The sequence below is a fragment of the Hypomesus transpacificus genome, unplaced genomic scaffold (assembly GCF_021917145.1).
Source record: "Hypomesus transpacificus isolate Combined female unplaced genomic scaffold, fHypTra1 scaffold_30, whole genome shotgun sequence".
NCBI classification, from domain to species: domain Eukaryota; kingdom Metazoa; phylum Chordata; class Actinopteri; order Osmeriformes; family Osmeridae; genus Hypomesus; species Hypomesus transpacificus.
This window is the reverse complement of record NW_025813826.1, coordinates 2,259,292-2,400,105: the sequence shown is the minus strand read 5'-3', so window position 1 is coordinate 2,400,105 and position 140,814 is coordinate 2,259,292. Positions and strand designations below refer to the sequence as shown.

Sequence of the window (140,814 nt, the reverse complement as noted above, 5' to 3'; positions counted from 1 at the left end):
CTTGCTTTCACAATGTTTAAACATGTTACTTGTTTTATTCCTAATTTAATGATAGGCCTATGTTCTTGATTGCACACACAAACAAATATACAGAGAGATATCTATTGACTTACTGACTAACCCTTCCCTTAGTTTAGTCTTACTCATATGGCATTACTGTCTGTTCCTTTGTTTCTTTTTTGTTTATTATTATTTACATTTATGCATTTAGCAGACGCTTTTATCCAAAGCCACTTCCAAGCGATGTTAGTTTCCTCCAGGATCACAATGACTCTTATTGAGAGACTTATTGCTCTTGTAGGTTAGTTATAACGAAATTAACTCTTGTACTCGCTGTGAAATATTTTACTATTGATAGTTCTTCTACAGGTACAGTCTTGCACTTTTTGGGGTTCATGTTGTTTTAATTTGTAACTTGTTTAACTGCATGCTCTTATGGGTCTTCCTTTGGCACTTGTTTATTTTTTCACAATGTATGCTGCATGATTTGTATCATGCATGATATGGCTGCTTGCAATGTTTGGGACTACCTCATTGTTATGATCAGTGACCTATGCTCTTTTGTAAAACCTGGGGGGAGTGGGGGACAGACTTAATAGCACGTCTTGGGGGGGGGGGGGGGGGGGGGGGGATTCATCACTAATCCAGCTGATTGCGTCTATTTTTATCCCTTCAGGCTTTTGTAGGCTTTCAAAAACTATACAGAGTAGGGCGAAAGAAAGTTGATTAGTTATCTGGATACCGAAGGTCAGGGAAGCTTCCCGTTTCACTTGTAATCAGGGGTGTAGCCACGGGTAGGCAGGCCTACCCAAAAAACGAAAATATCGAAAGAAAATTATGCACCGGTTGCACATCGCAAAGAAAATAAGAAAACAAAGTGAAAAGATGCCTATCCATATTTTTCTAGGCCTACCCAAATATATTATTCTGGCTACGCCCCTGCTCGTAAAGGTCGCAAAAGTAACTCTGGAAGCATTATATGGATCACTGATGTTTAATCAATCAAGTTTTGCTTTATAACTGCCTATGTCTTTTAATTAAAGTGCGCAGTAAACTCTAACAGGTTAAAATCCGTGCTAGAGCCGTTCATCTTAGCCACTACTATCCTGCCAAAATGGCGACGTAAACAGTAAAGTCACGTGACAACCGGAGCTCTATAAGGTGAAAATAAAGACCACATTAGCTTAATATGAACATACAATGACATGCACAGCATGTAAATAACGTTCACCAAAGTAAAATACAGACACAAAACAACATAACTCGTTGGCTTCATGCTGTACACAAGAATAGAGGTTTCACTAGGCTTTGTGTTCTACCCCCTTGTCTATTCTTTGTTTGTCTATGGCCGCACTGCAGCTACACACTAAATCTCTCTTACTAATTAAACGCTGCCATCAAATAAATGCCGCCATTGAATAAACGCCGCCCTCGAATAAATGCTGCACCAAAAATCATCATTGTATAATAAACGCTGCAGCGTTTAATCGAAGAAATACGGTACATAAATGCAATGCATCCTCCGACCAGCGGTGGCGGTAATACCTTGGCTACACCTTAAAAGAGCAGCCTGATGAGAGAGGGGCCTGAGGAGAGAGTTCCGGTTTAGAGGGGCCTGAGGCAGAGCCATAGCCATTTTTCCATGGCTCTGGCCTGAGGAGGTAGCCTGGTCCTAACCAGACTCTCGTACATTACATTTAGTCATTTAGCAGATGCTCTTATCCAGAGTGACTTTCAGTAAGTACAGGGACATTCCCCCCGAGGCAAGTAGGGTGAAGTGCCTTGCCCAAGGACACAACGTCATTTGGCACGGCCGGGAATTGATCCAGCAACCTTCTGATTACTAGCCCAACTCCCTCACCGCTCAGCCATCTGACTCCCTCGTACATTTCATTTGTACAGAGTCTGGCCTCGCTCCATTGACAAGCGGCGACTTCCTTGTAGGCGGGTACTTTGTTGAAGTTTAAACGATTGGATCTGCCTAGAGCCACTCTGATCTGCCATAACCAATCGCTAGCGTTCGCCTTAGCCAATTCCTTCACCACTACTGTAACAGAGCTAGCTGCCGTAGCTGGAAAATCAAACTGTTCCCGAACCCTGTGTGGAGGAGGGCCACAACATCATGGCCACCAACAAAACTCAGCATAACTTGTTCTTGCTCCGGCTTTAGTTTATGGATATTCGGCAGTGTTGCAACAACGGACCGAATGACTTATGTAGTGGAAATGTTGGTCATATGCATAGATGTATGTGTATGAAATCTATAATCTTCTATGTTCATTGGTAAGAGACAGGAAGGGAAAATAATTAAGTTGAGTTCAAAGGAATGTGAGGCGCTGATGGCTCTGTGGGCAGCTTGCCCTGGGGGATGGGTGAAGCATTTTATATGGCCATCTGTCATCTGGTTACTGTAAGGGGTCAATGAGACAGTTGCTCTGAACTTTGGCTAGAAGGACTGTGTCCTGTTTCATTGTTTGTGTTAATTAAAAGTATTGTTCTTGTGACCTGGGGGAAGGTAGATAAATGGATCAAGCTGCTCTAACCCTTCCTGCTTCATAGGTGATGTTAATTAAATTCTTGTTTGAAGATGGTCACACAAAGGACAGTTGACCATTTGGCTGGTCAACTCCTGCTGCTTTATTATCTATTGGTTTGGGGAGATATGCCCCATCAAAGAACAGTGAAGCAATTGCTAGGGAGATGTATTGTTTCAAACTGTCACCAAGTTGAGTTGGCCAATCACAGAGTTTGTTTCATTGATTGATTGATCATATAGAATGCCATTTGATCTTAAGTTTATATAAGGCAGTGCATGTGTGCTGGCTGATCATCACTCTTGCGAACGATTTGTGGCTATCACACCCTTCGCCAAGACGGATCACAAAGTACTTTGTTTAAATCATATGTAATTGTATAGTCTAATAAATTGTATTAAAACCATATCCCTTGACTATTCAGATCGACACAGTGCCACTCGAATTCTTCCTTAACACTTGGTGCCGAAACCCGGGATCCTCGTCTGCTCAGCGTTTAACAGACTTCTCCCTCTGATGGCGATTTGATCAGTCCGGCTGGAACAGCTGCCTTAACCTCCAAAATTTTTCGGAGACAGCGGGGCCGATCCTAGGGGAGTTTTACTGGTTGCACTGTTGCTGACGCGGGGTCTTAAAGAAACAGGTGAGATATTCTTTTTGGTCACTGTGTGATATTGAATTGTCTAAATATGGTTATAGGCTATTGTCAATAATTCGGTTAAAAGTTAGTAATTGGGCAGTGGTCAGAGGAACAGTGTCCTGTACGTGTGAGTCGTACGAATTAATGAGGTAAGGTTGTTGAACCTATCTTTTACGTGAGAGTCGTAAAAAATAAATCTGCAGAGTGTGTCGACGGACATACATAGAGGTCGTGTGTTTGACGAAACAACACAGAGGGAGAAAAAATTCACATGTGATATCGTGTTATGTGTTTCTTGGAGACCCTAAGGATTAGAATATGTTGGATTGGTGATAGTTTGAGAAGTTGTATTGGCTTATGGTGGTCATAACAGTTCTTATTTATTACTAAGGCGCTACATGATTTCTAAGTCCAGAAGAGAAGTGGAAAAGTATACTTGTGAGAATTGGTAACCAGCTGAGTAAAAAAAAAAAAAAAAAAAAAAGATAAAGAAAAGAAGTTAGGAAGTATGGGCCTATGAAATTTCAAAGTGAGTTTGTAAACGCGCGTGTTCATTTTTGTTTTACTTGCAAGTTATGTTTTTTGAGGTTAAAAGAAGTATGGGTAGTAATTAATGGTGTTAACGTAAAAGCTATATCTACAAATTACAAAAATCTAAATTTTAAATAATTTTTTATTTTGGTTTGAACGTTTGTAATTTACGATTGTAGGCTATTCGGTAAGGGTATATGTTCATTGACAAGTTGTGAAATCGGAATTTGAGAGTAAAAAAAAAAAAAAGAAAGGAAGGAAGGGGGTAATTGTGTCTTTATGTTCCTTCGTTGGTTATTGTTGGTTCAATGTGTTCAAATACGGATTGTAATTCGAAAATGAATAGGGCTAAAGATGGTCTGGAGGCAGAACTAACCTGCCCAAACATTGATTACATGAAGCAAAAGTATGGTAACGATAGTTTATTGCAAATGCAAATATGGATTGATTTATGTGGATTTCGGAGTGTGGGTTCATTTTGTTGTGAAATTATGAAAAGCTTGTGCAGAGAGAAATTGTTACACGATTTGGAAAATAATAGATGTAAGCTTGGTTGGATGGCTTTTCAGAATTGGATGGAGGTAGGTAGAGTCAAAGAGAAATAGATATTAGAACAGATAGTGTGGGGAAATTTTCATCTATTTCCACACAGATTCACGATTCAAATTGTATGGCTGTTCCGCAGACAAACTTTGCGGTGGGTATTCATCTGTAGCCCGTAGTGGTTAGCGGGTGGATGCGCAGGCGCATGAAGTCTTGCTGGCTAAGCGAGAAGAAACTGAGGTCAGACGTTTGTCTTACGACTGAAGTGTTTTCTGACAGACGGATGTCTAAGATAAGTCAAGAAAGCAGGATCCTGGAATTTGTTTATAGATTTGCTTTGGATTCCCGCAAAGCTTGCGGCTTGTGCTTTGACTTGCACTATTGCACTAATGCCTATTATTCAAAAGAAGGAGAAGTTAAAGTCCCCTCCGGTACAAAAGGGTTTGAGTCCCTGAACGAGTTTAAGAATGTTATAGGCTTGGGTGGCATTGCTTCTGTCTCGAGGGACAGCACTGAGTTACGATTGATCAAAGTGAATGCAGAACATGTTTAAATGTGGTTGGAAAACATGTAGGAAAGTCGAAGACACAAAGTTAGGCCAACACGATTGGATAGGAATGGTCAATCTATGTTGAGCACAAAATGTGTGGTTTGATTGGGTGTATTGAGCATTATGGACGTGAATGTACGGAGATGTGTCATCACTGTTGAAAGTTTTCTGGAAATTGGGGGCAAACTCGCAAATTATTGACCGTAAATTGAAGTCCGAACTGGTGACGAAGGCTACTATGTTGACACACGTACACAGATGAAACACTTGGGAGAGACTTTGTTATATTCTCTTCAGATTCTTATGGATGTTTATCGGTTATGACATCGTTGGTAGAGGAGTGACGATTGACTTGTTATATTGTTTTACAACTGTGTGTTAACCGATATTTGATGTTAGATTTTACATCTGTCTGATTTGTTTTGAGGATGGAGACAGTCTGTTCTTGAAAATGCTAATGTTAATTCTTTGGCTGAATTCTCCATTTGAAAAGAGGCGCATGCGCTTGAGTCTAGCGGCTCATTCTGCGTGCAGTGGCCCACAGCATCATGAGTGATAAAAAAAGAGAGAAAAAGAGAGAGAAAAAAAAAATACACTCATCTGAAGGAGAATTTGACGTTGAAAATAGAAATGTATTGGTTTGAAACACATGTGTGTTTCTGTTTCTTTGTCAAAGTTAAGAAAATATTGTGAGGTGGCATACTTTTGATTTGGAAATCATGTACAGACCGAGTTTCTATCTTATGAGCTTGATTCGATATTGGATTAGTAGGCTATTGCGCTGCTAAATTTCGGTTCTTGGGTCAGATAATTGGTAAAGGCCAGTTTTGGCAACGAAAGCGATATTCATTCGAAGAATTACAATCCAAGGTTATTGAAACGTTTATAGAGTTTTTATGTGTTCAAACGGAAATTTCAGTTTATGTTGTTAAAGGAATATTTTTTTTGTTTTGTTTTGGCCTACGTATTGAATTTTTCTGGAAATGTTGCTTCCGTTTTGTGTTGTGTGAATGAGGTTACTGTAATATCTACATTTGATTATAACATGTGCGTACTAGATATCCATTGACATGGAAGCAATTGATGGTTTTTATTTTCATTTGTGTGGGAAGTTCACAGATGTGATGGTTGTTTAAAGAAATATGTAAAGGGTTATGAAGACGTGATTAGAAAGGTTGATATGATTTTAGTTCCGTTTTAGGCCAGCCTGTTGAACGAAGTCTGTTACAAATTGTTAGGATAGCTTTGGGATCTGTGAGGAAAAGATCAAAGCTGTGACTTCGTTAGCTAGCTAATGGCCAACAACGAAAACGTGGAGAAAGTGCATTTTGCTGTCCGGAGACCGAGGAGAGTCCAGGAAGTTGAATTTGCAACTGTGGTAGCGACATTTGTAGCTAACAAATTTACAGACAGATTCAACAGCGATGGCGGCGGGTACAGGCTAGTAAAGGAATTACAGCTTGACATTTGAGATCCAGTATGGGAAGCGTATGACGCATGCGCAGATTCGTAAATTTGAGAAATTGAGAAAAACGCAAATTTAGAGTAATAGATGATTTTGGAGCGAGTTTTACATAGACTACTAATTTGGTTGCTTTTGAAAATGTTACGTGATGAGTATTTTTGATACATTTGTTAACAAGGTTTTTGTATGTTTGAGTACATTTTGTGTTAGAAATTCCGAGGAGAAATGGAGAAAGGTGCATGGGGGCTAAAACAGAGTCCCGTTACGTTGAGATTTTACAGAGGTGATAAGTGAAAAGAAGGTAAGCGCCAACCATTTGGGTTGTCAAAAGAAAAAAAGGAAAAGTTTCAGAGTTTTGCTCTGTCCCAGAGCGCTTGTTTGATTCGAGTTTAAAATGCGTGCTGATAGATAAGCTATGTATTTTTGAGTTGATTCATTGAGTAAAACTAAGAGTAAAAGTGAGAAATGTTACACTAAACCATATACAAACTACAAAATAGTCAAGTTAAATGTTTTCATTTTGGGGTTTTTGGTCCGCCAATTTGAGATTTGAGATCCGTGCATTACGCATGCTAAGGGTGTTTTGGCTGGTACATATAAGAATATTCAAAGGAGTATTCTGTATTACATGCTTTGATAAGACATTTGAAAAGTTAAAGAACAAGGTTTTGTTTTATGGGGTTATGTTACTTTTGTTAAATTGTGAATTTAAAGGTTTAAAAAGAAAAAGGAACTATGCATATGCTTTGAAGAAGTATATGGGCAAACATTTTAAGTCAAAAAAAAAAAAAAGTAAAATCTAAGGTTTTTAAGAGTTTGATAGAGTATTGGATGTAATTTGGTTTTGAAATGAGAAAGAGAAGATTATTACAATGTACTTTTATTTGAGTTTGATTGTAATATGGTTTTAAGTTTTATTTGGGTGTTTTATCAGAGCCTGTCACAAGGTTTGGGATGAACAGTTAGGCTGTGATGAGGATGTTTTATTGTGGTATTGATGCATGAAGAGGGTTATTATAACTTTTGGGTTTGAAATGATTTGGGAAGACTCATTATGTCTGATAAATTGTGGTTTTGATGGTTTGTGCTAATTAGCCTGTTTTGGACTGCAGCCAAAGCAAGTTATGAAGCTCTACCTATCTAACCTATGTAGAAATATACAGGGGGTATAGGTTTGGCTAAGATTTATGTTTCATTTTGGAATCATGCAGATTAAATTCTGATTTGGGGTAGTGGATGGTTTTCCTAATGTCTTGGACAAAGAGAGATTTGATTTGGTGAATTTAAATACAGAAAAATAGAAGAGAATCTCCAATATAAAGGTAGTACTTTGAACGGTTCCTAAAGTGTTTTTAAGAAAAGATAATAAGAGAATAAAAGTTGAGGTTATTCTTAATTTGGTTGTTTTCTAAAATAGTTTGATTCTCTAAAGATTGGTTCAAAAGTTGGTTGCTTCAGTGTAAGCTTGTCAATTCATAAAAGGGAAAAGAGTTAAACACATTATCTGATAGTTAATACTTCATTGGTGTTACATATGAATTTGGGAAAGGTATCGTAACAGGGAGTTTCTTATTTTCACCTGTAGAACAACTTGCTGTATGCAAATGTGGGGTTCACTCTAACAATGATGATTATTTCACAGAGAAATGCTAGTGCTGAAACTAGCTGGAGAAGGTTTGTAGATTGCCTGCAAGCAATGATGAACTAACTAGAATATGTTTTTGATGTTGACATATGTTTACAGGAAGTGCTGAGATGGTGTTGCCATGTTCTGATAAGCTTAACTTAACAAATTTGGGTTTACAGGAGTCTTTCGAGAAATTGTTGTGTGACTTTGTTGCAATATTTGTCACAGATTCTTTAAGGGAAGCGTAGGCTTCTTAGAGAGGAAGAGATGACGTTTAGTAATTTATGACTGACTGATGACTGACTGATCCAAACAGAAAGTGACTATGGGGGTTTTATGGTTTTATGACTTTAGTGTCAGAAGTTTGGCTCTGTGGTAAGATTGTGGGGGTTTGATGAAATACTGCTAAGTTGAAAATGTTTGACTGTATTTAACCCAGAGTGAGAATTGTGTTTTGTTTGAGTATATTTGACAAGAATTACAGAATGCAGCAGACGGATGGAAAAAGGAATGGTGGAATGGAGATTTGGACTAATCCACAAGAAAATGAATTTTGGAAAAAGGAAGGATATGAGAATGAAATGGAGGTTGTATGGTCTGCATAACACATTTATCTTGAGATTTTGCTCAGTTAACACATGGAAAGATCATGCCTCTACAGTTTGTGTGATATATTAATTTTAACATACATGGGGATTTGTAATGATTGCATATTCATTTTGTTAGACTCATATGTGGAACAAGCACTGCAAAAAATGCCCCTCTAGAAATAAGCCTAATATTCCCAAATCTAGTCAAATTATCTTGTATTGAGCAAAAAAATCTGCCAATGGGGTAAGAAAAATTTGCTAGGTTAGAATTCTTAAAACTAGCAAAAAAGTCTAGCCACTGAAAAATCTGAATGTGCCTTAAAACTAGACAAAAAGGCTAGAATTCAAGCAAACTGATCTTAATTACAAGCTATAAAATCATATTTATTTGAGACAGAGTAACTTAAACTAAGCATTTTATTCTCTTAATTGAGCTCACAATTGGAATTTATATCTTGAAATAAGATTAATAACTAGCATAAATAATCTTAAAATAAGCATTTTATTCTCTTAATTGAGCTGACAATTAGAATTTATATCTTAAAATAAGATTAATAACTAGCATAAATAATCTTAAAATAAGCATTTTATTCTCTTAATTGAGCTGACAATTATAATTTATATCTTGAAATAAGATTAATAACTATCATACATAATCTTAGAATAAGCATTTAATTCTCTTAATTGAGCTGACTAAGAATTTATACATTGAATTAAGGTTAATAACTAGCCAAAAAAGTTTAAAACATGACACAATATCTTAAAACAGCACAATAAAAACAAGTTAATTAATCTCAAATTAAGGCACCAGAAGCATCTTGTCTTTAGCATTTCTTTCTTTATTAAGAGATGTTTTAATCAACGCTTCAACATAATTTGAAAGGTTTTTCTTTCTTAACATGCACTGCATCCATTAATCCACTCCCTGAGTCAATGAGTACAGGACCAAGATTTTCATAGTCACATAGACCAAATAAATGAAAAATATGCAGGTATTCAAGCAGCAGAACAGTTAAATAATTTCTTCTTAAAACAAAAAAACACTTCCATTCCAGCTGCTAGTTAGAATATTTGAAATGACAGCATTAACACGTATCTTTCTCAAAAAAAGAAAAAAACTAACATTTTCTCAGTGACGCACTTACCCAATGACATCAACAAACACATGGCTAATGGGTCTGCCTCTCAAACTTTTTTTTTTTTTTTTTTAGAGATATCAATTACTCAAGGAAGGACCTCCACTCGGCAATGGCTTTTTTGTAGGAAGCAGTTGAATCTTGTTCATGCAGGGAGTCCTGGAGAACCTCAGTTTGCAATACTGAGAGCATGGTGGAAATGAACTTTGGATAAGTGAGGTGCAGGCAATAGTAATACCCCAAGAGGTAGAGCAGGCCTTCATCCAACTTCTTCCTGTCAAAGGTGGTCACTGGTGTGTTTCCAATGGCGATCATGCAGTTCTCCTCACAGACGAGTATAACTGGACAAGACAGGGGTCGCTTGCTCAAGTATGCATCAGGGTCCTCTGAAGCCTAGATGACAAGAGTGGAAGTTTAGGAAATCACAAGTAACACAAACTTAGTGCTGGACTGGGATACTTCCCAAAAAATGCATACCGCTCAAAACCAACATGAAAACAAAGTTAGGTTCCCTCAGGTTTCCTCCCTTGTTTTGTTGTTAAACTGTATGTAAAATGAGCAGGGACTTTAAAGGAGAATTCCGGTCAATTTCAACGCGTCTCTGTTGAAGAAGTGCCTTGCCCAAAGACACAACGTCATTTGGCACGTGCGGGAATCGAACCAGCAACCTTCTGATTAATAGTTCGATTCCCTAACCGCTCAGCCATCTGACTCCCACTTCACATGGGTAGGCACTTGTAATGACATTTCGTAGATATTAAGAGGCTATAAGCACGTTTAAAACTTGCCCTGTTTCAGCGTCCTGGGTGCAAACTTTAGCAGGAGGATAACACGGTGTAGGCAACACCGATTATTTTAGTTTTTTCCCTACTAACAACACTCCAAATTTACAAACAACAGAGCTACGTGTTGAAATCAACAGGAATTCTCCTTTAAATCAGCTACTTCACGTAACATTATTCTAAGGTACCTTCTATGTGCTGGATTAGGTTGGATTAGGTTATCTAGCAAATAAATCCACTGACGGCGACATTATTGTTCATATTTTGGCACAAAGTTGAGTGGTGAGTTTAGTTCCAAAGACTCTTTCTGTGAGATAAAGGACACATTATACCCTGGACACTATCCATTATATCCAAAGGTTAATGAGTAATCGTGTTGAATAATCGTGATTTCAATATTGACCAAAATAATCATGACACATTTCTTTTTCCATAATTGAGCAGCCCTAACCTGATATGCATGAGTAACTGAAACAACTGAAAAATTAAATGCTTTGTCTCACCTTAAGGACATGGAAAACAGCCTCGCTGCTTGCACCTAGCTTCTTAGGTGGCAAAGTGCTGGATGGAAAGAGCAGTGGCAGGACTCTGAACACAGCAGTGGCATGTTCCACTATTTTGACAGAAAGCACAACACAAGGCAGTATGAGTAACTACTCATCAGATCTCAAAATATAAACTTGGACAAATCAAGGTATACAGTGATCTCACCTCCATCCAATGTTTTAGGGGGTTTCATCACTTTTTTCATCGCCCCATAAAATTGGACCTTTGAATAAAAGTCGTTCCATCTAGTCTTCATCTCTGAGACGTAGTGGGCATTGTTTGGCTGTATTATCCTTTGCAACTCATCCAAGACCTGAAAGACATTAAAAAACAGGTGTCAATAATTTCCATTGCTGGTCCAACATTTTTATGACTGATGTCTCTTCAAATAAGACCTAATGGTGATAATAGAATGCCTTTATTGTCACTATACAAATGTACATTGAGATTAAAAGCAACTCCTTTTCCAGTGCCAACATATACGTAGAGAAAATATAACAACATGGAATTAAATAGTGAAGTAAGTGGTGGTGGTAAGGTGCACAGTTGAGACACTATAAAATATAAGTATGGTTTTATATATAGTGTGATATGCAGTGTGGGTTATTGCACATTTGAATATTGCCCAATAGTGGTGAACATAAGTAGTAGATATGTTAAAGGACCCTAGTAGCCCCAAATATGTACTAAAAGCTACAAAAAGGTTTAGAGGGGATTCACTTACGTGATCCAAGTCTTTGAAACAAGAATATGCCTCCAGAATCTTGCTGGGTCGGTCTTGCTCCTTTAGAGTGTCAGAGGTTATAAACCGTCTTCTCGACTCAAACTCCAAGTTCAGCAAATGGGTTAGTGAAGCTTTGTTTGGCTTCTTGGACCGGCACATCTCTTGCAGTGTCTTGTAGTGCCTTGCCTGGGTTTTCTGGCTGTCCAAGATGTCACCGGAACCACCTGAAGGAATAAAAGGATGACGGTGGGGTTAGAGGTGTAAAACAACATTAGGTTTCCAAATAAAGTAGGAGGAACATAGCAGGCAACAGGACTCAGTCATTCTCTGTAACTTTTTGTTACAGTATTGCATTGTTAGAATACTAACATCCCTGGACTAATACTTTTGCCTATTTTTTTGTTGTTGTTGCACATTTAGCATATAAATCTCTCCCACACATGTCAGTAATCAAAAATGAATCGGGACAACTTGAGACTAGCTGTTACTTCTCACAAAAACTAATGTAAACAAAGTGTATTAAGTTTAATACATACATTCATCACTGCTATCCAGGTGTTGCACTGGGGTGCTGGCTCTGACTGGGGACCGTTGAAGAATGACCGTAGAAGCACTTGAATCCCCGTCGTAGTCACTAGTTGATATTTCGTCTAATTCCCGCCGTTGTTTCTTTGCAGGAGGAACGCCCTTCTTTGGGCTTTTTACATTCGATAGCCTCTTCATGAGCTTTTTGGCCACATGCTCCTGCCGGTTAAAAACAGTAAACATTTAAATATGACACATGACAATGTTTTCACAATAAAAATAAAACCACAATCAAAAGGGGAGGTAAAAAAAAATACTTACCCAGTCTTTTACCATTGGATAATACTCCACCAATCGCTTTGCCATGGCATTGACCTCTGGTTTGGTGGGGTATCTGGCATCTTCTGTGGCTCTTGCAATTGAGATCATATTACACATAGTGTTTCTTATGAGCCGGCAGAAGAGCTCCTTAGATAAATCCACAATGTTCTCAGTCCCCATCCGTTTCTGCTCGAAGTAGGAGCGTCGCACCTGTTCAAGTTCACTGTCTGTGTAAACTATGAATTCTGGGCTGGACATAACCACAAACTTAGAAGTGTTGGGCACTTCTTGTGAAAGACCACTGCCTCCAGTCGCTGATGGCTGTGGTTGTTCCGCAGCAGTCTCCACCTAAAATACATTCACAATTACATATTTCATAGGATAACTTTCTGTCATTATGTATTCCCAAACTATTTATATTTTGCTCTGTAATAATCATATGGCCCAGCCAAAATGTAAAACCCCTGTGCAATACCTGAACAAAAAGATCATGCTAAATTTAGGTTAAATATGGACTTACTATTGTTACACTGACTGGTCAAACCTTTTTTTTTTTTTTTTTTACCAAAGAATTAGCTAAAATAAATACATTTTAAAATGAAACGATTTGTAAATTGATGGTATCACATAGGCCTATGGATGCACTTCACCTCATCTTAACTTAATGTGCATAACTTTGAACTGACCATTTCATCTTTATTTACAACAAGCCATATAGCCCGCCGCCTGTGAAAGTTTTCAGGACCAGGAAACAGATCCTTGATTTCGTCCCGAGAAAGGGAAGGCAGCAAGTCTTCTCCAATCTTGCCAGCTATAGAAAAAAATACAGTTAGTGCCAAGACACTGAGCCAATCAAATATAGACAAGTGAGTTTTGTGAGTTTGAGACAATTAGAGACAGTTAGAGAACGTTAGACAAAGTTAGTTATATATATATATATATATATATATATATATATATATATATATATATGTGAATATGTAACAACTTTGCACTGAGTTTATCGTCTCAAACAGTTCGAAAATATTTGGACTTATGTGTATTGTTACATGAAAGCCATCACTCCTGTGTTCGATACCACGCTATCTGACTTGCAGGATGGCAATAATTCCGTTCAACTACGAGCATCCTTAAAATCACAATGTGGAATTAGCTGTAAGACTGTTGGTTATGCCATACTCGTAGCTGCCACTAGATGTCGCTATTGAGTAAAGGTTTCGAGCGTTTCAAAGACCCCGACTCCAATGTTTCAATTGTCTCGGTGTTTCGAAAAGCCTCGATTTGCCCATAACTAGTTAACAGTTAGAATTTGGTTAATTTTCTTAGTTAAACGTAATGCACTAAAATGGCATCAAAATAATGTTGAATGATAAAATGCACAATATTAACTGTAACGCTAGATCAGGGGTGTCAAACTCATTTCGCATCGTGGGCCACATACGGCCTAGGGAGATGTCAAGTGGGCCGGACCATTAAAATTATACCATACTCTGCTATAAATAACCAAAATATCATGTCTTTCTTCTGTGTTATCTAGTTTAATTGATATAAAGACCATATCGTATAAAGTCCGTCCAACCGCTTTAACAAGTAATGATCTCTTCGGTGGTGTAGTTGGTTAAAGCGTTGTACGATTACATATTGTTAATGCGAATCTGGGATCCCAAGTTCGCGCCCCAGTCCAGTGAATCTCGTACGATATTCTTTAACTTTTACTGTGAGAAAATGACATAATTCTAAAGGCCTACGGATGTATCACAACATTTTAATGTGTGAGCACTAATATCAGATCAAAATGAACACATGTAGCCTTAATTAAATATTGAATAACGTAGGGTAGTCTACCGTCGGAGACAACCACTACGCCTCATTCAGCCAGTTTAAACGGCTGCTAGATGACGCTGTTCATTTTCAAAGCGCCGATAGTTCGGCTCTTTGGGCCGGCACAATCCGGAAGAAACCATCAAAGCTTCACAAGGCATCGTTCGCCCATCCCTAGTAGAGACCAAGGTATTAATTGATACCGTCTGCTGTTTTCAGTCTGTCTCAGTGATGCGGCTTGTCTTCTACTCTGATGGAAAGAGTGCGCCCCTTAGCGGATAATCCATGAATTGCAGCGAATTAAAAATATTAATTCCATGTCTTTTATGCATTTTTTCCACTTTCAAATTATCCTGCGGGCCTGATCGAACCTCCTTGGGGGCCGGTTCCGGCCCGCGGGCCGTATGTTTGACACCCCTGCGCTAGATACTGTAGACTCACGGTGTTCCGTGCACAACTTTTACTCACGGTGTTCCGTACACGTCACCTAAAACACCCCAGCCAATAAAAAATACTCCCTGGCATAATGTGTAATCGATACTGTTGCAAAGCTAATTTTCTCCCGCTCCCAGCAAAGTCAAATTGACATCAGTTGGACTTCTGCTGGCAACCAGAACACAGTAAGTAGCGAAGCTCCCCCTACCGTTGAATAAAAATGGTGCCGGGAGAGGAATTTGCATAGCAATTAGCTAGGCGGAGCCATATCTCCGTAAGGGAAATTGCTCTCTAAGCCTTGTTTTATCAACTAACAAATGTTTAAATTAAACAAAAACATATTAAAGTATGTTTTGACGTATCATTTCATACAATTTGTTGTTTTAAAATGACTTGTTACAGTCTTGATTACGCTATGTTTTAATGCTAGAGTCACCGGAGGAAAATAAACTGTCATGACGCGTCTCTTTGAGTGAAACTAATATAAATGTCTTGTTATTTATTGAATTACGTCAAACTGATCGTATTTTATTTAACGCTAAAGTATTCCTTTACAATCGTTATTGAAACTACCCAATTAGACAATTTATTTTTAAAAAATTACCTCAGGAAACCTTAACTGTCATGTTGTGTCTTATGCAGCCGCAACCTAAAATAATAGGACTGAACAATATTGTTTAAACGTGATATTTCTCTTACTTCAAATACAATTACTGAACAGTTATTACTGATGCTATAGTCAACATTATTTAATATATTATGAAATAGAAAACAGGTGCAGTAGGGTCTACTACTGTGTGGCGCTCCCTTTGACTCCAGTGGTGGCACTCCTGCTTTGTCAGGACGGGGTTCAAATCCCTGTGGTGTCTTTTGCCTTTATTAGTAGACTTAGCATGATCAATATATGATCATCAATATACTGTATTGTAGCCTAACCGTGGCACACCAGCCAAAACAATATCTAGAAGAACTCGAGCTTCATCTATTATGCCACAAATGATAACGCAAATTATCTGCCTGTTTCTACAGTCATGACATCAAAACAGGCAAAGAGGAGGAGAACCTACACCCCTCAGGAGATGGAGGTAAGGGTGGCAAAGGTGAGTGGGGGGAGGAGTGTGAGGGAAGTGGCCAGGGAATCTGGCATGCCTGCCACAACCCTCCAGGATTGGGTGACTGGTAAGTACACCCATGGGCCCCACACCAACCTGGCCATCACTCCGGATGAGGAGGAGGAGCTCATCAGGTACTCCTTGTGGATGGCAGACCATGGGTGGCCATTGAGCCGGGCCACCATCAAGGTCTACGCGCTGGAGATGGTCAGAGCCTCAGGGAGGGCATCTCTGGTCAATCTGGAGCGGGGCCTGAGTGACAACTGGTGGTCACGGTTCCGGGCTCGCCATCCGGAGCTGTCTACCAGGATCCCCAGCCAAATAGACAGGGCCAGGGTGTTTGCGGCCACCGAGGAAGCCATCGATGGGTTTTTTGAGCTGTATGAGCCGATCTTCCACCAGCACGGCTTCCACACAACACCTCATCTGGTATTTAATGCCGATGAGACGGGGTTTGGGGACAAACCGAAGTCCAGGGAGTGGGTGCTGGCGCCTAAGGGCAAGAAGCACGTCTACCGGCAGCAGGTGACCACCCGGGAGCACATCACTGTGCACTACTGCATCAGTGCTGCAGGGGCAGACATCCCCCCATTCGTCATCTTCACTGGTTGCCTCCCGAGTGCTCCATATGCCCTGGAAGGTCCCCCTGGTGCCATCTATGGAAGGTCAGAGAAGGGGTACATGGACAGTGGCCTGTGGCTGAAGTGGCTAGGCCACTTCATCAAACATGCCCCGCCAGAGAGGCCTCTGCTCCTTGTGGTGGACCAGGCGGAGCCACATAAGAACAGGGAAGCCATCCGGTTCTGCAGAGAGAACATGGTGGTGGTTGTGTGCCTCCCTGCGCACACCACTCACATCATGCAGCCACTGGATGTGGGGGTGTTTGGTCCTCTCAAGAGGATCTTTGACAGGGATGCTGCCCGTCTTGGCCTGGTGAGGGGGGATGGCCTAAGGCTGCCAAGCCTGAAAACATCAGAGCAGCCTTCAGGAGGACAGGCCTCTTCCCCTGCAACAGGGGAGGTTACGACAAGACGCAGCTGACCAAAGTCAGACCTGCACCCACCACGGCGACCACCACCGGCCCAGCCCCCACCACGGCGACCACCACCAGCCCAGCCCCCACCACGGCGACCACCACCGGCCCAGCCCCCACCACGGCAACCACCACCGGCCCAGCCCCCACCAACGGCCCAACCCCTGGCCCAGCCCCCACCACGGCGACCACCACCGGCCCAGCCCCCACCAACGGCCCAACCCCTGGCCCAGCCCCCACCACGGCGACCACCACCGGCCCAGCCCCCACCACCGGCCCAGCCCCCACCAACGGCCCAACCCCTGGCCCAGCCCCCACCACGGCGACCACCACCGGCCCAGCCCCCACCACCGGCCCAGCCCCCACCAACGGCCCAACCCCTGGCCCAGCCCCCACCACGGCGACCACCACCGGCCCAGCCCCCACCACGGCGACCACCACCGGCCCAGCCCCCTCCACCGGCCCTGCCCCCCCTGCAGCAACCCCTTGCTGCCGAACCTGCACCTGCCATGGACCTGCTCCATCTAATCCTTTGGTGCGGGCAGGTCTGGTCTCAGCCAAGTGGGGAGACATTTTAATGCCCCCTGTGATGGCCAACCGTCAAGACCAGCGGCTACCAGTGGTGAGGAGGAGGCCACCACTTGGTGCTCGGGTCGTCACCAGTGACGAATATAACGAGCTGCTGGTCCGACAGGAGGAAGAGGAGAAGGAGAAGGAGGAAGCGCGGCTTTGGAGACAGGCAGAAGTGCTGAGGAAGAGGGAGATGGCGCAGAGGAAGAGGGAGGAGGCCCAGAGGAAGAGGGAGGAAAAGGAGAGGAAGAGGGCAGAGAAGGAGAGGCAGATGGCAGTAGTGGAGGAGCTTGGCGGACACTGCGCTTTCTGCCGTAGCCTATCCCCTCCCTCAGGTGAGGAGGCAGGTGTGGAGGATGCCATCTACGAGTGGGTACAGTGTGAACTTTGCGAGCTCTGGTTCCACCTCACCTGTTTGGGGATTGCAAGTGTGCCAGCAGGGGACTGGTACTGCCCCAAGTGCTTTCTTAGTGAGATCTAGCACTTTGTATATATGTTTGCTATCTTTGTATATATGTTTGCTATCTTTGGCTATTTTAACCAGTTCTGTTTAATGTTTTTGTTGAATATGTTCTGCATTTCCTATCCTGTCCGAACAGAAGTGACAGAAGGAAAAAAGACACCTTTGGCGTCGCGCAATCGGTTTGTCCGCCTATCTTTGGCATTTCAACTGTTCAATCTTTAATCAGTTTAATCTTTTAAAATCAACTTTAATGTTAATAGTTTTTTTTGGGAGGCATATGGATCAGCGTTCTCGTCGCGCCTCCTGTCAGTACCTGTTCTTGCAGGGAAGCTAATGATCCTAATGTATTTCTAAACACAACATCTCACAGTTCTCTGTTGAAGGCAGGGCTCGGGGTTACAATTCTATATCTTTGTGTAGGATATGTAGTTATGCTAGTTTGAAACCACAATAGCTATGGAAATAAAGAGTGAATGCAATTATGAATTGAAGTTGGCTTTGTCCACATACAATTTGTCCATTTCACAACACCTTGTATTTCTAATGCTGAGAAGTAGTCTAGCCAAAGGAATAACTTGTCCCTGTGAGAACCCTGTGACGGATGCCAACTTTCCACCAGCTTTCATTGTGAGACGCATATTCAAGGTGAGGGGTAACCACTAGAATCACAGGAGCTTCCACTGTATTCCCATAAAGTATCCCTGAAAACCTGTGTGCTAGCGAATAACTGATACAACCACACAAATACAAGCTAGACAAGACTAATAATGTATATTAGGTTATTATACAGATTATTATTATCCATATAATAGTATCCATATTATACTTATGCATATTATGTATATTATATTATGAGTATAAACACATATAAGGTTCTTATATGTGTCTCACAAGTGTCTTTAAATGTTTTATCGTTGTGGTTGTCAGTTAAACATGTTTCCATCTGTTGGACCCCTGGTGGAAAGGAGCAAACGTTACACCATGAGTTAAATAATAGAGTGCACGGAACACCGTGAGCTACTCATGGTGTGCCGAACAACGCCGGATGTCGTCGTTTTTTTATATTTTGACCTATATTATTGGTTCAACATCATGTCAATCATAGCTCAGAAAGTTGCCAAGCGTTTTACGGCAACAACGATGCTATCAGATTAGCTGTAGCCTTATTTTTGACCGTTGCAGCCTTATTTAAAGTCGCTCTACGTCCGAGTTTGCACGGAACACCGTGAGTCTACAGTAGTACATAAGGATATCTTGAGCTATGCTAGCTAGCGTTAGCTAGCTAACTTCATGGGTTTTTAGCACACAAGCCAATCTAGCAAGGCAGGTTAGACAAATCAAATATAAACAAGTTTATGTTAATGGAAACAGATAACTTAACAATATATCGTACCTCTTAGTGTAGCAATTGCAACTTCGTCCAGTTGATCCATTAGCTCAGCAGCAGGCTACCGCGATTCCAAAAATACTCGTTGCAACAGAAATACAACTGCATTTGAAATCCAGCAAACTGCCGTTTAACGCTGCGCGCCCAGTTCTCCACAGAATGCCGCCGAAACATTTGGAATGTACCATTTCCAGTGTGCGGGGTGCGGCCGGTCGAAATAGTTTAGGTTTGCCGAGATTACAAATAAATAAAAATACATTTAATTTACATATTTTTACTCTAATATATTAAATATTAAGCCCGTGTATGAGATAATTAATTAATGACTGGTTGCTGCTCTTATGAGACACAGATGTATGGTCACTTCCCCTTGATGAGCTCATGTGATAAACCAAACAGGTCTCTCTAATGAAACACTACGCTTTGGCTTCACTTATAGCAGTGATTGGGAAGTGGGAACAGAATTGTTTAACGCTATATCTGCTTTATCAAGCCAGCTAGCTTAGCTAGCAAGACTACAAAAAATCATGATTTGGCGCTGCGTTATCTGCTTTGTTTTTGTAGGTCTAACCCTCAAATCTTTATTGAGTCATATAAATTCGGCTCATAGTCGTAGTCCAGATTTCCGTGTCGTTTGTGGAATCGATGGTTGTAGCAAAGAATATTGCGTCTACTGTACAACTCATTTTGGTATCATATTCAAAGAACCCATTCTGAACACTTTGACAGTGGCAGCACCAACTTAAGGAGAGAAGGAAGGACAGCAACCTCAAGACTGGACCTCACATCAGCGATGGATGGAAACTCTAACAACGTGTGGGCATATAGGTAAAGCACCTGCGTTACTTAAGTCAGCGGTTTTTAATTGGTGAGGACCGCATTGCCCATCCCCTTGGGAGTGCCCAAAGGGAAGTTCAGCGCGGCTGGGAAATATAGCCTACATGCAGGCCAGCTGACAGTCTTGCCTGGGCCAGGGACGAGATAATCTTAGATTAAATTAAATGTAATTATAATATAATAATAATTTAATGAGGGCCCAATTCTGGCCTACCCTGGGCCCAGGACAACATACCCCTTTGTCCCCCCCTATCGGCGGGCGTGCCTACAAGTATACGGGGAATGCATGTATACATTTTTGATTGATGATTGAAGTGCAATAAGATAGAGACTGGTTGAAACATAGATAGATAGATAGATAGATAGATAGATAAATAGATAGATAGATAGATAGATAGATAGAGAAAAAGAGAGAGAAGTTATTTTCAGAACCAACCCCATTTACGGGTTAGTTTTAAATAGATAAATTTTATTATTCCAGTGTAGCAAAAGTATTTTGATGCACAGACTTTTATGAGTTTGGGCCCCTGCTCTTCTAATATTTTCATGTCCACAAATACAGGCCAACGAATGCAACGGTGGAAAACAGAGAGAATCCAGCATAAGATGTGGTGGATAACGTAGAGCGACCAACGGAGGATGCAATGGTGGAGAACAGGGAGCAACCCTGTCCTGACCCTGTCATCCCAGAGCATTTTGGTGCTTTTGACAATTCAGTGTCATTGTACTCTGGCTTTGACAACAGCAACCTCACCTCTCCACGGCACCCTACTACATCCCAGACTTGTGACTGTACCATACAAACAACTTTGAATATACCAGATTTTCCAAGTGAGCCTGCAGATGGCCCCTCTGCATCACACCAATTTAAGGTATGCATATGTTTTCTTGAGCACACATCAATCTTTTATAATGCTCCATGTATCTTCTTGTCATTTGATTTTTCTGGGTATATCGTTGTTGGTCATGGTCAGTAGTTCATATTTGATCTTTAACTGTAGTTGGCCCCAGCAGCCAATACTGCGATTAGAGCAGGTTAATTTCCTCAAACACATTACCTGCTACACCAAGGTTACACAAAACATGTTTATTAAGATATTTTGTTATGTGGCTTTGTTACTCTGAAGATGAAGCAGAGACATAAACATTTCATAAAAATAGTAAGAGCAGTGAGTCTTATCCTCTTGGTCTTCCACGCAAATACTACTTGTCACGCCAATCATTAAGGTTACAAGACCTGCAGCATAAAGTGTAACTCATTGTATGCGGCTGATGTTTCTTCAAGAAAAATAAAATGACCAAAAGATACTTTTTTGTTAGACACATCTGATTTGATCAGATTTTTTTTTAAAGGATGACTCCAGCCAGGACACTCTGACCAGACAAGCTACTGCTATTGTGTTGACTGCAAGAGAAAGACACCATCTTTCACAGGTCTGTCCACATGCAACATTAACATCATTTACTCTTTGGCTTTGTTGATCATCTGCAATGTAAAATCTGATCATTAGATAATATTTATATTTGTCTATAAACTTTCAAGGTCTGGAGTGCTCTTGCTATGAAGCTTACCTCTCTAAATTAATTATAGCCTCTCTCTTGAGTGTAGTTAATATGACGGTCGACCAATCATCACATGCATTGATTATTTTTTCAGTTTTGCTGTGCAGTTACAGTAGTCTGTTCCCTTTGCAGCTTCTTTTTACTGTAACACAACTGACATCAATGGGATGCTTTATTTTTTAAACCTGTGCAATTGTTTTTGCTCAACACAAATTAGATAGACATTTATTTTGCATTATGTTTTAATGCCCCATCATTAAATTGATAAGTTAATTGTTTCCCTAGTTTTTTTTAATATTATAGTTTATGTTTATCTTATTCATTCTCATTGAAAGGGTAGTGTAATCTCTGGCCCTATAGAGGACAGTACTACATGAAAGTGTTTTATATTGAACTATTGTGATGTAATGTATTTTTGATCTGTCCTGTTGGGCCTGTTTTTCAGACTGGTGTGAATGATGTTGTGGCGGCAATGCAACAGTACCAAGCTTTGTTGGTAACCAATCTGAGGAGTCGGCTACAAAGAGTATTCCATCAACATCAGGGAAGTGAACTTAAAAAGGAGGCTCTGGAAGTATTTGACCGGTTGGAGGATCCGTTTGCCTCTGTTTCAACAACGTACAGGCAGGACTGTGTGATTAAGGACCATTTCCATTTTGTAGAGTCAGAGGAAGTTATTGTTGGGTATACTGCTTGCTTTCTTAAAAAAGGAGCAAAAAGAGTACTCTCTACCATACCCAAATGTTTTCAGTATATTCCTCTGATCAAAAGCCTGGAACAGTTATTGTCCCATCCAAAAGTCCTTGCAATGATAGATGAGCCACAAAAATACAGAAGTGGCTATTTGTATGACATTACAGATGGTGAATTCATGAAATCACACCCCTTATTTTCTGCCCGGCCCTCTGCCTTACAGATAATCCTTTACGCTGATGACATTGAACTTTGCAACCCACTTGGGTCTCATGCTTCCAAGAATAAGTTGGTAATGTTTTATTATACACTTGGAAACATTAATCCAAAATATAGATCAAAACTGGCTTCAATTCGCCTACTCGCCATTGCAAAGAGGAGCCAACTCTCTGAATGTGGAGTTGATGGAATTTTGGGAAGGCTGCATGAGGACCTAGTAAGGCTATATGAAGGTGTTAGAATTCAAATTGGGAATGGTGAACGTGAAATATATGGAGCATTATTTTCGATATGTGGGGACACTTTAGCTCAGCATGAGCTTTGTGGTTTTAAAGAGGGTGTTGGTTTTGCTTTCAAGAAATGTAGGCAGTGTGAATGTACATTTGAGGACATGCAATTGTATTTTGATGAGGATTACTTTGAAGAACGAACAATAGAGAGACATATGCGGCAGTGTAGTGATATTGAGAGGGCCAATACTGAGTATCTTAGAAACAGTTTAAAAACTACATTTGGGATCAACAGACGGAGTAAACTGGTTGAATTCCCGGCTTTTAACTTGATCCAACAAACACCCCAAGACATCATGCACGTAATACTGGAAGGCATTGCCCCATTAGAAATAAAGTGTGTGATGAAACACTTAGTACTTTTAGGACAACTTGACTTGGATGTTCTCAATAGTGCATTACTTGCATTTCCCTACTCTCCACATGATGTCAGAGATAAACCAAGCCCTATAAGCTACAGCACAGTAGCATCCAGTGACAATAAATTAAAGCAGTCCTCAGGCCAAATGCTTGTTTTACTTAAGATTCTGCCATTTTTGATTGATTCAGTTAAAGGTAATGAGTACCACACACTCATTATTGAGCTGATAGAGATAGTTCAAATGTTGTTTGCTCCTGTTATTGTTCTACAGACTATCAACACATTGAAATCACTTATTGAACAGCATCTAAAACATATGAAGAACCTTTTCCCAGATAACAAATCACTCCAAAGCAACATTATTTGATTCATGTGCCATCTCAGATTAAGCTACTGGGACCAATGGTTCGTCATATGTGCATGAGATTTGAATCAAAGCATTGCTTTTTCAAACAGTGGGCTTCAAAACTAAACTTTAAAAATGTTTGCAAATCCTTAATAAGGCATAATCAAATGTATGAATGTTGTCAGAATGCAAGTAGTTCTGAACACCCCATTTTGTCAAATGATTGTACATTAGGACCGATATCAGAAATAAGAAACATGTCATACTTAAAAGAAAAAACGAGAGCCTTCCTTGGAAATGATGAGGTTAACCATGCTGTGTCTGTAAAATGGATTAATCTAAATGGCAACAAATATATACGGGAAAAGTCATTGTTTGTGAGTGATGTTAATACTGATCTGCCAGAATTTGGACTTTTAAGAAATATCTATGTGATTAATTCATCATTATATTGTTTTGAGTTCATGCCGTACAACACCATTTGTTATGATAGAGATTATATGGCATATCAAATAGAGATCCCAAACTTGGCACAAGCAACTGAACTGGTATCTGTCGATAACCTTGTAGATTTCACTCCGTATTACAGCTTTCCTCACAAGGATATGGTCTATGTCCCAATGAAATATTACCTCGGGGATGTGATTGGGCTTAACAAAGCCTCATCTGATGTGTTGTAAAAGGCACGCTGTTATTCTGTTATTACAACAGCTGTGGCTCATAAGATATACATGGAAATTTGGCAAAAAGTTATAGAAATGTTATGGAAAGTTTTGAAATGTATTTGGTAAGAAGGTGGTGGGCAACACAACTGTTTAATACCTTTTTCCCAATCAGTCAACAGTTATGTATTTTCATGTTTGTCATGTAAATGAAATAAATTGCTGTCATTTCCTAAGATTCTTAAATTGAGAAGTTGTGCAAGTGGTCTCAATCTTAAAATAAGGAAGATAATCTTGTTCCTTTGCTGGGATAATTTAAAAAATATGTCCACACCTTGTTACTAGTTAAATCAAGCTTGATATTAGTTGGTAAATCTTATTAAGAAAAAGTTAGATATATTTGCTCAAAATAAGACTATTTTTCTTATGTGAAATATGCTTGGCAAGATTTTTCTTCTTTTTAGTCTAGAAATAAGACAAACTTTCTAGAAATAAGGATTTTTTTACTTTCTTAAAAATCAGTTTTTGCAGTGAGTAATATGGGAAAGGGAATTTAACACGTTAAGCTTCACGTTTAAGGTTAGAGAAACTATTTGATTATTGATAGAAGGAGTTTTTAGAGTTACATTTTGGAGAAGTGATACTGTTTCATGATTGTTGATGATTGATAGAAGAAGTTGTTGGAAGAAGTTTTAGACATTTCAGGCAGATTTGGGCTCAGTGGTCAAGCTTTTGGTAATTTAGATTATTCTTCAATTAGATTTTTCTTTCGTCGTCGTCATCTGCCGCTTGTCCGGGGATCGGGTCGCGGGGGCAGCAACCTAAGCAGGGAGGCCCAGACTTCCCTCCCCCCGGCCACTTCCGCCAGCTCTTCCTGGGGGACCCCAAGGCGTTCCCAGGCCAGCTGAGAGACATAGTCCCTCCAGCGTGTCCTGGGTCTTCCCCGAGGCCTCTTCCCAGTGGGACGTGCCCGGAACACCTCACCAGGGAGGCGTCCAGGAGGCATCCTAATCAGATGCCCGAGCCACCTCAGCTGGCTCCTCTCGACGCGGAGGAGCAGCGGTTCTACTCTGAGCCCCTCCCGGATGACCGAGCTTCTCACCCTATCTCTAAGGGAGAGCCCGGACACCCTACGGAGAAAGCTCATTTCGGCCGCTTGTATTCGCGATCTCGTTCTTTCGGTCACTACCCATAGTTCGTGACCATAGGTGAGGGTAGGAACGTAGATCGACTGGTAAATAGAGAGCTTCGCCTTTCGACTCAGCTCCTTCTTCACCACGATGGACCGATGCAGAGCCCGCATCACTGCGGACGCCGCACCGATCCGCCTGTCGACCTCGCGCTCCATTCTTCCCTCACTCGTGAACAAGACCCCGAGATACTTGAACTCCTCCGCTTGGTTCAGGATCTCCTCCCCGACCCGGAGATGGCACTCCACCCTTTTCCGGTCGATTACCATGGCCTCAGATTTGGAGGTGCTGATTCGCATCCCAGCCGCTTCACATTCGGTTGCGAACCGCTCCAGTGAGAGCTGAAGGTCACGGCCCGATGAAGCCAACAGGACCACATCATCCGCAAAAAGCAGCGACCCGATCCTGAGGTCACCAAACCGGACCCCCTCAACACCCTGGCTGCGCCTAGAAATTCTGTCCATATAGGTAATGAACAGAATCGGTGACATAGGGCAGCCCTGGCTGAGTCCAACCCTCACCGGAAACAAGTTTGACTTACTACCGGCAATGCGGACCAAACTGTGGCACCGGTCGTACAGGGACCGGACAGCCCCGATCAGGAAATCCGGTCCCCGTACTCTCGGAGCACCCCCCACATGAGCCCCCGAGGGACACGGTCGAACGCCTTTTCCAAATCCACAAAACATGTGTAGACTGGTTGGGCGAACTCCCATGTACCCTCCAGGACTCCGCGGAGGGTATAAAGCTGGTCCACTGTTCCACGGCCAGGACGAAAACCACATTGCTCCTCCTGAATCCGAGGTTCGACAATCCGACGGACCCTCCTCTCCAGGACCCCTGAATAGACTTTCCCAGGGAGGCTGAGGAGTGTGATCCCCCTAAAGTTGGAGCACACCCTCCGGTCCCCCTTTTTAAAGAGGGGAACCACCACCCCGGTCTGCCAGTCCAGAGGCACTGTCCCCGATGTCCACGCGATGTTGCAGAGTCGTGTCAACCAAGACAGCCCTACAACATCCAGAGCCTTAAGGAACTCCGGGCGGACCTCATCCACCCCAGGGGCCCTGCCACCGCGGAGCTTTTCAACCACCTCGGCGACCTCAGCCCCAGAGATAGAAGGGCCCCCCCCGATGTCCCCAGACTCTGCCTCCACGTCGGAAAGCGTGTTGGTGGAATTAAGGAGGTCTTCGAAGTATTCCTTCCACCGATCCAGGACGTCCCCCGTCGAGGTCAGCAGCGCACCATCCCCACCGTATACAGTGTTGACAGAGCACTGCTTCCCCCTCCTGAGCCGCCGGATGGTGGTCCAGAACCTTTTTGAAGCCGTTCGGAAGTCATTCTCCATGGCCTCGCCGAACTCCTCCCATGCCCAGGTTTTTGCCTCCGCGACCGCCAAAGCCGCGTTCCGCTTGGCCTGCCGGTACACATCAGCTGCCTCTGGAGTCCTACCAGCCAATAAAGTCCGATAGGCCTCCTTCTTCAGCTTGACGGCATCCCTCACCTCCAGAGTCCACCACCGGGTCCGAGGGTTACCGCCGCAACATGCACCGACCACCCTGTGGCCGCAGCTCCGGTCAGCCGCTTCAACAATGGAGGCCCGGAACATGGCCCATTCGGACTCAATGTCCCCGGCCCCCCCCGAGACATGATCGAAGCTCTCCCGGAGGTGGGAGTTGAAGCTCCTTCTGACAGAGGGTTCTGCCAGACGTTCCCAGCAGACCCTCACATTACGTTTGGGCCTGCCAGGCCTGACCGGCGTCCTCCCCCACCATCGAAGCCAACTCACCACCAGGTGGTGATCAGTTGACAGCTCCGCCCCTCTCCTCACCCGAGTGTCCAAGACATGCGGCCCCAAGTCCGATGACACGACTACAAAGTCGATCATCGAACTGAGACCTCGGGTGTCCTGGTGCCAGGTGCACATATGGACACCCTTATGCTTGAACATGGTGTTCGTTATGGACAAACCGTGTCTAGCACAGAAGTCCAACAACAAAACACCACTCGGGTTCAGATCGGGGGGGCCGTTCCTCCCAATCACGCCCCTCCAGGTCTCACTGTCATTGCCCACATGAGCATTGAAGTCCCCCAGGAGGACGAGGGAATCCCCAGGAGGAGCGCTTTCCAGCACCCCCCCCAGAGACTCCAAAAAGGGTGGGTACTCTGAGCTGCCGTTTGGTGCATAAGCACAAACGACAGTGAGGACCCGTCCCCCCACCCGAAGGCGGAGGGAGGCTACCCTCTCGTCCACCGGGGTGAACCCCAATGTACAGGCGCCGAACCGAGGGGAAACCAGTATTCCCACCCCAGCTCGACGCCTCTCACCAAGGGCAACTCCAGAGTGGAAGAGAGTCCAGCCCCTCTCAAGGAGACTGGTTCCGGAGCCCACGCTGTGCGTCGAGGCGAGGCCGACTATATCTAGCCGGAAACTCTCTACCTCGCGCACCAGCTCAGGCTCCTTTCCCGCCAGCGAGGTGACGTTCCACGTCCCTAAAGCTAGCTTTTGCAGCCGAGGATCGGACCGCCAAGGCCCCCGCCTTCGGCCGCCGCCCGTCTCACACTGCACCCGACCCCCATGACCCCTCCTGCGGATGGTGAGCCCACTGGAAGAGGGTCCCACGTTGTCTCTTCGGGCTGTGCCCGACCGGGCCCCATGGGAAAAGGCCCGGCCACCAGGCGCTCGCCATCGAGCCCCACCCCCGGGCCTGGCTCCAGGGGGGGGGCCCCGGTGACCCGCTTCCGGGCAGGGGCAACTGAGAACCATTGTTGTATTTCTTCATGGTTGGTTTTTTGAGCCACGCTTTGTCTGGTCTTTCACCTGGAACCTGTTTGCCTTGGGTGACCCTACCAGGGGCATGAAGCCCCCGACAACATAGCTTCCAGGATCACTAGGACACGCAAACCCCTCCACCGCGGTAAGGTGGTGACTCAAGGAGGGGTAGATTTTTCTTTGAGGATATATAATGATAATGGGTCACACTTGGCTAAGGAAGTTATTTTTGGAGTTGATAGGAGTCAACATTGTGTCAATTACTTCAGTTGAATGAGAAAATGGGATCTTGAAGATGAAGTCGGACGACAAGAAGTCAGTTAACTTTTTAACTGACCTTTGTGAGTGTGCTTGTTTATCACTGTGCAACCCTTTGTAGTGTACTTTGTGTGAGATTCACAGGCAGGTGGAGGTTATTCTTCTTCCGGTAACTGGACCGCTGCATGATTTGATACCAGGGGACTGGATCGTGGTGAAGGACCTGAAACGCAAGTCCTGGTACCATACCAGATTCTCCTGACGACTAATTCGGCGGTTAGGATCGAGGGGAGAGCAACGTGGATACACGCTAACCATTGCGAGCGTGCGCCTTGCCTGGAGACGGTAGGAGAGGATGCGCGTTCTGCGTAGTACCAAGAAAATTTCCGAGCTGTACGCAAAGTGCAGTGTCGTTGAAAGTTGCTGCGAGCAATTTGATCGTCGTTTGCAATTGGTTCGACTAGACTACACTGCCTGAAAGAAGATTGCCTATAGCCAACTGAAGATGGAAGAAGAGGTCAATGTGAATGATAGTATGAAATCAGATTTACAGAAGAAGATATTAATGTGTTTGCTTCTGATGTTCTAAATATAAGGGTATGTTTAGATTGATGGGAATACATTTGCTTTGTGTATGTTTGTATTTGGTGTGGATGCTTTTTACTGAGTTGCATTGCATACTTATTTTGATGTTGATTTTTATTTTTCTCAATGCACTGTTTGAATTATGGTGTTGTTTAAAAAAAAAAAGAATGGAAATGTAGTGGAAATGTTGGTCACATGCATAGATGTATGTGTATGAAATCTATAATCTTCTATGTTCATTGGTAAGAGACAGGAAGGGAAAATAATTAAGTTGAGTTCAAAGGAATGTGAGGTGCTGATGGCTCTGTGGGCAGCTTGCCCTGGGGGATGGGTGAAGCATTTTATATGGCCATCTGTCATCTGGTTACTGTAAGGGGTCAATGAGACAGTTGCTCTGAACTTTGGCTAGAAGGACTGTGTCCTGTTTCATTGTTTGTGTTAATTAAAAGTATTGTTCTTGTGACCTGGGGGAAGGTAGATAAATGGATCAAGCTGCTCTGACCCTTCCTGCTTCATAGGTGATGTTAATTAAATTCTTGTTTGAAGATGGTCACACAAAGGACAGTTGACCATTTGGCTGGTCAACTCCTGCTGCTTTATTATCTATTGGTTTGGGGAGATATGCCCCATCAAAGAACAGTGAAGCAATTGCTAGGGAGATGTATTGTTTCAAACTGTCACCAAGTTGAGTTGGCCAATCACAGAGTTTGTTTCATTGATTGATTGACCATATAGAATGCCATTTGATCTTAAGTTTATATAAGGCAGTGCATGTGTGCTGGCTGATCATCACTCTTGCGAACGATTTGTGGCTATCACACCCTTCGCCAAGACGGATCACAAAGTACTTTGTTTAAATCATATGTAATTGTATAGTCTAATAAATTGTATTAAAACCATATCCCTTGACTATTCAGATCGACACAGTGCCACTCGAATTCTTCCTTAACACTTAGCTCGCATCTTTCTCCGCTGCCATTAGGAACTACAACACAAACTAGCGCACAACATCAACGTCATCGTTCTCAGCCACTCCCCCTATTTGCTGATTCGCCGGTAGAATATCAACCGGAGACATCTGACTTACATACCTAATGGCCAGACCTAGTACAGAAGCAAAATCTAAATCGAGCGGAAGTAGGTAGGATGGCAGAGCCAGGCTACTGAGGAGGGAGTGCTGCAATTAATTTGATTCACATGACATCACTGTAGCTTCGCACCGCCATCATACCTGCCTACTCTGCCTTAGAAATGCCTGCAATATGTTGTGCAGTTGGCTGCAACAGCAGCTGAAAGAGGAACCCCGGACTGGTATTTCATTCTATACCAAAAGACTAAAAGCTAATTCTCCTACTATTGTTATAATGGATAGCATAATAATTGTTGGAGTTGTAGATCTTCTGTAAACCTTCTGTAGGGCTTGTTCCCTTCATGTTCTTCCAAACACATCTCAGGGCTCGACACATCTCATCCGCTTTTCCGGGACAAGTTGATTTTTTTTGTAGGGCAAGCGGAAGCGAAATGTATTTGCCCCACTGGACAAGTTATACCTCAAACATAATAAAATGCCATGTTACATAACGTTATGTGCAGAGCCACTCATTAAGTCTATTTAACCGATTTTAAAGTTGCTACCTTTTGTCCTCTGTGTTTCGGTGAAGATCTTCTTACATTTACATTACATTTATTCATTTAGCAGACGCTTTTATCCAAAGCGACTTCCAAGAGAGAGCTTTACAAAGTGCTTAGTTCACTGATAATAACAACAAGATAGCCCCAAAGCATTGCGGGTTGCCAAAAACAAGTACACATTGTGAACAACCAAAAAATAAGTGCTAAAGGGAAGAAACCATAAGAGCATGTAGTTAAACAAGTTACAATTACACAACATGAATCTCTAAGTGCAAGTGTACCTGTAGGAAAGCAATAAAAATAGGATTAACTAAAATAGATTACAACAGTTTAAATCAGCTACCACTAAACAACAAGAGCAACAGTCTAAGCAAGAGTCATTGTGATCCTTGAGGAAACTAGCGTTGGGTTCAGCAAACCATTCCTAAGTACCGTTGTACTCCCGGAACAAGTGCGTCTTGAGCCTTCTCTTGAAGGTGGAGAGACAGTCTGTGTCTCTGATGGAGGTGGGGAGTTGATTCCACCACTGGGGGGCCAGGCAGGAGAAGAGCTTGTGTTGGGACCGGGCGGTCTTGAGCAGTGGGACCACCAGGCGGTTGTCTGAAGAGGACCGTAGGCGGCGGGTGGGGGTGTAAGGCTGCAGGAGAGACTTGATGTAGTCGGGTGCAGTCCGGTTCACTGCTCGGAAGGTCAGTACCAGGGTCTTGAATCTGATGCGGGCCGTTATGGGTAGCCAGTTGAGGGAGATGAGGAGCGGGGTAACGTGGGAGCGTCTGGGTAGATTGTAGACCAGGCGGGCCGCTGCGTTCTGAATCCTTTGAAGAGGGCGGGTTGCGCATGCTGGGAGACCGGCGAGCAGCGAGTTGCAGTAGTCCAACTTGGACTTCTTGGTCCATTGCTTGGACAAGCAGCTGGGTGGAGTGCTCAGACAGGTATCTCCTGATCTTCCGGATGTTGTAGAGGGCGAATCTACACGACCGGGAGACCGCAGCAACGTGGGCCGTGAGGGAGAGCTCGTCATCCATGGTAACCCCAAGGTTCCTGGCAGAGGATGAGGGGGTCACCGTCGCAGATCCCAGGGTGATTGAGAGGTCGTGGGAGATGGAGGGTTTGGCCGGGATGATGAGAAGTTCCGTTTTGGCAAGGTTCAGCTGGAGGTGGTGCTCGGTCATCCAGGCGGAGATGTCTGCGAGGCAGGCCTCAATCCTAGCTGAGATCCCCGGATCGGTCGGGGGGAACGACAGGTACAGCTGCGTGTCGTCAGCGTAGCAGTGGTAGGAGAAGCCATGGGAGGTGATGATTGGTCCAAGTGAGGTGGTGTACAGAGAGAAGAGGAGGGGTCCAAGGACGGAGCCCTGGCGAGGGTCTGACAGTTTGCCTCCCCAGGAGACCTGGTAGGATCTTCCCGACAGGTAGGATGAGATCCACTGGAGTGCAGTGCCAGTGATGCCCATCTCAGTAAGTCTGTAGAGCAGGATCTGGTGGTTAACCATATCAAACGCTGCAGAAAGGTCCAGCAGAATGATGACCTCGAAGCCGCTCTGGCAGACTGGAGGGCAGTGGTGACTGAAAGGAGGGCAGTCTCTGTGGAGTGGCCGGTCTTGAAGCCCGATTGGTTGGGGTCAAGCAGGTTGTTCTGAGAGAGAAAGTTAGACAGTTGGTTAGATACAGCACGTTCAATTGTTTTAGAGAAGAACGGTAACAGTGATACCGGTCTGTAGTTCTGGAGGACGGCAGGGTTAAGCAGGGTTTTTCCAGGGTCAAAATGGGTCTTCGGTGCCCCCCCCCCAAAATAATATAAATGTATATATATAATTTTTTCTAATCAATGTATTTATTCCCAAGTGTTTTTACCCCCCCCCCACAAACACACACACATATTTTCGTCCTATTTCCCCTAAAGCAATAAAGTTATAAAGTATGTTCTAAATGGCATAAATGCTGCCAATTAATAATTGACGGAACAACTTATTGTAAATGGTCAGTAGCCTAGCCTATCGATTAAGGTAGGCCACTCTGAAGCATGTACACTGCCTGCTTCATTTGATCTTGATAGGCTAAGCATTCTGTAGCAAATATTAACAATATACCCACTTTTTATTAATTAGAACTACTTCAGCATAATAATGCACCTAAAATACAAACCTGAGAAAGGGCAGCAATCGCTATCAAATCAACAGACATGTGCAATTTAGCTAGCAGGGGAAGAATACAAACAACGAAAATCACCAGTTAACTTGATTTAAATTTGCAAGAACTATAGACTTATACAATAACGGGTTTACAAACTGACAACATAAGTTATACGACTTACAGTTCTCATGGACGCACACGCGCAATCTCAACTGCGGTGTGAAGCGCGTGTCCGTGCTATTCTCCGACATGCACTCTAACAATCACTGCTGATATACGGACTAAACTTTCGTACAGCCTGATTTATAATACCGTGGTGGCAGAAATGTAGCCATAGAGGAAACACTGCACTATATGTTATCAATCAAGGTTAAGAATAACAATGGAGGCTGCGTTTGAAATCGTAAATCAAACTTCTGTCAGCATTTTGAGTGGAAATGTAATTTGCATTTGTAGGCTACAGGTGTACTATTCGTGCAAGTCGGGCTGGCCCTCGCAGCGGAACGGCAGTTTAGTGGCCACTCTGTCCATTCGCGCACCTCACAGTTGCGTATTGATCAGACAAGAACACACGCTTATCAACTTGATTATTATTGATCAAAACAGAACGAGGGTTCGGCTGTAGCCTACTTGAAACATACTATTGAGAACATATTCGCTGACATGCATTGCACGCGTGATGAACACAGGTTTTTCTTTTTTTTTTTTTTTCATCACTGACTTTTTTTGCCTTTGGCGCTCGGGATTTGTCATAGGCGCTCGGGATTTGTCATAGGCGCTCGGGATTTGTCATAGGCGCTCGGGATTTGTCATAGGCGCTCGGGATTTGTCATAGGCGCTCGGGATTTGTCATAGGCGCTCGGGAAAACGGCTTTGGCGCGCGCCAAAATGTTCTCTATGTAGGAAAAACCCTGTTAAGGTAGGGTTTTTTGAGTAGAGGGGTATCTCTGGCCTGTTTGAAGGCAGAGGGGAAGGTGCCAGAGGTAAGAGAGGAGTTTAGGACATGGAGCAGAAAAGTTATGATGGAGGGGGAGATGGATTGAAAGAGAGGGGAGGGGACAGGATCAAGGGGACAGGAGGTGGGGCGATGAGAGAGAATGAGGTCAGAGAGCTCTGCCTCGGACAGGGGAGAGAAAGACTTTAGACATTTAGGCCCCGTTTACACAGAAGAAAAACGCATATATTTTCATGCGGTTTGGCCTTTCATTTACACGAAAACGGAGGTTTTATCACGGAAAACGATCATTTCTAAAAACTCCGGCCAAAGTGGAGATTTCTGAAAACTCCGAATTTTGTTTGCGTGTGCACTAGCTTAAACTGAGTTTTAGGGTCTCAAACCTCACAGTATGGGACTAAAAAAGCATCACGTCATGTGAGCGTCCTGTTTATAGTAACACGTGCATTCGACTTCATGCAGCCAACGGCTCTCTCAGCTTCAACGCAGCCGGCTGTCATGAAGTGCATGGTTCGACTTCATGGTGCATGAAGCCAAACACACTAGCATAATGGGGTCATTTATTTGTGAATTGCGTTACATTTCTGAATCACGAAATAAAGTTGTGCATCGCATTTGTGAATCATTCAAACAAATGAACTTCGCGCCTGAAAGGTAAAGGAAGTCGGTCGTGTTATTCGTAGTTGTTGATTTTGAAAAGTGTGATTGGTTTGCATGGCTTTATCCTTCACATTACACTGCCGCCTAGAGGTTTGGCATAGTTATGATGGCGCTCGGGGGCGTATATGCGGGTTAATGTAAATAGAAACATTTTTGAAAACGTACTTGTGTGTACAACGTTATTTTTACAAACGGAGGGGCAGAAATATTTGTTTCTGTAAATACCCGGCTATGTGTAAACGTGGCCTTAGTTGGGTCAGTCGTGGAGGGTGAGGTGGCAAGAAAGCTGGGTTTAGGGAACCGACTTCTAATGTCGGAGACTTTTTTCTCAAAGAAGGAGGAGAAGTCGTCTGCTGTCAGGGTGGAGGGAGGGGGTGGGGGAGGTGGGTTAAGCAGGGTGGAGAAGGTAGAGAAAAGTTTGTGGGGGTTTGAAGCAGAGTTAATTTTGTAAAGAAAGTAGAGGGTTTTAGCACCAGTTATGTGAGAAGAGAAGGATTTAAGGAGGGAGTGATACTTATCAAGGTCCAGACCGTCTTTGGACTTGCGCCATCTCCTCTCAGCTGCTCGAAGGGTGAACCGTTCTTCACGAATAACATCCGTAAGCCACGGGCAGGAGGGATAAGATCGTGCAGGCCTGGTTGACAGGGGACAGAGAGAGTCAAGTGATGCAGTTTAAGTGGTTAACAGGGTGTCGGTGGCAGTGTTAGTGGGGTGGGACGAGAACTCGTCAATGGGAGGGAGGGAGGATGTTACAATAGAGGATAAATGGGAGGGGGATAGGGAGCGGAGGTTGCGCCGGACAGTTACGAGGGGAGGGGAGGTAGGAGGGGTTGGAGGGAGAGAGACAGAGAATTGGATAAAGTAGTGATCAGAAATGTGCAGTGGGGTTACAGAGGTTAGCTCAGTGATACAGTTATGTGTCAGGATGAGGTCTAGCTGTTTGCCTGCCTTGTGGGTCGCCGGTGTGCTCAGCAGCGTCAGGTCGAAGGAGGTCAGGAGAGACAAGACAGCCTGCCTTGGAGGTGGATGTTGAAGTCCGCAAGGACTATCAGGGGGGTTCCATCATCCGGGAGGACGCTGAGGAGCATGTCCAGCTCCTCCACAAAGTCGGCTAGTGGTCCTGGTGGGCGATAAAGAACAATTAAGCATGCTTTGATAGGGTCAGTTAGCATCACATAATGGTGTTCAAATGATTTGGCTGTAACAGAGAGTGGGGTGGATGTGTATTTAATATGTGGGGAAAGAAGCAAACCTGTCCCACCACCCCGCCCGGTTGAGCGGGGTGAGTGAGTGAAGGAGTGGTTGACAGAGAGAGCAGCTGGAGTTGCAGTGTTCTCTGGGAGTATCCACGTCTCTGTCAGCGCAAGGGCATGAAGAGAAGCATGGGATGCAAACGCAGGGATGAAGTCTGCCTTGTTCACAGCAGACTGACAGTTCCAGAGCCCTAAAGAAAGAGAGAGGGCAGGTGGAGAAGATCTGGATAGGTAGTGAAGGTTAGAAGTTGACCGTATATACTTTGTGACATATCTACATCTACGGGTAGTATAATGATCAGGAATGCTAAGGAAACACATGCTAGCTATGAAGAAGTTCTAGGTAGAATATAATCAAAATATGAATAGGTTGATACTTATCAGAAGAGGTGATCCGGCCCCGTCGGCCTTCCTCAGTGGACTCCCCCAAGTAGACTCCTGTCTTTGTTCGACTGAGTCTTCGTGCACCGAGGCTGGCAGACGAGGCTGCCTCTGTAGTGCTAATCGCCTTAAATATGCTAATGCACAGATACAACGCCCCCAATTACTGTCAAACTAAAGAATACCCTGAGTACCCTGAAACCGAAAATGACTCACTGGCTAGCTACTCTCTGACCAGTTCAAACTGGTTATCTAACTGCTGACCCTTCAGCTCTACCCAGGAGACTAAGTTTTAGCTAAATACAATATTATCCTACAGCCTTGATTACTCGCAGTCAATGCGGTGGTCTTGAAGTTCTCCTCAGCAGGACGCTATACGCTCTGGGTGAATTCTGCTCCAAAAAAGGTAAAGGAGGACAGCCTTTAAAAGAGAATGCCATTCCCCATTGATCTGTCGCATCAGAATTTTGATTCGGGTCACAAAACTCTTGAAATTTGGGTGAGAATGCGTCGCCCGCATAGTAGTAGGCGGCAACCATGCCTTGGTCCCCCAGTTTTGATGTAGCCTCAGTCAGCTCACTACACCACAAACGTCAGGGAGGACTGCTTTTGGTAGATACGAGCCTACCGAAGATAGCCAGAATATTGGATTTCTTTAACCAAGCCTGTTTCATTCGTCATTTGCCTGAGAAAGCGACCTCCGTTAGCCAGGCTATTTAAAGGTTTCGGACAAGTGTCTTTTGTGCATAGAACGTAAGTGCCTCAAAAAGTCAATGTCAAGCCCTGCATCTGACATTATAGAACATTGTCAAGTTTAATGACAGCTAGCCGTGACCTAAGTGGCACTAAGATGAGTGCTACCTAGCTGTTAGCCACTTAGCTAACAACTCGCTACCTAGTCAGAGTAAACTACCACCAAAAACATACCTTTGATCTTTTTTCAATAATAAAAAACTTTCCAGTGATTAAATATAAGTCATTGGTGGCCATGTGCCGCACTTTCACGTAATTCACCCATCCAGCTACTGCATATTGAAAAGCATCCGTACTCTTGAAAGCCTTCGAGCTATCCCCACTGTAAGGGGAGGGTTATGCACAAGATAAATGTTTATAGCTCTGTCATGGAAAGCCAATTGGGACAAGCCTGAAGCAGATAATAAGGAACCAAAGAAAACTGGGGGTACCAAATACGCTAAGGACAGAGCCTAAAATAGATTTTTTTTCGACATATCTGTCTCTCTTTCTCATTGAAATCCGCAGTGTGGGCGGCCATACTGGGTGAGATCGGTAGTCAATATGGCGGCGGTCTGTTTGGAAGTGACATAGGTGGCATCTATGAATTGGACTCTTCTTCAAAAAATATAGGCTATCGCTTTTAAGCCTCTAGCCCCTGCAAGAGAACTCATCAGCATGCAGGGTATGGATACCCTGGAGGTTACAATTGTTAGTGGACCAGAGCCTGGAGACCTATAGCCTAACAATTTGCCATTCACTCCATCTACAACTGGCCTGGATGTAACTGCCCATCCCTCCACTCCATCTACAACTGGCCTGGATGTAACTGCCTATCCCTCCACTCCACCTATAACTGGCCTTGATGTAACTGCCCATCCTTCACTCCACCTACAACGAGCCAAAATCCTATAAGACCCTCAGTCAGCTTCTCTGATTTCGGTACCACAACGTGAAAGGACAACAAGAAATCCCCGTGCCAAGCCCCCATCCTACCATTTGACCTGCCAGGAGCATTTCCTCTACGTGGATAGAGCCAAAAAAGGAAAAGTTGTCCCAAAACAGAAAAAAGGAAAGGTCGCGCACGACAACACTACATGCTCCGGCTGTCAGAAGACTTAAGGGGATAAAGAAGACCCCAAAACAAATGAGAACTGGATTCAATGTGCGAGCTATGGTACCACGAGTCTTGTGCCGAGTCCTTGACGATGCATCTTATACTTGCAAGGAATGCTTCACCGTGTAATAAAAAAATAGCCACTGCCAGAACATTAAAAACTTAAAAGCGTATATCATTAAAAACATTATTTTACCTGGTTTAACCAAACAAGAGTGATTGATATTACTACATGAAATTAGTTTGATTTGACTTAATATTGTTGATTTACAAAAGAAAAACTGATCATATGAATAATATGTAAACATGCAATGCAATGTTAAATAAATAACATTATTATAGTGTTGTTATGGTATTTAATTGTTTAAACTTAAATAGCATATAGTGCCAATGACTAAAGATAGCATTTTAAATGAAAAGCTCTTATGTGTACACATGAAATACATTTTATATCGTTCAATAAAATATTGTAGACTGGGTGTTAAGATAATTTCTCAAGTAATGCACAGAGTCGTCGGATTCAAAGTACAATAGTTTAATTCTTGCCAGCAAGGAGACAAAGTCTGATCGCAATACAAAGTTTGTCAGTTAGCATGTTGTGCTAGCTAGCTATTTAAGCACAAGCACTCTTTACAGTCATTGGTTAAGACAAAGGCATGCAAATGTTCCATGGCTCTTCTTCATTGGCTCCTTGCGTAGACCTGGTGCGTGTGCGTGCCTTTTGACCCCTGTAAGCTTGACCACATGATTCACCCAACACAGATAAGGCCAGACATCTTTTATGGCCTCTCCAGTAAGAGAGAGTGGTCAGCCCAGGTCACCTTGTTTACGTATGCCTCATGTTACCCAAAGTCCAGATTTGGGGGTAAGCTTCTCTCTACACACAAGGAATGCTGAATACAGAATCATACTTATACAGGATATGTGTTACATCTTCAATTTCTCCAACATATCCCTCCTGTTTATCCTGAATAAAATGTGTTATTCCAAAGCCACGCCTACACACAGTCAATAAAATCAAAAATACATACATAAATACATAATGTGTAATATTCAATAAGACTACACAACACTATAGTCTAGTAGTGTGAATGCTTGGACATGACGGAAGCCCATGGTATTGGGTAAAACCCGTCATCACGCAGCAGAATAGTCATTTGACGTCTGATGAGTTGGACCTCATCTCAGATCTCCTTCACACAAAATCAAATGGAAACAAAGATTGCAACAAAGACCTCAATACAGAAATTATCAGGATATTAGAACATGCCTACTTGTTGTCTACATGGTCATCTCTAAAACCATCAAACATTCAGTAGACTGATTGACTGATTCAGTAGGCCCTGATTGTGCTCTTCCTCTCCAGTTTAGGTGATAAGCATTTCTCTCCAAGTCAGGGAGTCAAAAACCTCAGTTAACCAAACAAAAAACTGTTTAACCCGTAAGTCACCCCAGATTTTGTCTCCAAATGCACTCCCCCACAATTTATCTCAATTTTATAGATGGCAAAAGAAGCTCCCCCTCCCCCGAAGGTGATCTCCTACAGAGCAGTCAGGACTTTAGTTCAACAGACATTTCTCTCCAGCCTACTGCTAACTCTTTTACAACCTCTTCATGATAAAAGATCACTTTGGCACATCTCCTGAAATCTCCTTACATGTTCTCAATTTCTGTTTCTTTTCAAATTAATATAAACTTTCTGTAGTACAAATAGGTTTCTCAAAAACAAAACATTAGGCTTTAATGCAACTCCCAAATAATACTTCATTACAGTAAGTCACAAATGAAACAGTATTGTTATCTCCTCTTCCGACAGTCTATAACTGTTCTCAAAACATTCAAACTTCTGCCCTGGAACATAACAAATCATCTGTAACATCTTTACGTAACTGGTAGATCGTATCATGATAGGAGTATTTGTACCTACATTTTATTCCATACAAAATGTGTCTACTTATATCAAAATTAAAACTTCACTTCTGAATCTATTTAACATTTGCATTGTTATCATTTAAACAGTTAAATCATATCTGTAGTCAAAGCACCATGTAGTTCCTATCTATTTCAACATACAAAACGGAACGTCATTCCCAAGACAATTCCCATCATTATCACACTCCAATTTGCTGAAACTCATGCCATGATTGTGTGCATGGTGATTGTGTAATCTTCTCATAGAAAATGTAGTCTATGCTATAGGCAACCTCAACGCAGTGTACTAGAGGCACAGCACAGAGTTTTCCTTATTTTGACATCATCAAACAAAGTGCTCGCTTGACTCACGTGTATCATGCTATCTCCTTGTTTATCACCTCTGAAACTGGACAGGAATGACCCCGTTCCCCTCGGGTCATTTTCCAGGATTTAACGTGTCAAATCGGTCTCCACAATCCAGTCTCCTTAGGTCAGGGACCTCTCACTGGATTGAGACAGCATCTCTCTCCTGTCTGCGAATTTCAGAAGAAGTACACTACACCGTAATTAAAATTACATTCTCACAGAGGTCAGTTGAAAGCCACTGACTCGCCGTTGGTCCATTCCTAAATCTTTACAACATTTTGTTAGCTCAATAAAGTTCATGCATATCTTGTTCTCTCTCAAAGTATTGCTAAAAAAGTTTTTTCTTAAAGTTTTTCTTGAATAATTTGCAAATCCATATGCTGTGAACACTTTCGTTATCAGTCCCTCCTGTTGAGACATGATTCATCTCATGGCTCAATATTATAGCATAACGAAATAGATTCTTCAGTAACATAAGTTTCTCCTGTGAATTTACACAACCCATAATTTTGGTGACACTTCTTGCATATCTCTCAAATCAGTCACATCCACATTTCCTAATGTTAAGACACCTGTATGGCTGCCTCTTTTTGCTGCCACATCTGCTTTAGCATTCCCATAAAAATAAAATCAATGTTATCAGTATGAACTTCTAGTTGAGCAATCGAATTCTTCATAATCGACATCTTTCCTTTTAGATAGTCACTGATGTTAAAACATTGCATCTTTTAACCACAGGGAACAGCAAAGTAAACATTATCCATTCCAACCACAAATTTTCAGTGATTAAATCCAGTTCTTAATACTAGTTTGTTTTGCTCGTCTCAGTGGTGTTGTCTTTATCTGTCCTATTGTTTCCACTAGTGGCATCATACAGGAGCAATCACCTTTTCAAACCATAGTATAGGGAAGACTATTATGAATATTAGCAACAGTAAGCTACATATGGTACCACGAAGGTCACAATACTACGGATGAGGAAATAGGTCACCCATCCTTTCTACCTTTCCCTGCTTACTGTCTCCTATCTTTTTAGTCTACACCCTATGTCTCTGTTGGCCGTTGATTTCTTTACTGAGTTTGAGACGCGCCGTTCTTTAAGGTTGTTGATCGGATGTTAGCTAAGGATATAAGGAAACCTCTATTCCCTTGTGTACAGCATGCAGCCAACGTGGTATGTTGTTTTGTGTCTGTATTTTACTTTGGTGAAGGTTATTTACATGCTGCGCATGTCATTGTACGTTCATATTAGATATGGTGTATTGTGTAGTGTATTTTTGTGTTTGTGAAAATTAATGTTGGAGTTTTGTCAGCAAGAACTTGTGTTGTGATGGTCTTGACATTTGGCTGGTTCGGGGTATGTCGTAGCTCCTCTGCTGATGCCTGGTCATCTTGTCTGTTCTCATCTATCCTTGTCTGGACATTTGGGGTATTTCCAAGCTCTTCTGTTGCTACCTGTTGTTCCTACCTGCTGTCATCTAGACTGAAGTTACTCTGCACTACCTGTAATTCTAAATGAGTAACATCAAAACTTTCTGATATCTGATAATGATCTGAGATTTTAACATTTTCCCATTTTACATTCAGATTATCTGAAAGATATGTGACGATTCGTCCCTCCCCCGGGTGCAGGACAGCAAATGAGATGCTGAGACGGACAGTTTGCAGCAACACTTGGTTATATATTTTTTCTTTTCAGCGGAGCCTGAAAGCTAGCAGGCACACTGCCTTACTAGGTAGTCAAAACAGTCAATAAAAATACTTACCAAACAATACGGCATATAAATGATTGGACAACTCTCAGGCGGTTCCTCAACCGCCGTTGCGCCAGTCATTCTCTGGCTCCACTCCCCATCCTTCATGTAATCGGGACCTTTTAAAGCAAGCACAATCGTGTTTATGAGTTACACCTGTTTAGTTGAATACCTCAATTAATCGTCATTACAATGCGTTCACACTGCAGCGACACGATGCGAGTGACAACATGTTTTCCATTCATTTTCTATGGAGCCAGGCGAATCGCTTGCGTGGTGCATTGTGGGTAGGGAAGTGAGGCGACAGAGTTGAGATTTTCTCAACTTTATGCAAATGAGGAGGGATTTTCGCTAGCGATGTCCAATCGAAGTGTTTGCTTGTTTCTCGTAACGTAGCAACCATGGTAAACATTTCTAGCTTTCAGTTAAGATGGAGGAGAAGCTAATCGCCTGTGTGGCTGCATATCCAGTCATGTACGATACGTCCCTGTATTTGGACAAAGACATAAATAGAAAAAGAATGAGGCCAGGCACAGGTTTGCTGACGTTGTCGGTGCTCCTGGTGGGTTTTCTGTACTTTCAAATTCAGTCTCTCGTCACATTACTTAACTTTGTTCTAGCTAGTTACTGTACAGTAGTAGCCCGGCTTGAACTCCCTGGTCATATCGACAGATTAGCAGAAACTTTGAGTGATATAACAAAACGTTTTACACATGTCAACGTATATGTTTATGAAACAGTTTTGTATTTTGTATACAAGTTGTACTTTGATCGATGTCGCAAGTACGTAAACTCAAGTCTGCACACTTGTCTATGACAACTACAACAGTGACTTTAGAGAACTACATTGTACATAATCTGTTTGAAACGCCCCCCATCGTGGTGAACTGTGGGAAGGCGAGCGATGGCAAGCGATTCGCGTCGCTGCAGTGTGAACGCAGGGTTACAGTGCGTTCACACTGCAGCGACGAGATGCGAGCGACAACATGTTTTCCATTCATTTTCTATGGAGCCAGGCGAATCGCTTGCGTGGTGCATTGTGGGTAGGGAAGTGAGGCGACAGAGTTGAATTTTCTCAACTTTATGCAAATGAGGAGGGATTTTCGCTAGCGATGTCCAATCGAAGTGTTTGCTTGTTTCTCGTAACGTAGCAACCATGGTAAACATTTCTAGCTTTCAGTTAAGATGGAGGAGAAGCTAATCGCCTGTGTGGCTGCATATCCAGTCATGTACGATACGTCCCTGTATTTGGACAAAGACATAAATAGAAAAAGAATGAGGCCAGGCACAGGTTTGCTGACGTTGTCGGTGCTCCTGGTGGGTTTTCTGTACTTTCAAATTCAGTCTCTCGTCACATTACTTAACTTTGTTCTAGCTAGTTACTGTACAGTAGTAGCCCGGCTTGAACTCCCTGGTCATATCGACAGATTAGCAGAAACTTTGAGTGATATAACAAAACGTTTTACACATGTCAACGTATATGTTTATGAAACAGTTTTGTATTTTGTATACAAGTTGTACTTTGATCGATGTCGCAAGTACGTAAACTCAAGTCTGCACACTTGTCTATGACAACTACAACAGTGACTTTAGAGAACTACATTGTACATAATCTGTTTGAAACGCCCCCCATCGTGGTGAACTGTGGGAAGGCGAGCGATGGCAAGCGATTCGCGTCGCTGCAGTGTGAACGCAGGGTTACAGTGCGTTCACACTGCAGCGACGAGATGCGAGCGACAACATGTTTTCCATTCATTTTCTATGGAGCCAGGCGAATCGCTTGCGTGGTGCATTGTGGGTAGCGACGCGATCGGGTTGAGATTTTCTCAACTTTATGCAAATGACGAGCGATTTTCGCTAGCGATGGCCAATCACAGTGATATCTTGTTTCTCGTAACGTAGCAACCATGATGAACATTTCTTGCTTTCAGTTTTTAAGATGGAGGAGAAGCTAATCGCCTGTGTGGCTGCATATCCAGTCCTGTACGATACGTCCCTGTATTTGTACAAAGACAAGCGATTTGCGTCGCTGCATTGTGAACGCAGTGTGAGCCATGTAATATTTGGCCATTTACCACAACCCCTCGTGCCTTTTTGCTTAAGCATCTACAGTATAACATTCATCACTCACCTCAGTATCCACCCTACTCTCACGAGCCCCTAGGGGTAACTGTTTTCCCCCTCTTTATTTCACATTTATTTCCCACAACATGTCTCCAAGTTTATCCCCCAACATTTTCCCTGGCTCCCACAGCTAAAATTGTCCTTTGTCTAATCACAATTTATGTAGATATTCCCACAAAAGATACATCGTCTGGTACCAATAGACAAATGTAAGCGCCAAAACCAGGGGGCCGCCATACCTCTACACATATGCAATTCATTTCCGCCGGAAGTGGTTTGCACACCGTCTGCCGGTGTAAACACAGCGATGTCTATGCTAGCTTGGGATCACGGTTTTATTACTTTGACATACTTGTCGTTTGACATTGACTACTGGATAAGTTGCCAACATTGTCGCATGTACTTGTGGATAACGTCATCACGTTTATGTACATTTTAGAGTAGGTTGATAGTTATGAAGCTTTTGCCAGTCCATCATTTTGGAGCTTTTAACATGGAGCAAAGGCAATGTCAGAAGATGACTTTAGTCGTGATTCATTAGAACATTTGTTGTCTAGCTCTTCCATCTCTCAGCAAAATGTAGGCTAATTATTTGGCTTAAGGATGCCATACGTATCAGACAGAAGTTCTATAAATTCGTAGCCCGACATTAAAAACTGTTATAGTCGGTTGACTGATCGCGTTGTTGTACCCAGTCAAAGGAATAAACACACAGGGACATCATGAACATTCAACGGTCTTGCCAGTTATCCTGGCAAAACATGTAGCATAATGTTCTTTATTTATTGCCAGGACACGGCCCAAGTAGCCTAGGCATACGTAAAATTGAAAGCTAATTCGTTTGGAATTTCTAGGCTATACTTGATGTTACATGTTGATGTTTAGCCTATTCAATTTAACAACTTCAGAAGGAGAAGACAGGCAGTACACTGTTATCGTTATTTATGTGGCTTGTCACTGCCTGAAGTGCCTACGTAGCCTATCTATCTATTCTTCCTATGAACCCGGTTATGACTGCTTTTAACAAGTACCGGTTGGCTACACACCTCATGCCGGGCTCATACAGATGTGTGCATTGGCACTTTGAAAGGTTTGAATTGTTATATCCACATATCAATGTACAATTATTAAATCCACTGCAACTATAAGACAGGAAAACCAACAAAATGTGAATAGCCTACAATAAGCATACTACTGTAGTATAAATGTAACAGGCTAGAGGCGATTCTAGGTTTTAAAACTGGTCTTGGCACTCTCTATCTAACCACTCGTTCAGGTGCTTTCTCGAGTGTTTGCAACCAACTACCGCACACGTCGTTCCCGAACCACTTTTCTACTAGATCTAGTGTGTTTCCCTGCCGGTGTGTTGGATCTGTTATGTGTTGAGTTAGATTGAAACTTTCGAGGAGATTTTCTTCAGTTTTACTGGGTTTAGTAAATGAATGCATTTTGTTTCTTTTGCTGCAGAAATTCAGAACAAAAAATGAATGACTGATGTCAGAGTAGCTTTATAGAATACACGGTCACTGTATTGAAAAAAGAGAAGACAGAAACATAATTGCTGCAGTAAAGGGTTAATTTGCAACAGGACATTACTGCAAGAAATATGCAATTTAGCTGCCATTTACAGTACTACCCTAGCTCTGGCACTTTTCTGAGCACCACCACACATTCTAACTCCTTGCCCTTGTCCCACTCCTCTCCCTTGTCCTGGTACTTGTCTTCCTCTCCTTCGTGCAGGTATAACTGTATTCGTACTTTCTTCGTGTTGCTCTATATTGTTTTTTTTCCACACAAGATCAGCACAAAGAGCTCCACTTTGCAGTATATATACCATATAGTCATGCGATTGAAAGAACCTCAACACCATAGTGTTTCCTAGTTGGGAATCAACTGTAATTTATAGTATTTTCATAACTTCAACCAGCTTTTTCTCAGTAGCAATGGAATAAAATACAGGGGATATATTTGTGTTTCAATTCACAATATGAACAGCTGTTCACTTTGACTTTAGCCAATAAATTAGGTTTTGAACATAGTGTTATCTGTTCTGACATACAGTTGGTCCGTAAAAATCGACTGCTTTGGTCTTGGTTGAGCTTGTGTGTAAAACAAGTTCAAGCATTTCAAATTTGTGTTTACTCCATGCATTTTGTGTCAAAGCAACAAGAAATGTGTTAATTGTATAGCCAACACAGGCGGATGTTGTGCCAACTGTGTCAAGAGTTTAGGAAACTTGTTAAAGGTATTGAAAAAAGTGTCATAGCTATGTTAAAAAAACTGTATATGTTACAAGTCAGCGACATAATCAGAGAACATAAAGTAGATTTCCATAGCTATGTGGATGACACACAACTATATATATCCATTGAACCCAACGATGCAACGGCCATCAATTCCATTACCAACTGCCTGTTGTCAATAAACAAATGGATGAATGACAACTTTCTTAAATTAAATGAAGACAAAAACAAAGTCCTACTATGTGGCCCCAAACCCAAAAGAGAGATGCTTACTAAGAATCTAGGAGGCTTAACCCCCTGTCTCAAACAGAGATGACGAGTCTCGGTGTAATCCTGGACTCGGATTTGAATTTCAACTGTCACAAAAATAAAGTGACCAAAACAGCTTTCTTTCACCTGAGGAATATAGCAAAGGTACGACCATTCATAAACCAAAATGATGCAGAGAAGTTAATTCATGCTTTTATATCCAGCAGGCTGGACTACTGTAACACACTTTTCACTGGTCTTCCCAAGAAAACCACTGAAAGACTACAGCTCATTCAAAATTATGCAGCTAGATTATTAACCAAAACTAAAAAGACGGAACACATTAGTCCTGTCCTAGCTACTTTACACTGGCTCCCTGTTACCTTCAGAATTGACTTTGAGCTTCTTTTCCTCACATACAAAGCTCTACACGGACAAGGACCCAGCTACATTGCTAACTCCCTTATAAACTACACACCAGCTAGAACACTGCGATCATCAAATGCAGGCCTATTAGAGGTCACCAGAAGCAGTCATAAGAAGATTGGTGATTCGGCCTTTGCTAATTACGCCCCAAAGCTATGGAACAAATTAACCATAAATATTAGGGAAGCAAACACGGTAGGCATTTTTAAAAGACAGCTTAAAACCTACCTTTTTACTGAAGCATTTAAGTAATTATATCTCAGAAGGGTTTTACTACTTTTATTAGTTATATTATTGTTGCTATTTTAATTATTACTTTTATCACTTGTATTATTATGTAAAGCACCTTGAGCTGCAATTATTGTATGAAATGTGTTATATAAAAGTCTTACTTACTTACTCATTAACTTGGAACTGTTTCTTCCAGACCTACTGGCCAATCATACTTCATACAATCATACCCACCTTAAAGGGGCAATAGACTGCAAAACCGATTTTACCTTGTCATAGTTGAATAACGACAGTTCGGTGGGTAAACTGAACATACCGTGAATATCAAAGTCCATTGACACCTCTTTCCTATTCAAATCTCAAAAAGAAAAAATTTGGCTGTAAAACGCTAGCTTTTCAACAAAGCTACCAGTCCTACGTAGGACCGGTGATCGCCCTCTTATTGGCTCTGGTCTGTATCTTTGTCACGCCCCAGAATTTACATCCAGACCAGCCCGAGGTAGCGTCTATCTCCGATACTAGTTTAGCTGTGCGCTGCTCTGTGTAGGCTACTTATAAGGAATTACAAAGAAGAACGTTTTGAATTATAACAAGGATATTGAAAATGGACCACGGTCGTAAATGCTGTGTTCCAGGCTGTACAGGGAAGGCTAGCACCAGGGAAGGCTAGCACTCACAGTCTTCCCAAGGAGCCAAACATTCAACAGGCATGGCTGCTGTTGTCTATGAGAAGATCCCGGCGAAGTTCAACACTTAATCATTAATTTGCTCTGAACATTTCACCCAAGACAGTTTTGACAACCTTGGACAATTTCAAGCAGGATTTGTTAGGAAGCTGAACCTGGAAAGAGGTGCTGTTCCGACCGTATGCTCATTGCAACCGCAAGCTATAAGGACAGTATGATGTTGTGCAAACAGTTATTAGCAATGCTAACGTTTCCTCTATATAGCATACCAGGTAGAATGCTAAATACGTTTCTACACACATCAAATGACTCAAGCTAGACTAGCTGTAGTCGGCATTAGAAGGGAAGCTTCCAAAAAAATAGCCAGAAAACGAACAGCAGTCTGGCTTATTGCTAACACCTGTCTAGATAATCTATTTGAAAGAACTGGAGAAAGGCAGGTTATAGATACAGGATACGTTAGCATTGCTAGTAACTGTTAGCTACTAGGAACACCTAGACTGTACTAAACAAGTTTAGCTTGCTAGTTAACGCAAGAGCATAGGTAGAATGTGTGATAATTTAGCCTAGTTTATTGGCAATGGGGCTAACGTTGATTCATGTTCCGGACTGTGTTTCATTCAAATAAATAACCTGTGTAATGAAAATCTATAATTCACGATGCATGTTTGTCCAGATCTTTGTCATGTTATTTTACAGCAAGATATCTAGAGCTAGCCTAGCTAGCTAACTGAAGCCGAGTAGAATCACGATATGGTTTGGTTGCTAAGCTGTAGCCTAACGTTCTACCCACCTAAATCAATCCAGTTTGCTTCAACAACAGAAGTGGAAACAAGTAATGTTATCATTTCAAATGATACATAGTCAATCTGTTGAAAACAGTGTTGGGTAGACACAATAGATTTATTTGCACGTTTTTATTTCAAGTCTCCAACTTCGGTGTTTCAGCGAGTGCTGCTGTTGGCCGTGTTGCGTTTTTGCTCCCAGCTTCACTCGTTGATAACAAACCAATCAGCGCGCAGCTTATCTAAATATTAATGAGCATACCATAAAAGGAGAAAAGCTAGTGTTTTTTCTGGGAACATTTCAGAGGATTTGTCAGAGGGCATAGAACAGCATCCGGGCCATTTTCAACCCAACCAATGTTACACACCCTATTCGGAGACCTTAAGGAACAGTGTGAAATACCCAAAAAACCCAGTCAATTGCCCCTTTAAGGCTCCAGAGACACTACAGAGACTCAAGCAGAGACACTACAGAGAGAGACTCAACCAGAAACAGCAGTAACCAGACAGAGGATCAACCAGAGAGAAGCAAGCTTCCAGAGGCTTGATACAGGATCCAGAGAGACCAGACAGAGAACCAAAAGAGAGCTGAGTTATGGAGACACATCACTGTGACACATGTGGGAAGAGCCATTCCTCATCCAGTAGCCTCAAGAAGCACATGAAGATCCACACTGTAGAGACGCCCTACCGCTGTGACCTCTGTGGTGAAACCATTAGCCAGGCTGGCCATTTCAGAGCTCATTGCAGGATCCATACTGGAGAGAAGCCCTACAGCTGTGACCTCTGTGGTAAAACCTTTAGCCAGGCTGGCAATTTCAGAGCTCATCGCAGGATCCACACTGGAGAGAAGCCCTACAGCTGTGACCTCTGTGGTAAAACCTTTACCCTGGCTGGCAATTATAGAGCTCATAGCAGGATCCACACCGGAGAGAAGCCCTACAGCTGTGACCTCTGTGGTAAAACATTTAGACATGGTTTCAGTTTCACAGTTCACCGCAGAATCCACACTGGAGAGAAGCCCTACAGCTGTGACCTCTGTGATAAAACCTTTAGTCAGGCTTCCACTTTGATCAAGCACCTCATGGTCCACACTGGAGAGAAGCCCTACAGCTGTGACCTCTGTGGAAAAGCCTTTATCCATGCTAACCATTTAACTGTTCACCGCATGATCCACACTGGAGAGAAGCCCAACAGCTGTGACCTCTGTGACTATTCAGGTAAAACAAATGGCCACCTGAAGAGTCACCTTTGTGTCCATAATAGAAAACCCCCAAAGCAGTGATGTCTGGGGCCAAGCTGTCCCAGCAGTCACCACCTGAGAGAACTTCTGTATGACCCACAGCTGGAAGAACTACCGGCCTTCAACTAAAAAATCCCAAATCCTCCAGTGTTAGACTGCTCCTCCCAAGGTTTCATCCATTTTTTCATCTAACTTTAACTGATGTATGCCTGTTTAGCCTGTTACGAACCTTGTCTAGGGGGAAAAGCTGTAACACTAAACAAACACACAAGACAGAACACGCATGCAAACATGGCGAGGGACGTGCTCTGCACCTCTCTTTCACCAATTGTCTTTGGTAGAGGGGAGCACTGAACTGCTCTTCCCAAGGTTTCTAAAATGTTCCTCGTCTTCTTTGAGGGTTTTGGTTTGTTGAGGGGCAGTTCTACGGGCGTATGTGAAGCCCTCTGTGACATTGCTTGTAAAAAGGGTATACTAATGCATTTGATGATGAATTTGATGATCAATGCACACTGATCCATTGTTGAAGAATATGGACGCACTTCTCTGTATTTACTTTAGCAAGTATAGGGTCAAGAATTTGGATGGTTCTGAAACAAAAGGGTTTATTGTCCTATTTACAAGACGATAACCTGTTACAGAGCAGTTTAGCCATCAGGAGGCCTGATGGCTGAGCGGTTAGGGAATCAGGCTTATAATCAAAAGGTTGCCGGTTCGGTACCCGGCCGAATGACGTTGTGTCCTTGAGCAAGGCACTTCACCCTACTTGTCGGGAGAATTTACTTAGAGTGTACTTACTTTAAGTCACTCTGAATAAGAGCGTCTTCTAAGTGACTAAATGTAAATGTAATGTCAAGTTTACACCCTTTTCTCCTACCTCACTGGAAGATGAAGACTGGAACAGAGATGTGTTCAATATAGGGCTGGGCGCTAGGCCTGTGTCCTAAAATGTACAAAACTGTATAATTTTGTATTACGGTGGGATTTTGTATTACAGTTTTCTTAACATTGGTAGACCTTTGTTTCAATAGCATGCAATTCGCACCTGCCATAATCTGCCGCACTCAGCCGGGTTTGGATGGAGTAGGCTACGGCAGCTTTGTCGCATAAATGAAGGTCCATTTGTCAATTAAAACTGTAAACTGTTTAGTGGCAAAGCATTTGTTCGTAGGAGTAACGTGAATTTCAGACAAATGTATACGATCAGTGAGTACTGTCCGTAGTAATGGCCTCTCTTTTGCAGATTTCTGTGAAACTTGCTAAATAAACATTAGCTAGCAAAATATCTATTACTTGTTTGATTATGGAAAAAGTTTAACCTTTTACGTTATAAAGAGGAGGGGGGGGATTCAGGTTATTCCACTTATCACTAGAATGGTCATAACTTTTAAACAAAAGGATATATTTGCTGTTCTACACTGCCCACATACTTATGTATATTTCATATGCTCTAAGTTTTCCTCTATCTTCTAATAAAAGTGGTTGGAAATTAAATTGTACGGACTGAGGTTATTGTAAAAATTGCTGTTTGAAATCCTTGATAAAGGATGATTTTCCTTAAATAATCACGCATACAGTTATGTACTTAGAAAGCCCTTTTCTTCAATTTGGTCTAAACAGTTCAAGTGTGTGATTTAATACGAAAACAAATGAAAAATGAATATGCATGCATGCCTATCAATGTAGCCTTTTTACCGTCCTTGTGCCACCTGGTGTTTCAAATGTTGAAATGTGAAACTGCATCTCAAGTGTTTGTATCAATGACAAAATAAAAAAATTGACAACTCATTGGTTTGTATCCAAGTCAAGTCCATTTTATGTATCCCACTAGGGGAAATTTGTTTGTAGACAAGTATTAAAACACATTCAATCCATCATAAATACTACATAAACAGCATATCTGACACCAAACAGAGACCACAATACAGTACAGTACAGTACAAGGATCAGGTCATGTTGGAATCCAGAAATGGTTTACGTCAATGAAAACTCAGTGTCATTCTTTTATGCATATTTAGCCTCCCAATAGCAAAACAAACAAAAGAGTCCCCAAGTCTTCTAGTCTGTGGGTGAAAACTCTTTACCATCTTCCTAAAGGCAAAAGCTCAAACACCCCCTTCAGGGGATGGCCAATAAACCAATATGGCCTGGGTCTTCCTTACGATCTGCCAAACATAAAGCTCAGAGAGCCAAACTTGGTTTACCCCAATGACTTTACTGGCCTTCTGACAAGCCAATCAAGCCTGTTGTTATTCGCCAGATTAAGATTTCCAAACCACACCAAAACACAAAAGGTCAGCACCTTCTCAATAAAAGTTCCATAAAACAGTCATCATTTTGGTGCACACCTTAAAATAGTTCATTTTTCTCAGGAATTACAGACATTGCTGTACCTTCTTAGAGATGGCATCTGTGTTGGTCTGAAAGCACAGCCTGTTTTCAAACACAGTATCCAAATATTTATAATTCTCAACCAAACTAATCTCAATCCCCTCAATAGAATCTGGTGGACTCTGCCAAGGAGAAAAGTAACCCTGATTTGACCCATGAGTAACCCTCATTTGTGACAGTGTTATATGTCTGTATTTTAACTACAGTAATGGTGTTGAGGCATGGACACAAGATGTCCCATTAGTTCTGTGTCAGGAAGGAAGGCTCACACTCATACACCGACGGCGGTGCAGCTGCCATGCAAGGCGCTAGCCTGTCCATCGGGAGCAACAATGAAGGAGGAAGTTATTTTTAACTAGGGAAATGTAATATAAAACATCTCACACATGGAAGAGGTTAGACACACACAACAAACATAGATTGAGCCTGCAGTAGCGAGAGCCGTGACAAGCACTGTATCGATGACTTGATAATAATGGCTGCCTGTGTGTCATTGAATTAACTTACAACCATCTCAATCACCGTCTGCATCACGGACATGGGCACTATTCTAGTATGAGCTAAAAAGGACAGAAGATCACTTGAAATCAGTATTTGGACATTTAAATTCCTAGAAATAAACAGACTAGTTAAGCATATAATGTATTATTTATTTAGTGTCTTGTAAATATGCTTGGGATGTTTGGAAAAAAAAAGTATATTCTGTCCCAGGTGGTCTGTGGTGGTGAGGCAGTGGATGAGCTGCACACCGACCCATGGTGTGTTCCCAGAGGTGAAGGGGAGGGGCTGGACCACTGCAGCCAAGGGTGGAGCAGAATTCCCTCCAGAGTGGGCAGGTCTTTGCCAAACCGCCTCCTTCTGTAGGTTCATATCTTCTGAAGAGAGAAAAGGAAAGAGAGAATGACAGATAGCAGAGAATATGAGAGAAGAGGAGGGGATTGTGGTCAGCTACATAAAGACAATGTGTGTCTCGGGTGAGTGTGCATGTAATTTCCCGCGTGTGGATGCTAGTCTTACGGCTTGGAAATCCCTGGGAGACATCTTCGGCTTGATCCTCTGGGAGATGTCTTCCTCTCTCCTGGTGTTACGTACACCATAGGAACATGTCTGTACTGTATGTAGTATGTAGTGGTGTGTTGGTCTTCCCTTCTGTTTTCTCCACAGTAGCATCATTCATTCTGGTGTCCATTTTCCATGGACTTTTCAGCTTCATTCATCTCTGTTCAACATCATTCACACGTCTGTTCCCATCCAAACTGGTGTTCATCAGGCTCCATAAGAAGCTTGTTCCAACTTTCCTTTGACAGCTTTTCTGGATCCAGGGTCCGTGGTCTGTGATCTCTAACAGTTTTCTACAGGATTTGGTATTATTCCAGACATGGGTTTGTGAGTATGAACTTGTAAAATCACTCACCTTGACCTGATCCTCAGGGAGATATCCTCCTCTCTCCTGAAAGGCTGTCTGGAGGGCGACGGGGGGAGAAAGGGACAGTGGGGAGGTCGGGAGGACGACCGGGGGGCAGGGACGAAGGCCAGGGCAGTTCTGGAGGCCGGCCAGGAGGCAGGGTGAAAAGCCGGGGCAGCTCTGGAGGCAGACCTGGAGGCCGTCTGGATGTGCAGAGGTGCTCAGGGGGTCGGTGGTGGTGACAAAGGCTGGGCTTCTTATGTGCACCGAGCTCTGGGGGTACTGGAGTCGGCCAGGACTCTGCCGGGGGCTCAGGAGGAGCAGAGGGCTCGGTGCTGGGCAGCACGGGCTGGCGCGTGTGTCTTACGGCTGGAAAACCCATCCATGGTAGGGATAGGATCACAATAAAGGACGTGGTCGGGTGTGCGAAAGGGGAATATCCCAGACAGCACGTTGTATAACAGTACCCCCAGCTGCCAGACAGCGGATGGAACCGCCTGGTAGGAGCCATGGAGGTACCATTCAGGAGGGATGTACATTTTGGTCCCTGACACACACACACAAAACAACCTCAGTTAAACCGCACATGGAAGTGTGTGTCCGTATGTGATTGGGTGCAATCGCAACTGAGTCCATTCTTTATTTCCGCTCAAGTCCTTGTGTTTGTCATCATGGTAAATCTTCGATGATATATTGCTTTTTAATATCGATGGCGGGGGGGGGGGGGGGGGGGGGGGGGGGGCAGAGACAATACAAGAGTAGGGAACGTACCAAGGAACTCGGTGTAGGGTGCTTCTTGAATAATGCAGCCACAGCCAAAGTCCAGAACCCTAATCCGTGGAACTGCAGATCCGGTCTCGACCAGAAGGTTCTCTGGCTTAATATCTCGGTGGAGGACACCCCAAGAGTGAAAATTGACCATGGCCTCAACCAGCTGCCTCAGAATGACCTACAGAAAGAGAAAGAGACCGAGAGAAAGATGGAGGACAGTTGGGAGAGGGAGGGCAAATGGTGATGAATGTTGACTTTCACAAATAGCTTTTTGGAGGTGGATGGCTGTGATGAACTTGTCTGCACACACTCACTTTGGCCTGATCCTCTGGGAGACATCCTCCTCTCTCCTGGATATAGTCAAACAGTTCCACGGCGGGTACAGGCCTCTCCAGAACTATAATGAGCTCTTGGTCCAGCTCGTACCAGTCCAGCAGCTCCACTGCTGCCTGACCGTCTCCAAACCTGGCCTCACCCCTCACCTCCTCACCCCTGGCCTTCTCAGCCATGTCTGCCCCACCCTGTCCTACAATCAGTAGGAGCACCACCTCCAGGGGGAGCTGGCGGAGCTTCCCACGCAAGGTCTTAAACACAGAGAACACAGACAACCAGTTCGAGTTCATGCTGCAATAGGGATGTTATCCGTTGGAAGACTGGTTTTGGATGACAGATGATTCAGAATGAGAATCTAAAATGGAATATATGAATTGTAAAAGGGGGATTGGTCCACTCACCACAGTTGTATTTATCACCTTATCAATGGGAACATGCTTGACTGCCACCTATCGAAAGAGGGATGGGTGGGGCGAAATACAACATGTTGATTTATAAAAATGATATACTGCTCTGTGTGTGACTGTGTGTATATTTTTGTATGTGTGTGTTATGTCATTCGTACAGGCAGATTGTCATCTATACGGAGTCCAGCGTAGACTGAGCCGAAGCCACCTTGGCCAAGACAGCTCAGTTCCTCGTACTTCACCTCAAACGATCCTACAGAGTACACACACACACATTCATGCATAATGAAAATTTTTGCCTATCCATCTATCTCTTATTTTCTGTCTTTATTATTATGTATGTTTAAATCTAGCTACCTTAGCTATCGTGTTTAACTATGTTGTTCCAATATGCATCATTATGTACCTATAGTCATTACATTGAATGTTTTGTGTTCCACAATATTCTAAGGCATTTGAAAAAAATTGTACAGCAGTTAATATCGTCATACTCACTCATGTTTCAAGGTGGGAGTGCATTGATATACACGTTATTGTGATATCATCACTATCTATTGAGTTCATTAACATTTGACTTTTTAAAAGCAATGTAGCATTGATCTGCAGTGAGATTGTAAAATGCAGACATGTATATTTTTGTAGAATGGTATGCTGTTGTCATGGAATCATTATGATGTCAAATATGTAGGATTGGCCTTGTGCCTCTTGAAACATGGGAAATTCAATAAAATCCACAAGAAAGTGACATTCACATCAGGTTAGACAATATTGTAAAACATAAAACTATCATATAGGTACCCTACAATCCAGCTCCATGGAATATATTAGTTCAATGGTTGTGCCATGAGAAGTGGGAATAAACAAGGTGCAATATTTATTTACATAAAACCCTTTTCTCAGACAAATTAGTAGCCAAAGTATTTAACATGTACTAAGCTCCTTAGCTACTCTTTGATACAACCTCCCAACCTTTCTCTTTTTATCAAAGTGGTTTTTAACTTGACACTTTGTGTCAACACTATCAGACTCCTAAACCACACAATAGTTCATATTTTTGTCTGATGGTGGTGACGGTGCGATGACGGACTTGACATTCATAGTGAAGTTATCATGTTTTTGTGGTTTTCAAGTCATTTTAATTATATGATGTATAAAAATGGTGTTTAGTGTTTTCTAACCATGTACAAACACTAAATGTGACATGGAAGAGTGTAAATCAGATGGTGGTGACGTGATGATGTTGTACAATATTTGAAGGCATTTGAAAAATACTACGGCAGTTAATATTTTAATACTCACTCATTTTGAGGTGGGAGAGTGCATTGATTTGCAGGCTATCTTTGAATAATTATTATCTAGTAAGTTCATAAGACAATTGACTAGACTTCAAAAAGTTTGCAGCAATGATCTGCTGGTTTTAAAATGATGCACATGTACAGCTTTGTGGAACTGTATGCTGATGTCATTCAAATCCATTATGATGTCATAATCACAAAGTATCACCCGTGTGCCTCAAGGCACATGATAAGGAATTTACACCAAAATCAGGTTGGATAAAATAAAAGGAAATAAAAATAATATAGGCCACCTACAATCCAGGCCCATCGGATATACTAGTGGTGTGAGAAGTGGGACTAAATAGGGTGCAATATTGAAAAAAGAAAATCACCTGCTCAGACAAATTGTACTTAACATGTGATGATTGTGTTGACACATTAGGTGTTTCTTTCACAAAAGACATTCATTGACATTTAGTTTTTTCTGTTGAGACTATTGTTAATATAGCCTAAATTTGGAGAATAAAATCTAATCTAAACATTTCAAATCATTTCCGCAGAATTTGCAAGAGGGGGTTGACATCATGGTTGTGACCGGGAATATTAACATAAGGGTTTAAAATATTAAAAAACATACAACTTTCCAGACCCTGTCCGACACTGATGCACTCTGCAGAGGTGGGTTGTTGCAAGGAGTTTTACAGTCTGACATCACGGGCACTGCATAAATACTGACAATGTAAGATTCATAGTATTGCCATGAGTTGGCTCTGAAGAAACTATGGCTGTGAGGTTGTGCAGTATGTTATCAAATAAGGGCCAAACATATTTAGCATCTGTAGGAAATATTTGCATCTGTAGAAAAGTTTTGCAATCTGAAAAATCTTTTGTAATCTCTAAATATCAGATTGAGACTGCAGCAGCGAGAGCGGTGACAAGCACTGCAACAGATAACTTGATAATGGCTGCCTGTGTGTCATCAAATTAAAATGACCAACATCTCAATCACCGTCTGCATCACAGACATGGGCACTATTCTAGTATGAGCTAAAAAGGACAGAAGATCATTTGAAATCAGTATTTGGACATTTAAATTCCTAGAAATGAACAGACTAGTTAAGCATATAACGTATTATTTATGTAGTGTATTGTAAATATGCTTGGGACGTTTGAAAAAAAAGAAGTATATTCTGTCCCAGGTGGTCTGTGGTGGTGAGGCAGTGGATGAGCTGCACACCGACCCATGGTGTGTTCCCAGAGGTGAAGGGGAGGGGCTGGACCACTGCAGCCAAGGGTGGAGCAGAATTCCCTCCAGAGTGGGCAGGTCTTTGCCAAACCGCCTCCTTCTGTAGGTTCATATCTTCTGAAGAGAGAAAAGGAAAGAGAGAATGACAGATAGGAGAATATGAGAGAAGAGGAGGGGATTGTGGTCAGCTAGATACAGACAATGTGTGTCTCGTGTGAATGTGCATGTTATATTTTTTTCCTGCGTGTCTTACGGCTTGGAAATCCCTGGGAGATATCTTCGGCTTGATCCTCTGGGAGATGTCTTCCTTGGTCTTCCCTTCTGTTTTTCCACACTAGCATCATTCATTCAGGTGTCCAATTATCATGGACTTGTCAGCTTCATTCATCTTTGTTCAACATCATTAACACGTCTGCTCCCGTCCAATCCGGTGTTCATCTGGCTCCATAAGAACCTTGATCCAACCTTCTTTTGACAGCTTTTCTGGATCCAGGGTCTGTGCTCTGTGATCTCTAACAGTTTTCTACAGGATTTTGTATAATTCCAGAGTCGGGTTAACCTTGGCTAACCCTAACCGGGTTTGTGAGTATGAGCTTGTAAACACACTCACCTTGACCTGATCCTCAGGGAGATATCCTCCTCTCTCCTGAATGTAGTCGGGGGGCAACGGGGAAAACGGGACAGTGGGGGAAGGGGGAGGTCGGGAGGACGACCGGGGGGCAGGGACGAAGGCCAGGGCAGTTCTGGAGGCCGGCCAGGAGGCCGTCTGGTTGTGCAGAGGTGCTCAGGGGGTCGGTGGTGGTTACCAAGGCTGGGCTCCTTATGTGCAGGGAGCTCTGGGGGTGCATCTGGGATGCAAAAAGAGCATTTGGTGGGTACAACATGTTCATGTCCGACAAAGCAGGGGAGTAAAGTGACGTAGAATAAATAATATTCAAACATATTCAAATTAATATTCAAAATATCCCCTGTATATTTTCTGTAGATGCTCAAAAAGGAAACCATTTGTATGCAGACAGCAACTGTTCAGCATTAAAGTAAGGTGGAAATGACTAACTAATATGTTTTGATAGTTAATTGAGAATCTGCTGTGTATAACAAATAAGCGCAGCTAGTTCTGGCAGGGCAATCGGGCAGCGCGCGTCAGTCAGTGATCGGGGACATAAGGTGTCTTACTCCACCTTCCTTACTCCTCCCACTACCACACCCATGTAGCAGTGCATATCCATTGGGCCACGTCCGATAAGGCGTCTTTAAAAGACGCGCGGATATGCACACACTCACCCCGGTCGTTGTATGATCAGTGCTGCTGCCAATGTGTTTGTGTTCCTGCGTTGTCGGTTGTTGCTTTCGCCTGTGTTGCTGTGTCCGGCTCTTGCGCTCCGGGGGTGGCCTGTTGTTGTTGGGGGTGTTTGCGGGAGGTTTCGGGCATTCGCCTGGATTCGCAGCCTCTGAGAACCACCCCGACGGCGGTTGCGACGATGCAGGTAGCCGGGCCCGGCGTAACTCGCGTTGGCTCAAAGATCGCCTGCTACCAGGATTGGCGGTTCAACGCATCCTGGACTCTACAATGTCTTGGTCGTGTCTCTTTCCTTGAGTGTAATCATGATGAACTGCACGTCCGTGGAGTGCTGCAAGGCCGCTCCTTTCTCCTTCCTTCTCTTCCCGACGGTGCCCGCTGAGAATGCTCTGGTCCAGGGAGGAAGACCCGGTGCTGTTGGCCCCTCTGGACGTCGAGGTCTCTGGCGGAAACGAGTGCTCGGGTCGTCGCGTTGGAGGAGGGGTCGACGACAGCGGTGGATCCGCCGATCCCCGGTACTGCTTCGGAGGCGCTCCCGTGGCCTTCGACTTCGCATTGACTTCAGGGGAGGAATGACGTGGTACCGTGTCTTAGGACACCACCGGCTGGTAATCAGGAATGGCGTACCCGAATGAGAGGGTTGTGTATCTGCGGCTCTTTAAATCGATTGTATTGCTTGATTGCCATGGCATTCAGTAGTATACGCTGTGCAACGGAATACTCGGATTTCGGGAATGTATTAGCCGGTGCTTACGTAACAGCTTGCCAATATTGTTCATTGTAATTTTCTTTATTTCAGGGGTGCGCACTGATCAATAGAAAGTGTAATTGAGCAGTTAGCCAGAGACGCTAAATTCGTCTGCTGTCTCCGGGCAGATGTTAAGGCAGCCAAATTACTTCAAACGTCAAATACATACTAAGGTGAAATAGGGTATCCCTATATTATCGGTTAACCAGTTGAGTAGCGTCACAGTATGTGTCTGTCGTCGTGTGTGGGCCCACAGCGTAGACTACCATCTCGGATGTGTGACTTCGGACAAAATGAACGTCCGGTTATCTAGCTCTATGCACTACGCTGGTGTGGCAAAACATGTAGGCCTTCTGGCAAGAGGGTACCGTAACGGTAAACACCAGCGTCTAGCGTTGCTAGCTACGAGTGTCATGCTAGGTACTTGCCGGAAGGAACAAGCTAGCAAGCTGTGGGCCCCACCGTACTTATGCTGTGGGAGCGTGGGGATAATTGGACTCACGCATCTAATGTGCGGAGTGTGGCTATGCAAATCGTTGCGGGTGTATTTGACTTGTGATGGGCCGTCAGAGTGCCCCTACGCTGTGGCTATAGTCTAGTGGGTCGATGGGTACTGTTGCACCATCGCATGAAAGTACGTCTATCTGCATACATGCTTTGAAACTGTCAAGACAGACATTCCACGTCTCCCGGGAGTTCCGGGCGGGAGAGGCCAATATTTAGATTCACCGCGAGTATAGGTTATCAGTTACGAGAAACCAAACGATTGCAACGGTCCCTCCTGTCGTCTGTTCTGAGGGACTGGATTTAACTCTGACATTCACATCTCAAGTAGACAGCGATTTCTCAGGCTGCCGGCAGGTCAACGACCGGTGGTCCGCGCATTCTGCTGCATGCCTCTCAGTGGCACCTAATTGGTGGGCGGCAGCTGTAGCCTACTCTCGGTGGTATCGGCCGCCGCAGCGGCCCGCACACATCGACACGCTGTCGGTGGCTCCATGTTGGATCCTGGTAATGAGCACCAGTCGGCATCGTGCACCTGCTGGACGATTGTCAAGATGTTCCGTGATCTCCACCCGCGCTGCCTCTAGGTGTCTCGGCATTTCCTGATAGCGTTTCATGCGTGCGTCGTTACCCTCGGAGCGTGTCCTCTGCGTCGTGGTGGCCGCTCAGCCCCGCTTCTATGCATGCATCGTGCCCCAGAGTTCGTGTCCCGTCTGTTGGACTTCTCAACCCGTGCTAGGCTGTGCGGCCTTTGGCGCGGCTTCGGGTATTTTATCACGATTCCATGGAGTCGTCCTCCGCCTCGATTTTCGTATCGACGAGGCTGCCTCTTTAGGTTGGGGGTTATCGAGCTCTCCGGACAAGGCCTTGTGGCCACGGGCTTACTTCCTGGCTCTTGAGACGTATCTCACGGCTTTACACGAATTGCATTCCATCGTGATGCTTGTTATTGCGTAGGAAAAGTTTACTGTTATAATATCGAAGCAAGGTCCACATCATAAGGAGGTCTGTGCAAATCAATCTAGTCAGACTGCTCACTTGCAGACCAGAGTGTGGGAATCTCATTGCGCACCGCATTCTTTCAGGCTATAGAGACGGTGTGGCGCACTGTCTTGTTCATTTCAGGAGTTCCGATAGGCAAGCATGCCGCCATTTCTCGGACGGTGCTAGACCTTAGGCCGGGGTGAGTGCGCGGTGCACATGTAGGCCTATGTTGTCTGCCGGCGAATACATGAGGACGTTTTTCAATCCACACTGATGGATGAAGGATGCAACTTTGTGGTCTAAACAGGGGCAATGAGTGCACAGCGCAGACGTGTTACACACTGGTATCAGGGTGTTCAATTAAGGTGTTTGGAGCCCTCAGCAAGCTGCTGAACGGGCCAAGAGAGCAGAATTCGGATCAAGATTACGTTTACTATCATCTACCCATCTTGCACATAGGCCACTGAGGGTTATGTTGGTCGAGGGCCACTTATGTGAGCCTTCCGTGACATTGCTTGTCATAGGGCTATGCTCTTCAAATTACTGGTGTCCGACTGATCAAGGGTACTAGGGCCCTATACGGCGATAACACTCGAGTGTTATCGCCGTATAGTGTTTTCACAACCTTTTAATGTTTCACGGTGTGGGGAATTCACCACTATTGTGCAGTGAACGTTTAGTGTCCTGAACATTCCAACCTGATACTTTGCAAGGTGCCTCTATTGTGATTTCTCAATCTAACTGCGTTTTGTCCACTCTCCTATGTCACGCCGTGTCGCCCGGGGTGACGCCTTCCGAGTCCCGCCTTCCGAGTCCCTGTTGTCACCGATGCCGGCAAGGCCATGACGAAATCCTGGTTCGCTCAACGATTCGCTGTGGGCTGTCCCAGGATTGGTATACATCGCAAAGCTTCCGGATTGGGGCGGCCACCTGGGCATCTTCAAGTGCCTAGCCACGCTGGAATGATGGGAACTGGTCGTCCTCGGCTTACGAGCGCCATGTACGCCCCAATGCCCTGGACATCGTAGGTGTCCAGAGATCTATGAGCTTGACGTGAACGAGCTGCGGCCATGTGGTCAAAGGACTAATCGCAGTGTGTCAATACACAAGCCTGCATTACAGATGGTGACTGGGTCGGCTTGTTAACCCATAACAGTAGAATATCTCTTTAGATCTCGGTTTAGGCGTGGTGATCCGCAGACGTGCTCTGATCTGGTAGCTATCAATCAGAATCCATAGTGTCTGAATCGAGATATCTCTAGAGATACCCTGGACTCCAGGGAACGGCGGGTGCTCTGCCGACACATTTGTTATTCATTCTCACATAGGAACACTGATGGTACAACATGCGCCTCGCGTACATCTTTGGGGTTGCCGACGGGCGCTAGAGGAATGGGTCTCTAGAGACAGCTGTAACTCTGCCCTGTATGGATGAGAGGTTACCGGGTCACAAGCATTGTAGAATGTCCCTGTAGATCTTGGCTCAGCACTGGTGATCCGCAGACGTGCTCTGATTCGGTAGCAATCGATCAGAATCCAGCGTCCGAGTCAAGATATCTGCGGAGACACCCTGGATACCGGCCAGGGAACAGCAGGTGCTCTGCTGACACATGTGTTATTCATTCTCACATAGGAACACTGATGGTACAACATGCGCCTCGCGTACATCTTTGGGGTTGCCGACGGGCGCTAGAGGAATGGGTCTCTAGAGACAGCTGTAACTCTGCCCTGTATGGATGAGAGGTTACCGGATCACAAGCATTGTAGAATGTCCCTGTAGATCTTGGCTCAGCACTGGTGATCCGCAGACGTGCTCTGATTCGATAGCAATCGATCAGAATCCAGCGTCCGAGTCAAGATATCTGCGGAGACACCCTGGATACCGGCCAGGGAACAGCAGGTGCTCTGCTGACACTAGTCATTCTCACTAGATAAGCATATCTTCGTGTTCCGGCGTACATGCTGCCTTTGTGTACATCCTGATCGGTTCGCTGACGGGCGCAAAGAGGGGCAGCTCTCTGGAGGTAGCTATCTGCCCGATGTCGGATGAGAAGGGTACCGGGGAGATGGTCGGTGTATTTGGCTTGTCGCAGGTTCACCTTCCGTCCAGCACCGGGTCTGGACGGGATGTGCGCGTGGGACGGCTCGGTAAACCGCACATCAGATGGTATGTAACACGATGGATATGCACACATAGTCTTAGTCATCGTTAATGTTAGCATGACCCCCGCATCCAGAAAACGCTTGTTTTTGCCACTAGTACGTACGTAGTGGGATTTCAGGGGGTCCTCCTGTGGCTCAGGAGCAGCGGCAGTCCGCTCTACACATAGTCTGCATGGCGGAGTGGTGGCGTGTGTTTGGGGGATTATATCTCTATTGCTCCCTGCCTCATATGTCATGTATGTATGTGTTGCATCGAGGAGGCAGGGAGTGCTTCCCTTAGATCATCCACTCCGCCAAAGTAAATCTACATGTCCATGTCATGTAACAATAAATGCTCAAATTTAATACGTGATTGTCTTGACTGAAATAAGCGCAGCTAGTTCTGGCAGGGCAATCGGGCAGCGCGCGTCAGTCAGTGATCGGGGACATAAGGTGTCTTACTCCACCTTCCTTACTCCTCCCACTACCACACCCATGTAGCAGCGCATATCCATTGGGCCACGTCCGATAAGGCGTCTTTAAAAGACGCGCGGATATGCACACACTTCCCCCGGTCGTTGTATGATCAGTGCTGCTGCCACCCTCCACCGTCCCCTTCTCCCCCATGCTGTCTGTGTATCTATCCAACAGGGGGATTATATCTCTATTGCTCCCTGCCTCATATGTCATGTATGTATGTGTTGCATCGAGGAGGCAGGGAGTGCTTCCCTTAGATCATCCACTCCGCCAAAGTAAATCTACATGTCCATGTCATGTAACAATAAATGCTCAAATCTAATACGTGATTGTCTTGACTGAACTGCAGATGGAATATTATCAAATAATTGGATGGTTCACTGTTACAATATGTAACTGAACTGATTCAGCAACACAGTTGCAGTTTTATTCACAAGATAGCAGAGTACTCTGGCCTACCCAAATAAAGAGCAAGTTTAGCTGTCTTTGAATTGTGCTGCTGAGGTACCAAACCAAAAGAGACTGAACATTTCATAATTTCAGTCACTATATCTGTTTACTTTCAGAATCAAAACCAATTCCACATGAAGGTTGTACATACTGCATGTAATAAATGATGTCATAAACTATATAGCACCAGTTCACTTCTGTTTTAAACAGTTGTACTTGGTTGGGATTCTTCAAGTTTTCCCCACAGTTTACTTCAAGTTCTTTAATGAGGCAATGAAAGCCTTTACCTACTAAACTGTACTGATATATACTGCTTGGTTAAGTGTTTCCTGCTACCAAAAGGTGTTTATGTACACCATCCTTGGCAGACACTTGTTTTAAAACCTTTTCATTTTGGTAATCTACATGATTAAAAGCTACAGCCAATTTACAAAACAAATACTGCAGTTGCTGAATCTAATACTACTGTGTCCTTGTAAATGAATCAGCAGAGGAACATATAAAGGATAATAATCAAGTATGTTTGCTGAATGAGCTTTGAGTAAAACAAGTTAGGAATATTATAGTAAATGTTCACAGACTTGCAGGTTACCAGCAAGCATGGTCACAGCCTCTGTGACTAGTAGTGGTGTGATATTGCCTCTTGTACCAATCGCAGTGCATTTTCAGTGCAGTTCTAATTAGGATGTATAATGGAGGCAGACCTTATTGAAGGCACCCGACCGAGAAGGACTGGACTACTCCTTCATGCAAACGTTGCAGCGCCCCACATTCAGGCGCTGCTGCCTCTCATCCTTGAGCATGGCCTGTGAGGAGGAGCTGAACTGTCCGCTCCTGTCCACACGCGTCAGCCAGAAACTGTAGATGTTGGCAAAGTAGTGGCACGTGCCACGCGGTCCCTGGCACTCCACAAATGGCTGGGCACGAAAGTCTCAGAGGCAGCTTCCAGACGATGTCAGAGACTGCCCACCCCCCTCATCACTAGCGCCTGTGTGCTGCAAGGTTCAGTACGTAATGCGTTACAAACAGGCACTTCCACACACAGGCTTACATAAGGCGACAGGTAGACACGTTAAGGCCCAAAATACATTGTTATTCTTACCATAAGGAGAGATTCCCATCCACAAACTCCTCCATTTGGGGGGGCACTGGGGCGTGCTGGTGTCCTGTGTATAGTTGCGGACGGGGAGGTCACTTCACACACCACACAGCGGCTGGTGTGCTCCTTCATCTCTTCGCCAGCCACAGGCATCATGGGCACAGCTGCCGTAGTGGAAAACCAGTAGGACTTGTCGTTGCGGCTGGCATAGTCACAGGTGCTGAGGTGCCCATGTTGCAGGCCGAGAAGGGCATGGTGCTGAACAGGCGCATGCAGGAGCCTGCGTGGTGAGAGTGAGGGGGTACAGAGGAAACACCTGATGACTCCCCTCGTATAGTTACTGGTTTGATACACTCTCCTTCGCCATCTACGTTGGCTAGAAACAGACCTAAGTGTGTTTTTGAGTGAGTAGTGCTGTAGTGCCACATACCAAGGTCCTGTGTGTGAGCTTTTTCCTGGCACTCCAGGTAGAGGAGGCACCAGCACTGCCTACAGACACCAGGACACACATTTCAGTGTTCGCCCCCATACACTGCAACAGATGTGAGCAGTAGCAATGATGTGAGTGTGTCAAATGTAAATAAATCACTGACTGGAGACATATCTACTGAAATGCATGGAAAAAGTTGTTTTTGTGAATCTTTCCCAAATTTATTTGAAACTGATGCTATAATGGGGAATATGAGGAAACCAAAAGCTAACTTTGTACTATATTGATATGATCAATGACATGTACTAAACAATGTGCATGAAAGACACGTGAATCAATCAAAACATGTTTCCCATTAACAAAAGTCACCTTTGTAACTGTGAACCCAGTACCCGCTTTTTACTACAGGAACCTGTTGTAGAAGGTGCAAGAATAATTAGCAGGATTTAACATGAAACCGAATTAATTGCTCATTGCGTGAGAGATAGGCTCCTTAGGCATGATATGCTGACTAGTTTACGCGCCAAAACTAGGGGGCCGCCATGACTCTACAAATATGCACTTTATTTCCGCCGGAAGTGGTTTGCACAGCGTCTGCCAGTGTAAACACAGCGATGTCTATGCTAGCTTAGGATCACGGTTCTACTACTTTGAAATACTTGTCGTTCGACATTTATTACTGGATAAGTTGCCAACGTCGTCGCCATACTTTTAAGTACATTTTAGTACATTTATAGTTATAAAGCTTTTGCCAGTCCATCATTTTGGAGCTTTTAACATGGAGCAAAGGCAATGTCAGAAGATGACTTTAGTCAGTGATTCATTAGAACATGTTGTCTAGCTCTTCAATCTCTCAGCAAAATGTAGGCTAATTATTTGGCTAAAGGATGCCTCACGTATCAGACAGAAGTTGTTCAATAAATTCGTAGCCCGACATTAAAAACATTTATAGTCGGTTGACTGATCGCGTTGTTGCACCCAGTGAAAGGAATAAACACACAGGAACATAATGAATATTCAATGATCTTCCCAGTTTACCTGGCAAAACATGGAGAATAATGTTCTTTATTTATTGCCAGGACACAGTACAAGTAGCCTTGGCATACGTAAAATTGAAAGCTAACGCTAATTCGTTTGGAATTTCTAGGTTAAACTTGATGTTACATGTTGATGTTCAGCCTATTCAATTTAACAACTTCAGAAAGACAAGGCAGTACACCGTTATCCTTATTTATGTGGCTTGTCACTGCCTGAAGTAGCCTGGCTCTGCCCTCCTACGTACTTCCGCTCAATTTGGATTTTGCTTCTGTACTAGGTCTGGGATGTCGGTTCTGAAGTCAGTTTCCAGAAACTAATTTTTTGTAGGTCCAATCAGCGAACAGAGTGAGTGGCTGAGAACGATGACGTTAATGTCGTGCACTTGTTTGAGTAGGTCAGTAATGGCGGCGGAGAAAGATGCGAGCGAAACTATTCTGCCGTTGTGGCAACGCTGCCGAATATAGGTTAAAGCCGGAGCAAGAACATTCCTTGCTGAGTTTTGTTGGTGGCCATGATGTTGTGGCCCTCCTCCCCACGGGGTTCGGGAAAAGTTTGATTTTCCAGCTACGGCAGCTAGCTCCATTACAGTAGTGGTGAAGGAGTTGGCTAAGGCGATCGCTTGCGATTGGTTATGGCAAATCAGAGTGGCTCTGGGCGGATCCACTAGTTTTAAACTTCAACAGAGGACCCGCCTTCAAGGAAGTTAACGTTTGTCAATCGAGACATCCCAAACCCTCTGTACAAATGAAATGTACGAGGGTCTGGTTAGGTCTAGGCTATGCCTGAAGTGCCTACGTATCTATTTTTCCTATGAACCCGGTTGCTTTAAACAAGTACCGGTTGGCTACACACCTCATGCCGGGTTTATATAGATGTGTGTATTGGCACTTTGAAAGGTTTGAATTATTATATCCACATATCAATGTATAATTATTAAATCTACTGCAACAATAGGACAAAGGAACACCAACAAAATGTGAATAGCCTACAAACAATACTGTAGTATAGCCTAACTGTAACAGACTAGAGGCAATTCTAGAGGCGATTCTAGGTTTTAAAACTGGTCGTAGCACTATCTAACCACTCGTTCAGGTGCTTTCTCGAGTGTTTGCAACCAACTACCGCACAGGTCGTTCCCGAACCACTTTTCTTCATGTTGTACATTTTATTAGGGATGGGACGTATGGCACTGACGCATCGATGCTTGTATCGCAAAACCAATACGCACAGTTTCGAAAAAGTGTTTTGGAGCTGATACCAAATTACGAAACCACGTGACAGATGCCGTTCAATGATTCAAACGTCACGAACTGGTTCGAAGTTTTGCCGCTCTTCTGAACCAGAGCCATGGAAGGAACGAAGCCACCGCTTCTTGTTAAAGACAAATCTCACATTGTCAGAGAAGCAGCACCAGGCATTGCTAGAGTTTCTTCCATCAGTCATTATTATTTAGCCAAATCCGTATAGTAATAATTATAAATCCGTGCATTTGTGTTGTGTTATTTTATTGAAATGAAACGTAACATGATAGGACTAGGTAGGTCTATACAGTGCCCAGAAAACAAATGTTGATGATTCGTCAACATAGTCAACAGTAATAATAATTTGTAAAAATAAAGTTCCCCCAGTTCACAATAGACCTACATATCACAAATGTTAAGAAAAAATCGGTGTTATCTAGTTTTAATTGATATAAAGACCATATCGTATAAACTCCGTCCACCCGCAACAACACGTAATGATTCCTTCGGTGGTGTACTGTAGTTGGTTGAAGCATTGTACGACAACATATTGTTAATGCGAATCTAGAATCCTGAGTTCGCGCCCCAATACAGGGACCCTCGTACGATGTTCTTTAACGTTTACTGTGAGAAAATGACATAATTCTAAAGGCCTACGGATGTATCACAACATCTTAATGTGTGAGAACTAATATCAGATCAAAATAAACACATGTAGCCTTAATTAAATATTGAATAACGTAGGGTAGTCTACCGTCGGAGACAACCACTACGCCTCATTCAGCCAGTTTAAGCGGCTGCTAGATGACGCTGTTCATTTTCAATGCGCCGATAGTTCGGCTCTTTAGGCCGGCACAATCCGGAAGAAACCACCAAAGCTTCACAAGGCATCGTTCGCCCATCCCTACATTTTATATCCTCTTTGTCACTGCGATATCAGTGCTTTGTCGGCACAACGGAGCTAGCTAGCAAAACAAATCCAGCCCGCCAGAACGGAAATGGATTGCATATAGGGGAGCAGTTCAGGAAGTAGAGCGGAAACGGAAACAGTGGCTCTTTTTTTCCCTAGCTCCGAGAGCTCATGTAAATCGGCTATCGGCCAATGTGAACTTTTGTTCTCGTGCCCTGTTAGTATCCGCCAGCACATTTGCAGGCAACTTTCATTGACTAAGCAAATAAATGGGTTGCTAGTTTACCCATTTCGGATTGGTTTCAAACTTAGCAAAAATCGGGAAAAATTATTATATGAAAAAGCTAGTAGTATGAGCCAGGTTCGAGAATCAACCAAAAATTATTGGGGGAGATAGTTTTGTAAATGTTGAATGGAGTTAATAGAATAAAAACGACCGGAAGAGTCGGAAACCTAACCGTACATGCAATACCACCTACATCCACCGGGGCCGTTGCTTCAACCCGAGGGGCGAGGGGTGGGGGCTTGTTTTACACACTCTGAGTCAGAAGGTGGCGGTATGCTCCATGTTGTTTGCTACACAGCATTAAACAGAGAAGAAGACACTCAAGTACTTCTGAGTTTGTGAGCGAATCGTAAAATTGTTTTTAAGCTATTATCACGTACGGTCTCTGTGTAAGAGTGGTGGGTGAGCTAATGCTGATGCTCAAATCACATGAAGAAAAACTGTCATCCGCTCAAACACGTCAGCAAGCTAGCTACAACTAGTAATCTGGTTATATACCTAGCTAGCGACATACGCTAAAACACATTAGCTAGCTGCTGCTATCCTGAAAACACATTGTTAGTTAGCTTGATGGGAAACTAGATTGACAGCAAGCAAGCTTCTTCCACTGAGCATGTCATCTAACGTTATGTTCTCTTAAAATGGCGGTTCTCTTGAAGCTGGATTAGTTACATAGGGTTAGGGTTAGGTATGAACCTCGAGGTCCCATCTGTGCACCGGTCCGTTACTCCTAAGCGAAGGAACACACCAGGCAGCCGGCCCCCGGCTCTCCAGGAGCACAAACTAGAGGAATCTATGTAAGGCTTTGGCATATGACGTTACATTATCTTTAGGAACTGATCACTTCACAGTATTTACTGTTTGTTGTTCATATTAACTTATTTCGTGGCTCTTAAGTGTGTGGGTAAAGGTGTGTTGCCCTGGATTCCTGTGAATAACACAGCTGGTGATTCCCCCACACTATGAACTGTTTGTTGTTTGTGTTGACTTTCTTCTTTCTTTCTTGTGTGAATGGGTGTGTCACACTGGATTCCTATGATTAACAGCAGGAAACATTGCCACAATCTGCACTCCAAGACCAGACCTTCAGATTTGGCCCGTAAACGGAGGATAGCTGAGAGGAAGGCACAAAATTTGAAACTGCTTGACCCTCTCATCAAAGCGCAAAAAAAAGTTGCTCGCCGGAAACAGGTTAAAGCACAAAAGCGGGCGTTAGCTAAGAGGAAAGCTAAGAAAAGGACTAAAGCACAACAAGCTGAAGCGGAGTTACAGGAAGTTCAACTCTTTCAAAACATCATAAAGTAAGGATCCAATCTATAGGAGGGAAACTAGCCTGTTAAATCACACAGGGATTGGTTGGCAGGCTGTTGTTGATGTGTGTGGATGTGTGGGTGTGTGGTAGATCAGACGTGTTTGATATGAACCGTGGCTTCCCACTGGTGCCCCAGAACAACTCCCCGAGGCATGAGAACAGAGGACTGAGGCAAAGACATGCTCAGCCAGCCCAACTCTGTCTGCAACGCAACAACACCAAGTAAGGCCTCATACACTTCCTGATACAGATTGTAGGGAATAAATAGAAAATAACATAATAGTGTATCCTGACGTTTTCTTTCTTAACTCTGTGTGTGTGTGTGTAGCCTCTTCAACTCCCTCCCAGAGATACCTCCATATGTGTGGAGCCCCCGCCCCCCCTTCACCCCCCCTGGTCCCCCTACAGGAGAAAAGGCCAACGGACGCAGCCGCAAGTAAGCTGTTTCTCTACACTCTTTCTTGATCAACCTGTCTCTCTCTTTCTGTTTCTCTTTCTTACTCGCTCCCTCTCTTGCATTCTCTACCTTTCCCCCTCCACACCAAACCTGCTCACTTGTGCTTTCTGTTTTGTTTTTTTGTGTTAGGCGAACCAATGACAATCAGGGCTCTTTTGACCTGAAGAGGCAACGCCTGAGTTCCCCTCCCCAGCCCTCTCCAGGGGCCTTTTCCCTCTCCAGCCCCCAGACCTCGTCCTCCCTGTGGGGGGCCAGTCCAACTCTTCATCCCTTCTCCACAGACAAGGTTCCACTGCTCAACTGCAAGTCCCACTGTCCACATGTACACTGTTCTAAACCAGCCTGTGTGTTGATACGTGTGTTCATGCCGGTGAATGTACTTGTGTGTTGCCCACAGTTGAGCGGTCAGATATTGGATGTGTTTGAGGCGTGCGGTCAGAAGTCTTCCGACCTGGAGAGGAAGGAGCTTTGCAGAACGCAGCTACAGAAGGAGATACAGAGACTGTTCCCATGTAGGTACACACACACACACACACCTGTCTTATCTCTGTTCTGTCCATGTAACTAATCATGACTCACATTTCCCCCTTTCTCCTATCTTCCTGTCCTCTCCTCCCCTCTTCCTCTTTTCTCCTCCACCTCTCTCCTCCTTGCCTCCCCTCTTCCTCCTCCCCTCCCCTTCTCTCCTCCCCATCTCCTCCTCTTCCTCTTTCTCTCCTCCTCCCCTCTCCCCTCAGTGGCTCGTCTCTTCCTGGCAGGGTCCTCTCTGAATGGGTTTGGCAGCTCCAGTAGTGATGCTGACCTCTGCATGGTCCTGCCCCATGTCTCAGTAAGCACAACACACACACATGTTCATACATATGCAATGCTTTATTGATTCTGCAAGCCAACAATCCGATGAGCTTTGATACCTCAAAACATTTGTTACAATAGGCGTGAATATGAGTGTTAAACTTGAGTGTTTTTTTGGGTTCTACTGCTCGGAAAAGTGGTAGATTGCTTCTGCATCGTTAGGGGCTTTAAAGGCAGGGTCGGTAATTTTGTTGAGACATACTTTCTGTTGCAACGTATTTCCTGAAGTAAACTTCACATCCTTATGGCAACCAATAAATCGAAAGGTTTGACAGTATAAGGAATTCAATCCGGTGTCTGTTGGCATCGCAGGACTGTAATAAACACAAACGCAACAATCAATTTGTTTGGATCTAACTTAATGATTGCGGCTGGCATGAAATTAATGATTAACGGATTGTTTACTATTTTGTCTTTGCACCGATACAAATTGATGGACTGTTAAAGACCCTTACTATAAAGACCCTAACCCCCTCCTCTCCCCCTCCCCTCTGTCTGTCTACCAGGGCGAGTGGAAAGAAGCTGTCCGTGTTCTTGGTCAGATCAACAAGTTGTTCAGACAGCTGTGTGAGTCACACCCGGCTTCAATACTACCTTGTGTTTAATGCAGTCTGTATTTTCCGTGGCATGCATTCAACCCAGTCCCTTTAGCTGCAACCTGCTTAGCGTTCACTATGGGGAGCGAAGCACTTCAAACCCATCATCGCAGTGAAACCTGACTGTGTTTCCATGGGTGTGTTCTACAGCGTACCTGAGGAACATTCAGCTGATCAAAGCCAAAGTTCCCATCCTGAAAGCCAGAGACACCGTAAGGTAGGAGAGTGGAGACTCTTCCGCTAGGCTGGGGATGGAGTAAAACTTTCTGATCTCAGCACACTTGACCTGTTTTTGCTTTTTAAGAGAAGTTATCTTTTCTCCCTCTGTCTTTCTCTCTTTAGCGGGGTAGAGTTTGATCTGAATATCAACAACACAGTGGGGATCAGAAATACCTTTCTGCTCAGGAGTTATGCCTATGGTAAGTAGGGATGTCAAAATTGCTAAAAAATGACGTTTGAATATTCCCTTTAAAAAAACACATATATTCGAACATATTCACACAAGATCTAAATAATAAGCAAATGCTGAGTGCTGATCAAGAGTTTTGTGCAAGCAATTTAAGGTTGTGATTCTTGTCCCAAATATGGCAGGCTTCATTCAGTGATTGAAACATATTATTAACATTAATTGAAGTTTTACAGTATAGAACCGACATTGTACGCTCCGAGCGAGCTGTGCTGTGGTAAACATGGAACTTTTCCTCGGCATGAAACGGCAAATAATCAAACCAGTGCATGAAGCTTTTGTAGCCTATCTAAAGTCTAATTTATTCATGCAATATACAGTCAGTACAGTAGCGATTAGCCCACACTAGTAATGTTTCTGTTAACGTTAAATACACCCACATTTATTTATTTTTTACATTCAAATATTAATTTTCACATTCGGAATTCAGTTTTTAACAACTATTCGAATATATAATCAAATTAAGAATATTCGTTGACAACCCTAATGGTAAGAGAGACTGTATCGTACTACTCGCAACCCCTCCACACGCTGCCCCCTCCTCATTTCAATTCCCTTTACTCCCTCTCTTACTCACCCTACCCTCCTCTCCTCCCTTACGCAATCCTCTCCTCCCTTACGCAATCCTCTCCTCCGTTACCCCCTCCTCTCCTCCCTCACCCCTCCTCTCCATCACCCTCTCCTCCCTCTCCCCCTCCTCTCCTCCTTCACTCCCTCACTCAATCCTCCACTCCTGACATGTGTCTCCCCCTTCCTTGCCCTCCCCCTCCTTATCCTGTGTGTTTGTGTGTGTGTCTCCCCCTAGCGGAGCCCAGGGTGAGGCCCATCATCATGGTGGTGAAGAAGTGGGCTCAGCACTACGGGATCAACGACGCCAGCAAGGGAACTCTCAGCAGCTATACACTGGTGCTGATGGTGTTGCACTACCTGCAGAGTGAGTACACAAATGCACTGTGGCACTACGAAGGTGTCGCATAACTATTTTGTCATCATTCCTTTAGGTGTGTGTGTGTGTAAATACTATATGTGTGTGTTGCCAGCTCTGAAGAACCCAGTGGTCCCTTCCCTCCAGCAGCAGTTCCCTGTAAGCAGCAACTCCACACCATTACCAATCGGATGACGACCGTAATATAAAAACCACAAACAATCCAATATAATTGTTTTGTTTGTTTAGTTGTTGTTGTTGTTGTCGTTATCAGGAGTGCTTCAGCGTAACCATGGACATCCACATGGTTCCAGATGGGCCCAGACACATCCCAGCCTTCACCTCCACCAACACGCTGTCACTGGGAGAGCTGCTGCTCGGCTTCCTCAAGTACTACACCTGCAGCTTCAGGTGAGCACTCACGCATTCATGCCTAGATACACATACATACATATGTACATACAAACAGATGCATATACACCTACATACACTCATACAGTGCCAGTCAAAAGTTTGGAAACACCTAGTCTTTAACGCCTTTTATTGTTTTTCAGACACAAAGTCCAAGTCAAATTGATTTATAAAGCACATATTAAAAACAACTTATGTCGACCAAAGTGCTGTACAGTCAAAACATATAACCAACTAGACATATTTATAGGACATGACAAACATAAACAAAAACTCCTACCCAATTGCCGACTCAAATGCTAAAGAAAAAAGATAGATCTTAAGGTGGGATTTAAAAACATTGCTGCTAGTAGAGGACTTAATATATAAAGGTTTCCAAAACTTTGGAGCAGCAACAGAAAAGGCACAATCTCCTTTATACTTCAAACGTGACCGTGACACATGCATGTTCCTATTGTTTAGATGCAACAAACTAGGTCATTTTATGTTACAAAGATTTACTCTCCTGCTCAGATTTCTCAAGTAATACACCTGCGGCTTCAGGTACACACACACTCGCGCCTGCATACTCATACAATGCATACACACACGCACTTATTCTGTCTCTCTCTCACTAGGACACACACACAGAGAGTACATGTAGATACAAACAGACTTTCCCTGCCTTAGCCCCCCCCCCCCCTCCCCCCCAGTCGTCTCTCTGTCTGGTGTTGTGTTACTGAGAGGCAGAAGCAGCTGCTCTGACCTCACGACTTTTGCAGCCCCCTCTCCTTCCTCTCCATCTTCCTCCTTTTCTTCTCCTTTCCATGCAAACAGTGTGGGTGTGTGTATGTGTGTTATTAGGTGGGACCAGAAGGTGATCTCAATTAGGGAGGCGAAGGCTATACCAAGAACCAGCAGCTCCGAGTGGAAGAACAAGTTTATTTGTGTAGAAGGTAACCCATTGAGTTATTGTGATATTTCCAGCGTAGTGGCTTTGTTAATGAAGGTGCATGTCATGGGTATGTTTTCAGAGCCGTTCGAACAGAAAAACACAGCCAGAGCTGTCTACGAGAAATCCAAGTTTGACGCCATTAAAACTCGTTTTACTGAGGTACGTCTTGTCTGACCTGTGTTATTCTAGTGTTGAGGTTGTTTTGAATGTTAAGCTTGTCTGTGTGTCTTCCTGTAGTCGTGGCGGGCCTTGCAGCAGAGTAAGGACCTCAACTCCATCCTGCCTGTCAGACTTGTGACCATGGGGAGGTAGGAACCCCGAGGAGACACTGAACAGTCTGATCTGGAACCAGAACCTGGAAGGAACTGACTTCTTGTATCACGTAACCAGGATAATAAGATCAATGACTGACCCTGGTCCTAGCCTGGGACTGGCCCTGGGTCTGGAGTGAGAACGGACTGATGTAGAAAGAGAACCAGTTTCCTCCTCCTTCAGAGGCTGCATAGTCCAGTTTGAGGTCTTCACAGTTCCTGTGTTGTTTCAGAGGACCTCAGCTGTTACAGTGGTGATACCTTCTCTGCTGTATCTACTTGTTCTTGTTCTCTTTCAGACAGGGAGTCTTTTCTGTCCTTACATGTTATGTTTCTTAAAAGTAATAGTTTGGCTTCATGAGGGAAAAAAAGTACTAGTTTGGCTTTAGTCTGGGTCTGGGTTGTGGTCCATCAGGCATGGAACAGCCAGTCATGTGCTGCTTTATCACAGAATCAGAACTTGACCCTTTGATTAATGAAACTTATGTTGTTCCCCTTTAGCTTTTGTACATTTTGTACCATAAACCCTTTTAAAATCTTTATTTAAGGGATTGCATTTCTGAAGTTGTATGATTGTGTGTGTATTTTTGTGCCATTCTTTGCAGCATAGTAAAAATCAAAGCAAGTGTTTAACGGTCTTGTTGCTTCTTTACTACACATTACAGATGAAGCGGTAGCTTTACCAATGCTTTAGCGTACACGGTTATTACAGTTGTTACAGTAAAGTGGCTATGTTGAGTGAGGAACTTTACCCCAGAACTCACTGCGTCTCCACCGCAGGAACCAGGAATCAAATAAACCTACTCCAAGGGTAGTACTATAGACCTATCATTAAAACTGTTTAAAGATGACATCCCGTTCATGGAATGTGCTCAGTGGCGCATTGAGGCTTGAAAAAACGAGAAACAGTGGGCGCCATGTTGAACTTCCGAGTCATCCAGTCTTGCCATTCTCTGGGCTTCATCATACATCTGTGATGTGGATATTGAACAAGTAAAGGTTGTGTTTGTTACACTTCTGCAACTTCCACAGAAATCAGATTTTATAGATTTTACTGCTAAACCTTTAGCTTTATTATCAGTTTATATTAGCAAATATGACAAAATGTGTGTCTCAACATTACCAACCCTGCCTTTAACCACCTATTGTTTCCATTCATTACTTGCCCTTAGATGTCAAAATCTTTAAAGTGGATTTAAGAGGTATATTCAAATCATCTTCAATTCAAGCTTATCTCCAAATATTTTTGTCATTTGAAAGCTTAAAATCTGCACTTTCATGATCTGTAAGCATTTTTTTATTACCATGAACTACAGGGCTGTGCGAAAGTGTTTTGGCGAAGACATTTTGAAATTAAAAGACAAATCAAACATTTTCTCAACCTTGCACTTTTATAATGCAGCATCAGTACATAACACAAATAAGTAATATGTCAGATAACATTTGTGTAAAAAATCTTGACTTTTGCACAGTTCTATATATGCGTACCAATACATGTGAAAACATTACAGAATACAAAAATCTCTGGCATTTTATGCAAGATGAACATTTTTTTACACTGTGAAATATTTATTATATTTTCTAATTTACATAACATTTTTATACACGGTGCACACTAATTTGCTCAATCTTCAGGGGGAAAGTTCCTGTGGTGGAAACATGGCTAACATGGCTTGGGAGCTCCTAGTTCGTTGAAAAGTATATCAAAAGTACATGGAACTTACGGTGGAAATGTTGCTTTGGTCTTCATTTTAAACATAATACATCACAAAAAGGTTTATGCATCGGTTGAGTTAGTGTCCAAACAAATCATAACTAGCCACAAAAAAAACTTTTGTATTTTATTTGTTTATATCGCTACCTGTAGGGGATAATGTGGTATCCCACAGATCACAGACCAGAACACAGGCCTGTTTGTGTGTGTCTGTCTTTTCAGACCTCTCTGGTACATTTGCTTTGATTTTGATGCCCAATTACACAAGGTTTATGACTCCTGCATAGTGTTAGCATAAGAAGGTTTTTCTGTGTGTGTACTGTGACCATCTGCATTGGGGTTTGGTGTCAGATCATGGCCTATATTTAACCCAGCCTGGCAGATTCCTGTGTTAAAGGTCCACAGCCACACGCCAAGCCACTGAGACAGAGAGAGTGGGAGCCCAGCCATTTGATACACACACCTACTAACCACGGCTTTTAGGGTGTAGATGTTGATCTACTGGGTGTTTTCCCTGGCCCTCGTGTGACTAAGGACTGTTCTCTCTCAACCCATCTGCTACTTCTAGGATTCTTTACCTCCATTGATCCTCTTTCTCACTCTCTGACTCATCTGACTGCCATATTCTTTACTGTCATACCTCCCCCACTCTCTTAACCACTTCCACCCCCCCACCCCATCTCTCTCTCTCCACTTCTCTCTCTCTCTCCTGTTTAGTTTATTCCTGGTGCTCGCTGAGTCAGAGTAACAGCTCCCAGATAGGAATGACACAAACAGGCAGACCAGCTCTACAGTTCTAAGTGTCCAGAAAACAACCACAAGACTTGTAATAAAAAACGACAGAACAACCACTACAACTACAAAACAAGGCCACAAAGGACAAACCAAAATGGAGGAATGCGATAGTGTGGAGTCTGAGGTGACGGAGTTACAAGAGCTTCAGTGTGAGTCACCAGAGGCCATAGCCCTGGACGATGAAGACGAGGTGGAGGAACTCCACAACAGGTGCTCCTCTCTCTATCTGTCTCTCTCTTTTGCTCGCATATATATGTATACACACCCTAAAAACAAAAGGTTCCAGGTTTTACAAATGCCATCTTGCAGAGCTAAGAAAGGTTCTGACGTCTGTCGATTTACCTGTGTACCCAGACCTTCATCCTCCTCATGTAACCTGCTGAGTGCTGTGTTCTAAGTATGTAGAGACACAGGTGGCCATAAGACTTCATACATGGGCTAGGTATCTGTTGACTCCAGCCTTCTCTAATATTCTATTACATGTGTGACACATGGATGTCACCTGTCTCCAACTGTCAAAGCTGTTTCTTCGTGTTGAGGAAACACGCCGTATTCGCATCCAGTTAGCACAATATCATAAGTGCAGGCATTGCATTTTCCCATCAGATGACCATCAATTAGCATGGTCATTAGTTTGTGACAAATTAATTATGTCTGTGTTGAGGCATGCAGTGCAGGACCCCACAATAAAACCAAAAATTAAAGTTCTACATCTCGATCCTCTCCCCTCATCAGTTCTCCTCCCTCCCATCCTCCAGTGTTAACTTTCAGTCTTTGGAATGAGTTCAATCTTTATATTCTCTGTGTGCCTCACCTTTAGTCTGAGGGAGGCGGTGCAGGACCCAACAGTCAAGCCCCAGATGCAGTGTCTGCTGGTGGACCCCTCCTTCTCCATGGTAACGGTACAGAGTGAGGACAGTGGCATTGTCTGGGAGACGGCCTCCAGCCGTAGCTCCACACCATGGGCCTCCGAGGCCAGCTCCCCCTCAGAGGTATCCCTCAATGCACCTGGCTGTTCATTTTGTATTGTTGATCATAAGTTCCAACATTGTGTTTAACTATTGTCTTTTTGTTGTTAGGTGAAGAGTTATTAATGTTGGTGTTGTTATGTTGCATTTTTCACAACTTTGTCCCTGTAAGGAGTTAGAATTAAACGCATTTTGGTTATCGTCTTTGTGAAGTAAGTTAAAGAAATCTCACTGTAAACAGATTATAAATACCATTGTGTTTGATTTGAGGCGTGCAGCCTGGAGGGGACTGGTGTGGGGAGCGGTGGGGGCGCCCAAGGCATGATCACGATCGTGTTTGACGAGGAGAAGATTGTTCGCCGCAGAACGCGGTCCAGGGGTACCCACAGCCGCCTGAATGAACGTCTCAGGAGGCCTGTTAATTCTCGGCCCAGCTCTGCGCTGGGTGCGGAGCGGCCTGAAATGGCAGAGATATCGGTGCCAAATGTGCAGCCGGAGGGCACGGACACTGTGGAGCTGGATGCACTGAAGGATAAAGACCAGCAGCTGTTCAGACTGATCTCAGAGGGCTACGAGATCCTCAACATCAAGGTACCATCCAAGCTGCCCACACTGGACGAAGAAGAGAGCATGGAGCTTAAGGACAACCTGTCATACCTGGAACAGACGCCCAGAATCCGGTCCAGACGGCCACTACCCCCCCAGGAACAGAAGGCAGAGGTCCAGGAGGAGGATGGAGGAAAACAAAACAAGGTACTGACCCCGGTCCTCCTTGCTCACTCTTCTACCTGTAGTTTTCCAAGTCTGCAGTTTAGTTGTGGCTAATTTTCTAGGTGAAAGTTGTATCGAATCTTAAATCCATTGAAATATCCTCATATAGCATCTCCTGACAATTTTGTTCAGGATGATTCATTCTAATCATTCCACAGTCATCTGAACAGGACTCAGCAGAGGAGCAGACCAGGGATATGCGATCCAGGAAGGATGGCACTAGCGACATGGATTACTTTGAGAACTTCACCTTTCTTGATGTGGTGGCACCAGGGGAACATGCTCCAGGCTTAGAGGAGGATGTGGGCGCCGGGCCGGCACAAGTGCCCCAGCCAGAGGAGCCTAAGCCTGGGAAGGAGCCGACCAGCAGCAGCCTCAATGCCTCGGAGGACACCTTCGTGTTTGTCACTGAGGTAGAGATTGCCAGTGAGCACCTGGACGAGGTATTCTATGGGAACAAGGAGTCCGAGAGGGTCGAGGAAAAGGAGTATGAAGAGGAGGGGGGGAGGAGAGGGAGGAGAGAAAGCATTAGATCTCTAAAGGAGAATGGGTCTGTCTTGTTTGGTAGCCAAGAGACCATCTTGACCCCAATTTTCCTCTCCCCGGGACCTCCCAAGATAATAGACCCAATCCTTTTGGAGGAACCCACGGCCATGTCCTTCCTCTACTCCGACCTGTATGAGAACTCCATGGGAGAGCGCAGGAGGAGTGATGAGGAGGGGTCTGAGGGGGAAAACTTGGCATCAGAGAAAGTGTTCCAGAGACGTCTGTCAGACCCTGAGGAGGCAGACGGATATCTGGAGAAATTCATCCTTAAGGACGAGACCCCTGCACTGGAGAGTCAATCAGAGGAGGAAGAGGACAATGGGGAGGGTGCAAGGTTGTGGCCACAGAGCAAGTTTGAGATGACAGGATGCCTGACACGAATGGTGGAGGAAGAGGAGGAGGAACATTCTGAGAGGAAGGAGGAACCCAAGAGGGAGGAGATTACAGAGAGGAGTAGGCATCTTCTGACGGCGGAGGAGATAGAAACAGAAGAAAGGATTGTAGAAAAGGAGGAGAAGGTGGAGGAGACTTGTCCAATCATAGCACTTCCAGCAGAGCAACAGGGGAAGGACGAAAAGACTAAACCAGCCACGGAGGAGAAAAAAGAAGGGAAGGAAGAAAAGCTGGTAGAAGACATGAAAGAAAAGCCAGAGCTAGAAAACTGCAAGACCAATATTATCTCATTAGACACCATCCTTGACAGAGAAGATGGTGAGTTTGAGAAGGAGTTACCAGTCCCTGCACAGGAGCTTGTTGAGGTGATAGGTGAAGGTAGTTCTCAGGTAGAAACAGCACAGTTGGTGGGGACTGAGAATGTTAGTCTAGAGGAGGCAGTTGTCTCAGGTTTGGGCTCCTCAAGAAGTGAGATCACAATTCCTAAACAAGAAGTGACAAAAGAGAAAGAGGAAGTCGCAGTTATTGCTGAAGAAAAGAGTCCATCTGATGTTCCTGAGAATCTGCCTGTAGCTGAAATGGCCAGTTTTCTCGAACCTTTTGTGGAACTGGAAAGTCTGTCTGGAGTCCTGAAACCTGGTCAAGTAGAGCAGGAGGATCTCAAAGATGGGACTGTGACAGCACCAGGAGAGCAGGGAGCTAACAGTGTTTCTCCAGATGTCGAAACTGATACAGTAACAGACGTAGATGCAAAGAAAGTAGCCGATGTTACACCATTGGCTGAAAACACCAAGGCAAAACTTGTTCAATCTGACCCAACTACTCAGGTCATGGCAGCAATAATCCCTGAGACTGAAGCAAAAACTGATCCTGAGATGCAACCAGAACCACAGGTAGAACAAGTTCCATTGGTAGAAACAGAAGCAATGGTTCAACCAAAAGCAGTGGTAGAACCAGAACTAAAGGTAGCATCAGAAGCAGGAGCAGAACTAGAATCAAGGCTATCATCAGAAGCAGTGGTAGAACCAGAACCAAGGGTAGGATCAGAAGCAGTGGTAGAACCAGAACCAGGAGTAGCATCGGAAGCCGTGCTAGAACCTGAATCAAAACCAGAACCAGAAAGGATAGGATCAGAAGCAGAGGTAGAACCAGAATCAAAACCAGAACCAGAAAGGGTAGGATCAGAAGCAGTGGTAGAACCAGAACCAATGGTAGAATCAGAAGCAGTGGTAGAACCAGAACAAAGAGTAGCATCGGAAGCAGTGCTAGAACCAGAACCAGAATCAAAACCAGAACCAGAAAGGGTAGAACCAGAAGCAGTGGTAGAACCAGAACCAAGGGAAGGATCAGAAGCAGTGGTAGAACCAGAACCAGGAGTAGCATCGGAAGCAGTGCTAGAACCTGAATCAAAACCAGAACCAGAAAGGATAGGATCAGAAGCAGAGGTAGAACCAGAATCAAAACCAGAACCAGAAAGGGTAGGATCAGAAGCAGTGGTAGAACCAGAACCAATGGTAGAATCAGAAGCAGTGGTAGAACCAGAACAAAGAGTAGCATCGGAAGCAGTGCTAGAACCAGAACCAGAATCAAAACCAGAACCAGAAAGGGTAGAACCAGAAGCAGTGGTAGAACCAGAACCAAGGGAAGGATCAGAAGAAGTGGTAGAACCAGAACCAGGAGTAGCATCGGAAGCAGTGCTAGAACCAGAATCAAAACCAGAACCAGAAAGGATAGGATCAAAAGCAGGGGTAGAACCAGAATCAAAACCAGAACCAGAAAGGGTAGGATCAGAAGCAGTAGTAGAACCAGAACCAAGAGTAGGATCAGAAGCAGTGGTAGAAACAGAACAAAGAGTAGCATCGGAAGCAGTGCTAGAACCAGAACCAGAATCAAAACCAGAACCAGAAAGGGTAGGATCAGAAGCAGTGGTAGAACCAGAACCAAGGGTAGAACCAGAAGCAGTGGTAGAACCAGAAGCAGAGGTTCTTGCAGAGAGAAAGGAAGCTGTTAAAGCTTTTTCTGAGGCTGTAGGAGAGGAAGTGGTTGTTTGTGCTCAATCAAAGATGACAGCTGCAGCAAGTGAACCCGAGGGAGGAGTGGATAAGGTGATGGAGGGAACAGAGGTTAGAGTTGAAGCAGCCCCACAACCATCTGGCGAGGCGTTGGTCAACAGCACAGGACCTGTTCACACAGAGCTGTTAGCTGAGGCACAGAAGCAGATAGTTAAGGAGACTGATATTGAGGGGAAGGTAGAGAATAAGACAGAGATTGAGGGGAAAATGGAGATTGAGGGGAACACAGAGGAAACAGAGGGGAGGATAGAGATTGAGGGTAAAATGGAGAAGAAGATAGAGATTAGGGAGAAGATACAGGAGACTCTCACAGAGACTGTACACTCCCAGTCTGCTGCAGCTGAGATCCAGGATATGGAAGTCAGAGGAGAAGTAATGGTTGAACCTGATACCATGGGCCTCCCTCTCCTCCATACCGACTCTCCAGATGAAGAGATTACACGAGAGGCTGGCGAGGATGAAGGACAAACATTGGGAGACCAGTTAGTTCGGAGTCTTGGGAAAAGAGAGGACACTGTCAAAGCTCTGGACTTACAGGACCCACTAACAGCAGGAGCAGAAGAAGATAGAGCTGAAACATTGGCAGAAGAGATTAAAGAGGCAGAGGAGATTATGGAGACAGTGGAGGTGAAGGAGACAGTGGAGCTGAAGGGGACAGTAGAGGTGACGGAGACAATGGAGGTGATGGGAACAAAGGAGGTGAAGGAGACAGTGGAGGTGAAGGGTAGAGAGGCAGTAGCTTCCATGGAGTCTGAGGCTATGACAACAGCAGAAGTACCCTCTGTTGCTCCAGTGCCATTGCAGGAACAAACCCAGGTAAAGGTGAAAGACTATGAACCAGAAGTAGTTTCAGAGCGGGAAGATCAACCTTCTGCCCCTCTAGATACCCCAGAAAGATGGCCAACCCCACCAACCCCGCTGGTGGAAGGGGAGGGTCGGGAGACAAAACAAACAATTGAGGGAGATTTTGAAACAAATGGTGGCTTTTTCTCCCCTCCTATGAACTTCACCCCACAAGAGGAGCTGTCAGGGCACCACATTGAGGCTGTGAGTGCAGAGACAAAGCTACACCAGGAGGCTGTGAGCCCAGTGACAGAGATACACCAGGAGGCTGCAATCCCAGTGATGGAGCTCCACCAAGAAGCGGATCACCTGGAGGAGTTAGAATATGAGATCATTTCCCAACAGGAGGCCAGAGAGCAGGAGTACCTGCTCCCTGACTCCAGCCTGGAGAGGAGGAAGGAAGAGCCGGAGGAGTGGAAGGAGGGAGTGCTGGATCTAACCCCAGATGAGGACCTCACTGAGGCGGAGTATGAGATGTTTGATGAGGTGGAGGAGAGCCAGGCTAGAGCAGCTGCTGACCTTGAGGGGATGGATTGGTTTTGCCTGGCTTGTGGCTGTCTGCTGACAGAAGAGGGACATGTATCTGGAGGGCACCAGGACCACAAGGTCACCTCTGTGGACCAGGCCTACAACGACAAGAGGGTGAGATCTGGTAGTGTGTGTGTTTTTATGTCTGTAGAAATATAAAGTGTGTGTGTGTTCATGTGGCCTATGTATGTCTGTCTGTCCACCAATAACATGTGTACATGTGTCTGTTTGTTAGGATAAGCTGAAGTGCAGGATTTCGGAGTTGCAGGAGAGATCAGAGAACATTGAGGACTTGGTGTCTGAGCTGGAACTGTCCTACAACACTATAGAGGTACAGAATACCTAGACACACATGATACCGGAGGATACACAAACATCTGGGGCCTCATTTATAAACGTTGCGTATGCACAAAAAGCTTGCGTACGCTGGTTTTCACGCACAAGGTGTGATGTATACAAATTAACTTGACGTGAGAATGTGCGGGCCGTCCTAAAGTCTTGTCTGGCTCTGTAACGTGGAGAATTTTAACTGAAGAGTGCCGAAACTCTCACACGCATTTATAGGCCATCTGCATATCCATTTATGGGAGGAGGCAAGGCGGGGTCAGTGGCTTGTTCAAGTGCGGTCAATCTCACGTTGATTGTGATTCATAAAGGAAAGGTGCGTAGGACCTGTATAAAACCGTACGACCGGTTTTATACATGTGAATATTTCTGTGCATAGGTACTTTTCAAGTTTTGGCCGTACGCCATCCTCTGGTATGTAAGCTGCGCAATCTTTTATACATGAGGCCCCTGGAAACACGTGTTTACATCTCCAAAACATTGTGTCTCCAAAACATTGTCGTTAACTGTATCCAAACATAAAATGTATTTCCTGTGCTCAACCACTTGCAGGAGCAGTTCCTAACCAGGGAGGGGGCTATGCAGGAGCAGAATGAGAAGATGTTGGCAGGGGTTATGGAGCAATACACCAGCATGTCTCTAGGCACGGAGGAGGAGAAGAAGAGCAAGCTGGAGCAGCTGTATGATCAGATCGTCTCTTTCCAGGAGAGCATCGATACAGCCAGGGCCACGCTGGAGACCACTGCCCGAGAGGTGGACGCTGACGCACAGGTGTGTGTGTGTGTGTGGCAGGAGGGTCGGGGTAGGATGGGAAAGGAGGATGGGGTGAGAGGGGGATTTGGGGGAGGGAGGGGGGATAGGAAGTAAGAGGGTACATTTACATTTAGTAATTAGCAGACGCTCTTATCCAGAGCGACTTACAGCAACCTTCTGATTAAAAGCCCAATTCCCTAACCGCTCAGCCATCTGACCCCCTGGGGGTAAGAAGAGGGGGATAGGAAGGGGTGAGGGGTAGGGGAGAGACAGGTGGTGTTCAAATGTTTGGTTTGTTTTGGTCTTGGTACAGGGTAGTTCAAAATGAAATATTGTCCTAAAAATTAAAAAAAAAGTTTCATAGTTTCTGAGAGTATTACAGTTTTTCAATAACCAACCCTTCTTCTTTTTCCCCTACAGTCAATCTCAGATATTAATACAAGGTAAGGGTGTTCCCCCATGTTCCCCACATGTTCCCCTCATGTTCCCCTCCATGTTCCCCTCCATGTTCCCCTCCATGATCCCCTCCATGTTCCCCTCAATGTTCTCCTTTATGTTCTCCTTTATGTTCTCCTTTATGTTCTCCTTTATGTTTTCCTTCATGTTCTGCATGTTCTCCTCAGACTGTCATCAGTGCTGCATTCAGCCATGTCTCTGGAGTTAGGGCCTCGGGGACTGCTGGTGTTTGAGGACTACGCAAAGGGAAACGCAGCCAACACACACACACACCGCAAGGGAATTCCAGGTCTGTGGAACACCCACACATACAAACACCCACACACCAATACACTGCAGGTGCTGACATACTTTCAGTGTTGAGACAAAGCTTGTAGATGCATCACTTTTCATCTGGCCGGCTTGAGTCTGTATTCCAACAGCAGCAGTGTGTGTGCCTCAGTCCCCCAGCAGCCCTTTCTGCAGTCCCAGGAGCCAGGCTCAGCCAGCAGCACCAGCGTGACCGTCTATTGGAGGGTGAACCCTGGAGACATCATCGATTGCTTCCAGGTCTACTGCATGGAAGACCCACAAGGAGGTACACACACACATATACACCTCACACGCCACATCCACGCACGCACACGTCACACAATCACAAACCACTCAGACCTAGCCTGTGTTATCCAGTGGTGTCTGAGGAGTATCGAGTGACCGTGAAGGAGAGCTACTGTGTCCTGGAGGACCTGGATGCTGAGAAGGGCTACAAGGTGTGGGTGATGGCTGTGAACTACACCGGCTGCTCCCTTCCCAGCAGGAGGCTGACCTTTAGGACTGGTGAGTCCCACCCTCCATGCAGAGAGAATCCTTTCAGGCTTTCGCAACTCTACGTTTCCTATGCTGGTTTGGCGTGGTTTTAGAACGTTCTGGAAATGTGTCTGTTGTCGAGCTGTAGAATTCTGGTTCTGTTGCTGTGGTTGTTTTGCTGTGGTTGTGTTGTGGTTGCTGTGGTCATGTTGTGGGTGTCCTCCCAGCCCCTCCTGTGCCAGTGATCGATACCGAGCGCTGCACAGTGCTCTGGAACTCTGCCGTCTTGCGATGGAGCCCAGCTAACCAGATGCACACACCGACGTACACTCTGGAGTATTGTCGCCAGTATGCCCTGGAAGGAGAAGGACTCAGGTGGGACACGCACAGACATTTATTTTCTCTTCCTTGAACACACTCCCCTTTGACCCCTGATGAAGAAAGTGGTATGTCCTTCTCTTCATTAACAGAGTAACAAAGTTCAGTTGAGTTCTGGGTCATTCTCTTCATTAACAGAGTGACTTGAGTTCTGGGTTTTACAAGTATTAGCAATCTGCAGTGTTTAACAAACACCTCAACATCAAATCCTCAGTTCAGACACATACCTGTAAAGTCTCTCTGAGGCAAGAAGATGAAAAAACACAGTTGTTTACAGTAGGAACACATATATATGAATGGATAATAAGACAGAATATATCAACAGATGATAAGGTAATAGCTTTTCTACTGATTGTGATTAACATAAATACATTTTTTCCACACACCCCACTAAGTTGTGTGTGTGCACGCGCGCATGTGTGTGCAGGTCTATCTCAGGTATCAGGAGTCAGGAGCAGCAGGTGCAGCTGCAGCCTGATGAGAACTACCTGTTCTACATCAAGGCTGTGAACGAGGCTGGGGCCAGTGAGCAGAGTGAGGCTGCACTTATATCCACAAGGGGTGAGACACACGCAGACATGCACAGTCCACATGCACACGCACACACATGCGCACACACACACACTGACAATCACACTGACCAGTATAGGAAAACCAGGGGAGTTGGGTGTGAGAAAGCAAATTTAGCACGGCAGAGCATTTCGTGAAAAAAGGCAGAACAAAGGAAAACTCAAGGAAACCAAACTCGGTCGGCTTTGGTTCCTCTTTGCTGTTTCTTCCGCAGTTGGGTTTATTATTCCTTTACAGATGACCTAATTTAGAAATGCTAAATTTTGGGAGCCTATTCCATGTCAGAATCCATCTCTCACCCAATGACATTACTGGTCGCATTCTCAGCCCTCGCCCAGAGCTGCCTCGACTCAGCTTTTGGAGGCAATGAGGCTGATGGTGGAACATGGTGCAGGCGTGCTGTTTCTTGATTTGTCATAGCGTGGGATGTCTGTGAGGAGTGCTGCTCACAGTCAGTTTGTCTGCTGGACGGTGGAGCTGTCCCTGGTGCCAACCACCAAGGGGACTCAGTCTTAGTGGGATTGTCATAATACACACACATGCATGCGCACACACACACACATTGTAGAGTAAAGTCTTGTAGTGTGAACAATTTTAAGTTGTAGTGTGAAAGATTTTAAGTCTTGAAGTGTGAAATCGAAGTTCAAAGACGGCACTGGAACTCAGCAAAGTTTGATGCAAAGTGTTTTATTGGTCTTTATTGAAATCCAACAACTGAGTGTGCTCCCGAGATCAGACTGGTCTGTTTTCTCCGGATATTTCACTTATATATTTTCTCCCTATTATATTGTGTTATGTTGCTATCTGTACTTTACAGATTCTACGCATTCTCACCCAATTGGATCCTTGTTCTGGGAGTTTGCACAAAAAGAATTCCCCCTACTCAGGGCTAATGCTGACCATAGACATTAGGCACGGCCATATGATTTACAGAGTCATGCGAAGGAAAACTGCACATCTACAACTAGTCTTCTCTCAAACTCCTGAGCTCTTGATGCCCACATCTCTCACTTAGGCTCACTTATCTATGGTTTAGTGGTAGTGGTAATAATAATCAGTCAACAGCTTTTCAAATGGTTTCCAGTAAGATAGAATCAAGGCCGTAATCACAATACATATTGGGGGGGGACACATCCCCTCCAATATTCAAATCTGGTCAAAATGTCCCCCCCAATATATTGATATAAAAATATAAATGTGCTACGCTACAACAGGCAACCACGCACGCTGCCCGAAATTATCATAAATTAATATAAAAAGTCCCCCCCAATGTTGACTCCACGACTACGGCCTTGGATAGAATATACTAAAAGGGGTGATTGAGAATTTCTTGTTCAATCAGATAAACCCACAATCATAACCCATCTTCATCATTTCAACAGTGTGATGTCATTTCCACGTCAACATAGAAAATGCACACACACACACACACCCCTACAGTATGCACACACAGACACGCACATACCAACCACAACCACAACCTCCAGCATGCACTATCTTCAACTTCCCTTCTTTTTCATCCCTCCTCTTCCTCCTCCTCTCCGTGTCCAGGTACCAGGTTCAGACTGCTAAAGGAATCAGCCCAGCCAGGCGTAGATCTGTCAGAGGACCAGAACACGCTGGTCTACAGACACTCAGATACACACATGTGAGTAGGGAGGTTGTCTGGGCACAGTGCTACAGCCACACACAGCCACTACACATCCAGCACTCTGTTCAATAAATGTTTGTAGATGTACAAGTTTCATTCAAATACAAATACAATTTAAATGTAAAGTAGAATATCCAATATAAAATGGAGCCATATGAAACACAGTTTTCCTCTGTCACTTTAGTAAATTACTTAAATCATCCTTAACTTTTGCGAAACAGTATAAACAAGTGCATCTAAACAATTCATACAAACAACAACACACAATGGACACTTTGTTTGTACTGTAATTTGTTGACAAGGGGAAAAGACAAGACTGTTTTACAGCACTTTTTAGCACAAATGACACAGCCCTTGTTTATTGTAAACATAGGAAGCAGAACTGATGCAGCACTGTATGAGGAACTACAATTATGACAATTGGTTCAATTTGTTTACATGTAATGACTCATCCAATAAACTAATGCCTAGATGTTTTGGGGGGTAAGACCATTCAACAGAGAACCAGTAATACATTTTGATCAACATGACATAAGCAATTAATAACGTCAGAATCAGCTGAAAATTGTGCATAATAATTTACATGAATGGACCAAAGCATTGGGATATTTTCGCAAGAATATTCTTTTTTTGCACAAGTGACTAGATGAAGTGGAGGTTGAACAAACAGTCTTGAGACTTTTTATTTTGATCTGAGATATGCACCAAAGACAAAAACTGAGAAAAACCGAGTCGTGGAATTATTTACTTATCTATTCATCCAAATGGTGTGTGCAGATGCCCGTCTGTCCTGGGGGAAATATTGCCAGCCAGGGGTCATTACTACTGGGAGACAGTCGTAACGGGAAGTCCTGCCTACCGGATAGGAGTGGCATATGGAGGAACCAATAGAGACAGTCCATTGGGGGAAAACAACACCTCCTGGTGTTTGCATTGCATCCCTACACCCTCAAGGTACACACAGAGACATATACATACACTCTCATCTACTTCTTATTCATTCATCATTTATCTTATAACCCCCCCTCACAGTTGTAGGTTTGAGCTGCTCCACGCCAGTGTCCAGGCTGATGTGTTTGTGGTGGAGGTGCCCGAGCGTGTGGGCACTCTCTTGGACTATCAGCACCAGCGCCTGTCCTTCTACAATGCCCAGACTGGCCAGCTCCTGGGGACCCTCACCCATCCCTTCACCCTGCCATGCCACCCCGTGCTGGGCATTGAGCAATTGGGCAGCCTGGGCCTCAGCATGGCGCTGGAGGTGCCTGAGTTCACCAAGCACAGCTAGCCCACCCTCCCACAGCCTTCTAGGGGCAGCCACGTGTCTTCATACTGGTGGATATGTTCCACCTGGATCTTGGAAACTCACAGGACACGGATGAGGGAAGTATTAGGGGTGGAGATGGCGGCCTTGCAGATCCTCTCGGAAACTGTACCTAAAAAGTACCTTTATAACAGACAGGGGGCTTAGATACCAGGCCTCAGATTATTTGAATGTCAAATTTGTAAATACAACAAACTAAAATAGTGTAAAGGAGTATTTCATTGGAATGAAAAGTCTGGAAAACATACATGCCAAATGGTCAAAGTAATTTTTTTAGATCCATGTCTCTTATCCTTGACTTTGAATTGTTTTGGCAGAGGGTGGGAGAATATAGCTCACTTGATATAGTTCAGAACCAGAGTGATTAGAGGCTACATTGATATGCAAGTGTTTTACTTTTAAAGATAAATATTTGGGGACTTTTTGAGGCTTTTTTGGGAAGAGAATATATGGAAAATAGGGGAGATAGAGGGGAACACATGGAGGAATAGCCCGAACCGTAATCAGACCGGAGCCACTGCATAAAGGTCATTTGATACGTGCTCTACCTGCTGAGCCAGCAGAGCACTTCAAGAGGCACTTCAAGAGACTTTTAAGCACGGTTAGAATATTCTGATGTTGTTGGATCATGTGACTCAGGAAGACGACGGAAAGAATGAATCACACTGATGGGCTTCTGCTGTGCCTGTGAGATCACACACAGCGCTGTCCTCAACACCAGTGACACAGTGTGTAGTTAATGTTTCATCTGCTGGAGTCTCTGAAATAGTTTCAATTTCATTATTTGACTTGGTAAGTAGAGAGATTTACTTTACCACTTCAGAATAGTTTCCTGTTGTAAGTACTGTTTTGTGTAAATAACCTTGTAAAATTTCTGTTTTGATTTATGTTTCCTGTTTGTGTTTCAATGAAAAGGATAATTTTTGTATTTGTACAAAAGAGTGGACTGCATAAACCTAGCCTGGCTGCCAGCCCAACTTACCCCAAACCACAAAAAAAATGTGGGTCTGGGCTAGCTCGGTTTGGGAAAAAGTATGTCCGAACAAGAGCTGTTCGGACCAATCAAATTGTCAGGGCGGGCTTTATATGATGATGGACAGATAATCAACAGTAACGTAATCAACCACGTCATGGCTAGCCTAAACCCATACTGTCTAGTCCGGGCAGACCTGTGGTGGTGTACACAAACACCACCACAGAAAGGCACACAAACACCACTGTATTTCAACGCATTTAATTTATTTGAAAATATGAGTTAAGTTGACATAGCAATACATATGTACCAAAAAACATTTTGTAGTCATTAAGGTACAAAGCACAAATTATACTGGTACCTTTCAGACATGGCCCCTTCAAACAAATAAACACATAGTAAAGTTATGAGTGTCTGTAGTGCTTTATAAAGGAACGTGTTCTCCTGTCTGAGGAGTATGGTCAGCAACCTATAAATGGGGCAGTGTTGTGAAACACAAAGGCACAGCAGCAGAAACTATAGACAACATTCACTGATCAAAACAGTAGTTTCTCTATAGTAACACAACATGAGTTACTCAAACTTAAAGGCAAACAGGGAAAAAAGTGATAAAAGGACAGGAAGTACTTTGCACATACTTGTAATCTGTGATTGGATTGTGTTGTCCTTTGTATTTTGTTCTTGGGTGAACCCTGGCTACAAAACTAGTTTCCCCTAGTGGGACAAAGAAACCTTGAACCTTGGATGTGTTGTCTGTTTCTGCTGCATGCAAAAAAAGGAACAAATACCAGTTGACTTCTCATAGAGGCACAATAAATCAGTTATAAAAACAAAATACATGTTTAAAAAGAAAAAACCTAGAACACTGTGCAATAAATGATGCAAGACACAAAAACAAAATAAATACATACAAACTTACATTGCTACAATGAGTCCCTTTGTGCCCTTGTTCACAAAAACATACACACATATTACTCTGACATTAGTGGGACACAAAACATGAATGAGGACTGCAGCGCTCCTGGGTTTATCCACACAGAGTAGACAGCCTCTAATGCCATCCACTAAAAGCCCCTGTTGAAGCCAACACCTTGACTGATATGCATCGGACAGCAGCTCACAGCTACATAAATGAATATACAATGCTTGAACTGGTTGAAAAAAGGCAGGGGTAAAGGAGATGGACCCTTCTAACAGTTATGTGACAGCAGTAACAACATAACAGGTGTTGTTACTGACAGAAGTACCAGCAGACTAGGGGTGCTAACCCTGTGAGCTGGACTGCAGATTCAGGTTTCACACAGTATTTACAGAACATCCACACAACATCACATTCTCCCTCTGTGGGAATAAATCCTAACAAACCCAGTTGACGGATCTATGTTCACACCACAGGCAAAAGAGGCCAATATTAGAATTTTAGTTTTTGGGCAATTTATGTGGTGCTAAATTTGAAACGGGTCAGATATTTTACAGTACTGCACTAGCAGGAGTCACTTGAATACAAACATGGAAGACAGCACCCCCGTCAGATGTACACTTGGCCAACACTCGCCCAAAACTGGGTTTGAACCCACCCCCTCCGACTCCCCAAGCGTGACCACTTCTCGAACGAAAAGCTAATGGTTCACTACCTCGGGTGGCCTGTATACATACCTGAGGAGTGAGTTTAATTGATCTCAACCGGCTACATGTGGATGGACAGTGAGGTGTTAGACGTCATAGGTACTCTATATAGACAAGGGTATTGAGACACCTTCAAATTACGCCTACAGGAACTTTTATGACATCCCATTCTAAATCAAAGTTTGGGAATTGAGAAAATCATATAGGTGTGATGGTCAGGAGTCCCAATACGTTCGTCCATATCATTTATTTGGGGTTTCCGTACAAGCAAAACTCAAGGGGTTGCATTGTAACTGGTCTGTGTTTAAAACCACATGGAAACAAGTGGCCAACGAAATGAGACAGCATGCTACTTGTGACGTCTTTGCTAGTATTAATTTGCACATGCGGGTCTATTTAGGACCGTGACCAGTCAACAATGGAATCTGATGTTGTCCAAATTCTTTGAATTATGTGAAAAGCCAAAGAAACTGATATTAGCAATAAATTGAGCACCAAGGCTTGCAGTATCAACATAATATGAATATAAATACTTTGGGATTGGCCAAATGTCACATTGACCCCCCCGCCAGAATAGGCAGTCCCATATGACTGCAGTCCTAACACGTGATGGATGTAGTAGCCAGACACCACCCCAGCTGGTGGGTTGGTGCAGTGGGGACTCAAACATCACTGCTTCATTTATGGTTTCCTCCCTCCAACCTTCTCAGAACCCAGAGCACCTTCATGAATGACATACTAAACATGCACAAGCCCCTCTGCTTCCACATGCTCTTCTGCTCATCCCAATAAAAACCAAACCATATTTCTTAAAAAGATATCGCTGCCATTGTGGAAAATGGAAGAATGTCTCATGATAGGAGTTGACTGTGCTGAACATTTCCCTTTAGGTCATTAGAATCCGTTCAAGGCGGTTTACATGTTATCTAGTTTTCTCCTCTAGTATCAGAAACGGATACAAAGTTATACAGCATGTCTGATGGGCCTGGGCACGTGTCATTGGCCAGGCCGGGTTTGGGGTCATAAGGGAGGGGCTAGGCCGGGATAGAGCTCTTTTCGTTGGCGTCTGGTCTGCGTTTGGCATCTGGTCTGCATGGTATGTGCTGGGGGCTGCTGCGAAGGTTATCATCCATCTGTAGCACACACCAAACTTTTGATCAGTACACACACACACACACACGCACACACAAAACACAGCATACTGCATACTGACTTTCTCAATCAGGTTGGACTCCTTGTTGACCAGCTGGGTTAGCTTCTGCAGGTTTGCATCCATTGTCTCCTGGACAGGCTGGGGAGAGGCTGGACACACACAGACACAGGCTACAGCAAGAAGAGAGAAGGACATGTAGAAAGAAGGGAAAAGTGTGTGTGTGTTACCTGGGCGACTGGAGCTGAAGTGGTTGACGAGGATGTTGTCACAGAAGTTGGTGAGGTTGGTCAGCTGTCGGAGATGACTCTGCAGTGGGCTGCTGGGAAGACTGGCTTTGTGGAGCGGAGCCAAGAAGCCAAACACAAACGCGTCCAGACTGGAGGGCCTGGATACACACGCACACACCAATCAAAGTCATTCTAGATTCAACCAATACTCAACCAATGTGCTTTCTGCACATTACCATGCATCCCTTGTCACCGTCACCCATGTCCAAACAGGCAGAGAGCAGCAGAACTCACGAGTTGCCAAAGAAGTAGTTTGCTGTCCCTAGTCTGTGAGACAGAAGATTCAGACATTCCTTAGCTTCACTGTAGATCTGAACAGAGAGAGAGACAAAAACAAGGAGAGACTAAACCCATATAGCAGTGAATAGCAGATATTATATCCTCCTGTCGTCAGCTGCATGAGCTGCAATACATGAGAGTGTTGTGTCTGTGTGTGTGTGTGTGTGTATGTGGTGTGAGTGCATGTACTGTGTGTTGTGTTTTTATGTATGTATGGTCTACCTTGCCTTCCACCTCAGTGATGCTGTATAGAGGAGATTCACTCTTAGTTAGCAGGATACGGGAGAGTGCTGCGTTGGAACGGCGACCAGGAACCAAGAAGTTGAGGGGGAAGGGAGAGCGGGAGGCGAACCAGGGCCGTGTCAGGTTAGAGTAGTTTTCTGCATCCACCCAGAACGTGTGTAACTACAAGAACATGTAGAAGACACTCCCTTAGTCGAGTGCATACACTCATACACATTTGCTTTACTCTTCTTATGAGGAATCACAATTTAGTACCATTCCAAATCACTAATGAAATTGGTCTTCTTCTGGTCCACACAATAATATCTTAACCAACACACACACAGAGGAGTCAGGAGCAGCAGGTGCAGCTGCAGCCTGATGAGAACCAACTGTTCTACATCAAGGCTGTGAACGAGGCTGGGGCCAGTGAGCAAAGCGAGGCTGCACTTATATCCACAAGGGATGAGACACACGCAGACATGCACAGTCCACACCTACCAGAGCTGGTCGTAGTTTCTCCTCCAGCAGAGCAGTGTAAGCCATGGTATCAGCTCCCTGTCTGGCTGTCAGTTCATAATCAGCATTAAACCTCTGGGAAAGACAACAGCAAACAGTTACCTTCCAGATGCGAGCTAGCTACCACTGCATTACCATGAAGATACTAGCTAGCTAGGTACTACTGGACGACCATCCAGATGCTAGGTAGGTACCCATGTCGGTGGGCATCTAGAGGTTTAGGGAGACTAAGGGAGCCCACCTGCTTCCTGAGGAAAGCCAGGATCTGAGAGGGCTCTGTCAGTGTGGAGCCCTCACACACCAACTCCGGGACTGGAGCTGCAGGGAGTGGGGACATATATAATATTGTACATTTTTCTCCAAACAGGCAGGACATTCCCATTCGAATCTAATGCAACTCTAAACCTCAAAGCTTGAGTCTTACATGTTAGAGTTCTCCATGTCCTGTCGATTGGAGAGACTGTGAGATTTGCGCCAGAAAACTTGGCATATGCCTGAAAGAAAGACAGAAAAATATTATCTACTATCTAAAGATCTAAATGTAAATGTATCTAGCATCTACCAAGACAACTACTGTTCCCGTCACAGGAATGGTGTCACCTTGCAAGGGGATATATGTAGCTTACTCCAAAGTTGTTTTGTTGTTGCCACAACTAGGCTATTACTAGCCTACTTATATTTTTCCATTCGAGGATTTCAATTGACATATTTTTTCGTTGATAAAACAGGTAAAATTCTAACTCCAAACTATTTTAGGGGGGGGGGGGGGAGGGGGAGAGCAGGTCAGATGTACCGCAGAGTTACATTTTCACTCTTCAACGCTCGATAGACAGCTAAGGTTATTAGTGTCTGTTAGGAGTGGAACTATCCAGTTGACTAGCCTACGGGATATAAGCCTACTACTAGTACAAGCACGATATGCCAAGAAGAAAGTAGTAGTCGTACCGGGGTAAACAGCAAGAAATCGTGATCGTTCTGACCTTGAAGAAATATCGATGGCATCAATAGGAATATAATCAACATAGCTATAGGCTACACAAATTAGCCAGCCACTGCTAGCAAGTTAAATAATTACCGAAAAAGCATGGTTAACGTTTCCAGAGAAACCTCTTACATAACTTTGCAGAAAGACTGGATTGTACTGAATATATCGGCCACTACGCGTTAGATGGTTCTTACTCTAGCGTTCTAGCTTTGTGATACATTTTCAAGGAACAGGCAGGAGAGCAAGGCAATGCACAGACCATGGCTTGGAAAAACATATAAAATTATTCACAACCAATGGCAAAACAAAGACGCAAAAAGCTAGTCACGCAAATAGCTTAGCTTTTCGCTCAAAGCATTTACCAGTACTATAAGAGATTCAGTATGGACAGAGGGCAAGCCCCAGTCGCCCCCCCAGCATCTCAGCTCCATGGGAGTCGCCATTATTGTTTGCTAGGATGAAGACACGGATGACGTGATTGTGCATCTGTCAAATGGTTTCGACACCAAATATATCCTTATTTCTGTCTCTCATAATATATGATTGCAGAGTGACAAAAAGTTACCAGAAAAAAAAGCTAACAGCATTTTCATCAAGCCCCGCTTGCATGAGGACATTTTTTGACAATTAAATGTTTGTATGTTGCTTTTGGATATATCCAAAGGTCTTGGATATATCTCGTCTTGGATATATCTACTCGTCTCTCTGCCTACTACAATTTAGTAGCCCTTTTAAATGAGAGATAAATTATTTCCAAAATGTTTATATCACACCCACCCGCCGGTCATATTTTTATGGTAAATTCACACGCGTAAAGGTGTTGCAGGGATTTCACGCTCTGCAAGCATGAAATATGTTCCGACGTTATGCAGTTTTTCTTTGGGGTTAAGCTTTTGTGTATCCATCCTGACAATTTAAATAGTGGACGATAATTACTAAACGTTGGGACCAGTCTGAGGAAGTCCAAAAAAAGCAGTAAACCTACTCAACTCGTCATATCATCATGCCTCCTTTCGTTTCATCTCAATTTTACAAACAAACAGTTGTGCAAAGTTTATTTTAGATTACATCTATTAGTGTAATTATAGAAATACAGACAATAAGGTAACAATAGTCTACTGAGGTTTGTGTGATTTTGTTTTTAATCTACATCAGGTACTTAAATGACGTAGCCTACAACCAGGGTAACCAAGACTAATCTGAATAATTTAGCCTGTGGAGCTTGTTATCCACACAAAACCATTATCCATGTTACAGCCAACTCAGCAAACAATTAAACAAAGGAAATAAATGAAGACATTAAAAAATAAACATCGAATTAAGATATATTTCCGTAATTCCATAAAATGTAGGTATAGAAGTGGATCAGTTTGAAGCAGACATTTCTATAGAATAACTGCACTTAATTTCATAGGAGGCCACTTCTAAGTGTGACAGTCGGATGACAGATCGACATCATCCTCAATCACACAACCCTCTAAACAGATTACATAAGGCAAATGGTCTGGAGGCTTCTAGAGGCCTAAACATGTGTGGTTCTTCTCATTCTTCACATCGATGATCCAATAAGGAGAGGATAGAGACGACACAATGGCAACTATATCTAACTGCTTTCCCTGTAATAATGGGAAAGAGGACCAGGAGGTGGACTACAGACAGTACGCCTCCTGACGTCTTCTGGCTATGCAAATGATTACAGAGAAGCTGGGTATGTGTGACACCAGAGTGATACAATCCAGAATCGTTCCACTACAGAACAGCTGTGACAGTGCAGCATATTTCTACCAGAAAACACAGACCAGAGACATTGGAAACTTTACATATGGGGGAAAATGTCATGTCAGTCATATCAAATGCGTGGATGTATAGATATTCCATCTGTAAAAGAAATGATCATGGCTTACTTGTTCATAAGAATGACTGAAAGCATTACAATTTAAAAACAGACATCTAAATCCAAGATAGGGAGTTTATGGTACAGGAATATGGAACCCAGGTAGGCAGATAGATAGGCAGATAGGTCGGTGGATCTTTGATCTGTGTCAGTCTGTCCTGAGTGTTTTTTCATTTTAGGTTTTTTAACTGCTGGTTGGTGTTGTTGATCTTCAGGTCCATCTTGTCAACCTTCCCCAGGAGTTTGTCCAGAGAGACATCCTGGTCCTCAATCTCAGACTGGAGACCCAGTCCCAAACTCTTCAACCTGCCCAGGCCCATTGACATCTCATCTGGAGGGGGACGGGGGCGACATCAAGTCAAGTTAAAAGTGTGAGGAAGCCTTCATCTAATATAGTGATGACAGCTTAGTCCACTGTGACTTACCCTTTCACATCAGATTGACACCCACCTGTATTTCAACCTTTCAATCTGTTCTAAAGACTTATTTATTCTCTTTGGTTTTTATTATTCCTTAAGCATTGTAAACAGATCTTTTGATTTCGGTACCTTCATCTACATTGTTGTATGCTTTATTTTTCTGCAATGATTATTTTACATTGTGTTCAGCCTTTGGTCAACCATGGTTGTTTTTAAACATGTTCTATAAATGTAGATTAATATCATCTAAATAATGTACACACATTGATGTGGCATTTTGTTGGTTTGTAACGTCTTATGTGTTCATGTTTTTTAGAACATGAAGGTTCTACAAAAGTTTCATATAAACACAGGTGTTGAGTGTAAAGACAGGCTGTAACACTGGCATGCGTGTTTGTGTGTGTAGACCAGGGAGGACATTGTTACCGAGGTTGTTGTCCAGAGTCTTGTGAGCATTCTGGAGGTATTGGTTCTGAGGGTAGCCGTTCCTCCTGGACGACCCATCATCTATCGACGCGGAGCCACCAAACCCTTGCAAAAAGATCAACATCGCAAAGGTTCCATCTAACTAAGGCCTTTACATATGTTCAACCACAATCATCATCTTCCTCATCGTCACTGACACGTCATTGCGTGGTTGCATTCCAGCCTTGTACCTTCGTTGTCAAGCTTCCTCAGGTTGGGGTGGCAGGCCTGGTATTTGTCCTCGTGCTGTTTACTACTGCCAAGGGCGTTCTGCAATCTAAAAGGAGGAGGTAAGAGTTAAATAGGTAATAGTTTGTGTTGATGTATTTTGTGGGAACTAAAGTCAACTATCAATCAGGCTCTGCTGACGCTAAATGGACAGGAGGTCAGTTGGAGGTCATAGGTCAAGCTGACAGTGTTAAAGCCAGGCAAAGTGTTACTAGAAGTCTGAAAGTCTTACTTGTCGCTCGCCTGGTAGGAAGGAGGTTGCTCCGGCTCTGGCTTGGTCTCAGGCTTGGCCTTGAAGTAATTCACTAGACCTCCCCACACGCTCTTGATGCTGTTGATGTGTTTCTGGCTGGTCTTCAGGTCCTGGTCCATGTTGTCCACCATCCGCTCAGACCTTTTCAGAGCCTCTCCTTGACGTATCAGTTCCTACAGAGAAAGGGAGAGAAAGGGGGAGAAAGAGAGAAAAAGGGAGGGTTTGAAATCAGAAGAGAGAAAGAGGGGAGTCACAGTTAGGAGAACTCTTGATGGTGCTGTTTAGTATCCCAGTGAGATGAACAAAGAAATAGATCCCTGAAGTTTACAGAGATGCTCTGCGTAGTGTGACTAATGAACAATGAATGTGTAGTGTTCTGAGCCAGAGAGAAACAGTACTTCTGCAGTCTCAACGCCCATCTTCTCAGACTCGTAGATGAGAGCCAGGGAGCGCTGGCTGCTGTCAACAGCGGACTTGGCCGTGTGCATCACTTCCTGTTGTAAGTATCTCTGCTTCCTCTCCGCCTCACTCAGCCCACGGTGACTTGGGTCGTCAAACCCCCCGCTTGACCCGCTTTCCTCCTCCTCCTCATCTGCAAAGGGGTTATGGGACTTGGGGTACGCCATCTTTGGGGGGGGGGGGGGAGAGAGAGAGAGATCTGTGTTGGATACTAGTTAGAGGTACGGCTGTAGACAAAGCTGGCCAGCTACACGAAACTAAATAAGGCACATTTTCGGCGTTTATGCTTGATGACATGCACATGAGCCAGTCAGCTCTGACATTCCTTATCGAATACAAAACAACAGCATGCGGCTAGAAGAACGGCAATCATTGTCTCTTCAGGTGGAGAGCATGACTGAGCCTGACTTTAACTAGTATTTGGTGTAAGTTATCGATTATCTACTTCTAAGGTAGAGAAGGACCCTGACAGCCCCTGCTGTTTACAGTTGCTAAAAAGTTGAGCGAGTCCTGTTGTTACTCCCATGAATAAGTAAAGATGTGGACACACACAAGTAAGGGGCATTATCACTACCTTGATTTCATAATATCGGAGTCAGATGGCTTGGCGGTGAGGGGGCTAGTAGTAATCAGATCGGATCGATTCCCCGCTGTGCCAAATAACGTTGTGTCCTTGGGCAAGGCACTTCACCCTACTTGCCTCAGGGGGAATGTCCCTGTACTTACTGTACAGTACTTACTGTATCAGTCTGCTAAGTCTGCTAAATGACTAAATGTAAATGTAATATAAGGCTCAAAATGCAACCAACGTTCCATTAGACACTGACGAACTAGCAAAAGCCAACTCAACAGAACAACAGAACCTTCCACCATGTAGCTACCTAGCAAACTATGTAGTTGGATAACTCTACACTGCTTGACAAACTGACATTTGTCTATTTAACACACATTACATTGGAACTGGTTTGAAGTTACCTTTGTAAACCTTTGATCGGCGTCTGGTAGTGTTGTCGTTTTATCAGCTGGTTACAAAGCAGGAACTACTTCCTGTCACGTTGCGTGACGTCGCAAGAGACAATCTGTGATCTATAGTTTTCGAGCTACTAGTGGCCCGCCGGTGCGCCGGGTTACTTTAGACGGGCGCCCCCTATTTATCTCAGTCAAAACTAGCGAATTATTTATTTAGTTCTTGTGAACATTACCATTTTTTAAGTTACTTGCTAAAGCTTGTTGTCCATTGACTTGAGCTCTACAACATTGTGAGGAAAATAAAAGAAGACTGTATGAATTATTGGCTACACGCATGCGGGTCTGGGACAGGAAGTGTGTCTATCTGATAAATGGGATGTGCCTGAACAATTTTTTTAAACTGAACTAACCGTAGTCTCTCACATTAATTTATTGACAAATTAACCGTCATTTTAAACCGGGAACACCACACAAGTTAGAGTTAGGGTTAGAATAAAATAAAATACCCCAAATGTAATGACATTTCACAAATGTATTTTGTGTGTTAAGATCCAATGTTTGAACAAAGGAATGTCTCATGTCAACCTATGTCAATCAGATTAGGGAACTACATATTTCAGAGAGAAAACTTGCTAATCGGATCACAGGGTTCAAAATACTGCAGCCCCCACTTTTTCTTCAAATATCACAGCTGTGTGTGTGTGTTTTTGCGTTGCGCTGAATGTGCCATCAGTGTTGCCGTACTGCGACGCTGTCTCCGCCAGCCCTCACCTCTCCTCTCTGTTCTCTGGTGTTGATGTTGGGGTAAACATGTCGGTACATAGAGGTGTAACCAGAGGGTTCTACTTCAACACAGTACTGTCACTAGCCCGTTCATTGGCGGCAAACAGACCTACGCCCCTCGAAAAGGTAAGACACATTTCTCAAAAGTCACCCGTCAGTTAACAGTCAGTCTAATAGTTAGGAACATAAGTTGTTTGAAAGAGCGTTTGAATGCACGTCGCTTCCGCACAGACGGCGGTGTTTGGTTCAGTAATACAGTTGAAAGGCGTCTACGTGGAACGTTTGCTCATTATCACTCAGTGCAATCATTTTCCAAGCAATGTCATCTGTCTTCCTGAATGAATGATTCATTGACAATAACAAAATCATTCTTTAACAAAAAAGAGGATCTTGTAGAGATCGCTGAATGAGCTATGCTACACTGCCTTAAAAGTATTGCGCACTGCAGTCAAACAGGTTCTACGCCGAGTTATCACCCACTCAGCTTCTCTCACTAACTCAGCGCCCTATGGCCAGCTTTTCTGCCACACATTTCCAACTATTCTCAAACAGTTTTTAAACATTGGGAGTCTCTGTCTGTAGTTGGATAGAATTGCAGGCTTAACTGCGCGGTAGAACTGAATCGCAGCATCGATTCATTGTACAACATTATCTTCACTCCAGAAAGAAATGTCCTCATAAAAACACAAAATAGCCAAATAATGTATTTATTTTTACATAAGCAATCCACAACTCAATGGTTGCCAGCATTGGAACTTCTCAATGTTCTTCATCCTGCCCACCAATCTCCCAATTTGGCTTGTTCCTGACCTGCATGTGTGTGTGTGTATTTGTTCACCCCTGGCCTCCCTCAGGTCCAGAAGCTACAATGCATGTGCCCCGTGGAGTCGAGAGGCGTGTTCACGCTGGATGCTCGTCGGAGAGACGCTGTCATCGCGATCGCTGTGTTCCTGGTGGAGTCTGACCTGCAGGTGGGTGGTGGGCTGAGGGGAAGGTAGTGTGGCCGAGGGAAAGGGATTTGGGCTGAGGACTGGGGGGAAGGTAGCTGGGCCAAGGGGAAGGTGGCTGGGCTGAGGGGAAGGTGGCTGGGCTGAGGGGAAGGTGGCTGGGCTGAGGGGAAGGTGGCTGGGCTGAGGGGAAGGTGGCTGGGCCGAGGGGAAGGTGGCTGGGCTGAGAGGAAGGTGGCTGGGCTGAGAGGAAGGTGGCTGGGCTGAGGGGAAGGTGGCTGGGCTGAGGGGAAAGTAGCTCCAACTACACTTTACATTTATGCATTTAGCAGACACTTTTATCCAAAGTGACTTCCAAGAAAGAGCTTTACAAAACAGCATAGGTCACTGATCATAACAACGAGGTAGCCCCAAACATTGCAAGCAGCCAAAACATGAAGCATACATTGTGAAAAACCAAATAAGTGCCAAAGGGAAGAACCATATAAGAGCATGCAGTTAAACAAGTTACAATTAAACAACATGAAACTCAAAAAGTGCAAATACAATTAGTACAGTTCCTTCCATTCCACAGGTATCCTGGTGATAAGCTCATTACTGTAATCTGTTTCATCCCTTGTGCTGGCTGGTTAAGCTGATAACTCTCCCTGCAGTGCCAGAAGGTGGTGTGTTGATTCATCGCTCTCTCTACTTCCACTATCATGCCAAGACATTACAGTTGTGTATACACCTACAGTAATAAAACAATTTTTTTGATCGTGTACGTATGTAACAAACCCAAGTATGTAAATTGGAAACTGAACAATAGGTGTGTGTTTGAGGGATTGCCTTGTGATTTAAGTTGTAATCCTCTAACATGAGCAGTGTGTTTTTGAATAAGACTGTGCACTGTGTTTCTAGGCGTACCACTGTGTTGCCAGATAAGTAAACTCATGTACTGTGGCTTGTTTGTGAGTGTAATTTGTTGCTTTGTCCCTTGCAGCACAAAGACTTGGTTGTTCCCTACTTGCTGGGTCTGTTGAGGGGGATTCCCCGGGTCCAGTGGCTGGAGGAAAACTCTGGAAGGAGAGGAAACGGTATGACAAGCCTCTTAAAGCGTCATAGCACTCAGGTCCTACCAGAGAATAATTCAATCCCTGGATTGTCTGCTGCTGTGGGTCACTGTGCCTTCAGCGACCTCATAATCTCTCGGTTGGTGTGTCTTCTGTTGGTGTGTGTCTGCTATTTGTGTGTGCATACCAGCTTGTAGCCGCTGTGATTTACTCTGTATAAACAGTAGCCTTGCGAGAAAAACTTTTGGCACAGATTCCATGTGCTTATTGGTGCTGAAGTGTGTGGGCTGGCACATGAGACAAGATGGTGGGTTTATGTGAGCGTGTGAGGATTCTCTCTCTCTCTCTCTCTCTCTCTCTCTCTCTCTCTCTCTCTCTCTCTCTCTCTCTGTCTCTGTCTCTGTCTCTGTCTCTCTCTGTCTGTGTGCACCTTCCCCTCAGAGTGGCTCCCTGTGGGTGCGTTCGTGTGAGCTTGAGTGTGTGAGGGTTTGTCTCAGTCCCTTCTCTCTGTCCCCTCAGAAGGGCCCCCTTGTAGGCGTGTGTAGCCGAGGTGACTTGGTAAACGTACTCCTCATCAGTTTAAATACAGTCCCCCACGCCAGCAAATAGCTAGATTTTTGGTGGCGTAGCTGGTTGGTGGTCGCGCTCGTAGGTCAGAGGGCCTGAGTCCGAAGCCGTGTCGGTTAAGATCGGTAGGAAGCAAAACTGACGGTCTACGCGACTACAGCCGTTAAATGTGCTTGTAGGTGTGTGTGTGTGTGTCACAGTTCTCTCTCTGTGTCCCCTCAGGGTGGCTCCCAGTTGCAGAGACCTTCAGCTTCTGCCTGGTGACACTGCTGTGTGACGTGGCCCAGAGAGACCCTGGTAGCAGACTCCAGGTCAGATCACGCACGTTGCCTTATAGCCCATTCTTCAGAACACCTCCTAAAATCTGATCCCAGATCTGCTCTAGACCATCCTGTGGAGATGAAGAGTGCAGTCAACTCTGTGTGTGTGTGTGTGTTGTGACTGTAGATCCTGGAGGCTGTGATGGAGGTAATGCAGGGACTTCAGGACATATGCCAGACGCCCGACAATTACGAAAAAGGTAAGCACAGACATGCACACACAAACACACACTTTTACTTGAACGCCTCACCCTGACATCCCCCCCCCCCCCCCCCCCCCCCAGTCTACCTGTGCAGGTACGTTGTCCCCTGCCTTCTGGGCGTGATGAGGGCCTTCGGTCGCTACAGCAACACGGAGGAGTCATTGCTGTCCAAGCTGTTTCCCAAGGACAGCCCCCAGGCGCCCCTAGTTACCGAGGAGACGGAGGCAGTGCGAAGGAGGTCCTTCAATGACTTCCGCTCCATCCTGCCCTCCTCCCTGCTGACAGCATGCCAGAGCGACACGCTCCGCAAGCGCAACGGCTCCGCCCCCGACCCGGGGGGCCCCTCCCCTGTCTCCCCTACCACTCCTGGACCGCACTACTTTGAAGGTGAAGGCAAGGAATGTGTACGTGCGTGTATTTGTGTGTGTGTTTCAGGCCTGAACACTAACCTCCACCCCCTCCCTTCCAGGGTGCTACCGACCAAACAACAGCAGCGTGGATCCTGACTACTACTTCTGCACGGTCAGCTCCAGCTTCTCTGCGTCTCCTGCCTTCGTGGGGGCGGGAGCGAGGGAGGTTGAAGTACCTGTAGACCTGCTGCGACGCCTGCTAGGCATGGTACAGAACCACAATCCTGCACAGTACAACATAGCACAAACAACACAGTACCACTCAACACAACACAGTACAACTCAACACAACACACAATACATCTCAACACAACACACAGTACAACACAACACCAGTACATCTCAACACAACACACAGTAGAACACACAGTACAACACTACACACAGTGCAACACAACACCAGTACATCTCAACACAACACAACACACAGTAGAACACACAGTACAACACTACACACAGTACAACACAACACAGTACATCTCAACACAACACAACTCACAGTACAACACAACACACAGTACAACTTCATACAATATAACACACAGGACAAAGCTGCACAGCACAAGGTACTCCAGGGCAGGGCATCTTAATGAGTGTTGATGTCCTTCAGGTGAAGAGCTTAGTGTCAGACGAGTTCCTGAAGACCCTGGACATCATGGTGACCGAGTTCACGGAGGTGAGCACAAACACCAACCGTGTGTATGGGTGTGCATAGGTGTGTTGGGGCGCACATGTGCTTGTGTTCCAAAGTGTCGAGTATCAATGAGGATGTCGCTGTGTTTGTGCTGTCAGGCCAACCCTGGGACCAGCCTGTTCTACAAAGCCTTCAGTGACCCCCTGTACGTTTGCATATTCAAGATGCTCCGAGACACCCTCTACAACATGAAGGGTAAGACAAGCCAGGATGATGCCCTTAGCTTCGCCTCTCTCTTTTTTGTCTCTCCTGTCTTCCGCCCCTCATAGCTTTGGGGTGGAGGTAGTGTGTTTACGAGTGTGTGTTAACGCCCCCCTCCAGCCCTGCAGCCTGACTTTGTGAGGGAGGTGCATGACTTCGTCCTGGAGCAGTTCAGCAGCAGCCAGTCGGAGCTGCAGCGCGTCCTGCACACCTCGGACGCCACGCTCGGAGAGCCCAGCCCGCTCAAGCTGCGCTGCCAGGCCAACGCCGCCTGTGTGGACCTCATGGTCTGGGCCGTCAAGGACGAGCAAGGTGAGGGAGGACGACAGGAAGCTATAGGGGAGGGAGGACGACAGGGTGGACGACAGGAAGGTATAGTTGAAGGAGGATAACAGGAGGGATGGGTGAGGGAGGATAACAGGAATGTATAGGTGAGGGAGGATGACAGGGTGAGGGAGGATGAAAGGGTGAGGGAGGATGAAAGGGTGAGGGAGGATGACAGGGTGAGGGAGGATGACAGGAAGATAAAGGTGAGGGAGGATGACAGGAAGGTATAGTTGAAGGAGGATGACAGAAAGGATGGGTGAGGGAGGATAACAGGGTGAGGGAGGATGACAGGGTGAAGGAGGATGACAGGGTGAGGGAGGATGACCGGAAGGTATAGGCGAGGGAGGATGACAGAAAGTTGGGGCGGTGCCCTCCCTAGGTCCTACTGTGTACCAGGGGTTCATCAGACTGCACCCATATCATCTGATCCTTTTGTGTGTTTAGACCCCAACCCTGTCTGGAACTCGTGCTAGAGTCATATGACAAGACCACGTCCTTGGGTCGACTGCGGTAGTTTCATTCTGATCCCTTCCTCTTCCTTTCTTCCTGTTCCTCCCTGGCCTTGTGTAGGTGCTGAGAACCTGTGCACCAAGCTGTCTGAGAAGCTGCAGTCCAAAACCTCCAGCAAGGTCATCATCGCCCACATGCCCCTGCTCATCTGCTGCTTGCAGGTAAACCACCCCTCTGCCCCACTGTTGGCTGTAGGCTCTTGGATGATAGCAGGCTTATCAGATAGGTATCTATCAGTGGTATAGCATTTGACTGCTGATAGAGAGCTAACAGGTGCACTGTGGATGAAAGCGTCCACTAAATAAATGCCTTGTTAGCAGGGGGGCCGCTCGTTAGTGGGATCAACTCTTTGCGGTCGATAGAGAGATGGCAGAGCCGGAAAGCTAATTGGTGTAATTGTAGGTTATTTGTGTGTGTGTGTTTTCCAGGGTCTGGGCCGCCTGTGTGAGAGGTTCCCTGTGGTTGCACACTCCACCACCACCTCCCTGAGAGACTTCCTGGTGGTGCCCTCCCCCGTCCTTGTCAAGCTCTACAAGTACCACAGCCAGTACTGCACAGGTACCTATGACAACCACAGCCAACACAGGCAACTATGGCAACCCCTGTTGATACAGCAAGGTCACTGGTAACCCTGGCTGGTACAGCTAGATATCTACAATACCCATGGCGTGTACAGCTGGGTAACTATGGCAACCCCCACCAGTACCACTAAGTAACGAGAGTTCCCTGCACAGTGAACTGATGCCTGATACTGTAGTCCACTGAAGAAGGGCATTGCTGATATTGATGCACCCAGTTTGTCCATGAACACATCACATCTCTATCCCAGTCATTGATTTGCCTTGCAGTCCTGACCAGGCCTGCTACTGTAACCACTAGACTGGCCGTGTGACATTATGGAACATCTGCTTGTCCTGTCGGCTGTTACATGTGATCCCTCCCTCCCTCCTCCTCCTCTTCTCTCCAACTCTTTTTTTTCTCTCCCTTCCTCACAGCCCCAGGGACTGGGGAGATCAGGATCAATGTGATTAATGAACATTCCCAGTCCAGCTTCAACCTGCTGTCCAACAGGAAGGACCAGCCGTCTATGTACGAACAGCTCCGGGACATCTCTATTGACAACATCTGCAGGTCAGAGAAGTGCCCTGCTCTTCCCACTGGTCCTGCCGTTAGAAATCAATCACACAATATGCCACGTATTCTCATTCTCTCGCTCTCTCCCTGCCCACCTCCCCAGTCTTTCTGTTAGAAGAAAAGAGACAAAGTCATGTAAGTCTCCTTCTGTCTGCTCCCCCCCTCCCTGATCCTCACAGGTCTCTGAAGGCAGGCCTCACCATGGACCCAGTCATAGTTGAGGCGTTCCTCGCAAGCCTGTCCAACCGCCTCTACATCTCCCAGGAGAACGACAAGTAAACACCACCGACCGCCACCCCCGTCCACATCTAGCGCGAGGCAGAGTGATTGATGGCTCCCCCTTCTGTCGTGTGTGTATCCCCCCCCCCCCCCCCGCCACCAGGGACGCCCACCTGATCCCGGACCACACCATCCGGGCACTGGGCCACATGGCTGTGGCTCTGAGAGACACGCCCCGGGTGATGGAGCCCATCCTCCAGATCCTGCAGCAGAAGTTCTGTCAGCCGCCGTCGCAGCTCGACGTGCTGATCGTCGACCAGCTGGGCTGCATGGTCATCACGGGGAATGTAGGACATGTGCACACGCGTGCATACTCAGGCCCCACACACGCGATCGCAGATCCATACAAACACACTCGCACACAGACCACCCCAAACCCACAGACACTCACCAACCCCAACACACACACACACACACCAGCATTCCCCAGATTCCTCACATGTTCCCACTCTTTTTTTCTCCCCAGCTATACATCTACCAGGAGGTATGGAACCTGTTCCAGCAGATCAGTGTGAAGGCAAGCTCTGTGGTCTACTCTGCCACCAAAGACTACAGAGACCATGGATACAGGTCTGCTGGGAATCTCTGGACCATCCACCCATCTCGCATTGTGTGTGTGTGTCTTATTGTAATATCTGTTTGAGTATGTTTGTGTGGCCAACTGTGTCTGTGTCCGTGTGTGTGTGTTGCGTCCCTAGACACTGTTCGCTGGCTGTGATCAACGCTCTGGCCAACATTGCGGCCAACCTGCAGGGGGAGCCGCTGGTGGATGAGCTGATGGTGAATCTGCTGGAGCTGTTTGTCCAGCTGGGGCTGGAGGGCAAGAGGGCCAGCGAAAGGGCCTCAGACAAGGGCCCCGCGCTGAAGGTGCACAGACACGCGCAATGCCTGCATGCCACGCACACACATCGACACAACATGCCCACAGACACACTTTTGCCAGTCGCACACACGAATTGCTCACACATACACGCTCAGACACCCAGACAAAAACACGTGCTAGATGAAATGGTTAATCGACTGGTCGTTCCTCCCTTCCTCTCATGTCCCTTCCTCTCATGAGTAGAGGTTGTCGTAACTCTTGTTCCTCCTTCTCCAGGCCTCTAGCAGTGCAGGCAACCTGGGGGTGCTCATCCCAGTCATCGCTGTGGTGAGTGACTCAACACAGGGCAGCCAGCGGCCTACTGTCACACATCATCCGCCTCAGCTTCTCACACACTCACTTCTCAAACCAAGGCCAATAAAACAATAGAAAAATGTGTCGTAATTGATACTTCATCAGTAGCCATTAAAAAATAGCTTGACTGATTTTTTTTATTTTTTATTATCCTGGTCTATATCAATAATAGGTTGTTAAAATGATTCTCTAGTTGTTGAAATCGTCTGAAATGAAAAAAATATTGTCAAGACACTTTTCAGCTATATCGCCCGGCCAAGAGGCTGTCAGGATCCATTAAACGGTAGCTGTAAATTGTAATGAGTAAATTATTAATTTTGTATTATATTACACAAATCCCATATATTTGAGGTTACACAAGTAGTGGTTTTGCATACAATCGACAATAGGTTTCACTTCCACAAGTTTTACAATATAGGATGTGTGCTGTACATACTTTTCTAAACGTTTCTGCCTCAATCTATCCAAATTCCATCTGAGTTCATGTTCAAACCTACAGTTGAGCTGCTCTAGCATAGATGAACAGTCCAAACCAGAACAGTGTATGTGTGGGTGAGTTGTTACGAATCAAAGTACGTTTTTGTCTGCAGACTGAGTCACCAGATGCGTCTTGACCATTATAAAGTCCATGAAATGAGAATGTAGACATGAAGCATGTCCATATCCTCCTTTTTCCCCACTACAGGAATCTGAGTTGCATTAGGTTAGTGTTTAACTTCAGAGATAAATATTGACTCTGCTTGCAACTCAATGTCACTGAGTTGCTTGTGGTGTTTGTTGCTCTACTACCAAAGTTCAGAGATGAATATATGTCTCACAGAAGCACTGAGTGGATACCCCATCTATAACCTTTTTATATTTGTAATATAATACAGAAATCATATCAACATAATTCAAAGACGTAACATTAAAATACTGTAGCTAAGCACATCTTGATTCCATGTTTGTTTTCACCCTGAACCATTTCTTTATTTGTTTACGCTGTCTCAAAGTTGCGTTGGTGTTGTTTCAGTGATGACACATCATTGTTTTAGAACATCAGGTTCTAACATCTGACTGCAAATAACACTGACTCACAAGCTCTATCTCTCCGCCACTCTTTCTGCCTCTTTCTCTCTGCCTCTCTCATACACACACTCTCTCGCTACCTCCTACATGCGCTGCCTATTTTTTTTCTCTCTAACACGCTCTACCTCCCTGCTCTGCTCTCTCTTACACACCCTCTCTGTCTCAATATCTCCCTCGGAGGGCCATGGGGTGGGAGGAGCAGATGGGGGAAGAGGGGAAGATGGGGGTACGAGAGGCAGGAGGAGCAGGTAGAGGAGGGAGGTGGCAGGGCGTTAGGAGGCAGGCAGGAGGGGGGGGGATCTAGCTCTGAGAGGGGTTGACCACGCGGCCCATGAACAGCAGGCAATCTGTGCGGTGTTCGTAGACCAGGAACAGGAAAGGGTGGTCCACCACGAAGCGGACCTGGGAGGAGAGGGGCATGAAGCCCACCTGGGTCAGGGCTGCCGCCTCCGTGCCTTCCTCATTCACCGTGATGGTGCCCTGGTGTTTCAGCTGGACAGGGACACAGAGACAGGCCTGTCAGATACTGTTAGTGGCTTTAAGAGGCTGGAGGAGGCTGTAGGAAGCTCTAAGAGACCCTCAGAGGCTTGTACCATCCTTTTACATTGGGAGCTTTCCTTCATGGTGTTGGAAGTGGGTCTCAGAGGGCTATTGTAGGAACATGAGGGTGAGGAAGTGTTTGGTTGTCTGGTTTACCCAGTTGATGCCGATCTTCTCTGAAGTCATCCCAGAGAAGTCCGCCTTGTCCTGGAACAGCTTTGTCAGACCCATCTCCTTCAGGTTGTCTATCAGATCGTAACTCTGCTCCAGTTTGAACCGGGGGAACACAACCTCGCGTGTCCTGGGAATGGGGGGGGAGGGGTTAGTTCTGTTAAGGTATTGCTAATCTATATGCTTTAAAAACCAAGGAAGACTCACTTTCGGTATCTGTACAGGTCTGTTTACGTGCAATGTTGTTTTGTGCAAGTATTAGTGTGTATGTGTGTGGATACTTTGGCCCTAATTTAACGTAGAAATCAGCTTAGATCTGAGTGCAGAAGAAATCTTTGAATCACAGCGTAAAAAAATGTGCCGGCTGAAAACCGTTGGCATTTACAAGTCACGGCCCTGCGCCTCTGCAGAGCTGCCATTGATTGTTGAGGTTTGATTACTGTCAAAGCTCTTGTTTAAAGAGGTAACCTTTCACATTGCAAATTGGCGTACTTATACGTACCCATTTGAAAATACCTATTAATGTTAAAGATATGTAACAGATATGTAAAAGATAGTTGACTTTGGCCTATAATGTAATATTTGCCATAAGCTTCATTCATAGTTACCGTAGGCTATTCAAGTGATGAATATTTGGTTGCAAATGCTTATGCCAGTCAGAATACATGGTCTAATAATTCTGAGTGAGTTGACATGAGATGTGATCGTAGCCTCCGCTCGCATCCAAAATAATACATGCCAAGCTTTCTGTGGAAATGACCGTACGCTTGGTTTTCAGTCTAAACATTTTTTTTTTTCGGAAATGAGGGCAATTGGATTATGTGTGTGTGTGTATGAGCTCACCTATTGGTCATGTTGCTAATCCACCTACTGACCACAGTGGGGGAGATTTTCTGCTCTAGGGTCCTCATGCCTGACATCTTCCTGGGCAGGACTACCAGCATGCTCATGTTCCCACAGTACGGCAGCTGGTTCGGGGACAAAGTAACACATGTTAATGGTACACTCTTAGTGGGACTAATTGGTACCCCTCAGCTGATTTAATTGGTGTTGTCGAGCTGATTTAATTGGTACGTGCTAGTGGGTTTAAATAGCACTGCTTAGTTTGTCTATTCTTAGTTTGGGCTGGACAGTGATGGACAGATTCACCGCCTCCAAGAGCGTCAGCAAATGTTTGGTTTTATTCACCATTACTTTTCTCCACTACCAAGTAGGGTTGCCAAGTTTGTCAGTATGAAATGCTAGACAAAAGGCGGCCTGCCGAGGCACTGCGGGTATGGTTTTGTGTGAATACAGTGTATTGTTTTAAGCCATTTGTCATCATGATAGCTAATTGGCTCATTTACTTAACGTATACTGATGCGCGTGAGGGGGGGGCTGTGATTGGATGATGACAGGTGTCGGTGATCATTCTCAACTGTAGTGATCAGCACTGCCGCTGTTGTATCAGTCAGTGGTTAGATCAGCACAGCAGTCAAAATACGGAACAAATCAATTAGGCCCAATATAAGTGACAGACGTACGGGACAGTTGGCACCTACCACCAACCCTGTCCCCCAGCAATGTCAGCCACAACAGCAAGCACAACTGGGCTTGGACCCCCTGCCCTGTAATGTTAGCAGTAGCACGGGGACCCATCTCACCTGCAGGATGTCACACTGCAGCTCGTGGTCGGCTGCTGCCATGTACATGCCCTTGTTCTGCATCATGGGAACCCGCACATTGATCTTCTCCGTCATGCGGAAGTTCCTGAAGTAAGTGGCCTCCTTGGGGAACTTGCTCTCCCAGGTGCCTGATCAGTGAACAGAGCAATTTAGAGGTGCTGGGTGGTGAATAGAGCAGTTTAGAGGTGAGAGCTAATACATTCAACAAACCAGTTTGACCATTATGCCCAAGAAGACCGACCCTTTCCGTTTAGGCACTGTGAATATCTGTCAGTGGGGGGGGTTAAAGCTAGCATGGCGGGGTGGTTTTCCTTACCTTTGAAGTAGAGGTAGTTGAGGAGCATCAGCGCCATGTTGGCATCAACGCTCTTCAGAGGCTCTTTGATCAGCCCCTTGGTGAGTTTGAGGATGCGTCTGTTGGCCATCTTGAGGAACGCAGGGTCTTTGAAGTCCACCGACTGGGGTTCTGCGTAGTAGTAGGCCTTGCTGTCCGTCGAGAAACCCGCCTCCACGGGAACGTCCTTCTTCAGGTACAGGTCGTTGACAAAGCGCAGGGTGTATCCGAAGTTCCTCCGGAACAGCCTGTGGGTCAGCTTCCGGAAGAGCTTGTGCACCGTGGTGTTGTCATAATGATGACTGGCGTTGACGAAATCCGCAAATCCTGTGGCTTCAAAGAGCTGGACGTGGGTCCCGGGCCCTGCCCCCAGTGCCATCATCCCCATGGCGATGGAGATGCTGGCGGGGGCCAGCAAGATATTGTCGCTCTGGTTGACGTGGTTGCGGAGGCTGCGGTAGAGGTTGAACCCGAAGCGGGCGTTGACGGTGTTGATCCTCTGGAGGCGCGAGCGGCCGTGGAAGAGGCGGAGAAGTCGGGCACGCCGGGCCTTGGGGTCAGATGGCTCAGAGAACACGTCGATGTCTGGGGCCGGCGTGGCAATCTCGTCTATCTCGTCCCCCTCACTGTCAGGGTAGAATATGGAACTGTGAGTGGTTACGTCTGGGGTTAGGGTTAACGGCAGCGATGACGGGCTCTGGTCTACCATCAAGAGCACTGCGTGACCGGCTGAATAGCAAGGATGTGATGAGCTATTCACAAATAATCGTTGTTTGCGTGCATGTGTGTGTGTGTAGATTGTTGTGTGCCTCTCTCCACCCCCCACACCTGTAGTCGTCCCCTCCTTCTGCCAAGATCTTATCAAAGTCGATGTAGTCCTCATCCTCGTAGCCCTCCAGAGGAATGTCGCTCGTCACTGTGTTCTCCTGGTGGAAGTCCAGGGGCAGGGCCTCCACATCCTGGACCCCCTCCAGGGCACCCCCCTTGCCTAGGCTCCGAGGGTTGAGGTCAGGCTGGGGGCTGGGGGGGCTGAAGTGGGAGCCCAGATCTTTGATCCCGCCTTGACAGAGGTCAGCCAGCAGGCAGGACACAGCGATGAGCATGAGGAGCCTCATCCTAAAGGACAGGGTCAGAGGTCAAACACGAAACAAGTTTCTGAAAGCTGAAAGGAGAGAAGAACCTGAAGCAGACGAAAATTTGTCACCAACATCAGAACACAGAGTAGCACAAATTACAAATATCAATGTTTAGAAATTCCCTACTCAGTCAATTCCCTACTCGGTCTAAATTAAGAAGCTTTTCAGTGTCCTACTTAAAGATATTCTCTATATATCCTATATTTATATATATATATATCTATATATATCTATAGATATATATAGATAGATATATATCTATATAAGATATATCCTACCTGTAGATTGATGTGGTGTGTTAGGTCTGTTCTGTTCAGTTTCAGACTGATCTGAAAAGTCCACATTTGAACTTTGATGTGGGCTTCCCCTGAACAAACAGCGCAGATCAAACACCACGCAGACTCACCAGGAACATGCCAGCTGGAACATTTAACTCCTGTTAAAAGTCTGTTGTTTTTCTAAATGGACCCTGTTCTCCACCGTCCCTCCCACTCTCCACTATCTCCCACTCTCCTATCTCTCCCTCTTTCCCCTACCTACCTCTACTCCTCCATCGCTTTCTCCCCCAGCTGACCAGAAGACTGCCTCCCATCAAAGAGGCTAAGCCCCGCCTCCAGAAGTTATTCCGGGATTTCTGGTTGTATTCAGTGGTGATGGGCTTCGCTGTGGAGGGCTCAGGTGAGGTGGGGTGGAGGTCTCAGGTGTGGTGGGGTGCTAAGTTGGGGGATGGTAGGAAGATTAAGACCAAGATATAGAAAGACACAATGTAGGGTCCCACAGGTCAAAGGTTACATCTGATTTTACTCTCTTTTTTTTCCTTTTTAACGTCTCCCCTCCACCCTCTCTACCCTGTACATCTGTCCCCTCCCCTCATCCCTCCCTCTCTCTCCCTCCTCCATCATGCTCCCTCTCAGGACTGTGGCCAGAGGAGTGGTATGAGGGTGTGTGTGAGATTGCCACAAAGTCTCCTCTCCTAACCTTTCCCAGCGGGGAGCCCCTCCGGTCAGAGCTGCAGTACAACTCAGCCCTGAAGAACGACACTGTCACTCCGGTACACACACTCCCCTCATACACACAGATGCAAGCACATGAACACATGCATACACACACACAATCACACCCTTGCATCCTTTGAAAGACCTGCAAGGTAATCGAGGTTGAAAAACATAACCTGTGTCGTACATGTTGTTCTGAAGGCGGAGCTTAGCGACCTGCGCTCCACCATCATCAATCTGCTAGACCCCTCCCCCGAAGCCTCTGCCCTCATCAACAAGCTGGACTTCGCCATGTCCACATACCTGCTGTCCGTATACAGACTGGAGTACATGAGGTTGGCATTCTATCTGATCAATATCAGACTACTATAATATCAGCAAGACTATAATGCATGTCCACATCTATAAGCGCTATATCTAGACTGGAGTACACAAGGTCAGCAGTCATTTCCAAATTTCTAATCCAATGGCAATTTTAATAACAAATAACAATTCACTGAAACCTTGTCAGTTATTCACTAAAAACCAAAAGACCACTCTTGGAATGGCAGAGACAATGTTCATTTTGGTAACCTTTCCCGAGTTGAATGGTTATTCTATACTGTAGCTTAATATAGCTGAATGAATACATTATTTACTTTATTTCAGCTTGCTAGCGAGCAAGTTACTCAAGTAATTGTCTCTAAGGTAGCAGGAAATAATGGAGCGAGCCAGAATGCTAAATATTTTAAAGAACGTCTGACTTGAAAACTACCTATCAGGGGTAGTGTGTGTAGATATGTTTTGCCAGTGCAGGGTATTTGAATGGAGGTGCTGACAACCATAATTGTGTGCCACCGACACGTCCATAATATCTAGACTAAAGCACAATGTGGTCAGCATCTATCTGATCTATATCTAGACTGTATCTAGATAGTATCTGTATCTATAACAGCATCCCCCTCCCTCCCACACACACACACAGGATGCTGCGCTCCAATGATCCTGATGGGTTCCAGGTCATGTTCCGCTACTTTGAAGACAAAGCCATCCAGAAGGACAAGTCTGGTGAGATGAGCCAGCCCTCCATGCTGCCTTGGTGCTTCTGTACAGCCCATAGTGCTGCAGGGGGCTTTTCCTATGATCTGTGTGTGAGTGTGTCGGACTGTTTGTGTGAGTATGTTATTGTGTCTGAATGTGGGTGAGTGTGTGTGTGTGTGCGAATGCAGTATTGTGTCTGAATGTGTGTTTTACTGGGGCTGATTGTGTGTTTATGCCCTTGCTATGATGCAGTGTCAGTTTGTCTGTCCTATCTATGATGCAGTGTGTGTGTTCATGACCTATCTGTGATGCTGTGTGTGTTTCTGCCCTAGGTATGATGCTGTGTGTGATCTGCGTGGGAGACAAGGTGTTTGAAGTCTTCCTCCAGATGATGTCAGAGAAGGTAGAACTACTCTTTAGACCCAGATGTTCTGAAGACCTTGGAGGCCTGTAAAACCAAATGTTCTGATTCCTCCGTCTCCCTTTCTCTCTGTCTCTCTCTCCCCCTTCCCTCGCTTGCTGCTCCCCTCATTCAGCCAAAGACCAAAGTGCACGAGGAGGAACTGGAACGTCATGCCCAGTTCCTATTGGTCAACTTCAACCACACCCACAAAAGGATCCGCAGAGTTGCAGACAAATACCTGTCTGGATTGGCTGAGACGTAAGGAGCCCCTCCCCCCCCCCCAGCAAACTCCACTAATCAGCAATCATGTGATCAACTCTGTCACCCATCCTTCCTCCTCTGTCATCCCAGCTTCCCTCACCTGCTCTGGAGTGGGCGTGTGCTGAAGACCATGCTAGACATCCTTCAGACCCTGTCTCTGTCTCTCAGCGCTGTGAGTAGCAGGGCGGACACACAAATTTCAACACGCGTACCCATGGAGTACATACTTCATCGCACCATAGGCTATGTACACACTGCAGCTGAATGTGGCCCAAATACACATATGTTACACGAGCCTGTTACTTGGATGAAAGTGTGAACAGCCCAAAGCACATGGAATCTGACATGGGCCACAGATTTGGGCCACTTTCATATGTGGTTTCAATCGGATACAGGTCTGCCATTTGTCAATGCGACCTCAGTATGAACAGTAAAATCTGAATATGTGTGACTTTAATGCCAACCTTGATCGACATTTGTCACAATTCTGGTTCTTAAGCTGCAGGTAATTCCCTTTTGTACCACTCAACAAAGTCACCCACCAGGTCTATTCCTGACCATCCGTGATGCACCCCACAAAGCAGTGTCTTCTGAGAACTTCTGCAGGTGGCAAGTGTGAGAGTTTCATAAAGTCGGAGGTGTACAAGAGTGAACAGAAAGGGGCACGGTACTGTCCCTTGAGGTGCCCCTGTGGCTCACCACACGGTCAGACACAGCTCTGCAGCATTGGCCTCATGTTGTCCCTCAGCATTGGAACCTGTATGGTGCTGTATGGAGAAGCTCTGGAGAAGTAAAAAAAACACGATTCTCTCCTCACACAGCTATATCCAGGTGGGAGTACACCCTCTGGAGCCGATAAATGATGGCATCATCCACTCCAATGGTGGCTGGTGGGTGAATTTTAGGGGGTCCATTAAGGGACTGACCAGGGGCTGAGGTACGAGAGGACCAGCCTCTCCTGGGGCTTTATGACGGGGCATGGAAGTGCTACTGGTCTGTGGTTGTTCAGGACAGTAGGGTGACCTTGGGACTAGGTGGCAAGTCTTTCACATCCCAGAGACCCTTTCAAGGCTCAGGCTCAGCTTGAACCAGTGCTGGAGTACTCCACACAGCACAGCTAGGTGGCTCAACTCCTCAGCACCCTGGGGCTAATGTCATCCGGCCCGGGGGCCTTGCCCCAGTGAAGCTTCTCCAGCACTCTCTTTATGTTTTCATAGATTACGAATATTTCTAAAAGACCTCAAACTTTTTGAATGGTAGTGTATTCAAAGTTTTAGGTCTATGTAAGTTTTATTACATACATACATACAAACATACATACCGACACACACAGCCACCTATGCACACCTACAGTATGTATGGCTAGGTTTGTTCTGACAGCAGTTCTCTTTTCGTCTGGCCAGGACATCCATAAGGACCCGCCGTACTACGACATCCCTGACACTCCCCACCGCATCACCGTCCCTGACACCTATGAGGCCCGTGAGGTGAGCCTGGAAAGCAGCCCCCCACCCCTCCACCAGGGGGAGACTGGGGGTTATCCCTTCATGTCTCTGGGCCTCTCGGTTTGTCTCTCTCTCTCTTTCCTTGTCTCTAATCTCTCTCCTCTCTCTCCATCAGAGCATAGTGAAGGACTTTGCAGCTCGTTGTGGGGAGATCTTGAAGGAGGCCATGAAGTGGGCCTCCTCTGTAACCAAGTCCCACCTGCAGGTCTGTTCTATGTTTAGGTCCCACACACACACACTCACAAACCAACCCTGTCATGAAAGTGTAATAACTATACTACATATCAGTGTATCATTCCTTGTACCGTGAATATATATACTGCATGTGTGTTTGTTTGTATTTTAGGAGTATCTCAACAAGCACCAGAACTGGGTGTCTGGTCTGTCCCAGCACACTGGTCTGGCTATGGCCACAGAGAGCATCCTGCACTTCGCTGGCTACAACAGGCAGAGTGTTACACTGGGGGTGAGTCATACATACATACATACATACATACAGTACCAGTACACACACACACACACACATACACACACACGCATACCTACAGATATACACACACACACACACACACACACACATACACGTACACACACACACACACACACACACACACACAGATACACAAACAGATACACACGCATGTATACACACACCAGACACACACACACATACAAACACACATACAGATGCACACACACACACAAGCGAAACAGGTGGGCAAAGTATCATGTTGTTCACATCACGTACGGTACCAGTCAAAAGTTTGGACACATTTTCCCATTCCATGGGTCCAAACGTTTGACTGGTACTGTACGTACATGCATGCATGCATACATACATGCATGCATAAATGCATGCATGCATGCAACATACTCATTGGTGATGACACTCTTGTCTTATGAATGGTAGATTACTGAGACAATTCAACAGCAGATAAAGGTAAGAGATGGGATTAGACTACCAAAAAAATGCCAGGATCTAAATCAATAAAAATAAATTTAAAAACAGCAGTCTAGTCTAGTAATAACACTTATTTATGGGCTGAAGCCAGTAATCAAATCCAACAGTTGCAACGTAACAGATTGCTCAGTGATTCGAAATATGTATTTAAATCTTAGCATCCAGTTTGACATGTATAACACCAGTGACTGTGGTAATGCTTTTAACATCTAACAGTCAATTAACGTTCTCCAATGTATGGAGAGAAAAACAAAAACAAATGATTAGTAAATGCAAGTACCATGATCCACAAGTTACTATTTGTTTTGCTATCCACAAACACAATTCTTTACTACTGATTCCTAAGTTGCCATTTAAATACATTATTACAAAAATGTATCTGTAAATATATTGTATGTCATTTAAAAAAACACTTTACACTTTGTGTTGGCATTTCTCATGAAATGTCATTTGTAAATCTGCAATTCTGATTGTGAAGTGTTGAATCTGCATTTGTTGATCAACTAATTACTAATATACGCATTCATTCCTTCCTGTAATGACGTAATTTTGATGGATTTAATTCTGAAGACGTTGCTTTTTTTTATCCACACACACAGTTTGAGCCACACACAAATGACCCCTGGCTGTGATTTCCACCAGGCGGCAGTGTTCTCTATATTGATGGGTGTAGCGCAAGAATTACACATTAGGACATACATTAACAATTTGCTTGCAAATGTACATAGTGTCGCACATTTTATTTAAATGTCAACTTTCGAGTCACAGATAAAGATTTGTGTGTTTGGGGATAGCAAAACACATTTGTATGTTGTGGAATATTTGTGGGTAATTTTGATATTGCCATCGTTCAGTTCCCATCTGTCCAGTTGTAAGTGTTTTAACATCACAAGCAAAGAGTACTTATAGCATTATGCAATGTGTGTGTGTGTGTGTGTGTGAGTTTGGAGTACCTTGCATGTTGTCTGTACATTACCGTGCTCAAATACACACTTATGTATTTTCATTGTTTTATGTGGTGTGTATGTGTGTTAGAGTTTTATTAAAGCTTGCTGTGTGAGTTTCTGTGTGCTTCTCGTGCAATTTTGTTCTCTATCTCACACATGCTGTAACCTGCTCCTATGTTCGCTGCCTGCCTGGTTTATGGGCTTGCGGGTTGGCTGATTGGCTGATTGGCTGGCTGTTTGTCTACCTGGCTGCCTGGTTGGCTAACTGGTTGTTGCTACGGGCCTGTATGGCCTCCGTTCTCCTCCTTGGGTCCTTGCCAGGCCGCCTTCCCTCAGGTGGGTCTTGGTGGTTCTGCTCAGGCAGCATGACTCACCTGCCACCTGGGACTGTCTCTACTGTAGGCTTCAGAATATCAACATTTTTCTGTAGAATATCCAATACTTCTATTGAATACCCAAATATCTATATAAAAATATCCAATATTCCTGTACAATGTCCAATATTACCTTGGAATACTCAATATTCCTGTAAAATGTCCAATATTCCAGTATAATATCTAATGATACTGATTAATATCTAATATCCATGTAGAACATACAGTATAACCTCCTGTAGTGTGGCAGGACCACGATTATCCCTCTAGCTCCACCTGGTGGGTATGAACATCAGTTACTGAGCAAAGAGCAATTTGTTGACATGCACTAAGCCTCAATAGCTTGTACTTGTAGAAATACTGTTGATGTGGGTGTGTGTGTGTGTGTGTGTGGATGTGTCACCCTGTCGCTGCTCTGCCCTACCACAGGCCACCCAGCTCATGGAGAGACCAGCTTGTGTGAAGAAGGACTACTCCAACTTCATGGCCTCTCTCAACCTGAGGAATCGCTACACAGGAGAGGTGAGCCAGAGACCTAGACAGCTCTCTCAGGGCTCAAGAATCAGAAACCTGGCTCAGAACTCTCAAACCAGACATCTGGCTTTGAACTGAAGGACCAAAGAGCTAAAGAATATAGGGAATATATTCAGTAGCAAATTCCTTGTATGTGATAGTATACTTGGCCATAAACCAGTTTCTGATTCTGATAGTACCAGACAGGTGTTTAAGAATTCTACAACTGTCTCCAGGTTGCAGGTATGATCCAGTTCTCGGAGGCAACCCACTGCCAGTCCGACCTGAACAAGCTGCTGGTGCGCCAGATGAGCGAGGCGCTGGAGGCCAGCAACCCAGAAGCCTTCACTCAGACCATGTTCAAGATGGCCGCCCTGCTCATCAGCACCAAAGGCAAGTATACCAGGTCATCATGTTCACTGATCTTAGTGAAAATGAATAAACAATCAATAATAAGATATAGCGATGAAATAACCTTCACTGTCGGGCTAGTTTAAGGAAAAAGACTAACTGTAACATGCATGCCCCCCCACCCCCCTCTCACCCTCCAGAGTGCGATCCCCAGCTACTGCACCACCTGTGCTGGTCTCCTCTAAAGATGTTTACCGAGCATGGCATGGAGACGGCCATCGCTTGCTGGGAGTGGTTCCTGGCTGCACGCAGCGGAGTGGAGGTCCCTGTACGTACTGGCCGTGTGCGTCCGTAAGTGTGTGTGTACCCAGCTGGGCGTGTCTCACGTGTCTCTGCCTCCCCAGTTCATGCGAGAAATGGCGGGAGCTTGGCAGATGACGGTGGAGCTGAAGATGGGGCTGTTCTCCGAGGCCCAGTTGGAGGCTGACCCCCTGGCGGCCTCTGAAGAGAGCCAGCCTCTCCCCTGCCCCCCCAATGTCACACCCCACTTCCTGTGGATAGAGGTCGGTCCAGCCTCATTAAACATAAAAAAATATATAAATAAACATGTGTTTGACAACGGTTAACCCTGAACACAAGTATTCAATCCTGAATATGAACATATCCACGACAGATTTAACACTCAACCCTAACCACCCTCTGTCACCCCCCCCCCCCCCCCCCCCCCCCCCCCCCCCCCCCCCCCCCCATCCAGTTTCTGGTCCAGAGATTTGAGATCGCCAAGTACTGCAGTGCTGACCAGGTTGAGATCTTCATTGCGGTCTTGCAAAGGGCGCTGTCGCTCAGTGTGGGTGGAGCCAAGAGCTCCATGAACCGACACGTTGCTGCCATAGGACCCAGATACAGGTAGGCTACTGCAGCCGCAGGACTCAGACAGGCTGGTATTAGTCTAGGTGTGTAACCCTCCGTGTGTGTGTGTGTGAACCCTCTCTTCCCTAGGCTGCTAACACTAGGTCTGACTTTGCTCCATGCTGATGTGGTCACCAACGCCACCATCAGGAACGTGCTGCGAGAGAAGATCTACTCTACGGCCTTTGACTACTTCAGGTGCATATGCACACACACATTCAACCCACACATGCACACACATCCCTCCATCTGCTTACCCCCTCTCGCTCCTCAGCATGGCTCCCAAGTTCCCCACCCAGACAGAGAAGAGGCTGAGAGAGGACATCAGCATCATGATTAAGTTCTACTCCAGTCTACTGTCCGATAAGAAGTACCTGACCGCAAACCAGCTTGTTCCTCCAGGTACTCTTGTCCCTATCCACGCTGGATCACAAACACACTGGAACCTATCAACAGACCAAACAACACCCTAACATTAGCTGTAGATTAAACACTTTTTAGTGCAATAATTGATTATTGTGATTTGATGGATGAACCAGGTTGGTGATGATGCTGCTTCTTGTGTTCAGATCCCCAGGACATGTCTGTGAACAGCCTGTCTGTTGTCACGGTAACAGACAGCAGGAACAGCCTGGATGCAGCCGTGGGCCAGAGGCAGCAGGCGGCCCAGGGATGGATCAACACCTATCCCCTCTCCTCCGGCATATCCACCATCTCCAAGAAGTCAGGTAACACTCACTCACACACAAACACACACCTCCACCATATCCAAGAAGTCAGGGAGTCAGGTGGCTGAGCGGTGAGGGAGTCGGGCTAGTAATCTGAAGGTTGCCAGATTCCCGCCCGTATCAAATGACGTTGTGTCCTTGGGCAAGGCACTTCACCCTACTTGCCTCGGGGGAATGTCTCTGTACTTACTGTATGTCGCTCTGGATAAGAGCGTCTGCTAAATGTAAATGTACTGTAAGTCAGGTAACACTCACTCACACACACGCACACCTCCACCATCTCCAAGAAGTCAGGTAACATTCACACACACACCCACACACACACCTCCACCATCTCCAAGAAGTCAGGTAAAACTCACACACACACACCACCACCTCAAAGAAATCAAGAAACAAACACACCTCCACCATTTCCAAGAATTCTAATAACAAACACTGACACATACACACGCACCTCCACCGTCTCCAAGAAATCAGGTAATGCACACGTGCTGACAAACACACACACAACACACACACAGTGAAGCAGCTGACCCCGTGGGCCTGTTGTGTTGCAGGTCTGTCTAAGAAGAGCACCAGAGGCTCTCAGCTACACAAGTACTACATGAAGCGAAGGACCCTTCTACTGGCCCTGATGGTAACTATAGCAACTTCTACACTCCTACTGGCCCTGCTGGTAACTATAGCAACCTACCTACCCACTCACTCCTACTGGTCTTACTGGTTACTACAGTGCTCTCTACAAGTATTGGGACATTTAAGTCAACTTAAACTTTAGCAATTTTTGCTATAAACGTGGTTGTTTATATTTATTTAAAACAGCTATATATCAACAATAATTACATACAACACGACACACGAGAGAAACACACACAACCCGCGTACAAATGACATAATATTCCTGTTTGGTCCGTAAGCCAAGGCTAGGGGAAGAGCGAATGCACTACTGATTGCAACTGAGATAGATGAAAGTGTAAGGACAATTGTGCATGCTCAGTTGCATATATATGTATATATGACTAGTGTGTGTGTGTGTATATATATATATATATATATATATACACTAGTCAAGAAGTTTGGACACATGGAATGGGAAAGGAAAACCTTTTACTGGTACTGTACTTGATGTGAACAACGTGATACTTTGCCAACCTGTGTTTTGCTTGTGTGTGAGTATATATATATGTGTGTGTGTGTGTGTGTGTGTGTGTGTGTGTGTGTACAGTACCAGTCAAAAGTTTTGACACATGGGAAAATGTGTCCGAACTTATGACTGGTACTGTATATTTTGGTGTATAAACAAAAGCATCTGGTTTGAGGATGTAGGGGACCTTGATGTGTTGTGTAGGCTGAGAAGGTCAGAAATATAAAATGATTTTAAAACAACGTAAAAGTTACAAAAACAAAAATCTGATTGGAAGCCAGTGAAGACAGTATGGGGGAAATATGGTCCCTCTTGCTGGTGCCAGTCAAGAAGCTAAAGCTGCATTGTGGATCAGATACAGGCGAGATAGGGAACACTCACCATATAAAGGGAGTTGCAGTTAGACGGGAATAGATGATAGTTTGCGGAAGGATCTCAAACTCTTTGAAAGAGAGGGGTGGTTTTAATTTGGTCCTGGTCTGGAAAAAGGGACCTTTTAACAATCAAATTTTAGGAAAGAAAGATGACACCAACATTTTCACTGTCACCAACGATCTCAGGAGAAGGTACAACTGTGTATCGTCTGAATAACAGTGGTAAGAGGCAGCAAGTACATTGAAATTCAAATTGGGCCCAGGATAGAACCTTGTGGTACACCGCAGGTGATGGGTGCTGAAGAAGAGGACAGGTTCCCTATCTCACAAGGAAATGTCCTCTCTTTGACAAAGGTGGTAACCATTTCAGGGAAGTGCCCTGAATGGCAACCACTTTTTGTGTTCAGCAGGATGTCATGGTTCGCAACCATGGTCAAGGAGAGTGAAGGTGGCACAGTTTCCTACAGAAGGTCATTTAACACCTTTAGTAGAGCTGACTCCGCCCGTACTATGATGAGCTATGAAGCCTTAAATTTCTCTAGAATATAATTTGTATCTAAAAAGTACGAGAGCTGATTAAATATAGCTTTCTCAACAAAAAAAACTTAGATGGGAACAGCAATTTTGAGATGGTTCTGAAGCTAAGATTGATGGGGTCGAAGCTCGATTCCAGTGGTCTGAAAGAGGCCAGACCACTGCATTTTGTTAACAGGATGGAATTGGGCCAGAATTCAGACAGTTGTTTATGATGGACAATATGCTAAGACCAATGGTGTCGAACATCTCTTTTAACAAGGTGTGAGGGAGTAATGGGAAAGCAAGGGGGAAGGTTGTAGGACTAGGTCTTTCTGATGTGTATAGCAACCTACGTCTCTCTCTTATCTCTCTCCCTGTTTTTCTCTCTATCTCTCCCTTTACTCTCTCTAGGCCAGTGAGATTGAGCGCTTGACTACGTGGTACAACCCGCTGTCTGTTCAGGAGCTGGTCATCTCCACTGACCCGTCAGTGGAGACCAGCATCGCCAACTGGAGATCCAAGTACATCAGCCTGACAGAGAAGCAGTGGAGGGACAACGTCAACCTGGCCTGGAGCATAGCTCCATACCTGGCCCTGCAGCTTCCTGCACGGTACACACACATGCACCCACACACACACACAGGTTTGTTTTTCTATCCTATTGGTCCTGACCATTCACTTCCAGGGGCCGGCCACCCTACTTGCCTCGGGGGGAATGTCCCTGTACTTACTGTAAGTCGCTCTGGATAAGAGCGTCAGCTAAATGATTAATTGTAAATGTACTTTCAAGGACATTTGGTAACCACAAGGGCCGGGTTTCCCAGATTCGTTAAGAAGCTCTTAACGAATCTGGGAAACCCGGAGGGCAGTTAAACAAGACCACCCTCACAAACCCCCTCTCACTAACCCTAACCCTGTTTTGGTGGTCAGGTTTAAGAACACAGAGGCCATAGTATCGGAGGTGACTCGGCTGGTCCGCATGGACCCTGGAGCAGTCTGTGATGTACCTGAGGCTGTCAAGGTGAGGCCTGTCTGTCTGTCTCTCCACCTGTCTGTCTGTCTCTGCCTGCCTGTCTATCTACCTATCTGTCACTCCGTATTCACCTGATTGTCTCTCTCTCCTACTATCTGTCTGGCATGAGTCACACTCCCGGGAATAGCAACTTAAGTAAATATTTATCTCATTAGAAGGTTCCTACTGTCTCTCTCAGAGGAAAAAGGGTTGTTTTGATCTTGTCTCCTGTTTGCTCTTCATCTTCTGGCTCTGTTTCTGTACCTATTCATCTCTCCCTCAAGTCATCCAGGTTTAGTTCTGGCCGACTAAGTTCTCCTAATGAACCAGCCCATGGGGCTTTCACCTGGTGACACGCACATACACACAGCTCCCCACACAGCTCCCCAGAGTTGTGGCATGGCGCTCCCTCAGTAAAGCGGTGTGGCGAGAGCTGATGCCCTCTGACACCTGACTTGTTTGCTCCAGTCGGTTTGAATTAGCTCCGAAGTTCATTTAGACTATACTCCTTTGGGACTGTCCCATTGGTGTCATCATCACGGGCAACTAAACCAAGTGCACCCTTTCGTGTCTTGACGTTTACGTTTGACATTTTATTCATTTAGTAGATGCGTTTATCCAAAGTGACAAATAAATAGGGCATGTAGCGGGTACAGAGAAAGAATGGAGGATCGGAAGTTCATGAACGTTCTAGAAGTATTTTGGTCGTCAAGCAACACTTTGTGTGTACAATGTTTTTTTCTCCTTTTGTTTAGTTCCTGGTTACATGGCACACCATTGACGCAGACTCTCCGGAGCTGAGCCACATCCTGTGCTGGGCCCCAGCTGACCCCCCCACCGGCCTGTCCTACTTCTCCTCCATGTACCCCCCCCACCCCCTCACCGCTCAGTACGGGGTCAGGGTGCTTCGCTCCTTCCCCCCGGTACGTTCCACACCAGAACACCAGAACTGCTGCGTTCCCGAGCCTATCTGTTTTCTTGTGTTCTGTCAGTGACTTTGATTACCCTCTTGTCTTTCCAGGATGCCATCTTGTTTTACATTCCTCAGATTGTCCAAGCTCTGCGATACGACAAGGTAATCAAATTTGAATCTGTTTGCCAGGCCAGGCCCACTTCAGCTTACTGTGTTACTCCCGTCTGACCAGAGTGCCCTCTCTCACACTCCTGCCTCCCCCCCCCCACAGATGGGGTATGTGAGAGAGTACATCCTGTGGGCGGCCCAGAAGTCCCAGCTGCTGGCTCACCAGTTCATCTGGAACATGAAGACCAACATCTACCTGGACGAGGAAGGCCATCAAAAAGACCGTGAGCTCTGCATTTTCTCTCTCTCTCTCTCTCTCTCTCTCTCTCTCTCTCTCTCTCTCTCTCTCTCTCTCTCTCTCTCTCTCTCTCTCTCTCTCTCTCTCTCTTTCTCTTTCTCTTACTCACTCACTCACTCACTCACACACACACACACACTCTCGTAAACAAGTAACTTGTAACGTGTGTGTGCCCTGATTAACACTGTCGTCAGGGCACACACACACGGTACCCGGTATAACACGTGTATGCGTGTGTGTGTAGCTGACATCGGCGAGCAGCTGGAGAACATGGTGGAGGAGATTACAGGCTCCCTGTCTGGTCCAGCCAAGGACTTTTACCAGAGAGAGTTTGACTTCTTCAACAAGGTCACCAACGTCTCCGCCATCCTCAAGTACGTCTAGCTCACCGCGCACAGTGCCACTTCTGTCCACCCTAGACTAGCAAATAAACACACACATACACACAGGCCCATGAACACTTGACCACTGTCACTGTTAGTCCCCTGTGTGGACCCCCTCAGGTGTAGGCGTGTGAGGACAAGCACCATGTGTGTGAGGTTTTGTTCCTTGTGTCTCAGTCTCTCGTGTGGAACTTGTCCACCAGTGATGACAGCAGCTGTGACAGTTACTGCCGGGCACAGTGGAAGGTTGGAGGGGGGGGGGGGTGTTTGTGTATCTCTATCTCTGGTGGCTAAGAAGCAGTGCGTGTAATATCTTCCCACCTGCCCTCATTAGGTTAATAACCGGCCCTAATTGTAGACATCTGGGGATGGCAGGGTCTCCAAACATCTCTCACCTTCCCTCCCCGAAGACGGTCTATCCCCCCTTCTCCTCCCCTCCTCCTGCTTGTGTGAATAACACCAGAGCCAGTCTGTCACCTCCGGTCAGAACAGGAGCCATCAGAGGAGGAGAGATTAACACAGGGGCCCAGGGCTCTGAGAGCTGTGGTTTAGCCTAAAAACAACAACAACAACAATCATCATCAGATGAGAGACAAGCAGACATGGCAAACAAGATTTCATTGTACACCAGAAGCTTTGACAACTCTCAAATTCACATCTTTGATGATATTTTTTTACATTCTGTCAAGGGTCTACAAATGAAAAATATCCATTTGGATAATTCTGTCATATTTACAATTATGTTCATTATTGTGCACTGCCCCTGTAAAACGTTTTTTCATAATGTTGTGAGTGGGTATAGCTCAGGTGTTACCAGTCTTGTCAAAGTAAATAGGGTGCCACCCATTTCCAACCCAGTGCTCTTAACAAAATATTTGTAAAGATAAGTAAACAGAACTATATGATTGGAAGAGAAGGGAAGACAAAACTAACATCTACAGTAGGATCTGAGGCCAGTAGTCTGACATTTCAATTTTGAATTTGTTTTGAATGTAAGACTAACTCAGTACAATGTCAGCTTAACAATTGGAGTGAAACATTTACATTTATGCATTTAGCAGACGCTTTTATCCAAAGCGACTTCCAAGAGAGAGCTTTACAAAAGAGCATAGGTCACTGATCATAACAACGAGGTAGTCCCAAACATTGCAAGCAGCCAAAACATGAAGCATACATTGTGAAAAAACTAAACAAGTGCCAAAAAGGGAAGACCCATAAGAGCATGCAGTTATACAAGTTACAAATTAAAACGACATGAACCACAAAAACTTTGAATCTTTAAAATGTATGTACCTTTATCAGAGTATCTTAGTCCCCCTCTTTTGCTTTAATGACAGCGTGCATGGACTGATCACCCATCTTATCCCAGGATGAATTGACAATATTCCAAAGAGTTTCTTGTTATATCACAGAATGCTTGACTTTCTTAGTCTTAAATTCCCCCATTAAATGTCCAAGTCATCTCTCCTCCATCACCTTTGGATCCTACTATATAAACATAACATACATTGCCGTTACAGTACATGTGTATAAAAACGATATCTACTAAACAAACACATTACTATTATGACATTGTTAATTGCTGATGCTTGTGTCCAGGCCCATCCCCAAGGGAGAAGAGAGGAAGAGGGCGTGTCTGACAGCCCTGTCAGACATCCAGGTCCAGCCAGGCTGCTATCTCCCCAGCAACCCTGAGGCCATCGTCCTCGACATTGACTACAAGTCTGGCACACCCATGCAGAGGTGGGCCTCCTTTCCTGCTGTTTATCTGTCCTCTCTGTCTGTCTCGGTGTCTGTCTGTCTCCTGTCTGTCTCCTGTCTGTCTCCTGTCTGTCTCCTGTCTGTCTCCTGTCTGTCTCCTGTCTGTCTGTATGTCTCTTTCTTTCTTTGTTTCTGTCTCTCTGTAGTTCTTTCATATCTTCAGCAGTCTGTCTAATGTCCCCACTCTGTCCACCCAGTGCTGCCAAGGCTCCCTACCTGGCCAAGTTCAAAGTAAAGAGATGTGGCGTGAGCGAGCTGGAGAAAGAAGGTACCATAGCACTCGTACCAGGACACTTCCAGTACTCATACACAACAAAACCAGGACAGTACAAGTACTCTGAAATGCACATTATCAGGACGACAATGCCCAGTAACTGTATTCTGATACACGCAGTTTGGAAGTACATTATAAATGTTATGGTCTTTAGGGTCTGTGTGGTGTGGTCTGGTGAAATTAATGTGGTGTGTTCAGGTCTAATCTGAGTGGTGTGTTCAGGTCTTCTGTGCCGGTCTGACTCTCTGGATGAATCTCAGAGTGAAGAGGAGGCCCAGAGAATCTGCTGGCAGGCAGCCATTTTTAAAGTTGGGGATGACTGCAGACAGGTCTCTACTCTATGTCCTTAGTTCTCTCTCTCACTCCTCCTCCTCACTCTTTCTCTCTCAGATATTTGTGTCTCTCTGCCATCTGTGTTGTCCATTTAAACCCGTCTGCCGTCTATCACCCCCATCTAACCTGTCTGCCTGGCTCTCCATCTAACCTGTCTGTCTGCCTTCCCGTCAAACCTGTCTGCATGCCTCCCCATCTAACCTGTCTGTCTGTCTGCTCTCCCAGGACATGCTGGCTCTCCAGATCATCGGCCTGTTTAAGAACATCTTCCAGCTAGTGGGTCTGGACCTGTTTGTGTTCCCCTACCGAGTGGTGGCCACTGCCCCTGGGGTGAGAGCACGCCCCGCTACTCTGGAGTCTTCATGCAGTCTGAAATGTTAAAGAGACAGCTAGGCTCACCTCCTTGTCCTTGTCCTCCTCTTTCTCCTCCTTTCTCCTCCTTTCCTTTCTCCTCTCCAGTGTGGGGTGATAGAATGCATCCCAGACTGTAAGTCCAGAGACCAGCTAGGGCGTCAGACAGACTTCGGAATGTACGACTACTTCAGGAACCAGTATGGAGACGAGTCCACCCTGGCCTTCCAGAAGGTTGAGCGCATACACAGACACACTCTTCCGGAGAGAGACACAGACACACACACACACACACACACAAAATGCCTGCTGGAGACACACAAACATACATATATGCACACCTACACACCACCCTGTCTCTCCAGAAAGTAGAGGTCCGAGCCCATATCAATTATATTTAAGCTCCCTGTCATCGGTTCATCATCATCTGACTGTGTTTTTCTTTCTTTCTCCCGGTTTTGTCTCTCCAGGCGAGATATAACTTCATCCGCAGTATGGCTGCCTATAGTCTGCTGCTTTTCCTGCTGCAGATTAAGGACAGACACAATGGCAACATCATGCTGGACAGCCAGGGACACCTCATCCACATTGGTAGGTGTGTGTGTGTGTGTGGGGGGGGTGGGTGTGTGTGTGTGTGTGTGTGTGGGGGGGGTGGGTGTGTGTGTGTGCGTGTGTGGTTTTACCCATGCAAGTATGGGCGATGATTGTTTTTGTGTGTGTTCCTCTTGAAAATCCAAGCCATCAAATAGGTAACTGGGTAACTGTGTGTTTGTGTGTGTGTCCAGACTTTGGCTTCATGTTTGAGAGCTCTCCAGGTGGTAACCTGGGCTGGGAACCAGACATCAAGCTGACCGACGAGATGGTGATGATTATGGGGGGCAAGATGGAGGCCACACCTTTCAGATGGTTCATGGAGATGTGTGTCAGAGGCTACCTAGCTGTCAGGTGCGTCTGTGTGTGTAGGTGTTTGTGTGTGCCTGCATGTGTGTGTTTTTACATATCCTTCTACAGCGGCATGTTGTGTTTCCTCTGACAGGCCTTACATGGATGCTGTGGTTTCCTTGGTAACCCTGATGCTGGATACTGGGCTTCCCTGTTTCAGAGGACAGACCATCAAACTACTCAAGTAAAATGTTATCTGTGTGTGGGTGACACGTGTTTTTGTCTGTGATGTGTGGGTCTTGTGCTTTATTGACCTGGGCATGTTATGTTCTCAGGCAGCGTTTTAACCCCAGCGTGAGTGAGAAGGATGCCGCCGCCTACATCATAAAAATCATCCAAAACTGTTTCCTCAGTAACAGGTCAGTCCACTCACATACACCAGGGGTTGGTCCCTGGCCATCCTCGACCGTCTCTGAAGAAAAACTGGTGTGTAAGACTGGTGATGCCATCTGTGTGTTCTTGTTTTGCAGGAGTAAAACCTATGACATGCTCCAATTCTACCAGAATCAAATCCCTTACTGATGTGCCTCCGTGTATGTGCCTGTTGGTAGGTTGTTAAAGGTTGTTGATGAAATCTTCCATATATTTTTTTTGTTTTTCTTCTCTTCTCCCTTTATCTTTTTGTTCGCCAAAGTTACTTGCTGACATCTAGACTTCTGTGCATTCAAAGACCGAACTGTTTACTCCTCCAATCTGCACAGTCAGTGAATGATGGTTTTAATCATTTAAATAAGAGTTTGTGTTATAAAAAAAATAAGATTTATAAATGTGTGTTAATATGGTGTGCATTCAAATAAAATTATTTTTAATTTATTTCTCTCTGGATTTGACAGTACTGTATGTGTAATGTAAAGTGAACTAATCGGATACTTGAAGCAGTTGTCTGGTTTTAGTTGAAAACAACATGGCCTGTTCTGTCACTGTGTTGAAAACTGTGTTCCTCTACCTATTGGACCAATTTGAGTGGGGATGTGCTTCTGTCATGACCCTCCAGTCGATCCTGACAGACATGGACTGCTCTGGATAGGACGCTATCTGCTTGGTAGTTGAGAGGTTTTACACAAACAAATTTGACTTTCACTACAAGTAACTGTTGAAGGCAATAAAACACTAAATTAAAATGGTTTGGATTTTATGGAGAGCTAATAATTTTCACATTAACATTTCACGTTACCTGAAAACTTTAATGTTACGTCAAGTGTCTTCACTGCTGCCAAAGCACCTTCTGTGGACAAAGTTACTGAAATATTTATCTTTCAGTTAGTGAGGTTCCTGTATGTTATGGGTGGTAGTCAAAGCCATTATTTCATGTTTTGGTTGTAAAGATTCTGCCTATCTTTGTATATTTATATCCGCCACCCTTTTCTGTCACCTTTTCTATAGTCAAGTCTTTTGGATGGGAGTGTCTAGATATGAAATCAAATAAAGAATTATTGTCCTAATCACCTTTCAATGCATGTTATTCATATAAATCTTTTTAAGTGGGAGTTCCATTCATTCACAATCTATTATATACTCGCCAGCAGGTGGCAGCATATATCACAATATATCAACACCCCTGACACCTCAGTTTCAAACTCATGAGGATGTTCATAATGTATCACTGTATCTGCAGTAAGGTGTGAATGCATACTGCTGTTCTCAACTTGTTTTTTAGGAAAGATGATTAAGAGCAAGATAACTGAGGACATGTTGGGGCCCTAAAGACCTGAGACTGTAAAGTGGTCATACCTGTCAAGTAAAAAAAAAAAAAAAAAAAAAACAGACTCATCATAAACTGGTCTGGGTTTTGGTGAGGATTTCGGAGAAGTGTTGTCAACATTAACTGTGCCTCTCCACATTGATGGCTACGTCGTTTTCAGAAATTAAGATGGACAGTTTATCCATTACACGTTTTGAATCATTCATAGGCGTTTGCACCTGGTATTTATATGAGGGTTTGGTCAATAGGTAGCCCATTCAGAGAGGAGCAGAGACTGCTGGGAAAGGACCAACAGTGGGTTCAGCTGAATGATAGGTCCAGCCTATCTGTTGTTCCGGCTTACTTGCCTTTTTCATTAGGTCCATCTCTAAGTCTCTCTCCCTATCTTAAAAATGCTCAAAATGCAAGTTTCGCTACAACAGAAATCTCTAAGAGATTCTTTAGAAGACCATTTGCTCTTCCTGAAAACTAATTAATTGATTTATTCCACTGCTGCTGTTGTTTCTGACCAGTAGATACATTATTTAGAAGCAGTATGAGCCTTAGCGACTTCAAAGCGACGAGTGGGCAGTGTGAGATTTGGAGGGTTGAGACTTCATCAGATGAGAGAGAAAGTGCCTGAGGAAATGCACCGTGTTGTGCCTTGGGCCAGTGGATTGTCTCCCGACTCCTTAATAAGGACTGATAAAGGTGTGGCATTAAGGGAGAGAGTGAGGAGGGTCCCTTTCCCCAGTAGGCAACTGAAAGTCCCTATGGCCTTGATTCTTGTAGGCCTAGATCCCACAGCATACTGCCTGTGTTTGTTTATAAGAGGATGCAGGGCTACACTATTTGGTTAATATTTTATGATTGAGTACAGATGTCCAGTGGGGACACTGTGATGTATATTTGATGAGATCACTCACAAGCAGAGTGCTTCCTCCAGAGACGAGCCTGCTAATCCCATCACTCCGAGAGAGATTCAACACATAATGAGTGGTGGGAAATCTGGACCAGGCCTGAAACCTTTCTGTTTTACATTAGACCACCACTGAGGGGATATACACTAGCATCCAGGCCTCTCGATCGTGCTCTCTTGCTCTCCTCTCTTTTTCAATCTCTCTCCATCCCTCTCTCTCCCTTTCTCGCTCTTGGGAGTAGGGCCACTTGATGCACAGGCAGTGTTTTTGGGGCTGGTTATGGCAAGCTTATCATATTGTAAGCTGTTAAAAAAGATGGAAGAGTTTGTTGATTTGTGGGGGGTGAGGGTTGCCTTGTGCACAGTGGATGAGGGGGTTAGAGCTTAAGTTGTAACTAGGGAGGTTTTGTTTCGTTTTCTAGGTTTGTCTGGAAATTAAAATGTTCAATTGAATGGGTTTGTGTGAATATGAGAGAAACATGGCTGTTGTGGTGTAACTGTTGGTTAACTGGCAGTTTTGACTGCCCAACAAAGATATATTTAAAGTGTTCCTTTCTCTCCCTCTGCTAGAGAGGGTTTTAGGTGTCACTTGTCATGTGACATCCCCCAGGCTGTCGTGCTGGCTAGCCTGACCTGCGGTTCACAGCCTGATGTGGCCCAGTGAGGAAGTGCTTGTTCACGGCTGGTCTCTTCAGCAATGCTCTTCACTTCTCTTAACGTGTTTGCCGATTCAAAAAAAGACGACAACTCATTTAGTATGCATGGGAATGGATTGTTTCTGCAGAGAGAAGTAGACTTAGAAATAGGATGACACATTTTACACCGAATCTGTTAACAATACACACTTACACACTGGCATGAATGAGTTCTGTGAGGTAGGTAGCCTGAAGTTTTCACAACATGAGACAACAACATAAAACATCTAGGCCCAGTTTTCCAGACATGGAATAAAACTAGTCCTAATGCAAAACAAAAATGTAATAAAGATCCCCATTGAAAAAGTTTTTAGTCTAGGACTATGCTTAATACATGTCTGGGAAACTAGGCCGTCTTGTCCTGTGTGTTAAAAATGTAGAGTCAGCCTGTATTGTTACTAAAAGCATCAGAGCATGCTTGAGCCATAACACTGGGGACACGATAATAATAAATAATAAGACTTTATTTATATAGCACATTTCATACAAGAATTGCAACTCAAGGTTCTTTACATAAAATCAATGAAAACAATAATACAAGTAGTAAAAGTAATAAAACCCTTCTGAACACGGGCCGCAGTCTTTGCAGTATCTCGAGCCACAATCTTTGTGGTTTCCCAATAAAAATAAAAATGTAACTCGGAAAAAACACAGGCCGCAGTCTTTGCGGTTTCTCGTGCCACAGTCTTTGTGGTTTCCCAATATAAATAAAAATGAAAAAAACTATCGCACATGGGCACACATGGGCCTCACTGCTGATGCCTTGAAGAAAACACCCAAACACACTATGTCTCACATGCACTCAAGTCAAGGGGGAGGGCAGGTCTTGTGACACATACATCGTTCTGGAACTAAAGCAGCAGGGGTTGTCTGTATGCCAGCCATGTGCTCCACAGTAATTCTTCCTCCTCTGTGTTGCTACTGCTCATCCAGTTGAAGGAGTTGCTGTGGAGAAAGGCCTCCTTGTAGCAGCCCAGCCGGGCTAGCGGTGACAGAAAGGCCTGCTTTCCCCCAGACCCCAGCAGACAGACAGCCCTATTGATGACCTAATGAAGACTGGAGCAGTACTGAATGGTTGTTTATGATCTGGAGAGGAGACATGGGGTCGAGGGCTGCACACAAGCAACGCTGTCCCGCACCACAACGCGGCTGTTTGCAAGGTGTTTTGTCATCAATGGACATGCTCTCTTCCTCTCTTTTTCTTGGTCTCTCTTTATTTTCCTTATGTCTGTCACTCCCTTTCTCTATCTCTCTCTCTCCCCCGTTTCAAAGCCACAGACAAAGGGAGAAGCCAAGTTAATTCTCTGTTATGATACTGTTATGAAAGTTGACTAAGCTTTAATTCTATAATCTTTCATTATTGTTCTTGATCTTGTCAAATCCTCCGAAAAATCTCCATGTAGATGCTGCAACGTTAAATTGTAACAGTTGGTACCAGTCCTATAATGTCAGGATCTACATAGTATTTTCAGTCTAGAGTAGAGTTTGAACTGGGGCAGCAGAGAAACTAGTGTGTCTAGAGTTAGTGCTGGAGGAAGCAGAGACTATCTTGTTTCGAGTTAACTAGGGCAGCAGAGAGTGTAGAGTTAGTGCTAGTTAATTCTGGAGCTGGGTTCAGCAGAGAGACTAACTAGCCAAGAGTTAGTGCTGGTTTTGTGGACAGCAGAGACTTGTGGTTGTCAGTAATGAGCTCTATCTCTGCTGTTATCTCTGTGTCTCCACTGTTATCACTCTGGGCCTTTATTGACAAATGGAGGAAGACTAGGGGAGGGAGGGGCCAGAGCCCCTCTGGTTTCATTTTCACAAGATATCAAGACTGTTTTACCTGGGGGGGCACAAGAGATTAGGTAACAGGTACTCTTGACACACACAGCAGTCATGTATGTTGGTCATGTGAGAGGCAGACTCAAGTCAAAGTATGATAATACTAATGGGTATGGCTAGTTGGTATTTTATAGTGTTGAAGTCAGACTTCCCTCTCTCTCACTCTTTCTATATATACAGTATGTCTCTCTTTGTCCTCCCTCTCTTCTTCCCCCCTCCTCTCTGTCCCTCTACGTCTGTGCCCACGTGTTGGTCTGGGTCCTGAATAGACGTCTGTGTTCAGTACTTTCCTTATCGTATGACCTTTGATCTGTTTGGACAGCATGACCTGCTGAAACCCATGACACCAACACAGGGAGAGATATGCAGAGACACACACCTACACACAGAGAAAGAGAGATGCACACAAACACATCAATAGAGAGAGAAATGCAGACTTGCAGACACCCCGACAGAAAGAAAAGGTCAAAACGGTCAAGAGGAGCTGAAGAGACTCCACCCATGTGGATGCCAGCATACTTCCCATGATGCTTTGGGACTTACCACAAAACCTTACATCACATAAGCAAACAAACATTTTTGGAAAAGCAGATAATCCTTGCAAAACTCTACAAAGTATTTTAAAACGCTGTGTTTTTGAATCTTTATAGTCAGCACAAACCATCATTTGAATAAGTACACAAAGCTGTTATTACACACTGATAGTATAAATGAAAAATGCTGGTATCTTGTGCTTTTTCTGTGTGCAGGGCACAGCAGTTTACCATAACGTTTTGTCCATGTAGTACTGTCAACACACACACACAGGGACCCAAATCTGTAAATAATGCATGTTTATTTACAAATGAGGGAAAAGATATTCTCAAAACTTTCGGACACTCGTCAAACAACAAAAGGGTCTGTCCATTGAGAATTTTGATACCTTTTCCCCTTATTTGTATTAATAGTGTGTTATGTTTGGACAAACTGCTATGCTTGCACACAGAAAAAGCACACAAAACACGTTGTTTTAGAAGAACTCTAAGACTCTTTTAATGACTGTTTGTTGCTGGTTTGGTGTATTTGTGGTTAGTGTGTAGAGTTGAGCTAGAGTAGCCTGTGTTTTCAAAGATAGCAATCTAGAAAGACGGTAAAATAATAAAATGGCCAGAATGAGCTGGGTGCAAAAAACAGAAATGCAGTACCATCAAGATCCATCGTGGTCTTTGCTTCAATCTGAGGAGCTGGGGGTGGGGGCTTGAGTCTACCACCAGGAGCCTACAGCTGCACACACATGTGTGCACACGCACACAAATACATACATCCTCTCAAACATGAAGCCAAAGTTTGAACACACACACAAACACCCGGTTTGACAACTTGGATTTTTTAAAGAGAAACGCACAAAAAATATAATCTGAAACCACATACTTGCACGGATAAAAACAGGCGCTCCTTTAGCCTGCAGTAATCCTGTTGTCCAGCAGGGGGGCAGATGCACCAGTTCAGACATCAAACATCAACTGAGCTCTACCAAGTTCAAGTATTTCCTTATTGAGCAGCTGGAATTGCAATGAATTAACAACAAAGTAAATGAAAAGTATTCAAGCACTTTGGGTCCAATTTTCCTAACATTCAATCAAAATATTTGAGGATCCTTCAGTTTTGGTACTTTCTAAACCATGGTAAAACAAAACTCCAGCCATAGTGTGCATAGTTACCAGGCCCGGGATTTGTGTCTGCGACCTGCTGGAAGCAGTATCAACCCATTTTTCACACTGCTTCAGGTTGCAGATACAGATACCTGGTCTGGTGTGGCTAGAGTTTTTATTCCTGCTGCCATAGCATAATCTAAACAAAACACCCAGTAACTAGCACTTGGGAAGATGCTGTGTATGGAAGTACTGTGTGTGTCATGTTGTTGAGTCGTGTTTGGTGTTTATTGCACCTACGCACCCTATGTGTTTATGTGAGGCTCTGTACACTGGTGCAACACATTTCCTTTGATAATAAAAAATCTTTTATTTTCTAAAACATAAAGACATCAGTAGGCCATAACTGTTTGGAGCTGTTTGCATCTTGCCACCACCGTTGGTGCCTGTGTAGTGTGGCCCCTCCCACGGCAACCAAACCACAACAGCTCTTTTCCCATTGTCAGGGAAACCCATTGAGATGCCCAATGTCAACCTCTGACCCGGTGAACGCCTGCAAGACAGAGCTGAAAGGACCGTCTGGGCCGGGGATGCTGGGATATCATCTGCTGCCCAACAATACACCTCACCAGCTGGAGAGGAGGGTAGGAGAGACAAAGAAAGGGGGTAGAAAAGAGAGAGAGAGAGAGAGAGAGAGGGAGAGTGAGAGAGAGAGAGAGAGAGAGAGAGGGAGAGAGAGAGAGAGAGAGAGAGAGAGGAGAGAGAGAGAGAGAGAGAGAGAGAGAGGAGAGAGAGAGAGAGAGAGAGAGAGAGAGAGAGAGAGGTGGGGCGATGGGGCAGTGGGAGGGGAGAAACCATACAAACAGAGAGAAAAAAAATGAAGGAGGGCTGCACAGGGAGAAAGACAGAAAGAGATGGAGTGAAGGGCGAGTGAGCATTGTAGAGAGAAAGAGAGGGAGAACCAGCCCCAGTTCTAGACTGCTTTGACAGACTGAGTGCATGTTTTGCAGAGCTTAACTAAGAATATTCTACTGTGTGGCTTATGATAAAATACATTATTAAAACAATTTCAAGTTGTTGTCAACGTCCGTAAGGAGGACAATTTATCTATTTCACACTAGGATGTCAGCATTTTGGGTGAGGCTGCCACTCTTGCAGAGGTGCTAGTAGCCTCAGGTGGACTGCTGGAGCCAGGACCAGGTGACATGTGTTCCCAAATGTTTAGACTAAACAGCAGCAGAGGGGCTACAACTGTACGGCGCTTTGGGACTAAAATTGGATGCACGTTCAAACTGTATTTTAGCCTGGTTATCAGCTAAACAGAAGCTGGGTTTGCTTGCTGATCAATCAACCATGTGCAAAATACACACACATGGTGGTCTACCTAGCTAACAAGGTGAGGCATTAGCTGGGAAAACATTCATCCTCCAATGCACACACACGACCGCAAACCAAACATAAAACCACAACAAAATAATGAGTAAACTGTAATAAATGATTATATACTACAAATACCGAAAGAACTAGTGGTGCGGGCTGTCCAAGTTTTATATTACCCTACAAGCCAATCAGAAATTAGGAAAATAAATAGTTTTGAAAGAGGATTTTATGATTGCTCTATAAGTAAAAAATAAATTAGTGAACAGTTTTCGAATGTATTTGTATTGGGGGAAGCAGGACGAAAATCTGGTGGGGCAATGCCCACACCGTTAACCCCCCTTCCCCCCCCAAGACCATCCTGGAAAGAGAGCCCTTTTTCTCCCTTCCCTTCAGCAAGAGAGAATGACCATTGAGACTACAAATCTCATTAGAAGCTCTCTCTCTCTCTGTGTGGATGGTGGGTTCCCTCAGCCC

General features: G+C 44.7%; 8 protein-coding genes across 14 annotated transcripts; 3 read left to right on the top strand and 5 right to left on the bottom strand.

The window, feature by feature from the left end:
• Positions 1-9,700: 9,700 nt before the first annotated feature.
• Positions 9,701-13,427, bottom strand: LOC124463569. The gene is made up of 7 exons (XM_047015318.1): positions 13,201-13,427; positions 12,515-12,862; positions 12,205-12,412; positions 11,669-11,892; positions 11,110-11,257; positions 10,902-11,011; positions 9,701-10,009 (listed from the first exon to the last, which is right to left on the bottom strand). The coding sequence occupies exons 1-7, from the start codon at positions 13,201-13,203 to the stop codon at positions 9,701-9,703; spliced, it is 1,350 nt and encodes a 449-aa protein (XP_046871274.1). The 5' UTR covers positions 13,204-13,427.
• Positions 13,428-53,847: 40,420 nt separating this feature from the next.
• LOC124463672 (serine/threonine-protein kinase pim-1-like) lies at positions 53,848-69,021 on the bottom strand. Of its 5 annotated transcripts, none has more exons than XM_047015492.1 (13): positions 68,991-69,021; positions 66,327-66,369; positions 65,958-66,016; positions 65,531-65,807; positions 65,133-65,423; positions 58,434-58,671; positions 58,077-58,346; positions 57,819-57,940; positions 55,459-55,553; positions 55,295-55,342; positions 54,875-55,144; positions 54,561-54,738; positions 53,848-54,336 (listed from the first exon to the last, which is right to left on the bottom strand). In XM_047015492.1, exons 7-13 carry the CDS (start codon positions 58,169-58,171, stop codon positions 54,101-54,103), a joined length of 1,044 nt encoding a protein of 347 aa, XP_046871448.1. In that variant the 5' UTR covers positions 58,172-58,346; positions 58,434-58,671; positions 65,133-65,423; positions 65,531-65,807; positions 65,958-66,016; positions 66,327-66,369; positions 68,991-69,021; the 3' UTR covers positions 53,848-54,100. The 5 variants fall into 5 exon arrangements, with proteins under 5 accessions (XP_046871448.1, XP_046871446.1, XP_046871449.1 ...); XM_047015490.1 differs by having other exon boundaries at positions 65,958-66,059; positions 68,991-69,013; XM_047015493.1 differs by lacking the exon at positions 68,991-69,021 and adding an exon at positions 66,996-67,030.
• Positions 69,022-69,702: 681 nt separating this feature from the next.
• Positions 69,703-76,326, top strand: tent2 (terminal nucleotidyltransferase 2). The gene is made up of 16 exons (XM_047015479.1): positions 69,703-70,229; positions 70,479-70,733; positions 70,835-70,966; positions 71,073-71,180; positions 71,331-71,487; positions 71,599-71,713; positions 71,939-72,030; positions 72,560-72,620; positions 72,800-72,866; positions 72,992-73,068; positions 73,921-74,049; positions 74,156-74,199; positions 74,315-74,451; positions 75,295-75,386; positions 75,465-75,544; positions 75,623-76,326. The coding sequence occupies exons 1-16, from the start codon at positions 70,123-70,125 to the stop codon at positions 75,695-75,697; spliced, it is 1,728 nt and encodes a 575-aa protein (XP_046871435.1). The 5' UTR covers positions 69,703-70,122; the 3' UTR covers positions 75,698-76,326.
• Positions 76,327-78,127: 1,801 nt separating this feature from the next.
• Positions 78,128-90,685, top strand: cmya5 (cardiomyopathy associated 5). 2 transcript variants are annotated; one of them, XM_047015382.1, is made up of 15 exons: positions 78,128-78,415; positions 79,026-79,197; positions 79,444-79,926; positions 80,115-84,440; positions 84,562-84,657; positions 85,224-85,442; positions 85,845-85,867; positions 86,048-86,169; positions 86,323-86,457; positions 86,550-86,696; positions 86,894-87,041; positions 87,472-87,605; positions 89,166-89,262; positions 90,043-90,219; positions 90,298-90,685. In XM_047015382.1, the coding sequence occupies exons 1-15, from the start codon at positions 78,300-78,302 to the stop codon at positions 90,548-90,550; spliced, it is 6,648 nt and encodes a 2,215-aa protein (XP_046871338.1). In that variant the 5' UTR covers positions 78,128-78,299; the 3' UTR covers positions 90,551-90,685. The 2 variants fall into 2 exon arrangements, with proteins under 2 accessions (XP_046871338.1, XP_046871337.1); XM_047015381.1 differs by having other exon boundaries at positions 78,129-78,415; positions 80,103-84,440.
• Positions 90,686-94,055: 3,370 nt separating this feature from the next.
• mtx3 (metaxin 3) lies at positions 94,056-97,086 on the bottom strand. Its single transcript, XM_047015384.1, has 9 exons — positions 96,993-97,086; positions 96,070-96,139; positions 95,887-95,963; positions 95,628-95,720; positions 95,127-95,309; positions 94,860-94,936; positions 94,566-94,723; positions 94,399-94,487; positions 94,056-94,318 (listed from the first exon to the last, which is right to left on the bottom strand). Exons 1-9 carry the CDS (start codon positions 97,071-97,073, stop codon positions 94,220-94,222), a joined length of 927 nt encoding a protein of 308 aa, XP_046871340.1. The 5' UTR covers positions 97,074-97,086; the 3' UTR covers positions 94,056-94,219.
• A 584-nt stretch (positions 97,087-97,670) lies between these two features.
• On the bottom strand, positions 97,671-101,426 carry snap29 (synaptosome associated protein 29). The gene is made up of 6 exons (XM_047015489.1): positions 101,324-101,426; positions 100,288-100,515; positions 99,869-100,062; positions 99,600-99,685; positions 99,370-99,474; positions 97,671-98,855 (listed from the first exon to the last, which is right to left on the bottom strand). Exons 2-6 carry the CDS (start codon positions 100,513-100,515, stop codon positions 98,695-98,697), a joined length of 774 nt encoding a protein of 257 aa, XP_046871445.1. The 5' UTR covers positions 101,324-101,426; the 3' UTR covers positions 97,671-98,694.
• A 650-nt stretch (positions 101,427-102,076) lies between these two features.
• On the top strand, positions 102,077-133,023 carry LOC124463585 (phosphatidylinositol 4-kinase alpha-like). 2 transcript variants are annotated; one of them, XM_047015345.1, is made up of 54 exons: positions 102,077-102,226; positions 102,955-103,071; positions 104,030-104,123; positions 104,889-104,977; positions 105,114-105,186; positions 105,271-105,576; positions 105,659-105,807; positions 106,210-106,275; positions 106,392-106,488; positions 106,615-106,806; positions 107,392-107,492; positions 107,760-107,889; positions 108,327-108,462; positions 108,645-108,740; positions 108,848-109,031; positions 109,211-109,314; positions 109,443-109,611; positions 109,844-109,894; positions 115,404-115,512; positions 115,749-115,885; positions 116,031-116,164; positions 116,794-116,876; positions 117,182-117,252; positions 117,386-117,510; positions 117,604-117,685; positions 118,917-119,000; positions 119,134-119,223; positions 119,365-119,484; positions 121,248-121,262; positions 121,730-121,822; positions 122,050-122,206; positions 122,365-122,492; positions 122,569-122,727; positions 122,919-123,070; positions 123,164-123,271; positions 123,348-123,475; positions 123,643-123,801; positions 124,359-124,438; positions 126,247-126,446; positions 126,766-126,856; positions 127,603-127,770; positions 127,869-127,922; positions 128,032-128,152; positions 128,411-128,540; positions 130,149-130,292; positions 130,508-130,578; positions 130,807-130,913; positions 131,143-131,247; positions 131,377-131,502; positions 131,739-131,859; positions 132,054-132,213; positions 132,305-132,394; positions 132,486-132,569; positions 132,681-133,023. In XM_047015345.1, exons 1-54 carry the CDS (start codon positions 102,128-102,130, stop codon positions 132,730-132,732), a joined length of 6,291 nt encoding a protein of 2,096 aa, XP_046871301.1. In that variant the 5' UTR covers positions 102,077-102,127; the 3' UTR covers positions 132,733-133,023. The 2 variants fall into 2 exon arrangements, with proteins under 2 accessions (XP_046871301.1, XP_046871302.1); XM_047015346.1 differs by lacking the exon at positions 121,248-121,262.
• Positions 111,250-115,281, bottom strand: serpind1 (serpin peptidase inhibitor, clade D (heparin cofactor), member 1). The gene is made up of 7 exons (XM_047015347.1): positions 115,113-115,281; positions 114,527-114,814; positions 113,681-114,324; positions 113,344-113,492; positions 112,544-112,668; positions 111,686-111,830; positions 111,250-111,481 (listed from the first exon to the last, which is right to left on the bottom strand). The coding sequence occupies exons 2-7, from the start codon at positions 114,811-114,813 to the stop codon at positions 111,290-111,292; spliced, it is 1,542 nt and encodes a 513-aa protein (XP_046871303.1). The 5' UTR covers position 114,814; positions 115,113-115,281; the 3' UTR covers positions 111,250-111,289.
• Positions 133,024-140,814: the final 7,791 nt, after the last annotated feature.

What these genes read in the sequence shown, in the direction of transcription:
- snap29 (XM_047015489.1), bottom strand. Translation starts at nt 100,515, where the DNA reads ATGGCGTACCCCAAGTCCCATAACCCCTTTGCAGATGAGGAGGAGGAG. An exon ending in TCCTACCAGGCGAGCGACAA is followed by an intron (nt 99,686 to 99,868) that starts GTAAGACTTTCA and finishes TCCTCCTTTTAG; the next exon opens with ATTGCAGAACGCCCTTGGCA. An exon ending in GAGGAAGCTTGACAACGAAG is followed by an intron (nt 99,475 to 99,599) that starts GTACAAGGCTGG and finishes TCTTTTTGCAAG; the next exon opens with GGTTTGGTGGCTCCGCGTCG.
- LOC124463585 (XM_047015345.1), top strand. Translation starts at nt 102,128, where the DNA reads ATGTCGGTACATAGAGGTGTAACCAGAGGGTTCTACTTCAACACAGTA. An exon ending in GACCTACGCCCCTCGAAAAG is followed by an intron (nt 102,227 to 102,954) that starts GTAAGACACATT and finishes GGCCTCCCTCAG; the next exon opens with GTCCAGAAGCTACAATGCAT. An exon ending in GGCCGTCAAGGACGAGCAAG is followed by an intron (nt 106,807 to 107,391) that starts GTGAGGGAGGAC and finishes GGCCTTGTGTAG; the next exon opens with GTGCTGAGAACCTGTGCACC.
- mtx3 (XM_047015384.1), bottom strand. Translation starts at nt 97,073, where the DNA reads ATGGCGACTCCCATGGAGCTGAGATGCTGGGGGGGCGACTGGGGCTTG. An exon ending in GACATGGAGAACTCTAACAT is followed by an intron (nt 95,964 to 96,069) that starts GTAAGACTCAAG and finishes CACTCCCTGCAG; the next exon opens with CTCCAGTCCCGGAGTTGGTG. An exon ending in AGAAACTACGACCAGCTCTG is followed by an intron (nt 95,310 to 95,627) that starts GTAGGTGTGGAC and finishes ATGTTCTTGTAG; the next exon opens with TTACACACGTTCTGGGTGGA.
- tent2 (XM_047015479.1), top strand. Translation starts at nt 70,123, where the DNA reads ATGAACCTCGAGGTCCCATCTGTGCACCGGTCCGTTACTCCTAAGCGA. An exon ending in GCCAACGGACGCAGCCGCAA is followed by an intron (nt 71,181 to 71,330) that starts GTAAGCTGTTTC and finishes TTTTTGTGTTAG; the next exon opens with GCGAACCAATGACAATCAGG. An exon ending in AAAGCCAGAGACACCGTAAG is followed by an intron (nt 72,867 to 72,991) that starts GTAGGAGAGTGG and finishes TTCTCTCTTTAG; the next exon opens with CGGGGTAGAGTTTGATCTGA.
- serpind1 (XM_047015347.1), bottom strand. Translation starts at nt 114,813, where the DNA reads ATGAGGCTCCTCATGCTCATCGCTGTGTCCTGCCTGCTGGCTGACCTC. An exon ending in GAAGGAGGGGACGACTACAG is followed by an intron (nt 114,325 to 114,526) that starts GTGTGGGGGGTG and finishes CTACCCTGACAG; the next exon opens with TGAGGGGGACGAGATAGACG. An exon ending in ATTAGCAACATGACCAATAG is followed by an intron (nt 111,831 to 112,543) that starts GTGAGCTCATAC and finishes CCCCATTCCCAG; the next exon opens with GACACGCGAGGTTGTGTTCC.
- LOC124463672 (XM_047015492.1), bottom strand. Translation starts at nt 58,171, where the DNA reads ATGAATGATGCTAGTGTGGAAAAACAGAAGGGAAGACCAAGGAAGACA. An exon ending in AGGTGATAAATACAACTGTG is followed by an intron (nt 55,145 to 55,294) that starts GTGAGTGGACCA and finishes TCTGTGTTTAAG; the next exon opens with ACCTTGCGTGGGAAGCTCCG. An exon ending in ACCCTACACCGAGTTCCTTG is followed by an intron (nt 54,337 to 54,560) that starts GTACGTTCCCTA and finishes TGTGTGTGTCAG; the next exon opens with GGACCAAAATGTACATCCCT.
- LOC124463569 (XM_047015318.1), bottom strand. An exon ending in ATCCAATGGTAAAAGACTGG is followed by an intron (nt 12,413 to 12,514) that starts GTAAGTATTTTT and finishes TTTAACCGGCAG; the next exon opens with GAGCATGTGGCCAAAAAGCT. An exon ending in CTGTTTTCCATGTCCTTAAG is followed by an intron (nt 10,010 to 10,901) that starts GTGAGACAAAGC and finishes CTTGTCATCTAG; the next exon opens with GCTTCAGAGGACCCTGATGC.
- cmya5 (XM_047015381.1), top strand. Translation starts at nt 78,300, where the DNA reads ATGGAGGAATGCGATAGTGTGGAGTCTGAGGTGACGGAGTTACAAGAG. An exon ending in AGGCCAGCTCCCCCTCAGAG is followed by an intron (nt 79,198 to 79,443) that starts GTATCCCTCAAT and finishes GTTTGATTTGAG; the next exon opens with GCGTGCAGCCTGGAGGGGAC. An exon ending in TGCATCCCTACACCCTCAAG is followed by an intron (nt 90,220 to 90,297) that starts GTACACACAGAG and finishes CCCCCCTCACAG; the next exon opens with TTGTAGGTTTGAGCTGCTCC.